The 144,179-nt window shown below is 40.3% G+C and overlaps 2 protein-coding genes across 7 annotated transcripts; one reads left to right on the top strand and one right to left on the bottom strand.

The window, feature by feature from the left end:
• Window positions 1-35,444: 35,444 nt before the first annotated feature.
• Window positions 35,445-83,370, bottom strand: LOC133549564 (piRNA biogenesis protein EXD1-like). 3 transcript variants are annotated; one of them, XM_061895095.1, is made up of 11 exons: window positions 83,329-83,370; window positions 56,341-56,409; window positions 56,176-56,209; window positions 55,334-55,407; window positions 55,186-55,250; window positions 54,994-55,080; window positions 50,813-50,917; window positions 50,663-50,743; window positions 50,434-50,577; window positions 50,174-50,365; window positions 35,445-36,204 (listed from the first exon to the last, which is right to left on the bottom strand). In XM_061895095.1, exons 1-11 carry the CDS (start codon window positions 83,336-83,338, stop codon window positions 35,683-35,685), a joined length of 1,383 nt encoding a protein of 460 aa, XP_061751079.1. In that variant the 5' UTR covers window positions 83,339-83,370; the 3' UTR covers window positions 35,445-35,682. The 3 variants fall into 3 exon arrangements, with proteins under 3 accessions (XP_061751079.1, XP_061751077.1, XP_061751078.1); XM_061895093.1 differs by lacking the exon at window positions 83,329-83,370 and adding an exon at window positions 56,566-58,236; XM_061895094.1 differs by lacking the exon at window positions 83,329-83,370 and adding an exon at window positions 56,566-56,711 and having other exon boundaries at window positions 56,341-56,501.
• LOC133549563 (RAS guanyl-releasing protein 1-like) lies at window positions 58,968-137,484 on the top strand. 4 transcript variants are annotated; one of them, XM_061895089.1, is made up of 17 exons: window positions 58,968-59,301; window positions 80,668-80,843; window positions 90,289-90,396; window positions 111,356-111,416; window positions 111,500-111,631; window positions 112,673-112,826; window positions 112,990-113,163; window positions 122,006-122,122; window positions 124,420-124,695; window positions 125,012-125,092; window positions 127,354-127,458; window positions 127,551-127,660; window positions 127,912-128,056; window positions 128,152-128,188; window positions 130,598-130,732; window positions 135,956-136,275; window positions 136,351-137,484. In XM_061895089.1, the coding sequence occupies exons 1-17, from the start codon at window positions 59,165-59,167 to the stop codon at window positions 136,483-136,485; spliced, it is 2,403 nt and encodes an 800-aa protein (XP_061751073.1). In that variant the 5' UTR covers window positions 58,968-59,164; the 3' UTR covers window positions 136,486-137,484. The 4 variants fall into 4 exon arrangements, with proteins under 4 accessions (XP_061751073.1, XP_061751075.1, XP_061751076.1 ...); XM_061895090.1 differs by lacking the exons at window positions 58,968-59,301; window positions 80,668-80,843 and adding an exon at window positions 88,434-89,299; XM_061895091.1 differs by lacking the exons at window positions 58,968-59,301; window positions 90,289-90,396 and having other exon boundaries at window positions 80,708-80,843; window positions 111,326-111,416.
• Window positions 137,485-144,179: the final 6,695 nt, after the last annotated feature.

The raw sequence follows: 144,179 nt of genomic DNA, 5'->3' as shown, positions 1-144,179 counted from the left end.
TTACATTATTATTTGTTTATGAGCGAGGGTGAACCGGAAGCACCATATCCATTGATGGAAGGATGAAATGTGCTTCAATAGCTGTATTGTAGTGTTTGTTGCAAGCAAGTCAATTCAATCATTGATTTGTTGTTCAGTATTCCCTCAAAGTAGTAGAGTGTCAATGTGCGTGTGTACTTAAAAATGTGTTGTTTGCTGTGTGATGTTGCCTCATTCTGATTGATATGAAGTTCATTTTACTGTGATGCTGGTTGTTGTTTAGGTATATTTAGGTGTCATTGACGAGACTCTATTAATTATAAAAAAAACACTGAGTAAGTTCTGCTGCTTTTTCATGTTTATTGTGGTGGTATTGCACTGAGATGAGATAACAAAACATTTTAGCCAGTGTTGACGTTATTTGGGAACACTATCAAAGTTAACAAACAAGGATTACGATGATTTCACTCATAAGACATGGTTTCTAAACATGAGTATAAATTAATGGTATGTTATTACAGACAAGCTATATTTATGACAACGTTCCATATACACTGATAAATATCGCCTGCTGTCTCTCCTCTTTTGAATGGTGTAATCAGAGCTGATACGAAGAGGGGTGCAGAGAGACTTGACCTGAGTGGCACTTTCAAAATAAAAGATTTTCCTCCTGTGTAGTTTAATTTCTGTCTCCCATATTAAGAGTTACACAACCTGTGGTATTTCTATGTAACGATAATATCATTTTTGTTTTAAGTGGTACCATTGCCTAAAGTTTGGCTATGGTACGGCCAAACATTGTGTGTAACATATTATTCGGTCTACGCACGTATCATTCCATGTAATCACGTGCAACGAAGTATCCCACGTGTTGGTGACTTAGTCTCTGTGATTTTTTTATTATTGCGTATGACCACAAAATAAACCACCACAAGGCCAAAGAAAGTTGCAGATTCAGTACTTTGATAAAGAAGGTGGTACATTCTCTCCTCCCCTCCTCCATCTTTGCTCATCACCGTATTTGCCAAAAAAGTCTTCAATAAAAGGTAAAAGTGATGCTAAATGTTAATTAATCTATTGAATTTGTCATTTAGATGTATTTTGCATGTAAAACTATTACTATTTTTTATAAAATGTGGTTTGTGTTATTTGTGGGTGTCTGGAACCGATTCGTTTGATGTATATTATTTGTTATGGGAAACAAATACTTTTTCAGATTAACAGAAAAAGCCAAACGAAAACCTGAGTACACTGTAAAAATGGCGCCAGTGTCGCCATGCACTATTAATAGTATACTTTAAGATTTTTGAAATGTTTGGTGATTAATTGCTTGAAATGTGTTGATCATGATTATAATCACAATCAGACACAGTACAAAGATGTTAGGCAAACAAAAAGATAAGTCTATCAACTCAAATGTTTTTCAACAATTTATCAATATTTAATACAACAATATCAACAAAATTAAATTAATGTGTTTTCATACTATTGTTAAACAAAATAAAGTTAAGTGTTCAGAACAGGTAAACAAAATGAAAACTTAATGGTTCTTGTTCAAATCCCTCAACTTTTTATCCCAAAAGCCCTGCTATGTCCAATGGTTTATCCCCCCACTTTGTAGGTACATATATATATATATATATATATATATATATATATATATATATATATATATATATATATATATATATATATATAAGAAAATATCCATCTCATCATGCAAGCATCAATCTGATGCTGGGTCGATCCGCCCACCTGGACCTGGTATCACACTTTCATCTCCAAAAAAGAAGACAGCGGGCAAAACAAACACTTTAATCTGCAACTACATATGAATATTCACATACAGCTGTCTGCGGCAAGGAGATAACAGTTGGTGTGCTTTAGACCCACAAATAGACCAAAGTCATGGCTGGACAGAGGCCGTTGCGCCTGGGCTCAGGAGTTATCATGCTCCCCCCCAACCCAACCCCCCACTAGCTCAGCAAGCACCACTTTTACTACAGTAATAGTAAACCAGCACACATCAATCTGACAAAATCACTCAAAACTACAATCCAAAAGACCAAGTTTTTTTCACCTGATTCATGTTCATAAGTTTTTATTTGGTCTGAATGGCTGGAATTCGGGTTTGTGGGTTTTGCAACCTGGAAAAAAGTTGCAGGCAGGCGGTGACTGTAGAACGTGATGCGTGATCTTGATTAAAATGTATTTTTAATTGAACTACAATACAAAAAGAAAATGAGAAAAGTACAATTTGGTCACATTTATTCATTGTGGTTAAATATAATTATTTCAAAATATAATATATCTTTTCCAGTGAATGTAATTTGCCTTTTTTTTTCCAAAGAGCACTTTGATCTCATGCTAATCCAATGGATTTGCCATAGCAAGTATATGGTGAGCGGGTTGGAATACAAAACCTGCTGTTGTGAGAGTTTGGTGTGCTTGGCATCGATGCCACCCCATTATGGGGTTCTGGCTGGCCCTGACAACACGCCTCCACAGTGCCAGGCTGTCACGGGGCCAAGCCCGAGCAGCAGCTGCCGGCCCAAACCAGCGGGCACTAATTGAGGCAGCCGCAGGGAGCCCCATCCTGCCTTAGTCCTCCCACAGCCTCAAGGAAACTGTGGGAGGACCAAACACACACAATGCCTGTTTGATTATGAAAAATTAGCCAAAAGCTAATCTCCAATCTTTCCAATCAAATATGTGCCACGGCTGCCAGCATAATAACTAATTACAATTTTCTGCTAAAATAAACACAGTTCCCCTTGAGGAACACTCCCTTTTCAGTTTGAAGGTTCAGATGATGATGTTTGCACTTGTTTCAGTATTCAAGATGATCATAATTGCAATTTCATGTAAAACACATTGAATTCTGTGTTATCATAACAGTGTCTTTGCATCGTAGACATCATAATATGTGTGTGCATTCGGACACATACAGTACATAATGTCACAACTCTTCTGTCCATTCACGCATCTGTATCATCTAGCAATATGATTTAGTGAATCTCAAATTATTTTGCATCTATATTGCACACTATTCACGTTAATAAAGTATGTGCAAACTGGCAGAGTTAGGCACAAATGTCTGCGCCATGATCGTTGTGGCAAGAATGTTGACTTTAATTACGTGATGCCTGCACATTCCAGTGCTGATTGACATGGACCTCTAAGCAGCCATATTGTGCTCTAAATAAATAAATAAAAAATCACAACTGAAGTAATCAAGAGTCAAAATGATGTCATGTTTTGTTAGAAGACAATAATTAACAGCAGTAGATCACATGACTTGAAGACAGCATAGATATTATTCTATCAAAACATCCACAACAACATTGATATTCATACTTTATTTCAAAATGTAAGATTTAAACGTCCATACACAACAATTTAGACGTCAGTGACTGGTAAACAATCAATTAAAAATAACTCACTTTGTAGTTAGAATTAAGAGTTAATAGTCAAAGCAGTTCACCGAAATGGCAATATTTTAGTATGTCTAAGATGATCATAATAACCACATGTGTCATTTAAACACATTAAAACATTAAATAACTACATGTGTCATTTAAAGGCCTACTGAAACCCATTACTACCGACCACACAGTCTGATAGTTCAGTGGTTCTCAAATGGGGGTACGCGTACCCCTGGGCGTACTTGAAGGTATGCCAAGGGGTACGTGCGATTTAAAAAAATATATTCTAAAAATAGCAACAATTCAAAAATCCTTTATAAATATATTTATTGAATAATACCTAACAAAATAGGAATGTAAGTTCATAAACTGTGAAAAGAAATGCAACAATGCAATAATCAGTGTTGACAGCTAGATTTTTTGTAGACATGTTCTATAAATATTTATGTTAAAGATTTCTTTTTTTGTGAAGAAATGTTTACAATTAAGTTCATGAATCCAGATGGATCTCTATTACAATCCCCAAAGAGGGCAGTTTAAGTTGATGATTACTTCTATGTGTAAAAATCTTTATTTATGATTGAATCACTTATTTATTTTTCAACAAGTTTTTTAGTTATTTTTGTATCTTTTTTTCCAAATAGTTCAAGAAAGACCACTACAAATTAGCAATATTTTGCACTGTTATACAGTTTAATAAATCAGAAACTGATGACATAGTGATGTATTTTACTTCTTTATCTCTTTTTTCAAACAAAAATGCTTTGCTCTGATTAGGGGGTACTTGAATTAAAACATGTTCACAGGCGGTACATCTCTGAAAAAAGGTTGAGAACCACTGTGATAGTTTATATATCAATGATGAAATCTTAAAGGGGAACATTATCACAATTTCAAAAGGGTTAAAAACAATAAAAATCAGTTCCCAGTGGCTTGTTGTATTTTTTGAAGTTTTTTTTCAAAATTTTACCGGTCTCGGAATATCCCTAAATAAAGCTTTAAAGTGCCTTATTTTCGCTCTCTGCGAAGACACTGGCCATTTCCCTGTGACGTCATACAGTGCTGCCAATGTAAACAAACAATGGGAATACCACAGCAAGATATAGCGACATTAGCTCGGATTCAAACTCGGATTTCAGCGACTTAAGCGATTCAACAGATTACGCATGTATTGAAACAGATGGTTGGAGTATGAAAGTATTTAAGAAGAAACTGAAGCTATTGAGCGAATTCATAGTCATAGCATGGCCGAATAGCTGCGTTAGCATCGCCGGTAAAATGTGCGGACCAAACGACCAGGACTTTCGCATCTTTTGACACGGGAGCAACTTAAATCCGTCGATTGGTAAGTTTTTTTTTCGCATTAAATGTGGGTGGAAGGAAACGTAATATAGTTGCAAATGCATCTACAGGTTATCCATACATCTCTGTGCCATGTCTGCTTTAGCACCGCCGGTAAATAGCATGTTAGCATCGATTAGCTGGCAGTCAACATCAACAAAACTCATCTTTGTGATTTCGTTGACTATCGTTGCAAATGCATCTGCAGGTTATCCATACATCTCTGTGCCATGTCTGCCTTAGCATCGCCGGTAAAATGTGGAGACACTCCGGCACATTCAATGGGGGTCTGGCGGCAGATTTCTTGCCACTTTTGCATCTTCTGGCCTGTGTGCAACTTGAATCGAGGCATGATGTCTCCAAGGTTCCAAAAAGGTTCCAAAAAATTGTCAAAAAAACGGAAAATAACAGAGGTGTGACCCGGTGTTTGTAATGTGTTGAAACTGAAAATGGCGGCTGTGTTACCTATAAACAGAAAGGCGTTTAATTCGCCAAAATTCACCCATTTAGAGTTCGGAAATCGGTTAAAAAAATAAATGGTCTTTTTTCTGCACCATCAAGGTATATATTGACGCTTACATAGGTCTGGTGATAATGTTCCCCTTTAACATTGCGACACATGCCAATACGGCCGGTTTAGTTTACTAAATTGCAATTTTAAATTTCCCGCGAAGTATCTTGTTGAAAACGTTGCGGAATGACGCGTGCGCGTGACGTCACCGGTTGTAGCGGACATGTTCTTCCAGCACCGATCACGGCTAAAAGTTTTCTGCTTTAATCGCATAATTACACAGTATTTTGGACATCTGTGTTGCTGAATCTTTTGCAATTTGTTCAATTAATAATAGAGACTACAAAGAAGAAGCGAACGCGTTGGATTGGACCACACACACAAAGTATAGTGTATTATGGTGGAGGCATTCCATAGCTTTATCACACAGGTAAGAATTAGGCTGATCACCTGTCGGTGGCGTCGGTGATTACCACCTGCTAGTAGGACTTTGGGGGCCATGGAACAAAATACTAGAGCAGAGGTTCTCAACCTTTTTCAGTGATGTACCCCCTGTGAAAATGTTTTCAATTCAAGTACCCCCTAATCAAAGCAAACCATTTTTGGTTGAAAAAAAGAGATAAAGAAGTAAAATACAGCACAATGTCATCAGTTTCTGATTTATTAAACTGTATAACATACAACATACAAAATATTGCTCATTTGTAGTGGTCTTTCTTGAACTATTTGGAAAAAAAGGTATAAACATAACTAGTGATTAAATTCTAAATAAAGTGCCCTCTTTGGGGATTGTAATAAAGTTCCATCTGGATTCATGAACTTAATTCTAAAAATTTCTTCACAAAAACATAAATCTTTAACATCAATTTTTACGGAAGATGTCCACAAAAAATCTAGCTGTCAACACTGAATATTGCATTGTTGCATTTCTTTTCACAGTTTATGAACTTACATTCATATTTTGTTGAAGTATTATTCAATAAATATATTTATAAAGGATTTTTGAATTGTTGTTACAAAACAGATTCATTATTGCAGGAGATCAATCTTTAAAAGCTGACTATGTGGATAGACGTGGATGTGGATGTGGATAGATCGGGTCGTTTTGGACTGAAAGATGCGTGTTTGTTGTACCAACTCGCTAGCATGGGAATACTTTGCCGGCTACATCCATCGGCATGTGAAGCAGCGGAGTATAGTACCAGCGGGGGCCGTCGACGAAAGACACGTAAGCGATGGGGTCGAAAGCAGAAACGCGGATACTGAGCGGGGCTAACAACAAAGCAAAAGGCTAATCCTCACAGAACACTGTTTCCTTCCATCCTGAAGCTGGATTGAAATGGAAGACGTGAGCCTGCTAGCCTGGGTGGGGAGTCAGCTAAGTTAGAACACATTTTTTCTGCTATGACTGTTTTGGAGTTGGACATGCGTTCTACTGAGGTGGCAAATTATGATGCGTTCACTTTATCGCAGCACCAAGCAAACAATCATAAAATACCCGTCATATCAATTCCTAGATATGGTCGTAATTAATTTAAGTGCACTACACATAATAAACGCAACATTATTAATATTGCTACTGCAGATAATTTGATCAAAAACTCCCTAAAACATGTTCGGCAAGCTAATAATAATAACTGCTATAGTAGCCGCAACATTAATGCTGCCACAACGACAACTCTTGGTAGCATACTGCCCTCGGTAATGGCACCATTCCCAAATTATGTGGACTCTATTGATAACCTCACCAACAATTTTAACGACGACCTGCGCGAAACCATTGATAGTATAGCACCGCTGAAGTTAAAAAAGGCTCCGAAAAGGCGTACCCCATGGTTTACAGAAGAAACTAGAGCTCATAATTTATCATATAGAAAGCTGGAACGCAAATGGCGCACGACTAAACTTGAGGTTTTCCATCAAGCATTGAGTGATAGTTTAATAACTTATAAACGCATGCGTACCTTAGCCAAAGCTAAATATGACTCAAATCTCATCCGCCTTAATAAAAACGATCCTAAATATTTTTTTAGTACAGTAGCATCGCTAACCCAGCAAGGGACTCCTTCCAGTAGCTCCACCCACTCAGCAGATGCCTTTATGAAATTTTTTATTAAGAAAATTGAATTCATTAGAAAGGAGATTAAAGACAATGCGTCCCAGCTACAAATGGGTTCTATTAACACAGATACGACTGTATATACGGCGGATACTGCCCTCCAAAATAGTTTCTCTTTTTTTGATGAAATAACATTAGAGGAATTGTTACAACGTGAAAAAGGAATAAAACAAACAACATGTTTACTTGACCCACTTCCTCGGAAACTTATCAAGGAGCTCTTTGTTTTATTAGGTCCATCAGTGCTAAATATTATAAACATATTACTTTCCTCTGGCACTGTTCCCCTAGCATTCAAAAAGGAAGTTATTCATCCTCTCCTTAAAAGACCTAACCTCGATCCTGACCTCATGGTAAATTACCGACCGGTGTCTTTATTTCAAAAATCCTCGAAAAAATTGTTACAAAGCAACTAAATGAACACTTAGCGTCTAACAATCTCTGTGAAACCTTTCAATCCGGTTTCAGGGCAAATCACTCAGCCCTCGCAAAAGTGATTGATGATCTATTGCTTTCGATGGATTCTGATACATCATCTATATTGCTGCTCCTCGATCTTAACGCTGCTTTTGATACTGTCGATCATAATAGTTTATTAAAGCGTATAAAAACACGATTTGGTATGTCGGACTTAGCCCTGTCTTGGTCCTCTCCAACGTTTCTCATAGTCATCATTGTCACCGACGTCCCACTGGGTGTGAGTTTTCCTTGCCCTTATGTGGGCTCTACCGAGGATGTTGTTGTGGTTTGTGTTGTGGTTTGTGCAGCCCTTTGAGACACTAGTGATTTAGGGCTACATAAATAATCATTAATTGATTGATTGATTGACTATGAACAGTTTAATACACAAACATTTGTATTCAAATTTACAAACAATTTATAAATTTACACACACATTGTATGGACGCATGACTGAATAAAGTGTCTTTTATCTCATACAGTTCGCACCAAAAATGTATGTCTTCTCATACATCGGAATGCTGTGCAGGTATGTTTCCACACTAATCTAAGTGTCACTAGTGTGTGCCATATTTTAGTACTTTTGCATATAATAGATTGATTGGCAACACTAAATTGGCCCTAGAGTGTGAATTTGACTTTGAATGTTGTTTGTCTATCTGTGATGGCCCTGCGATGAGGTGGCGACTTGTCCAGGGTGTACACCGCCTTCCGCCAAATTGCAGCTGAGAAAGGCACCAGCAACCCCCGCAACCCCAAAGGGAATGAGCGGTAGGAAATGGATGGATGGATGGATGGATGGATGGACATAGGACATCATTAAACACACATGTTCAAATGTATCTGTTCTCCCTGCTGAGTAAAGGACACAATATCTAAAAATTACATTATTCTTTTACCACACCTAGGAACCTGCTTGCCGGGGTGCACTGGAATGAAAACTCGAGCCATCCTATAGCCACTACACAAGCGGGTGCTGAGCGCCATGCAGTACGCTACCCGAAGTATAAAGCAGGGGGCCATGTGGTCAAGAAAATCGCGACAGAGCCAACATACCGTAAGTGTAGAGGACACAAAACATGTAAACACCCGACACTTTGTATCATGATAATAATACTGTCAGGTTTAACTCTCCATGAGTTTATTATGTTGTGAGCAGGAAAATGTAGAATTGTATTTTGCAGGCTACGTAGATGACTTGATCAGGGAGGTTTTTTCTGGCTGCAGACAGACCCCTGACGAGAGAACACCAGTCAGCATCACCGCGGATGTGCCTCCCTTCCTCTGCGATGAACTGGAGAAGCCAGACAAGGAGGAAGCCATCGCCAAGCACAGGAGTCGCTTCGCTAAGCGTTAACTAAAGTGGCCATATGGATTCTGTTGCAGTCACTGCACGTCTTGGAACCCCGTGTAGTCCATCGATGGAAATGTTGTTCTAATCTTATGTACTACACAAGCTGGTAGTGCCACCCATATCTCCTTTCCCAGATATCCCCAGCAGAAGTGGACAAACTGTCGAAATGCTCTGTATTGTTTCCACCTGCAAGTACAAAATAGTTGATAGCAAATTATGGCACCTGTTATTATCTAGACATGGATACACAGTGACTCACTCGAAAACCTCCCGGAAGAAATTTTCTACCGAAAATCTCCCGAAATTCAGCAAGGGCTGGAGGTCATCTTCCCTATGTGAATCCCTCCCACTGGTCTCTAGTCCTTCACTGTCACTTTCCTCATCCACAAATCTTTCATCCTCGCTCCAATTAATGGGGAAATTGTTGCTTTCTCGGTCCGAATTGCTCTCGCTGCTGGTGTCCATGATTGTAAACAATGTGAGGATGTGAGGAGCCCTACAACCCGTGACGTCACCCGCACATCGTCTGCTACTTCCAGTACAGTAAATATCCATAACCCAACTTTGGGAAGTTGACATTGTTTTCTTATTATATTTGTACTATCATTCTATGTTTGTATTCGTGTAGGCCTATTAACAAGACCTCACATCATATAAATAGCCGAGTGCGGACCTGAACACACGTCACTGAACTTATAACCAATAGGAACCAATCCGCTGTGAAGGGGCATTGGCTAGCCGGTTGCAGTCGCAGACCGCGCTGTCTCGCACTACAAGGAACCATAGACAAGGAACGCCTCCTGAAAACTTGCTCCTTTTGTTCCTGTTGAAAGTGTCCAGAAATGTAGAAAAACAGAACCTGTTCTCTTGGCTCATGGACCTATGATACCTTTGCACACGATGTCAAACCAGGCAGATTGTGGCTCACTGACATAATCTTACCACTGGGAAAAGGCGGTTCAGGACAGGCCTGGTTGTCAGGGATGATTCAATAGAATATTTGCATTATCATGGACAATCAATAAACCTAATGGCACTATTCATATTAAGTAAGAAACCTCACCACTCTTTGTCGAGCTGGGCCATTTGATTGTTCCTTCAAAAATGCCTCAAATACCTCCAACTGTTCCAGTGACACTGGATATTGGCCGGCATTTCAACTTCTGGCCCCGGGGTACATAGTCAACCTACTGGTTAAGAAGTTGATCTTCGCCATCAGCTGGTCTTGGGTGTTTTTAATTGTTTCCAGCAGGCTAAAGATCTAGACCTCAGCCCCTGTTGACAAACAGCAGTATAAAATATATCATGTTTCAGTGTTAATCCTCATTACTCACAATCCTGACATTAGCTTTTGACCTTGGTTAATGACAAAAGTTATTGACAAAGTTTGAATAAAATATGTGATTGGTTGTGAATTTGAATTTTTTCCTAAATCTGTGGCACAGAATGACCATCCGGTATTTGTCAGTTATTGCTCACCAGAGCAGGAAATGTTGGCGGCCATTTTTCCCCCTCGCCATGTTGGCCTTTAGGCCAGTCTGGATCCAGGCTCCTCTGTCTGCCGCATGTTGAGGGCTGGTGCGGGGGGTGGAGGGAATCGAGGAGGGACTGCCGATCCAGGTGAGGTGGGCATTGTGAGAGTCATCAGTTAACCATGACTGATAATACCCAAGGGGCCGATCTATTCACTAATATTTCAGTCCCTACCTTGTGTAACTCTCTGCATGTTTAATGCAGGTGCTGGTGAAGTCATATGAATAAGTCCTTCCCCATGGTGAGGTGCTAAGGGGGATACATTGGTATGAAATGGTTGTTGATTTTTTATGCAGTATGCAGAAATCCGAGATCAGATGCAATCTGATTTGAAACCAAGTGACCATGGATGTGTTAATATAGATGGGACCCACTGTATTCAATATTATTTCGGAGATCAGTCTTTACCTAGAAAGTTATCTCCAGTTGAGGAGTTGAGTTGACGAGTACTAATGACTCTTGCTGGCACTCGGCGAGACCGTGGAGCTGGGAAAAGGGATACAAGGAGAGGGGAATATCTTTAGCACTAAGAATGTTAACCATATCTTTAATATTAATGCGGTGGTTTCGTTTTTTCGATGTCAAGAGATTATTCCTTACTCTGCCAGTGCAATTGGCTTGCCAACCCCAGAGATACGAGGTCACCATTTCCCAGGCCTTCCTCGATATCATCCGAGTCCCCGAGACGATGGCTGTTTGGTAACCATATCATTAGGATTATTGCAATACCAAAATTGCCAAATATACATGTAGTACAAAAACAAGACAGAACACACTTACACTGGCTTCCTGTTCCTTTTTCTGGCAGCTCAACCTCATTCTCTGCCTCAGATTGCAGGACTGAGGTGTTGCAGCCGTTTCGATATTTTTGCATTATTTTTATTGCGTCTAAAATTGAATATGTTAAAATGAACATGAGTTTCAAATTAGCTGTAGAGCTGAACAGAATATTATTTTTATTGATGATGATGTATCAGGTCTCTCTCTTACACGAGACCTGGTCAGAACATAGACAGAATAGGTTATTCCAAGCAGAAAGAGAAGCAACTATGACGTTATTTTTAAACAAGAAATTTATGAATTTGCATACCACAAGTTCGGACAACAGAAACGTCATATCTTGGCCAGCCTTTTTTGAACGTCTACACGTGTCCTTCATGTTAAGGTTGATAAAGAGACAGGCACAGTCTTTCTAATAATGTTTGCGCTAATAAAAAAGAAAGTACAGGAGTTGATGTGGAGGATTTATTAACCTTTTCTTTTTTTTGAATGGAAACAAAAACAGGGCGTCTCACACACAGTCCACAGTAAACAAGATCTCTTTCCACAGCTCTGAGCGTCAGTGCACTCAACTCAGTTATTTATGTTTACATGTGGAAATAGTAATAATAATAAATAAAATAATAATGATAATAATAAAAGGTAAAGCATAAAATAGTCTCTAATTATTTAAATAAAAAACTGTATATAAAATATATACATCAGCAAATAACAAAAATATATAATAAGAAAAAGGATCCTTAATATGTGCAGCAGTATACCTCGTTTGTCCCGCTCACATCAACTCATTTTATATTTATTTCTACAATTACCAAGCCAAAAAACTCATAACAGACATACCTCTTTTTTTTAATGGCAAAAAACAAAAGGGCATCATACACAGTCCACAGTCAACAGGATCTCTCTCCACTAAAGAATAAAGAAAGAAATAATACACACTCATATTAATACCACAGCGGCACACAAGATGTCCACACAGACACGCAGCGGAGTTTTTGGCCCGTGCGCAAACTCACAAGACCAGGAAACACTGTAATAACTGCCGTTAGCATTAAACTAACTAAACTAATATTTAAATAAGAGAAATACTTGAATTTCAGTGTTCATTTATTTACACATACACACACACATAACACTCATCTACTGATTGTTGAGGTAAGGGTTGAATTTTCCATCCTTGTTCTATTCTCTGTCACTATTTATTTTTCTAACCATGCTGAACACCCTCTCTGATGATGCATTGCTGTGTCGCACGCACAAAAGTGCTTTCATCAAATGCACTAGAGTCTGGAATCTTCCATCTCTCCCTAGCATGGCCCAAAACCGGTCAATGTTTGCTTCCTGAGGAAGATCTTCACTGCCAAGCACTTGGTAGTCCACTACTTCTTCCCGGAAGGGGCTTTGAGTAGCTGTGCAGCTGAGGAGGCATAGCTACTCCTCACACAAGTGGGTCTGCAACAGACACCATCACAATCCCCGGTGGGCCGGCAGATGCCACCATCATCTCGTGTGTGTCTGCAACCTATGGCGCCATCATGTCCAGTGGGTCTGCAACCTATGCCGCCATCATCTCTGGTGGGTCTGCAACCTCCGGCGCCATCATCTCCCGTAGGTCTGCGGCAGACAGCACCATCATCTCCAGTGGGTCTGCAACCTATGGCGCCATCATCTCCGGTGGGTCTGCAACCTACGGCACCAGTAGACGCCACCACGCACTCCGGTGAGCCAGCAGGTGCCACCACGCATTCCGGTGGGCCAGCAGACATCACCATTATCTCCGGTGGGTCTGCAACTTACGGCGCCATCATCTCCGGTGGGTCTGCAACCTACGGTATCATGCACTCCGGTGGGCCAGCAGACGCCACCAGGCACTCCGGTGGGCCAGCAGACGGCGCCACCACCACCATCGTCTCCTATGGGCCAGCAGAGGGCGCCACCACCACCATCTTCTCCAATGGGCCAGCAGCGGGCGCCAAAAACCATCTTCTCCGGTGGGCCAGCAGAGGACGCCACCAGCACCTTCACTGGTGGGTCAGCAGTGGGTGCCACCACCATCTTCTCCGGTGGGCCAGCAGAGGGCGCCACCATCCTCTCATTGGCCACGAATGTGGTCATTCCATGGGCGACCGCCTCGCCAATTGTGGTGGCGTTCAACTCGCCGTCGCCTCCTGACTCATCCCCGCTGGTTGCAGGGACACTTGGCCTGGCGGCGCACCTCCTTGTCCTCTTTCCACCCTCCCGTGACTTTTGACTGTTTTTTGGGGGGTTGGGGGGTTCTAGAATGTCTGGTATCCGTTGTGGGAAGAGGGGCAACTGTCAGGCTTGTCCCTGACAGTTTGTTTAAGTTTAAGTTTTTCCTCTGTTTGTTTTATTTCCTGTCAGCACTCTTATTTTGGTTCAGTTTCCTGTTTGTCTTTCTGAGTGCTGTGTCCCCTCAGTTGTGGCTGATTGGCACCTGGCCACACCTGGTGTCAATCAGACAGAAACTATTTGAACCTGCCTTGCCGTCCAGTCTGTGCTGGAGTATTGTCGCTAAGACTTGTCGATGTTAGTATAGCTGTCCAGCTGGCCAGGAACATATCCTGTTGATTTTGGGTAAGCACTCCATTTATGTCGAAATAGCTTAGCTCCTAGTTCCATATTTATGGCGTCAAAATCTATTTAAACGTGTCACTTTTCCTTTCTGCTGGCTTCTATAGGCAGCAGTGTATTTAGCTTCTAAAGTATACGATTGAGAATCCTCATTTGTCCAGAAATAGTTGTCTTTGTTGTCTGTTACCAAGTCTGCCATTATTAAAAAACATATTTGTGTTTGATTCCAGAAGTAGGAAGACACAGTTTGCCAGAAGTCAGACGTGAGCTGCTATGGAAACAGAAATCAATGTGTGGAATAAATAAGTCCCAGAAATGATTGAAATTATCAAAATAAGGTAAAAATGTAACATATTACATATTGTTATGAACGTGTCTGTTACTACATTATATACAGACTTACACTATGTATACAAAACATTGCTGCAAGGTTTTTGAAGTTGTTTTAGAGGGCTTTGAAAGCTACAACGGTGACTGCCATTCCCCACACGTTTTAAGCGTTATCTTTAAAATCTAAAAAAAAAAAAAAAAGACGTGTACTTGTCTCTCATAATGATTGTGAACGAAAAAATGCAGTTCCCCTTAGCATCAACACGTCAAAGAAAAAAAGTATTTTTTTTGTCCTGTCCAGATACTCAGGCAAATTATATAGTTGATGTAGTTGTCCGTATTGGCTGTACAGATTTACTTTATAAAAGAGAAGTGTGGGATACTTCTCTTGTTGCCTTATTTGTATTTGACTTCATTAAATGGATTTAGGTTAATGTTTGGCACAGCCAGACCGGAGCAGGAGAGGATAGAAAGAGGGAAAAAATAAGAGGGGGGGGGGGGTGTTGCAAGGACAAGAGGGGGATAAGACGGAGAGACAACAACAGAACAGCCTCAGTAAAAATGATATGAACAAATATGATAAGAAAAGTGATAACAAAGAAGCGGTTAGTGAAAAAAAGCCTAAAAAGTATTGTAATGCAGTAATAATTTTCACTGGTAATTAACATTTATCGAGGAGTAATTGTGTTACAAATTAAATTAAATGTTGTGGGGAATGTAACTTGTAAATAGAACTAATTGCTTTTCAAAATATAATTTCCCTGACACTGTAAATAATATAATCAATCTAGACACCGACACCCAAATTAAAGTTTACTGCCCCGGATTATACCTTGGCAAGTTTTGGCCAACCAAACCACCTGGTTCCACAAAACCATGTTGTTTTGATCAGATGTGTGAGTAAGTCACTCGTGTGCAAATCACAAGCAAGTCCTGAGTAATAACTTTAAAGTCTCACCCTAAAGCAAGTCCCAAATTACTGAGGGGTGAATTAAGCAATTCAAGTCCGCCTGCCACAAGTTAAAAATATTTAAAATATAAATACAATCATAACTATATATACATCTATTGATATATACATATACGGACATGTTTAAATGTATTAGTTAATACAATAAATATATTGTTTTTGAATATTAGTTTATAAAATATCTCTTTGCCTTCAATGTTTTATATGTGAACCGTGTTGTACAAATTGACTCTGTTAAATTAAAATTAGGGTTGACTTTCATAGCAAGGCATCAGTGCAGAGAGCAGCAGACGGGCATTGTAGTACAAAGTGAACGGCCAATATTTGTTTCAACAGAGTTTGGTGGCTATTTTCCTTTAAGTGGGGATGCATTAGCTGTTTTATTTGCATTTTATTCTCTTAAAATCCTATTTGTTAAACGTTTGGACACGTTTAAATCGGTTGCAATGCATATTTTTCTTAGCCTGTCAATGGGTTCGTCCATTGTATGTTAACATTAAATGGTAAATCGTGTGTTTTTCATACAGCACTTTTACTACTATCAGCACAATGGAATAGGGGTTAGTGCATCTGCCTCACAATATGAAGGTCCTGAGTAGTCTTGGGTTCAATCCTGGGCACAGGATCTTTCTGTGTGGAGTTTGCATGTTCTCTCCGTGACTGCTAGGGTTTTTCCGGGTACTCCGGCTTCCTCCCACCTTCAAAAACATGCACTTGGGAATAAGTTGATTGGCAACACTAAATTGACCCTAATGTGTGAATGTGAGTGTGAATGTTGTCTGTCTATCTGTGTTGGCCCTGCAATGAGGTGGGGACTTGTCCAGGGTGTACAACGCCTTCCGCCCGAATGCAGCTGAGATAGGCTCCAGCGACCCCCCGCGACCCCAAAAGGACAAGAGGTAGAAATGGATGGATGGATGGACTTTTACTATACCTGATACCCAAAGCGCTTTCCATTATACGTCACATTCACCCATTCACGCAAACATTCACACACTGATGGCGGACGCTGTCATACAAAACGCTAACCACGACCCATCAAGAGCAAGGTGGGTGAAATGTGTTCTTGCTCAAGGACACAACTGCCGTGGCTCTGGCGGAAGCTGGATTCTAACCAAGAACCCTCGAATTGCTTGCACGGCCGCTCTACAATTCGAGCCACGCTGCCCCATTTTCCTGAATGGTTGCATTACTTTTGTCAGTTTATGATAAACTGCATTGTTGATTTAACATGAATCAGTGTTATTAAAATATAAACTGCTGCCAGAGCATTTTTCAAGTTTCACTGTATTCTGCACTGATATGGAGATATTTACAATTTTATAAGTGACATTTTTTTTGTAAATTCTAACATCTTTATACATTTTATTAATGTTATTAGAGATTGTATTTGTGAACAATGTTCCTTAAAAGACCAGCAACCGCCGCTGTCTTATAGTTATGTTGTTCAATTTAGGCTATATAAATTCCGGATTGTTGGCCCTGCGATGAGGTGGCGACTTGTCCAGGGTGTACTCCGCCATCAGCCCGATTGTAGCTGAAATAAGCACCAGCGCCCTCCGCGACCCTAAAGGGAATAAGCGGTATAAAATGGATGAATGGATGGAAGTTCCGGATTGCGAAAGAAAACCTCAGTGGTTGAGATTATTTGAACCACTTTTATCTTTTCATAACCCCTCTCAAACTCTTCCTGTCTTGTTTTTTCCCCAAATAGAAGCAATGTTTTGGTACATTTGTTCATCTTTGTGAACAAAATAATCACCCAACAACTCAGTCAGTGCGTAGTATGCTGTTCACAGCTGTCAGCTATCTACGGGTGTCAAATGATTCTGTGAGTTGTACTTGAAGAATTACCGTATTTTCCAGACCATAGGGCGAACATAATTATAAGGCGCATTTTTTTCTAAATTGAAAACACTTCCTTGTGGTCTACATAACATGTAATAGTGGTTCCTTGGTCAAAACGTTGCATACATTATATTTTACAGACCATCTTTAAGTCACATTCTGACAGTTGCTTCGGGATGTGCCATTTTGAGAGCGGTCTTATTCATGTGGCTGACCTTCGACAGCGTCTTCTCCCCATCATCTTTGATGTACTGGTGTCGAATGCAAGGACTGTAGTGGAAAAAGTGTCAAAAGATGGCGCTAACTCTTTTAATTACATTCAGACTTAACTTAAATCATCAACGGAGCAGTATCTCCTCTGCAACAACATCGCCGGAAATGTGTCCTGTGAAAAACCGTCCGACCGGAACTCTATGATAACTAAAGTTCCGTGGGTGAATTATGTAAAGCTACTACACTGGTAGTTTTTAGTGCCTCCATGGCGGGATATAAGTTAGAACTTTACACTACTTTATTTTCGAAATGGCAACAGCAGCGGGTGAATGTACCATAATAAGAAGATAGAGAAAAAGAAAAAGCTGATCGACACTGACTTATGCAGATCTCAAATACACATCAGCAGGTACCAGAAGGTAGGAAAAGTTGTTTTTACATATTATTGTGAAACAAAACAGCAGATAATATGACTGCTAATGGGTGCCATTTCGCAGTCCTTATACAGACACTATATTAATACTTGTATCTCTGATTTAGGTAGCTGTAATGGCCCGAAAATCCATCAAACAGTGCAGCTTCAAAGTCTTACTAAAACATTTTGACGTATTTTTGAGCACTTTTTTAGTCATAAATAACAATTTTTTTATTTTACTTTTTCCAATAATAATAATATAATATGTTCATTACAATGTTTTTAACCTTCTGCCTCAGCTTGGTCTATTGGCGAAACTTGCTCCACTGTCACTTCCATTGTGTCTATTGCGCGTCCTCTGCGGCTTTATAGTATTGTGTTGTGACATTTGTATTTGTATTGTGGTTTTACCAATCGTGCTATTGCTGAAAGTTATTGCTTTATGATTGTCTTTTGGTGTTTGCATTCCTTATAACCTCTCTTGGCCACCCTAGGTGTCCGTCGTTCTTATTTTAATGAATGCTGGTGTCGGGGAGACAGATGTTGGTAACGTTTAAAGTCCTTAAAAGACTTAAACTTAATATAAAGTCTCTCCGATTTTAAATCCAATGTGTTCTTTTTCCTTCTATTGACAAAATTAATTTGTTGCCTTTTAAACCGATGTTGGATCAAAACCTATCTTCCAGAAGGACAACTTGCTAAACGCAGGTGGAAAAAGTTGAGTCTTAGGAAAATACATTTATTTTGATTAAACACTAGACCTCTAATTATTTGGGATAAAAATGATCAAAAAACATTATCAGAACAGGTTCCAAAAGATCCTCTTGGCTGTTGACGTAGGGCGTATGCATGCAGGAAATAGGTGCAAATATCGCCTAAAAGTTAAGTTAAAGTACCAATGATTGTCACACACACACTTGGTGTGGTGAAATTTTTCCTCTGCATTTGACCCATCCCCTTGTTCACTCCCTGGGAGGTGAAGAGAGCAGTGGGCAGCAGCAGTGGGCAGCAGATGATTTAACCCCCAATTCCAACCCTTTGATGCTGAGTGCTAAACAGGGAGGTAATGGGTCCCATTTTTATAGTCTTTGGTACGACTCGGTAGGAACTCACAACCTACCGATCTCAGGGCGGCACTCTAACCACTAGGCCACTGAGTCTTTTAAAAAATACATTCTTAAAAACAAAGAAAATGTATTCTTAAAAAAATGATTAATCAAATTAGAATTGGAATAAATAACAATAATGATTTGAATGTAAATCAAAATTTTTTAAGCTCCTTTACAAGTCACCTGCATGCCTGCTGCTTCTGCATTTACCTGCTGATCTCTGCTAGTCCCTGCTATGCATTGGGCTTTGATTGATTGATTGAAACTTTTATTAGTTGATTGCACAGTTCATTCAGTACATATTCCGTACAATTGACCACTAAATGGTAACACACAAATAAGTTTTTCAACTTGTTTAAGTCGGGGTCCACGTAAATCAATTCATGGCTCTAAAACAAATGTATAAATAAAACACATTTTCTTATCTATTGTAATCAAACTTTAAATAATTGCGAAAATAATGTTGAAAAATATTTAAGTTTAAAAAGTCAAGTGAGTTTGAGTCATCTGTCTCAAGTCTAGTCAAGTCTAAAATTGTGAAAACAATCCAAGTCAAACTCAAGGTGAGTCTTTTAATAATGTTGTTAAGCAAGTCTCCAATCCTCAAATTAACTACTCAAGTATTACTCGAGTCAAGTCATGTGACTCGAGTCCCCCATTTATGTTGTCTGTTGTCAAACGAACTGACTCAGAATGCAGGTGTCAACATTTCCAGAGGTCTCCCTAAGTGCAGGTAAATATACGGTGGTCTAAAATATTAATGCTGTGTTTTGTCTTCATTTTTTTCTGTACTTTAGAGGCCATCTGGACAGGTCGGCCTTTCTCACGTTAAATATTCATTGGCCCGATGAATGTGACCAGGGGAGAGCAAAAGAGGGTCATTTTGTAACGTGAGAGAAGAGTGTAGAGAGCGTCAGAGTTGGGGGGCTGGGCAGCATTCAACAATAGCATTTTCTAACAGATGGATGATAGTGTGTGGGGGTATAGTTCAGTGTCATAGCAGAACTTGATATCTGATTATGTGCAGCCCAGTCTATAAATACAAAGGGATTACATGTGGTACCATGAATAATGAATTGGAGATTATTTTGTTGACATGCATCTAATTTGTTATGGCTTGCAGGATGCCACAGCAGCAGCAGAAGCAGTAGATCATGTTACTCCAGTGGGCCAATTAAATAAGTTCCTTCTGACCAACTTTCACATGAAGTGAAGCTTTTAATTAGCAGAGAAATGTCAACGTAGCAGGTGCAATCAGGAGAACACATTTAACAAGCTCAAAAACAAAGTGGTTATTAATGGTCCAGCGCTCCAAATGGTTAGGAAACATTTCCCTTTGTTCAGCAGTGGTGAAAAAAATGCCACATGTTAGTGCAGTTAGCATCCTCTAAAATCACCATACGCAAACAAAGACACAACGGTTCAAAGACACTGTTTTGTCTTTTTCAAGTAAATCGCCTCTCAATATTTAATGATGGCCTATCAATTATGAAGAAATCTTCAGCTGAACACTCGTTAGAGGAGGGATTGTTGCTTAGGAGTGCTGGCATGTTCTGTCACTTCTGTGGTGTTTGTAACTGGACACCATGCTGTGTGACAGTAAAATGGCGGAAAGTAAATAAGACAGTGGGTGCAGGTACCTTTGTTATGGGGGCTGCCACAAGCGTGCTACAAATCCAAGTGTTCAATAATGTAGCCTGACACGTGTCTGCGTTGCTTTGTTAACCAGCAGCCCTCACAGGACGGTGTACTGGCTTGTGTGCTTGACAATATAATGAACAACATCCAGTGGAACCTTAGCGATCCCACACAATTTGTGTTTGCAAGCCCATATTTGAGCTCCACATTCAGATTTCAAAGCCATTTTTCTGAGATGAAGAAGCAATGAATTATACATTGGTCTGTTTCAGAGTCAAACTGTCACAAAGATGGAACCTTGGTTTATTTGATTAACTTTTACAAAACGTTGTATTAGGGCTGTCAAATGATTAAAATATATAATCCCAATAAATTGTATTTTGTTCAAAGTTAACTCCAAATTAATTGCGATGAATTGCAGATAAATATAATTTTTCATCATTGATAAGTGTACCCTTGACAAATATTTGTTCTATTACCATGACTGAAAAAAAAGTTTGCTTTAATAAAATATTGTTTTTTTAAACATGAGATAGGCTCCAGCAACGCCCCGTGATCCCAAAAGGATGGATGGATAAACAGCTAAACACATTAAGGACAAACTTTATTCTTTTTAAACATCTGTTTATTTATTTTTTGACACATACATTTGCTAGAAATACAATCCAATACATATCAAATATCCTAGCAAAAGCGGAAGTATATTTATTTTAATGGAGTTGACACAAGCCACTCTAGATACATTAAGTAGGGACCAGTGATCACAATCTCTCTGGATTCTGAGCAACACTGGAACAAAGTTGGCTTTATAAAGTTCTGCACAATTATTTGTGTCCTGGACGGCCGAGTATGTGAAACTTCGAGAGGCAATTTTATTGGAGAAATTGTGCAAAGGGTATTTCTTAGTGGCAGAATTTATAGGAAATATTTAACTTTTACCCAAATGTAGTTTGTAACAAGACACATGTCCAAATGCATGAAAGGTACTTGAGGCAGCCGGGACCAAGACAGGGAGGTCTGAGACACACAGAAGGAGGTCATCCGCGTAGAGATAGACTTTCATCTGCACATTGTCTTTTTTTAAATATTTTTTTTATAGTTAATGTAGATGCCAATATTTGCTGTACAGATTTACTTTACAAAAGAGAAGTGTGTGATACTTCTCTTGTTGCCTTATTTGTATTTGACTTTATTGAATGGATTTATATTGTTTGCCACAGCCAGACCGGATCAGGAGGGAATAGAAAGAGAAAAAAAAGAAGACAGCGGGGTAAATTGCGGGGACAAGGGGAGATAAGACAGAGAGACAACGACAACAACAGAAGAGCATCAGCAACATGATTGATACATACAAATATGATACGAAAAGTGATAGCAAAGAAGCATTTATTGAAGTAAATATTAATTAACACAGAAATGACAATGAACGTTATATCACTACATCCATCCATCCATCTTCCGCTTTTTCGAGGTTGGGTCACGGGGGCAGCAGCCTAAGCAGGGAAGCCCAGACTTCCCTCTCCCCAGCCACTTCGTCCAGCTCCTCCCGGGGGATCTCGAGGCGTTCCAAGGCCAGCCGGGAGAGATAGTCCTCCCAACGTGTCCTGGGTCTTTCCCCGTGCCCGAAACACCTCACTCGGGAGATGTTCTGGTGGTATCCTGACCAGATGCCCGAACCACCTGATCTGGCACCTCTATATGCTACTATGTGTGTGGATGCAAGGCAAGGTGTGGAAGTTAACCAAATATAAGTTACCAGCGGTTTTTGTAAGTGTGTGTTGATTGTGGTAGCAAACAAGTCCAAAGGGGTGAAGCAAAAGAGGTCCGAAATCCAAGTGAGGTCCGTGGGGGGCAGGAGAGAGATGTCCAGAAATCCAGGTCCGAGCGCGGGGGTCGAGGGTCGAGGAAGGCTGTCAGAGTCCGGGGGGAAATATCAGCAGGTGAGACGCACAGCTCACTGCAGAGATACGTAGGTACTGTGGGAACAGGAGACGACAAGGACAGATAAGGACTAGGCACAAAGGAGACAAAGCAAGCAAGAGAGAGAGACACAGGTGAGGAGCCAGAGACGTGAAGCTTACTTAATCAGAGCTTTGTTCCGGCATGGAGTAGTAAGTTGAGTGAGTCTTTATGCTGCTGCCTCTCATCAATACCAGGTGCGTTGATTGATGATTGCCACCAGCTGTGGAGGCTCGTGGCTGCGGCACGTGCGGGGGCGTGTCCTGCCACGCTTGCAGCGGAGCCTCTAGGTGCTCCTGCTGAGGAGGGAAAAGCAGACTGCGTGTGCGCCGCAACGTCCAAGTCCACGAAGCACATGTAGACTGGTTGGTCAAACTCCCATGCACCCTCAAGGACCCTGCTGAGAGTATAGAGCTGGTCCACAGTTCCACCACCAGGACGAAAACCATGCTGTTCCTCCTGAATCCGAGGTTCGCCTATCCGGCGTAGCCTCCTCTCCAGTACACCTGAATAGACCTTACCGGGAAGACTGTGGAGTGTTATCCCACGATAGTTGGAACACACCCTCCGGAACCACCACCTGCCAATCCAGAGGTACCGCCCCCGATGTCCACGCGATGTTGCAGAGTCTTGTCAACCAAGACAGCCCCACAGCATCCAGAGCCTTAAAGAACTCTGGGCGGGTCTCATCCACTCCGTGGGGCTTTTTAACTATCTTGGCAACCTCATCCCCAGAAATAGGAGAGCCCACCACAGATTCCCCACGCACTTCTTCCTCACAGGAAGACGTGTTGGTGCGATTAAGGAGGTTTTCAAAGTATTCCCTCCACAGACCCACAACATCCGCGGTCGAGTTCAGCAGAACACCATCCGCACCATACACGGAGTTGACATTGCACTGCTTCCCTTTCCTGAGGCGGCGGATGGTGGTCCAGAATCGCTTCGAAGCTGTCCGAAGTCGTTTTCCATGGCTTCATGAACTCATCACATGTCCGAGTTTTTGCCTCCGCGACCGCTGAAGCCGCACACCGCTTGGCCTGTTGGTACCTATTTGCTGCCTGCGGAGTCCTATGAGCCAAAAGAGCCCGATAGGACCCACGTTGCCTCTTCGTGCTGTGCGCGGCCGGACACACCAGGCGCTCGCCATTTTGCCCCACCTCCGGGCCTGGCTCCAGAGGGGGGCCCCAGTGACCCGCGTCGGGGTGAGGGAAATCTGGGTCTTTTGTTTGTGTTCTTCATAGAGGTCTTCGAGCTGCTCTTTGTCTGATCTCTCTCCTAGGACCATTCTGCCCTAGGAGACCCTACAAGGGGGGCTTTAGCCCCCGGACAACATAGCTCCTAGGGTCATTGGGACACTTAAACTCCTCTACCACGTTAAGGTGGCAGCTCAGAGAGGAGTATTGCACTACATATGGCGCAATAAAAAAAAAAAAAGAATGAATTATTATTCACTATCCACGAATAATCATTATCAATGTTATTATTCATTATCAATAGTGCTATTTATATTGGTATTTTTTATTGCACTACATATGGAGCAATGAAAATACAAATATAAATAGCACAATTGATAATGAATAATAACAATAATTACCTCTACTATCAACAATACAGTTGTTTCAAATGCAACGGTACATATGTAAAGATAACTTGAATTACAACATTTCTTTCGGTCCCCTGGATGAGGGGGGGGGGTTGCCCACATTTAAGGTCCTCTCCAAGGTTTCTCATAGTCATCATTGTCACTGGCGTCCCACTGGGTGTGAGTTTTCCTTGCCCTTATGTGGGTTCTTCCGAGGATGTCGTAGTCGTAGTGGTTTGTAAAGTCCTTTGAAACATTTGTGATTTAGGGCTATAGAAATATAACATTGATTGATTGATTGAAAAGAAAGCGGATAGATGGAGAGGACGAAAGAAAAGCCAACTGTATTAAACTTGTAGATTGTTATATATAGAAACGTTATGTTAAGCTTTGTCATTGTGCCGTGTTTTACCCAGTTTCCCCTAGGGCAGTGGTCCGCAACCTTTTTGTATCCGCGGACCGGTCAACGCTTAATAATTTGTCCCGCGGCCCGGGGGTGGTGTCCTTTTTTTTTTTTTTCTTCTTTGTCATGAAAAAGGGACGTTTTTGTCATGAAAAAGGGAGGTTTTTGTGGTTGGTGCACTAATTGTGAGTGTATATTGTGTTTTTTATGTTGATTTAATAATTAAAAAAAAAAACAATAAAAATAAACATTTTTTTATTTAAAAAAAATTATTCTGCGGCCCGGTGGTTGGGGACCACTGCCCTAGGGGAACATTGTTAATATTTGTTTGATGAAACTTGATTATATGCATCAGTGTATGTATGCATATGTGCCTGTATATGTACAGTATGTGTATATGTATGTTTGTACAGTGAATGTGCGCGTGGATCAATCAATTAATCAATCAATGTTTATGTATATAGCCTTAAATCACAAGTGTCTCAAAGGGCTGCACAAACCACAACGACATCCTCGGTAGAGCCCACATAAGGGCAAAAAAAAACTCACCCCAGTGGGACGTCAGTGACAGTGACAATGATGACTATGAGAAACCTTGGAGAGGACCGTATATGTGAACAACCCCCCCCCCACTAATAAGCCGGAGTCCTTTGAACTCAGATTTCTTGCCGGGACATGTGGTACAATACAATCGGCAAGATAGGCTGGAGCTACACCATGTAGAATTTTATACGTAAGTAGTAAAACCTTAAAGTCACATCTTAAGTGCACAGGAAGCCAGTGAAGGTGAGCCGGTAGAGACGTAATGTGATTAAACTTTCTTGTTCTTGTCAGAAATCTAGCAGCCGCATTTTGTACCATCTGTAATCGTTTAATGCTAGACATGGGGAGACCCGAAAATAATATGTTACAGTAATCGAGACGAGACGTAACAAACGCATGGATAATGATCTCAGCATCATTAGTGGACAAAATGGAGCGAATTTTAGCGATATTGAGGAGTCGAAAGACGGCCGTTTTAGTAACGCTTTTAATGTGTGACTCAAACGAAAGAGTTGGGTCGAAGATAATACCCAGATTTTTTACCGAGTCGCCTTGTTTAATTGTTTGGTTGTGAAATGTTAAAGTTATATTATTAAATAGAGGTCGGTGTACAGCAGGACCGATATTTAGCATTTCCGTTTTTTTGGCGTTGAGTTGCAAAAAGTTAGCAGACATCCATTGTTTGATTTCATTAATCCGGCGTGTTGGTCAGCTTTAGGGGCATGTAGAGATGGGTGTCATCAGCATAACAGTAAAAGCTAACACAGTATTTGCGTATGATGTCACCTAGCGGCAGCATGTAGATGCTGAAGAGTGCAGGGCCAAGGACCGAACCCTGGGGAACTCCACACGTTACCTTAACGTAGTCCGAGGTCACATTAGTATGGGAGACGCACTGCATCCTATCAGTAAGATAAGAGTTAAACCAAGACAGGGCTAAGTCTGACATACCAATTCGTGTTTTGATACGTTCTAATAAAATATTATGATCGACAGTATCGAAAGCAGAGCTAAGATCGAGGAGCAGCAACATAGATGACGCATCAGAATCCATCGTAGCAATAGATCATTAGTCATTTTTGCGAGGTCTGTCTCCGTAGAGTGATTTGCCCTGAAACCGGATTGAAAGGTTTCACATGGATTGTTAGACGCTAAGTGTTCATTTAACTACTCTGCAACAATTTTTTCGAGGATTTTCAAAATAAAGGGAAGGTGAGACACCGGTCGGTAGTTTACCATGAGGTCAGGATCAAGGTTAGGTCTTTTAAGGAGAGGATGAATAACTGCTTTTTTGAATGCTAGGGCAATAGTGCCAGAGGAAAGTGATAAGTTTATAATATTTAGCACTGATGGACCTAATAATACAAAGAGCTCCTTGATAAGTTTCCTAGGAAGTGGGTCAAGTAAACATGTTTTTTTTTTTATTCCATTTACATGTTGTAACAATTATTCTAATGTTGTTTCATCAAAACGAGAGAAACTATTTTGGAGGGCAGTATCCGCCGTATATACAGTCGTATCTGTGTTAATAGAATCCAGTTGTAGCTGAGACGCATTGTCTTTAATCTCCCTTCTAATAAATTAAATTTTCTTATTAAAGAAATTCATAAAGTCATTTGCTGAGTGGGTGAAGCTACTGGAAGGAGTCCCTTGTTGGGTTAGCGATGCTACTGTACTAAACAAAAATTTTGGATCGTTTTTGTTAAGGCGGATGAGATTTTAGTAATATTTAGCTTTAGCTAAGGTGAGCATGCGTTTATAAGTTATTAAACTATCACTCCATGCTTGATTGAAAACCTCAAGTTTAGTCGCGCGCCATTTGCGTTCCAGCTTTCTACATGATAATTTCGGAGCTCTAATTTCTTACATGGGATACGCCTTTTTGGAGCCTTTTTTAACTTCAGCGGTGCTATGTTATCAATGGTTTCGCGCAGGGCGTAGTTAAAGTAGTTAGTGAGGTTATCAATAGAGCCCACATACTTTGGGAATGGTGCCATTACCGAGGGCAGTAGGCCAGCAAGAGTCGTCGTTGTGTCAGCATTAATGTTGCGGCTGCTATAGCAGTTATTATTATTAGCTTTCCGAACATGAGTCTGAACTTTGAATTTTATAAGGTAATGATCGGACATTACTTTAGTATACGGGAGTATCATAACTTTGGAAACGGTGACACCCTTGAAAAGCACTAGGTTTATCATATTACCGTTGCGATGCGTGGGTTCATGTATTATTTGTGTAAGACCACAGCTATCAATTATAGTCCGGAGCGCCACGAACGGTGGGTCCGATGGGGTATTCATATGGATATTAAAGTCCCCCATTATGATTATATTATCGGCGTGCGTCACTAGATCAGCGACGCACTCTGAGAATTCACTGATAAAGTCCGAATAGGGCCCTGGGGGGCAGTAGATAACAGCCAGGTATAGAGGCAGCGGTGTGACGGACCTCATAGTAAGCACCTCAAAACGATTTATTTTTATTATTTAGGTTAGGACTAAGGTTAAAATTTTCATTGTATATTAGTGCGACCCCACTACCCCTTTTAAGGGGACGGACAGAATGCGCATTCGTATAGTTAAGTGGAGAAGCCTCATTTAGTGCAAAAAAGTTGTCTGGTTTAAGCCAGGTTTCGCCGAGACCGATGATGATGTATGTACCGTGTGTTTATTTACAGTATGTACTGTATTTGTGTAGGTATTTGGGAGAGTATGTACATATGTATGTGGGTAAGTATTGTAGTGAAATTGCTGACTTTCATACCATATTTATTGTCTGTTTAAGTCCGAAAAAGAAAGACTATCTAAAAGCCTATTTCTGAATCACTGGGAAGCAAAATGTAAGGGAAAGTTGAATTTGGGGTCGCGCCAACGTCAATGTTGCGATCGTTTGTTGTTTAGATTTTCTGTATTTTCTCATTATGTTTGGACTCTTCCGTTCCCTGAATTGAGTGCATTTCCTGGTTTTGTATTCGTCACCATGGCAACCTCATTTGTTTCACCTGCACTGGCGCCTGATGCACACCTGTTTTGAATTATTATGTTAGTATTTAAGACCGCCTGCTACCTTAGTTCTGTCTGGACAATTTGTTTGCTTCATGCAACATTTGCGTTTGCTATTCTCGCCTTTTTGTATGTCCTCTGCTAAGTCATAATTTAGCTTCTGTGCGCTCGGCTCGCGCTTCTGAGTCCTTTGAATTCGACTCTTGCTAACTATTAGCATTCCGCTTTCCGTCCATTGGCACACCTTTATTTTACCCTTTGTACAAGTGTTCTTTTGTTGTAATTTTATATTAAATAAGCTCTTACCTTCAATCCTGCTTGCTCCGGTCCTGTAGCATTTAGGGGTGACAACACACGCGCATCCAAAATGCGTCGAGCACGCAACACAGTGGATGTTTCCATGTGTTTCTGCATAAGAGTGAAATAGTTCCTCATAACTCCCACGATTGGAGGCGCATCGTTACCACCAAATACAGGCTCCTGGGTCCCCAAAAAGCAAGTGGCATTTATCGGGTCTTTTAATACCTCACCATGTTCCTTCACATTGACAATGTGGATGCTGATATTTAGTCTTCTTTGTTCATTTAGAGCCACACCAATATGTGATATTCCAAACGTTTTTAAAAGAATCTGACCTTGAATGTGGGCAGATGAGCTTTCATGTTTTTCGAAGCGTTTTGGCAGGTTTTTCAGATCCGTGTAGACCATTTGGGTCCAAACACAGTCACTTGTTGAGAATAAAAGGCAGGGAAAAAAAATAAAGACGTTTTTTGTAGCACATCTACAAAGTCATTATTTTCGAGTATACCAATCCTTTTTAAATGAACGCGTTATTTTCTGTCCTCAGACCACACACGTTTGATTATTAAATCTGGCAGCTCCGGCATTGGTTTCCCAGTATTAATGACTTCTTGCTTTGATTGAAAGTCCAGTCTAGTAAATTTCCTATTTTAGAAATCAAATCCTCCATTTTTAGGGGGAAAAAGCATTTCAGTTTGCGGGAAGCATTGCAGTCGTTGTCTTCTTCTTGTATTTCTTAAGGGTTAACAGGTGTTGGTAGTTAAATAAAAATAAATGGTTAAATGGGTTATCTTGTATAGCGCTTTTCTACCTTCAAGGTACTCAAAGCGCTTTGACACTATTTCCACATTCACCCATACACACACACATTCACACACTGATGGCGGGAGCTGCCATGCAAGGCCCTAACCACGAACCATCAGGAGCAAGGGTGAAGTGTCTTGCTCAAGGACACAACAGGCGTGACGAGGTTGGTAGAAGGTGGGGAATGAACCAGGAACCCTCAGGTTGCTGGCACGGCCACTCTCCCAACCGCGCCACGCCGTCCCCATGAACTTTTGATATATCGCCCCCTACTTTGAGTCAGAGGTACTTGCTGCCTCATGGTATGCCTTTCCCCTGCCTTTTCCCCATGGCAACAAGCACGCGCTCCCTCGCACGCACACGCTCAATGCACTTTGTGTATAGCCGTGGAGGCACTACCTGTGTCTGCCTCACTTCTTGTCAGCCTGGTGGTAAAATCCCTAAATTCCTTGCAATAGCTGATTGAGAAATGTTGTTCTTAAACTGTTTGACAATTTGCTTATGCATTGGTTCACAAAGTGGTGACCCTCGCCCCATTCTTGTTTGTGAATGACTGAGCATTTCATGGAAGCGGCTTTTATACCCAGTCATGGCACCCACCTGTTCCCAAGTAGCCTGTCGACTTGTGGGAAGTTCCAAAAAAGTGTTTGATGAGGAGCTTTTTTGAAACATGTTGCGTGCATCAAATTCCAAATGAGCTAGTATTTGCAAAAAATAACAAAGTTTACTAGTTCGAACGTTAAATAGATTGTCTTTGCAGGCTGGATATAGGTTGAAAAGGATTTGCAAATCATTTTATTCTGGTTTTATTTACGATTTACAGTACATGCCAATTTCACCGGTTTTGTCCTTGTTTTCTAGGGAGCTAAATAGTTACCTTATAGGATTGTCCAAATATCAATATTTTGGTACCGCTCTATTTCAATACTTTTTAAAATTAAGGGGACCACAAGAACATTTAATTATTAGCTTAATTTTTACGTAATATCCCATGATACAGAATATATAAGCTTTTAAATGGAACCAAAGAACAATTTTGGCATTAAATAACAGTGAACATACTAGACAACTTCTTTTTTCAGTATTAAGTTAGCAAACAAACGCTTCTAATTTGACTGCTGACGTATGCAGTAACATATTGTGTAATTTTACATGTTATATCTAAACTTCTATATTTATTCTTCTATTGGTTGGATACTTTACATAAGTTTTGGGTGATACTATACATTTTAGTATCAATCCAATACCAAGTAGTTACAGCATCCTACATTGTCCATAATTAAAGTTCTCCTGTGTCCAGGGACATAATTCCTGGGTTTATAAATAATAAAAAACAACAAAAGATGTTGTTATAGTAAAACAATAAACAATTATGTAATATTTGTACTATCACCTGTATAAAGCTTATATACTTGGTATCATTAAAGTCGGTGTCTGTGTGGACCAACCCATGATATTTGTTTACATTCAGGAGCGCTAGCTTGCTTTTAGCGATTAGCTATTCTATCCTCATACGGTGTGTAGTGAAGCACGTTTCGGTACGTCTCATCTTTCAGAAATGATACTTGTAAGAATCATAGTTATTTGTTCGCATGGAAGCGAGGTTTGGTGATTCAAAAGTAGCTAAAACACTAACGTTATCCAGTAGCTAGCTATGTTTTGAAGCACCGCTTGCAGAGCGGCGCTTTAAAAAAAGGTACCAATGATTATCACACACACACTAGGTGTGGTGAAATTTGTCCTCTGCATTCGACCCATCCTCTTGTTCACCCCCTGGGAGGTGAGGGGAGCAGTGGGCAGCATTGGTGCCACGCCCAAGAATATTTTTTGGTGATTTAACCCCCAATTCCAACCCTCAATTTCAACCCTTGATGCTGAGTGCCAAGCAGGGAGGTAATGAGTCCCATTTTTAATAGTTTTGGTATGTCTCGGCTGGGGTTTGAACTCACAATCTACCGATCCCAGGGAGGACACTCTAACCACTAGGCCACTGAGTAGTGTTTATAGTTTTATCTTTGTAGTTGTTTTTTAAGCCAAAAAGCATGAATTATCCTTCTTCTCTCTGCACATGTGTCTGCTTCTAAGTACTTGGTGTGTGTGCTATACCAAACGTGCGCATCTGCTTGTTTTACTAGCAATGTCACAACATGATGACCGCGTGCCGTCATTTCCGGAAAAAAAAATGTAATAATATTTTTCAGAAGCAGTATAGTACCGTTTTTTTATTTATTAGTACCAGTATACAACCCTTCTACCTTATGGTCACTGCCTGTCTGCCCTCACCACTTTCGTGAACAAAGCACTGTTCCGTGCCAGATTTTCCAATATTCATCCAATTACACTAACCGGAAAAAAACTGGCACGCCAAAAATTTACTTTTTGCATCTCTAAAGTGAACAGAATAAGGAGTGCAATCCCTTTAGCATGTGTGTCGTCATGAAAATGGGGCGGCGTGGCGCAGTGGAAGAGTGGCCGTGCGCAACCCGAGGGTCCCTGGTTCAAATCCCACCTAGTACCAACCTCGTCACGTCCGTTGTGTCCTGAGCAAGACACTTCACCCTTGCTCCTGATGGGTGCTGGTTGGTGCCTTGCATGGCAGCTCCCTCCATCAGTGTGTGAATGTGTGTGTGAATGGGTAAATGTGGAAGTAGTGTCAAAGCGCTTTGAGTACCTTGAAGGTAGAAAAGCGCTATACAAGTACAACCCATTTATCATTTAATATGCAGAATCTATGCTGATCATCAGAACACCCACGAGGAGGAGAAGATGCACATATAATTATTTAGCACACAGTGTGATCTATCAAGACTAAAACTCAACTGCGAGCGCTGTTCCGCGTCTTTATTCCGTAGGTATAGCTTGGTTGGTAGAGTGGCCGTGCCAGCAACTTGAGGGTTGCAGGTTCGATCCCCGCTTCCGCCATCCTAGTCACTGCCGTTGTGTCCTTGGGCAATATACTTTACCCACCTGCTCCCAGTGCCACCGACACTGGTTTAAATGTAACTTAAATATTGGGTTTCACTATGTAAAGCGCTTTGAGTCCCTAGAGAAAAAGCGCTAAATAAATATAATTCACTTCACTTCACTTATATTAACACATCTGAAAAGGATGTGCAATCTGACAGTTACACACAGCTGTGAGAAATTAGGCAATTGCTCTGTCAGTATGTAATGTGTAAATGGTAAATGGTAAATGGGTTGTACTTGTATTGCGCTTTTCTACCTTCAAGGTACTCAAAGCGCTTTGACACTACTTCCACATTCACCCATTTACACACTGATGGAGGGAGCTGCCATGCAAGGCGCTAACCAGCACCCATCAGGAGCAAGGGTGAAGCGTGTTGCTCAAGACACAACGGACATGACGAGGTTGGTACTAGGTGGGGATTGAACCAGGGACCCTCGGGTTGCGCACGGCCACTCTTCCACTGCGCCTTGCCGTCCCTATGCTCAACAATTATGGACTGTCAAAAATAAAAAATATTACACATATTGTCTATTCAGCAATATTATTTTATAATTTCAAACCTGTTGGATGAGTTAAGAGGCTGATTAAAACAAATTCAATTGATGCATTTTGGTGTATGTATTTTTATTTTTTTTCATTGATTTTAGATTATAGACATGTGATTATAATTGATTTTTTGAGACTTTAGCAACATGTTTTGCCTTAGTTACATCAGCAAATAGTTTCATATATGGCAGAGGTGTACCAGTAAAGCTGTGTGTAAGTCCGCCATTTCTATTAAATTATATTACAAAGTTGTTGTCAACAAGTTCCTTTTTTTTCGTTGTGGTGCAGACAGGCTTGTAAATCCTCTGCTGTTGCCATTTCTTATAAAATGTAGCATGGCTGACGGGATGGAGAACGGTGAAGAGAAAGTTAGAAAGTGGCTTGAAGATGGTCTGTAAAACAAAATCTATGCAACATTTAGGCCAACGCACCACCATTACATGTTATGTAGAAAGTGTTTTAAATGTAGAAAAGAAATCATAATGACATCTTTAAGAATCACTTCTCCTTTATAAAATAATCCCTTCACCCGAGGTGTGGCATGTCACGATGCTCCATTCAATTCAGGTAATTGCTAATTTAACATTGCTTCAAATCACCGTGACAGATTTTGGATGCATTTATAAAACAACCATCCTATTTAAGCTTACATTGTAGCTGAATATTTCCCCATTAGTCCACTTTTTATCAATGACTGTGTGAAGCTGCTGGATATTGGCAGGAACTGCGACCAACTAATGTATACGCCAAGCTAGAGCGTCCCAGACCTGCTCAATGGGTGATATGTCTTGTGAGTATGCTGGTCATGCAATAACTGAGATGTTCAGTTTCCAGGAAATGTTTTGAGATCCTTGCAGTATGTATCATTTTGCAACTTGAGGTTAACATTAGGTGATGAATAGCACAGCGATGGGCTTCAGAATTTAGCCACTGTTTTTCTGCTATTAAAATGCAATCAACAAAATACACAGGTTAAAAACATATCATTTGCCCGCCCATACCATACGGGACCCACTTGAAAACAATATGCTGAATCTTAAGGGCTATCCTAAATTAACTGAATTGAATAACCACCACCATGGACTACTCAATTCACAATGTTGACATCAGAAAACCCCTTACCCACACGATGCCATGCATGCTGTCTGCCATCTGCTCAAAACGGTAAAAACCACGATTCACCCGCAAAAAGAACAACTCTCTAAAGTGCTATGTGTGCCACTGTTTTACATTATTACATGAAGTAAAACACACCATATTGTGCCTTAATAGCAATCTACAACACATACAACCACTGCGAGTGGAGGGTGTTGTTCTTTTTGTTGAGTGGTCGTTCTTTAAGAATTACACAAAATATTACCATTACTATGAGAAGTTCTGCGGGATTCAAATTTTGAGTTAAATTTAGCAACAAATGTAGCAAACCAGAAAGTTTTACATATTTAAATGGTCAATAAGTTTATAACATGATCCTCCACCTGGCTCAAAATGATCATTGACCTTGCACAACCAATCCTCCATTTTTAGAGAGCAACATCAACACAGCTGGACACCCTTAAACTTTGTGTGTTTACATCTGTTAGCTACCTTTCCAACTTAAGGCTAAAAATAGCATCGGTGCATCCGGCTGCGATGCGAACATTGCAGTCATCATTCCCTGTGAAGGACACAACACTGTCTGAAGTTTTAGGAACAGGGAGAATGGGGGGCGGGGGGAGGAAGCAGTGACTACCGTGTGACAAGCGCCCTGTTCCTTCCTCCCAGGCCTGGGAAACAGGAAGTGCTACACACAGGCATTATTGTGACGGAGGGGAAATGCAAGGTCCTCTAAAATAAGAGCCCAAATCTGGTTGTCAATGACAGGAGTGTCCTCCACAGAGACCCCCCACCGCTGCCACAGACACCTCCACCAATGATGAATGTGGCACTCATATTTTGTGACCGTGTGCAACGATGAAAGTGGAAAAATCTTGTTACACTACAATGGCCCCAGCATTTCACTGCCTGAGTAACGACATTTCAAAGAGTTAAAGGGGCCATATTAGGGAAGTTTGTGTTAGCCGACGTTGAGGAGGAGCTGGTTGCTAAGAGAGATGCAAGGCTTTGTAGTGGGCTGCCTCCCAGTTATTCAAAATCCTTCGTTATCGGTTTTATGCTTTCAAGTAGACAGCTCAGGAAAGGGCCCACATCAGGGCCCATGGCAGCCTATTAATTGGCAGAGCAGGCTGCAGCCACGTCCTGCTGCTTGCTGTCCTTGCCTTGTTTCCATTCCAGATACCCTTACCCCTCCTCATCAGGGAAACATTTCAGCATTGTACCCCTTCTGCCAAAAGCAGCATGGGACCCTCGTGTAGCAAATTAGATGGCCAAGATCCCAATGTCCTTGCTCGTGTGGAACGTAGCAGGTGTTGGCCACCTGTGTGTAATGATGGTTAAAGCTAAAGGGATTGATTTATTGAGGTTATTTGTTTTAGTTTTTAGGTCAGCTGACCTCCTAACGGGTGTCTGTGTTGTTTTTGCTAAATTAATAGAAGATCTATAAGTCTGTCTGCTTTTCAACACTAATTAAAAGCAAGACAGATATTAAGCTTTGTTGATAATCACACTTTGCAAATATTCATATTAAAGCTCAAGTGATCACTTACTTGGTAAAGTAAGTAAAAACACATTCACAATAACTAATGCTTATCTCACATTTGAGAATGTTTTAATCATAATCATATGAAACATTACATTTTTAATCATTATACAACTCAAAACAGGCCAACAAACATGAACAAACACAGGAGCACACAGGCATGCCGGGAAATAAAAACAACTCTTGAAATAGCCTTGCAAATGTTGAACAAAAGCTAATATTTACTGCCACCTAATGGTTAAACTGTGGAACAACAAACCAGGAGGAATTGGTACTATTAGTTGAAGTCTGAGCAGGAAGTTGCTGCCTCAATTCCACAGATTATTCAAATTCCACATCTTTCTCTACGGATCTGTGCTGTTGGTGACCAAAATAGCGGGCCTGGCCTGATGATAGGGGCGGTATTAGCTTGATTGGTGATTGTTCTTTACCAAAGTGCCTTCCTTGACCCATCGCTGTCATCAGTAAAGATGAGCTTGGACTACCTACACCCTGAGGTAGGGGACTGCTGGTATAGATTTCCTTCCTGTGGTCAAACAAGGTACTGGAGACTGACTTTTGAGCTGCTTTATTCAGAGAAGCGACAGCCAAGGGGCTAGTGAATGGCTGGTTTGGATCTACTTCTTTTTGATCCACTTCTGGTGATGGTGACTCCTCAGTTTGTTCAGTGCATTCGTGCTCCTCTTCCACAGGTAATGCCTGGGTTGGGGACCAAGTTTGAGGACTAAAGCGAGCTAACAGACCCTTGTCTGTGACTGGGTAGTGCTTGACAGCAGATTCTTGACGCTCATGGCGCATCTGCTCCAATTGCCTGAGCCCAGAGGGTATCTCAAACACACTCTCCTGTGAATGCAACATTTTGATATAAATATGCAAGTACATGATAGATGACCATAACCCTTTGTATTCCAGGTTTGGATTATCTTATTTTTTGCAACCTCACATGTTTGAGTATTGTTTTTTTCCATTTTGACAACACATTAGGTATATCACCAAAAACCTTATGTCTGCCTAGGGTAAAATGTTATATTTTTTTATTTTAAACATTTGTAACATGTATTGAACCGTCTTCTTCCTTGCTAGATGCGAATGTTAATTCATAGATGAAACTTTAGTTCAGTTATTTAGTGCAGCTGCTCTGATGGTACTGTATGTGTGATGTTAATGCGGCGGTACTTGAATCTTGTGTCACTAGGCAGAATTCAAACTGAATATCCGCCCACTCCGCGCACCTCACCAATAGTCCCTTCTCGTCTCCTCCTCTCTGGAAGTGCACAAAATCGCTCACAAGCTGTACGTGCACACGCATAGCCTGTTGACAGTCTTAAGTTGCATCGAAGGATCCCCGAGTTTGTGTTTTGTTGAAGAAAATAGATGATTATCAGTAATACACGTCGCCACGCAAAAGGATACACACAAAATATAGGAACATGGAACATTGGGTAAGCTCCAGACCCCCGCTACCCCGAGAACCACAAGCCGTAGAAAATGGACGGATGGAACATTACACTACCTGTCTAGAAGGAAAACAGCCACTTGCGCATCCAAAGTTAGGCCAAGACTGGCCTGCAATGGCCTCTATCTTAAATACCCCAGACCAATATTTATTTCAGTTTTGGCTCTTCTTTGTTTTTTTTAGACATACAGGGTCTTTCTTTTCTTCCTCTGATTTCCTCTTTTGTTTTTTTTTCCCAGCAGTATCTGCTGTAACAGCAAGCGCAGGTATTTTCGATCTTTCCAGGTGGGTGTTCAGCAGCCGTGCTTTACTGAAAACAAGTTAGTACCGTCAGCCAATGAAGAGGCTCCTTTTCATTGATATTATGTGTCTATCGTGACATATTGATATCTTTTATCGGCCCAGCCCTATTTCTAAGCATCCATCCATCCATCCATTTTCCTACCGCTTATTCTCTTTGGGGTTGCGGGGGGCGCTGGTGCCTATCTGAGCTACAATCGGGCGAAAGGCGGCGTACACCCTGGACAAGTCGCCACCTCATCGCACGGCCAATATTTCTAAGCATCTATTATTTATGTATGTTAGTTACATACACAGACACTTCGAAAATGTGGCATTAATGCCATTGTTTTCTAAATGTGATTTCTAGGTTTGGTTCTTACGAACTGTTGGAGCACTATTAAATTATTTTAACGTTATTTGTTAGCTGGGTTAGCGCGGACACGCAGAGAAGGGAGGATAAGAAGACAAGCTATGCTGGCAGCGGCGCTAAGCTAGCTTGGATATGAAGTAGTCAAACAAGAAAATAATAAATGCATTGTACACTTCAGCATAAGGCTAACATGGACCGTGTTACAGCAGAAAGGAACCAGCCAAGAAGAGGCAATCAGCAAGTAGAATACCAGGTCAAAAGAGATAATATTGACAATACAGTTTGGCCACCGGTAAGTCGAGAGACGATACACGTCTAGGTCGCATGATTATGGGGAAAAAAATATTGTGAGGCGCCCAAAGATTCCCACTTCTGCTGCTTGCTGACGTATGTGGATACATATCAGTTGTATTATTTCTTCAAAACTATTAGTAATATACTTGATAATTTATTGTTAATATCTGGTCATTATATACGTAACACGGTTCTAGCTCCCCTTTTGTTAAAATGTACTTGTTAATTATACTTATATAGTGATTTCCTCTAAAAACATTTTATATAGTAAACCAGTGTGGGTGGCACTAGGAGCAAGTGGGTAAAGTGTCTTGCCCAAGGACACAACAGTTGTGACTAGGATGTTGGAAGCGGGAATCAAACCTGGAACCCTCAAGTTGCTGGCACGGCCGCTCTACCAACCGAGCCATTCCGCCCACTAAACTCTTATGCTTCTGTTGTTTGGCTACTTGACAATATTTGTGGACAATACTACACATGTGGATAACAATACAATACCACATAGTTACAAGGGCAGTATTGACAATACCAATACTCAACAGAATTTGCTGTTGCAGTGAAATAACCCTGAAACTAAACTACCGTATTTTTCGGATTATAAGTCGCACCGGCCGAAAATGCATGATAAAGAAGGAAAAAAACATATGTACGTCGCATTTTGGGGGGGACATATTTTTGATAAAATCCAACACCAAGAATAGACATTTGAAAGGCAATTTAAAATAAATAAAAAATAGTGAACAGCCGGCTGAGAATGTGCCTCGTATGTTAATGTAACATATTATGGTAAGAGTCATTCAAATAACTATAAAATATAGAACATGCTATACGTCAGGGGTCGACAACCGTTGCCACTCAAAGAGCCATTTTGACCCATTTCACAAAATAAAGAAAATAACGGGAGCCACAAGACTCTTGAAATTTATAACGAAATAACACTGTATACAGTTTTTTTTTTTGCTTTGTGCTATGTATAAACCAGGGGTCTCAGACACGCGGCCCGCAATTAAATATGAAGATTTGATGATAGTGCGGTCAGTGAGTTTTATATGAATGCCCCTTATTAGCATTACACATACAATTCCTCCCGATTTGTCCGGGAGACTCGCTGGTTACAGAGTGACTAAACCCTCGGACGTCTGCTGAGTAAAACCCAATCAACAAACATAAATACTTTCTTACTATGACACTGTCTTTAGTGCCCTCCATAACTTGTACAGTTTACCAGTCAGGTCACATTTTTGTATTTGGCTTCTGCAGACGCACACATGCGACTGCAAGGCATTCCTGTTCAACAGCCATACAGGTCACAGTGAGGGTGCCAGTTTAAACAACTTTATCACTGTTAACAAGTATGTGCCACACTGTGAACCCACACCAAAAAAGAATGACAAATATATTTCGGGAAATCATCCGCACTGTAACACAACATAAACACAACATAACAGAATTCCATGCAACCCTGACTCTTCCAGGCTACATTATACACCCTGCTACCACCAACCTCCCCCCGCGTCATATGAGGAGGGCGGGGTCTGGGGGGACGGGGTGTATAATGTAGCCCGAAAGAGTCAGGGTTGCATGGGATTCTGGGTATTTGTTATGTTGTCTTTATGTTGTGTTACAGTGCGGATGTTTTCCCGAAATGTGTTTGTCATTCTTGTTTGGTGTGGGTTCACAGTGTGGCGCATATTAGTAAGAGTGTTAAAGTTGTTTATATCACAACCCTCAGTGTAACCTGCATGGCTGTTGAACAAGTATGCCTTGCAATCGCTTGAGGATTGTAGTAGAGGTCTCACACAATTCGTGACCGGCTGGCACGTACATAGTGTTGTGTAACAGTGGGCTCAACTACATGTATAAAAGGATGTTATGGATGTTGCCATCACGGCTCGCCCTCAATGTTGCTGTCCGAGTGAAATTCGCAGTATACTAACCTCAGACAATTTCAGGGAAAGGCACTGAAGTCAGAAGTGTCCAGGTAAATTTGGGAAGGTCTGAAAGTTTAAAGCTGAGCCACACCAGAGTGATCAAAGAGTAGCATGCGGCTCCGGAGCCGCAGGTTGCCGACCCCTCCTATACGTTCACCAAACAATCTGTCACTCCTAATCGATAAATCCGATGAAATCTTCTTCCTCGATGTTGTTTATAAACAACTCTGCCAACTCCAAAGGTATGCGCCGCTTCCTTTTATTGTTTTCTGCTGAATACTTCACTACGTCCAGCTTGTAATCTGCAGTACGTGATTTCCTTTTCTGTCCAATTTTTGTTCAACCCTTATCAGTTTATATAAGTTACCGCCAACGATGAAATGATCCATTTTAATAGCTAAGGCAGTAGCATATAGCAGTTAGCATTCCATGACCCACAATGCACTACTGCCATGACCCTCCCCCGCCGAATTCTTATTGGTTGACGTGTATGTGACGATTGCTGATATTTTTTTGGTCTCTTCTGCGAAAAAGAGATAAATAATATTATTTGATATTGAGTATTCTGCAGTACATGATTTCCTTTTCGGTCCTATTTTTGTTCAGCCCTTCTAAGTTTTTATAAGTTACCGCCAACGATGAAATTAACCACTTTGATAGCTACGGCAGTAGCATATAGTATATAGCAGTTAGCATTCCATGACCCACAATGCACTTCTGCCATGACCCTCCCCCGCCGAATTCTTTTTCGTTCACGTGTATGTGACGATTGCTGACATTTTCTCAGTTTCTTCCGCGAATGAGATAAATAATATTATTTGATATTTTACGGTAACGTGTTAATAATTTCACACATAAGTCGCTCCGGAGTATATGTCGCCAAACTATGAAAAAAACTGCAACTTATAGTCCAAAAAATACGGTACTTAGTATTGTATCTGTTGATACTTGTATCAATCAGTCCACCCTTGTTTACATTCAGGAGCTCTCAGTTAGCATGGCTTATTCTATCCTCACACGGCTTGCAGCAGAGGTGGGACCAAGTCATTGTTTTGCAAGTCATAAGTAAGTCTCAAGTCTTTGCCCTCAGGTCCCGAGTCAAGTCTTGAGTCAAGACAGGCAAGTCATGTGTCAAGTGCACAGTCAAGACTGGAAAGTCTCAAGGTAAGTCCCAAGTCCTGCATTTTGAGTTTTGAGTCCTTTTAACCACAAACTAATATATTTACACAGATTGTGTATGCTTTTAAAATGCTGTATTTATTTATTAAAACAAGTGCATTTGAAATTGCAGGAAAAAAAATAGTGCTGACATCATTCCTTTACAGAATAAACACATTTGAAAAAACAAGTGCAACTGTACTTATTTGCACTAAAGTGTTAACATTGTATTTCCATGGCATATTACATTGTAACTTATTTTTGTTTTAGTCCTGTCCAGCTTCTTAGGCAAATCATATAGTTGATGTAGATGCCCTAATCGGCTGTTCAGATTTACTTTACAAAAGTGTAGGATACTTCTCTTGTTGACTTATTTGAATTTGACTTTATTAAATGTATTTATATTATTATTTGGTGCAGCCGGGCCAGAGCAGGAGGGGATAGAAAGACAAAAAAAGGAAGAGAGAGGGGGAAATTGAGGGGATTAGACAGAGGGACAAAAACAACAGCAAACACAACAATAACAACAACAGTAGAACACCAGCACATACGATATGTACAAATATGATCGTACAAGTGCTAGCAAAGAAGCAGTTAGCAAAATAAATAATAATATAGAAATGACAATGAGCATTTTTACAATACAACTGGAGCAATACAAATACCAATAGAAAAAGCACTGTTGATCATGAACAATTCCAATAGTTTACCTCTATTATCAACAATACAGTTGTTCAAATGCAACAATACGTATACATAATGATAACTAGAGAGAAGAAAAAAAAAGGAATACCGAAAGATGAAGGGGAAGAGAGAGAGGCAACCTATATTAATCTTTTAGATTGTTATAGTAACAATGGGTTAAGCTTTGTCAGTGTGCCATGTGTTACCCAGTTTCCCCTAGGGCAGGGGTCGGCAACCTTCAGCATACAAAGAGCCCATTTCCCCCCAAAGAAAACCCAACTAGAGCCGCAAACTCTGTTTGATTCTTAAAATGACGATAACACCACCTATGGGGTGGCATAGCTCGGTTGGTAGAGTGGCCGTGCCAGCAACTTGAGGGTTGCAGGTTCGATTCCCGCTTCCGCCATCCTAGTCACTGTCGTTGTGTCCTTGGGCAAGACACTTTACCCACCTGCTTCCAGTGCCACCCACACTGGTTTAAATGTAACTTAGATATTGGGTTTCACTATGTAAAGCGCTTTGAGTCACTTGAGAAAAGCGCTATATAAATATAATTCACTTCACTATAGTTTCCTTACATGTATGCTATATAATTTATGAAATCAAACACTTGACAGCGATTCACATATTATTTCTGGGTATAAGCAAATCACCAAATTATTTTGAACATTCGAAAAAAAATACACTGGTCCTTCCCTTATTAATGAATTTAGAAAAAAAAAAATCAAGTCGCGCCAATATTCAGAAGGCATACAACTGCAGTATATTTCATTTGACTAAAAAGGGAAAGAAACAACCTCGTCATTAATGAAAGCAAATTAATACGTCCATGAAGCATTAAATGTTTTATTTTTTAGTCAGAAATGTTTCTCTTTTTTGATCCTGCCATTACTACCTTACCGGGGGGTTGAACGCTAAAAACAATACAATTGCTTGGCAGCAAGAGATGATGCACAGGGGCGGTGGTATACGCGAAACCCTTAGGGGTGATGGACGGCTGGGCAGCGCCAGAGGAGTTGCAGCCAGCCATTGTAGCGCCCACTCCCTTCCCTCTGTTGCAAGTCTCGAGATGTATGTTGTAATATGTATATGTGATTTACTATGGAATACCCAGTGTTGAACTTTTTCCCGCCTTTTACGGGGTGCCTTGTGGCGACCCATAAGCGTTCCTGTTCTGTCACCCTGTACACTGTCTGTTTAATCTTGAATGGGTTTGTGCTGGAAACAAATATTCTTTGTATTTGTGCAATGACAATAAATACCTACCTACCTACCTACCTACTTACCTACCTGCCTTTGATTGACAATATATTAAAATGTTTTATTATCAAATGATAAGATACCAGAACTTTCCAAAATAACTGTTATATTAAAAGTAACAAAATTAATAAAATTAATTAAGTAACCAATATTTGTTGACATTTTATTTCAAAGCCAAAGTGAGCCACAGCAGTGGCATTAAAGAGCCGCATGTGGCTCCAGAGCCACGGGTTGCAGACCCCTGCCCTAGGGCAAGAATGTTAATATGTTTAATGAAATGTGATTATGTACATGAGTGTATGTATGTACATGTTCTTGAATATGTACAGAATGTGTATATGAATGTTTGTACAGTAAATGTATATGTACAGTATGTGTATATGTATGTTTGTGTTCCGTGAATGTGCGTGTAGATGGTCGAACTTGGAGTATGTAGGTATGCACTGTATTTGTGTATGTATGTGGGAGCTTAAGTACCTATATATTTTGTATGTATGAATAACGGTGTGTGTGTGAGTATATGTGTGTTTGTATGTACAATATATTTGACTCCCAGTCTGCGTGGGAGCCAGAGTACGGCCCCAGCCGCCCAGAGAGCCCAACCCAAACAGCCGGTGTGGGGCCCAGGGAACACCGGCCCCACGCAGCCAGGCGGGCCAGCGACGGGAACCCCAGAGCCCGGCCCACCATGCCGCCCGGAAAAGCCAGCAGCAGGCCGCAGACAGACGCGCCCAGCAGAGGACAGGGCACGAGAGAAGCAGCGGACTGCCAGACCCCAAGCCAGCGAGAGACCACCCCCCACACAGGCAGAAAGGCAGGACGCCCCGCCCTGGGGGACCCAAAGACTCCCCGCAATCGGACGGGAAGACCGCCCCCGCCCCACCCGCACCCGGACCCCCACGATCCCACCCCCGGAGAGCACGGCACGGTCCACACCAGGCCACCCCACCCAAGTCGGCCGCCACAGGACCACCCAGCGCAGGGCAGCGGGAACCACCCGCAGGGACCAGAACGATGGAGATGGAAGAACCAGTAACCGCCCTGTCGAGTCCCCCTTGAGGGAGGGGGAAAAAAACAAACATAATAATTGATATATTAAAAAAAAAAAAATATATATATATATATATATGTATACATACATATACATATATATATATACATATACATATATACATATATATACACATCTATATATATACACACATAAATATATATATACACACATATATATATATATATATATATATATATATATATATATATATATATATATATATATACATACATATATATATACACATACATATATACATATATATATATACACATACATATATACATATATATATATACACATACATATATATATATACACATACATATATACATATATATATATATACACAAACATATATATATACACATATATATACATATATATACACATTATATATATATATATACATATATATATATATATATATATATATACATATACATATATACATATATATACATATACATATACATATATATACATATATATATACATATACATATATATATATATACATATACATATATATATATATATACATATACATATATATGTATATATATATACATATACATATACATATATATATATATATTATATATATATATATATATTATATATATATATAATTACACTGTAACTAGTTCCACAGCAGTTTCTATCCTGCTCTTACCTTATCTCATTGATCTCATCTCATACTGCATGTGTTTATGAGTGCGTACACATGAAAAACATAACAAATACATGAAGATAACAATGAACAGAGTTGTACTTTTTAGATGTCAGGGCCCTATGCAATATGTACACATAGTCTTAATATAGTATACATTTTTACTGACCTTTATTTGATAATGTTTATCTTTTTGTAGGTGGCTAAATTACGCGGAGCTGCTGACCATCGTCTAACTTTGCGTTACTGTGTGTGATACATTGACTTGCGTAAGGTTATGTATAAGAACCTCATGCAACCCTGCTTAAAAAAAAACAATGGACAAAAAGTATGAATAAGGTAGCGGACTGCAGTGGACGCAACAGATTGCCGTGTTTGCAATGACGTTATAACCATAGACATCTTACAAAGAGACGCAGCATTGGCTGATTTGACGCGAGAAATTTGGCCGCCATCTTGAAGTGGGGATGAGGAACCGGCAAGCAGCCTACACTGACAGTTAACAGGTAGAAAACAAAAATGCTAAACTGACAGTTTGTGTTTAGCGTTTTCCTGCTCAAATGAGCGGACTGTTGAAAATAGGAATCGGGGGATTACTTTTCACTAATAAGATTTAACATTAACAAACTATTGGTTGTATTTTGTGAAAACAATATTACCACAGAGTTGAGAAGGAGCAACGAGCTTCAATATTTGTATATGAAAATCACAAAGAAATCTTCTGGGGGAGGATGAACCCTACAGGGGTTTGGTTTACAAACTTTCAGCCTCACCTAAAACACAATTCACCAGCCGCCACTGGTTATGATGCATTCTCATTTTAGGTAAAGTATGAGACAATACTTTCTTAACAGTATAATTGTAACCAGGAATAAGTCTTCAAGTAACAATATTCAAATAATAACAGTGTTGGGTAAGACAGAATTTGGTTTTATTCTGAATCCAGTGAAAAATATTTGTGGTTTTAGCTGATTTAAAGACTTTCAGATGTTTGTATATGTTTATGTTTAAGTATTTGGCAGACGGTTTTATCCAAAGCGACATACATAAAAAATACATGTAAGACAATCACTGTAAACATTATCATTTACGGGAAGAATGTAATACAAAATATCAATACAAAGTGTCAAGACAGAATAAAATATCTGCTGCTAGAGCAACAGCGATAAAGTCTATAGGGCCCTAAGAATGTAGATCTCTAATGTAGTCATACATTGTTTATGTAGGATATTCGCATGTATATATAACCTGTTTCTTCAATTTAAAAATAGCTGACCGTTTTTTTCCCCCTTCTCTGGGATTATATTCCCAGTTTTGATCTCAGATGTCTGATCACTTATAGCATATGAGAATATTCTATTACTGTTAAGCAAACTATGAATAATAAAACACGGCAAAACATGTGTCCTTTATCATAGCTACACGTATGACAACAAAACGTGTGAAAATCAGTGGCATTCAGTGAGGTAAGATGAATTAAATGCGCTGACAGTTCATTGCTCCTGCTAAATGAATAGCACTGAGTGGAGCTGGTCACCCCTCCAAGATGGCGGCCCCGCGTCTTGTCAGCGCCAGTAGGCATTAGCACTTGATGCTGAGTCTACTTATAAGATGTCTATGGTTATAACGTTAGCAGTGAGTTTACAGCCTCACTGATTTAACTACTCAGAAAATCATTGTTACGTTACTTAGCCAATAAACGTTAGCTTACATTCAAAATTTACCGTTCTTTGTGCAACTTCAAATGTCGAACGAAGTTGGAAGTTGTTGTGTCCCCAACTGTAATCTTCAAACCGCATGTTTTGCATACTGCAATTCGTTTTTTGTTGACCAAGTCGTAGTTTTTATACCCGAACGAAACTATACTTGGCATAATTTTTTCTGACTGCCGCGTTGTTTGGCAGCTCTTCTTTGTTGGTTGTCCTGCAATTGGATTAGATGAATGTTGTGGGATGAAAACAACGTGGATGTAATTTGATTGGCTGTTGTACTGACAGGCAGCACACACGCTGACAGACACACACATTCACAATGAAAGATACGGAGCGCTCCAGAATAACTTTTTAATCTTTGGGTTTTGGGGAAAGTAGCAATTCATGTCAAGTCAAAGGGCTGAAGTCCAAGGGAAGTCACAAGTCATTGATTTTAAAGTCCCAGTCGAGATGCAAGTCTCTTTACATTTTGTCAAGTTTAAAGTCATGAAATTCATGACTCGAGTCCACACCTCTGGCGTACAGTAGCATGTTTAGTTGTTCCTTGTCCTGCATTGATAATGTCACTTGTAAGAAACACTTTATTTGCGCTAAGAGTATAGTAGAGCCAGGAGTAGTGACTCGCAGTGTGGAGGGAAATTAGCCACGAGCTAGGACATTTGCTTGTCACTAGTAACGTGTACAAGGACAGCATTTATTTAATCGGATCATCATTCGGATGACAAAGTTACTATGTAGATGGACCCTGAAAAAAATTATCAGATTATGACGTGCATTTTCATCCATCACACTTAAAATAGAATACTTTACTTTGACATGCGCAGAGCCTAACATAAATGGAAAGGTGTGTTTTCTTTGTACTATGGCACCATCTTTTGGATGAGCTTGCTCACTGCAGGTGATGACTAAGCAGTGACTTCTATTGTAAACAAACATGGCGTTGTGCGTTTCTGCGTGTTCTACGTTATCACGATATTTCTTTATATTATTTTTCCCTTCTGTTCACTATTTTTGTTTTACCTCTGTTTTTGAAATGGAGCTGTTCTGTGCTTTTTATGTTGTGATTATGTACGGGCAACTCTCGTTAACAAGCTGTCCCATCACTCTGGTCGCTTTGGTAAAGAAAACATTAAAGACTTCTACAGAAAGCTAGGCGTAATCAACAACAATTTCAAATTAGAAATGGTCTCAGCTAACAAGGTGCTTAATAAATTGAGCGCTCTCCACCCAAACAAGGCCACCGGCCCAGACAATATCCCCTCCAGATTCCTCATGGACTCTGCCACCACCATTGCCCCAATAATCACACCTATAATAAACCTCTCAATCAAACAAGCCCAAGTACCCAAGGATTTCAAGATAGCAAGAGTAATCCCCCTTTATAAAAAAGGAAGCAAATTAGAACCTGGTAACTACCGACCTGTTTCTATTCTCAGTTCCATTTCGAAAGTAATGGAAAAAATAGTTTATGAACAGGTGGATAGATACCTTGCTACTAATAAACTAATGTACAAATTCCAATCCGGCTTCAGAACTAACCACTCCACTGACACATGCCTTCTCTATCTGACCGACTACATCAAACATGAGGTGGACGCGGGCAAATACTGCGGCATGGTCATGCTGGACATTCAGAAGGCCTTTGACACCGTTAACCACGCGTTACTGTTGGATAAGCTCCGAACAATCGGATTCGATAAAACCTCATCAAGCCGGATGCAATCTTAGTTGGAGGGCACCGTGTCCCCTCCCCTCTCAGTAAGCTGTGGAGTCCCCCAAGACAGTACACAAGGACCTTTACTGTTACTAATATACGTAAATGACATGCCATCAGCACGCGACTGTGAATTGTTCCTGTTTGCGGATGACTCGGCCCTGCTGGTATCCGGCAAGGACAAGTCCCAGGTGGAACAAATCCTCAATGCTGCACTCCTTAATATTTGCAACTGGCTCGCTGACAACAAGCTATCCATACACTTAGGTAAAACGGAATCCATCCTTTTTGGGCCCATATCAACCTTAAGAATGTCAGTGACTTCACTAGAAAAGTGAGTGACATTGTAATCACCAGGAAAGATGAGCTCACCTACCTAGGTTCCATTCTAGAGGCTAATCTTTTCTGTGATAAAATAGCAACCAAGGTAATAAAAAAGGTCAACCAAAGAACGAGATTTCTCTGCAGAATCTCCTCTCTGGTCAACAAAAGCACCTTGAAGATTCTAGCGGGAACTCTCATTCAACCATTTTTCGATTACGCTTGCACCTCCTGGTACCCCAGCACCTCCAAAACCCTCAAATCTAGACTCCAAACATCCCAGAACAAGCTAGTCCGGTTACCCCAGATCACACCTCTCTCCCACCCACTTCTCCAAAGGTGGCTGGCTCAGGGTGGAGGACAGAGTAAAACAACTTGTACTGAGCCTAGTCTATAAAATCCGCTACACCTCCCTGATACCGAAGTACATGTCAAACTACTTCCTTAACGTAAATGACCGCCATAACCACAACACCAGGGGAAGCTCCACAAACCAAGTTAAACCCAGATTCCGATCTAACAAAGTTTTTAACTCATTCTCTTTCTATGCCACATCAATGTGGAATGCACTCCCAACAGGTGTAAAAGTAAGTGCATCTCTATATTCCTTCAAAACCGCTCTAAAACAACACCTCCAGGAAACATCAACCCTTTACTAATACCCTCCTCCATTCGCATCCCATCTCCCCGGATTGTAAATAACCTAATGTAAAAAATCAAATGTACTTCTAATGTATTTACTTGTTCTTATGCTATCTGAACTCACTATGTTCTCCGCTCTCTCTGTACATATCCTACCAAGTAAGACGTACACTGTTTCAATGTCCATTTCTCTGTTGATGCAATTGTTGATGACTGAAGTAGTGATATCAACCAAAGCTTCTCATCCCACCCCCCGGATTGTAAATAATGTAAATAATTCAATTTATATACTATGATGAATAACCTGTGTGATGACTGTATTATGCTGATAGTATATATTTGTACCACAAATTGATTAAAACAGACCCCAACTTAAACGAGTTGAAGAACTTATTCGGCTGTTACCATATAGTGGTCAATTGTACGGAATATGTACTGAACTGTGCAATATACTAATAAAAGTATCAATCAAACAATCAAAGCTGCAGTGTGTCTTTATGTTACGACATTCTATGTAAGTGTTTAAAGCTAACAGCTAGCATTTGAATGAGCTGTTAAGTTGTGAATAAAACAGCTTGTTAAGACGACAACTGGATCCCTTCTTTTATTGTTACGTCAACACATCCAGACCATACTTTTGTTTGTGCTAGCCTTGTTTTAAAGCAAAAAACTCAACCGCATATAACGCTACTTCTGTACATGTTGAATCAGGGAGACCGCAGGACATTCCGAGTCTAATAAATTTACTTCCCATCCACCACCAAAGTATAGCTGACATCAAAGACATGCGCAATAAGGTTAATTCTAAACCAAATTTCGGAAGATTTGTCTTCATGTGCTACAATCCAAATGAATTTTGGTATAAACCACTCATCTTGATCGAAATTAAATTTTGATATAAACGTGTGTGATCGGGTCAGAATATTCAAATTGTCGTATTTACATGAAGCATTTTTAGTCCTTTTAGGCTTTTAATCCGATTAAATGTGTCATTGTGCACAAAGCTAGTGTCAGATTTGTGGGACAGAGCTACAATGTGTCATCAAAATGCTAAAAAGCATTATCACAATATGACGATAGTATTATCAGCGCTTCCGCAAACATTTCTTACATTTATATCGTCTATATTACACAACCCGACTGGGAACCACACATTTGCTGTCCCTAAGCATAGGCAAATACATTTATAAAGTATAAAGAGATCAGTTTGCAAACCGCAGTGTGATACAAACAGATAGTTTTTGGGAAAAATAGCTCTTACCATATTTATGCTCTCTAAATCATCAAGTGGGTACTGGCTGTTCGTGATGTAAGTGTCCACCAAGGCCATGTAATCTGTCAGGAGAGAATCCAGCAGCACCAGTCTGAGAGGCTGTAAGTGGATCACGGATAGCGTCATCACCTTTAGCAAGGCTATGGGACACGGACGCTTGTACCACATCTCTGTTTCGTCCTGCAAAAAACACAACTGTCAGTTGAAATACTCGGATTAAACAGCTTTTCTCTTTTACTAGAATGTACCATGGTCAGCTTGGACTTGGTCTTCAGTGACAACAGCTGGGAGGAGGGGACCTTCAGGTGGAGGCTCACCACTTCCTGAAGAGTGCTCACTCTGTCTGGAAGGAAACCTCCTGTCTCAGAGTGGAAGCACATGACATCTGCCACCTTGGCGAAACAAAGTCAAAGAGTAAAGAAGCTGACTCAAGGACAGATATTTGGAAAACGTAGATTTATTCCTATTACCATATACCTGTGTGTCAAATACATTAGTCAGCTTCACTCCAAACTGTGTAATAAGACATCCAGCAATAGCTCTGCAGTCATGGATTACCTGTGTCATGTGACAAAATCAACAAAGGCTTAATAAAAATCGGCAAAACTTAAAACAAATATTGCTCACCTTCAGTATGTGCCTGTTCTGCAGAATCATGGAAAGACCATTCTTAAAGGCCCGCGCTCCAAGTAAAAGGATGTCAAATATATAGACCTTGTTTTTCGTGGCAATCTAAAGGACAAAGAGACGACATGAATGAGCAATTAGTGGGTTGTACATTAGCTTATTTTGTTTGGAGGGCAAACAAGCATATTGTAGCAGGAAGTCAAGTAAAAGCATCATCATTTTGTCATACATGTGCTGTTCTCGCTTGTGAAAAACGTACCAAAAGGAATTGGGAAAAAGTATTTATAGAGTTCAGCAAAAAAAGCAGAGAAAGGTTGCTGAAGATGATGAGCCGAGTCAACAACTAATTTGCAGTGACCAATCTGTAAATGTCTACAGGAACGTAAAATAGACTCTAAAAGCCTCATTTATTTATTACTTTTCATATTTTCCATATACATATATATGAGCAGGTTGCTTTAGGAAACTTCTACATGGAAGGGATATGTGTGCTGTTACGCATATATGGTGCAGGTTTAACATAGGTCTTGACAATTATTCAAATTTTTATTTCAATTTCGATTTTGGCTTCTCACTATTATGTAAATATAATAATGAAAAAAAAAACACATGCAAATTCCGGAGCTTTTGACAGTGAAACAGACGAGGAGCAAATCAATGAAAAAATGTTGACCAGAAGTTTGGGATGTCACCATAGTTGATACTTATTATTTGACAAAGTGATAAGTGATCATCAATAATCATGAAACTCTATAAAAAAAGTAAGGCATATGATTTCCGGGTTCATGTAACCACAGACAGAGTCATATCATTGGCCAATAAAACGGAATCTGCTGATAAACACAAAATAATATCAGGGAAATTGACATAAATGTAAGTGAAATGTTGTCATTGTAAGGAGAAGAGACAATCTATTTGGGAAAATAATGAGTCCGGTAGCAGTCATTAATCCCCGACACACTCAAAGGCCAGCCCGTCCTGAACTCAACAATGTCGAGACGGCCACTTAAAACGGCGACTAAACTACCAAGCTAAAACTTACAGGAACAATCAATACACAACACATCTCATTTACTTGTGTTGTCGTAACGCCATCATCATCCGTCCATTTTCTACCTATTGTCCCTCTCGGGGTCGTGGGGTACTAGAGCCTATCCCAGCTGCACAAGGGCAGAAGGCGGGTGACACATTGGACAAGTCGCTGCCTCATCGCAGGGCCAACACAGAGAACATTCACACAGTGTTGCCAATCATGTCTTTGGAGGTGGGAGGAAGCCAGAGCCTCAGTGTATATCTGACATCCAATGGACAAAGATAAGACCTTCTAGAGCAAGAGTCTCAAACACGCGGCCCGCGGGCCAATTGCGGCTCGTAAGACGTTATTTTGCAGCCCGCACCTTAATATGAAAAGTTAATGTTGGTGCGGCCCGCGAGGTTAATACGATTGGCGCTTTACAACGTTATATTTGTATACCTTCGATTTTCCCAGGACTCCCAATTTTCAGTGGCCCTTGAAAGCCCTCTACAACCTGTACAAACTGCGTGCCAGCCCAGCCACATGTTGTAAATGGCTGCAGTAGACACAATAAGCGACTGCAAGACATACCTTATCAACAGCCACACAAGTCAAACTGAGGGTGGCCGTATAAACAACTTCGACACGTTTACAAATATGCGCCACACCGTGAACCCACACCAAACAAGAATGACAAACACATTTTAGGAGAACATCTGCACCATAACACAAAATAAACACAACAGTACAAATACCCAGAATCCAATGCAGCCCTAACTCTTCCGGGCAACAATATACACCGCCCCCCCAATGTCGAAGATGTCAAAAATGTGACTGGGCCGGCACGCTGGAGAGGCGAACGAGATGGCAGGTTATAGAGGACGCTAAAGGCACTGCCATCTCAGCATGCCCTAATTGTTATTGTCCGGGTGAAAACTGGGAGAATGATTGCCCGGGGAAATTATCGGTAGGGGCACTGATATTCGGGTGTTTCCCGGAAAGACCGCAAGAGTTGGCAAGTATGTTGCTAGGGCGGGAAAGCCATTCAAAGAAGGTGAAGTAATTAAAAAGTGCATGTTGGATTTTTTTAAGAAATCTTTCCTGCGGCCCAGCCTCACCCAGTTTCTGCATCCAGTGGCCCCCAGGTAAATTGAGTTTGAGACCCCTGTTCTACAGGAAAGTTCTGTGGTCAGATGAAACAAAAATGTAGCTGTTAGGCCACAATACCCAGCAATATGTTTGGAGGAGAAAAGGTGAGGTTTTTAATCCTGGGAACACCATCCTACTGTCAAGCTTGGTGGTGGTAGTATTATGCTCTGGGACTGTTTTGTTGCCAATGGAACTGGTGCTTTACAGAGAGTAAATGGGACAATGAAAAAGGAAGTTGGGTCTTGGGCGCAGTTGTGTGTTCCAACAGGAATTCAATGACCCAAAACACATGTCAAAAATGGAAAAGGAATGGCTAAATCAGGCTAGAATTAAGGTTTTAGAATGGCCTTCCAAAAGTCCTGACTGAACGTGTGGAAAAAGCTGAAGAAACAAGTCCATGTCAGAAAACCAACACATTTAGCTGAACTGCACCAATTTTGTCAAGAAGAGTGGTCTAAAACTCAACCAGAAGCTTGCCAGAAGCTTGTGGATGGCTACCAAAGCACCTTATTGCAGTGAAACTTGTCAAGAAACATGAAACCAAATATTAACATTGCTGTATGTATACGTTTGACCCAGCAGATTTGGTCACATTTTCAGTAGACCCATAATAAATTCATGAAAGAACAAAACTTCATTATTGTTTTTTGCGACCAACTAGTATGTGCTCCAATCACTCTATCATTAAAAAAAAAAAATGAGTTGGAGAAATAATTGGAAACTCAAAACAGCCATGATATTATGTTCCTTACAAGTGTATTTAAACTTTTGACCATGCATATTTTATATATATACATATATATATATACATATATATACACATATATATATATATATATATATATATATATATATATATATATATATATATATATATATATATATATATATATATATATATATACATACATACATATGTTTTTTTCTCTCAAAATCGTTCTGCCCCAATTACATTTGGCTCCCATATAAAAAAAATGGAACTGGAAGTTACGGAAAAATGTACTGGACATTAAGACAATGTGTATATTAGGGGTGCCATTTTTTGCGGCCACAGCTATTTTCTTATTTCCATCCATCCATCCATTTTCTACCGCGTATTCCCTTTATGTGGTCGCGGGGGGCGCTGGCGCCTATCTCAGCTACAATCGGGCGGAAGGCGGCGTACACCCTGGACAAGTCGCTACCTCATCGCAGGGCCAACACAGATAGACAGACAACATTCACACTCATTCACACACCAGGGCCAAATCCGTGTTGCCAATCAACCTATCCCCAGGTGCATGTCTTTGGAAGTGGGAGGAAGCCGGAGTACCCGGAGGGAACCCACGCATTCAGGGGGAGAACATGCAAACTCCACACAGAAAGATCCCGAGCCTGGGATTGAACCCAGGACTGCAGGACCTTCGTATTGTGAGGCAAATGCACTAACTCCTCTGCCACCGTGAAGCCCTATTTTCTTATTTGTCCTTATTAATTATATTGAAAATAGCAAACATTACATTAATTAGTTATTAATGAGATATTATGTTAAGTATTACATTCATTTGCTGTGTCAAATATAACACAAAGCTAAGATGTTGTAGTTTTGATTGGATAGTTTAGCTTGAACACATTCAGATTGGTTTTAGCATATTTTATGGACTTAAAATATTGCTAAGTGGCCAACAGCATCTTTCAATTTTTTTTTTTTAATCAGCCTTTGGTGGTAGTGAATATTTATATAGCCCTTTTTGTCTCGTGACACATAGCACTTTAAGTTGAGAAACTCATTATCTAAATTTAAGCTCCATTTATACTAGTGTGGGTGTCACTGGGAGCCAGGTGGGTAAAGTGTCTTGCCCATGGAAACATCGGCAGTGACTAACATGACGAAAATTCGAACTAGGAACACTTCGGTTTCTGGTCAGCCGCTCAACTACCTGAGGGACGCTGCCTCAAAAAAGCTTAGCCACGCCTAAGAATTTTCTGGCAAAAAATAATCAGCTGATTATTCTTTCTGTTATATCGACTTTCTTACCTGAAGCCAACACAGTCTTCCATGTTTGTATAGCGCAACCCCATCAGCCCCCACGCCAACCACATGCTGCTTCTTGATGTTCATCACCTAGACGTACAAAGGTAAACAGCATTTTTAGAGCATAAATTGAAGACTTAAAGGCTTTGATTGAGTTCATTAATGCAAATGTAGTTAACAAGTATATCAACTTACAGCAAGTCCAAACTTCTCATGAAACTCATCAATAACTTCAAAGTTGATGTATTCTTCACCATCATCTAGTTAAACAACATAACTTTAAAGACAACTGATTATTCACATGTTGGATGAGAATGAATGTGATAATTCACACAGAGCTCACCGTGGTAAAAGTAATTTCTATATGGCTGGAAACTTTTCACCTCCAAATGCTTTTCCAGGTCTTCAGGAATATTTCTGTTTTGTTGGGAACCATTGATGACCACTGTTAACCAGTATTGGGTAACACCGCAATGTTAATTAAAAAATATCCACGTTGCAAATATTGCAAGTTGCCCTGGTCATCCTTTTACGCGATTAACTTTAATAGACGACATTTCTCAATGCAAGGTTTTCAAGGTATAATAAGCTGGGTCACAGAATCAAAAAAACTTGGATCTTGGAGAACCACTGCATTAACTATTTAACAATATAAACAGGACAACAACAATAACAGGTGGTTATCCAAATATAAAAAAAATATACAACTAAACAGGGCAGAACGGTGGCAGAGGGTTTGTGTGTCTGCCTCACAATACAAAGGTCCTGAGTAGTCCTGGGCTCCATCCCGGGCTCGGGATCTTTCTGTGTGGAGTTTGCATGTCCTCCCCGTGACTGTGTGGGTTCCCCCCGGGTACTCCGGCTTCCTCCCACCTCCAAAGACATGCACCTGGGGATAGGTTGATTGGCAACACTAAATTGGCCCTATGTGAGTGTGAATGTTGTCTATCTGTGTGGGCCCTGCGATGAGGTGGCGTCTTGTCCAGGGTGTACACCGCCTTCAGCCCGATTGTAGCTGAGATAGGCACCAGGGACCCCAAAGGGAATAAGCGGTAAGCAATGGATGGATACAACTAAACATAGACCAGAATTCAACACGCTGGTATTGAGCAAATACAGATACCACATTTGGTTGCTAAATGTTCGATATTTGGTTCGATCAACCAAACCTGACTGTTAACTTACCCATTCTCTATGTCCTCTTCATTGGTAAATTCAACTGTTGATTGACAGACACACACACACACGCACAATTAGTAATTTTATGGAATTTACCCGTCTTGCCACGTCTGTGTATTCCAAGCATAGCTTTAATTTTACCTCACTGTTATATAAAGTGAATGTACTTACCATTAAGAATGTCAGGACCAAAGAACAATCTCGAACCGGGAATTTCACATCCATTGCTGCCATTTATGACTAAAACACATTTAATAAATAGTTGATATCCAGAGGTGTGCTTTAGGCCTCTTCTGGCATTCATTGTAATGCAGTCGGTAATCATATGTTATCTTCAAGCAAATGTACGAAAATAGTTTAGTAAATAAAAAGACAATTGATAATGATATGACTGACCATTCGTAAGGACCAACGCCTTGTTAGCGTCAATGCGCTGCACGACACCCAGATAAGACGAAGACTTGAGTGTCAATTTAATACGTCTCCCTTTGAAGATACTTATAAATTGGCTGTCGTCAATCATCCTTTTGAAATATTATTTTTATGTAACACTAACTTATCAGATACACTTGACAATGCCTAAACACGAATCCGTGGCTTGGTCATAAACCAAGTTTGGATGTTGCCTTCAAGAACAAGACGAGTATTTGGAAAATAGTTGTAAGTTGTAAATGACTCCATTGTTCCTCTCTTGTTTAAAATAAAGACAATTATTACAAAATCAGGCACTTGAAATGCAAATATAAAATAAAACTAAAGCTGGATTTCAGCGGATTTTACATTGATGATATGACCCAACTTTGCACATTAATTTAGTTGTGTAAATTCCCAGTGACTCCAAAGAGGCCTGAGCCCGGATGACGAATGCCACCATCTGTATTGTGTTTGTCTTTCAGTAGAAATATAGCATAAAATAAAATGTATAATATGATGCACTTTTAGAATAAAATAAGAGGTTTTATTCTATGTGTGTGAGTTGTAATGGGGTAAACAATGATTATATTTAGGCCTGCAAGTAGCCACACGGGGGCAGGCTTAATTCACGCAAACCTGTTAGCAGCTGCACATTGTATGCAGAGTCATCATGATAATTGATGAACAGTTTCTAATATAATGTAATATAATATTAATTAATAATTACTTGAATATGTAAACTTAGGACAGTGGATGAGAATAGAGAGGTACAGTATCATCATATCTGTATGTGACTTGGTTTTGACCACACAATTCGGCTTAACGACCTTTGACCCTCAATACACATTTCAGTTTAATTCAAATTGGATTTGATATGACAGAGATAACTGTTTAAATTAAACATTTCTAAATTAATTGTTTTTTTTTTTAATTTTAGCCAAATGCCCAATTGGTATCAGACGCATTATCAATTTCACTCAAACTGGTTATGACAAAACACTGGAGTTTCCATCTAAACTTAAATGGCTGCCAAAAAACTGGATCAGATGAAAATTCATCTTGGTTTGAGATAGATTGACAGCAATTCTGTACATATTAGTTACGATTTGAAAGAGACAAAAACGATTGATCATGCAAAACAAGATATTCCATTTAAAATTTGTAATACTTAAAGTCCAAAAGCTGGACCTGATCTGGTTTGAATTTAGTTAGACATTAAAACCTTAAACCCAGTTACATCACATTGTGTTTTCATTTAAAGTGGTTAAGAATTTTAGAGTTTAGAATTAGATTTTCCATTGCAAACAGGATTTTTTTGTTATTTTAAAATGAAATGACTGACAAAGGCACAGACTCGAACAGATCTGGATTAAGACTGGTTTGAAATTTTCCTTTTCTGACCCTCTACTGTACGTGGTTGATTACACTTGATGTAATAAAAACAATATAGTGTAACAATGTTTGAACATATTAAGTTGCATTTTCCGTGTTTGATTTAAACTGCTGCCAAACACAAAAACTTGACCAGATCCGTCTGTAATTTTTAGATGGCCATACACATAAAACATGCATACATTGCAATTTAATTCCCATTGGATACTATTTAATACAAACATAAGGGATTCATCATGTTAAACAGGATTTTACATGAAGAAAATAATACTGTATAATGTAAATGGGATACAATCTGGATTAAACTTGATTTGACAATTCATAGACATTGTCAGATAATGGATTGTCCATTTTAATTTATTGACAAATAGACACACTGGATCAGATTCAGATTATTCTTTGTTTGTCATTACAGCGTGTGCCCTATTGCTAATTTATTTTGACATGATCCAAACATGTTAAATTGCTGTCAAAGGCGCAACATGGATCTGATCTGGATTTAAATTGGTTTGACAATACAACTTTTACACTCTGCATTCCCAGTGCAAATACAACCTAACTGGAAAAAAATGGACTGATATTAAATTTTCCATTTTAATTTACTGGTAAATTACTGACAAATCCACAAAATGGATTAGATCCAGATTAATCTTGACATTACTGCTTCTGATCCTACACATTGTTAATTAAATGTGACACTGTCTCACTCTGCATTCACACAAACAGGATTATATTCCACAGAGGTTTTTCACCCCTTGACACAAAATATTTGAAAATGTGCATGGTTTCTGAGACCTCATCACTGTTGAGGGGCGGAAACATTGAGAGTTTGTGGAACACATTCATTTGGTGTAAGGTATTGTACAAATATGGCAAATATTTCAGCAACTTTAATCAAGCAAAAGTGACGCTGATGAGAGGAGTTCCTCTGCCCACCTTGGAGAGGAGGTAATGCCATGCTGGCCACAGTGCAGCCTGCCTCCCGCCCACAGACAAGCTGCGGCTGAATGTTGCTATGTTGCTTGTTGCTTGTGTCACGTCCATTGACGAGTGTGCGTGTGCGTGTGTGTCTGAGTGTTTCCGCGCACGCGCTTGCGTGCGTGTGTGTACGTGTGTGTGTGTGTGTGTGTGTGTGTGTGTGTGTGTGCTGCTGAGCGCTGAGCACCAGTGAGGCAGACAAAGTGATCAGATGCTCCCATCAAAGAGAACGCAGATGGATAGCTTAGTACAGCCTCTCGTCGCCCAGTATCTTGCTATGGGCTGTCAATCAAAAGACAACGACAAAAGTGCAAGTATACCTGCGGACAACAAGACCAAAGACGATGAGTAAGTTTTTCAATATTCTTACTGTGTTATATATGGCACTTTTGAACTTCTTTTAGTTCCTGGGGCTGTGCCTTTGCTTACCTTGTTCATTGAGTTTGGCCAAAAACGTGAGGAAAAGTGTTTGGCAAAATAATTACAAATGTGTGTTACTACTGCATTTGCTGGTCAAACATCAGTGTAAACCGAATGTCTGTAATTAACTGGTATTTCCCACACCTAAAGGAAGGAAATGAGAACAATGCACCATCTCATGCAAGTTCCTTTACCCTCAAACACTTCCATGCTTAACATTTTGTGTGACAAATGTTAGATGCTACATTTAGGTCCAGAAAATTTGGGAAAATGTATTTGATATATTTTTTCCAGATTTAGCCGCTTAAAACAACCAGAAATGAGTGTTAAACAGAATCTCTCAAAAGTGAGTACATGGTGCACCCCTCACATTTCATTGACCAAAGTTACATTATATGTTCTCAATTGCCGAAAATATAGAAAATATTTTGTCGGATTGCAGCTGCAGCATCGAACAGTGACATATTAGGAAGATCCAGACGGACCTTAGCCCAGATAAGTGATGGATTTGTTCATAGCATGCTCCAAAAATTGGTGGTTTTAAAAAATATATATATATATATGTCAGGCATCTCAACTTTCAAAATCTCTTATAACAAAATGCATTGGATTATACTAGTAACCGATTGTTAAACTATCCAAGCGTGTTTGGATTCTTAAATATAACTTTGTAAATATCATTATCTTGCTCTCCTTCGCTTTATTTGCACTATCCTTATTCATAGTAAGCAGACACTTTTCAAATGAAATTCACGAACCTGTATCATCATCCGTTTCATCACAACTTGTGTTGTTGTCAATTTGTTTCTGTATTGTTTGTTGGAAAAACTTCCCAATATCAATGTTTTCTGTGTTCACGTGAGTGCTGCTCACGTAAGCGACGTGAGTGCTGCTCACATTAGCGCAGTCATTACCCAGCCTGAGTTAGTAGGGGCATTACATTGTTGTAAACGTTACAGAAACAAAGACAACAAAAATGTCTGCGCAACGTGCTGTGCACAGCTGAAGATACACCATAAGGTTGAAACAAGGACACTGTCAATAACCTTTTTACAAGTACATTGTTTTAAACAAATGTTGTGTAATAATAGCACAGTATTTGATGTTGATAATAAAGTAAAATACATGTTGGCTCCTCTGGTTGCTAGCCCGGTAGCAAACACGCTAATTTCCAATGCCAGGTTGGAATCCCGGGCGGAACAATAAGCAGAGACTGAAACAGGCGGGATACACAAGTTATCATTTCACAAGTTCAATCCCCACCTAGTACCAACCTCGTCACGTCCGTTGTGTCCTTGAGCAAGACACTTCATTCTTGCTCCTGATGGGTGCTCGTTAGCGCCATGCATGGCAGCTCCCTCTCTCAGTGTGTGAATGTGTGTGTGAATGGGTGAATGTGGAAGTAGTGTCAAAGGTAGAAAAGCGCCATACAAGTACAACCCATTTACCATTTATTATTTATGTAAGTTAATATAAGTGAGGGTCCTGAAAATAAAGCTGATCGCTGATGTTGGGAAAGCATAATATGAAGAAAGGAAAACAGCCATGTTCTCCAGAGTCACTTTATAAGCATTCGACTTACTGTAGGACCTGATTTACTAAGGTCCAAATGCCACGCGCTTAACAGCACGTGCAAACAATAAAATTGGGTGTACCATTAGTGGGCGTGTTGCGTGTAATCTACTAAGACTACGTGTGCAATTGAAAATTTGGTTGAGACCGCCTTGATAAATGAGGATTTTGCGTGTGTATCACCCTGGAAACACTCAACAATTTACTGGACATTCACCTTATCATGCTCCTAACTGTTACATTTTGCTGTTTTTAAACATGCAGGGGACACCTACCACTTTTTATGGGCATTCTTAGAACCAGTCGGACTTGTTTAGTGTCTCTACATACAAACCACGTTATTTCCTTTTTTTTTTTAGCAATGTTAAGGTGCGCTCGTGGCAGAGAGGCTGGACTTACTGTGCTCAAGAGGCAAACAATTTATATTTTAGGAAGAGTTTTTCATATAGCAGATATTTTAATATTTTTTTAATTTTATGTTAAAATACAAACACACATTAAAGTACACCCAAACACATCAATCAAATGTGTTTTAATCAGCCCCTTTAGTCACCCAGCATGGAATATAAATTTATAAAAGGATGTTGCTGAATAGGCGGTGTCAAATATTTTGTATTTATGTCATTTCAAATATATTACACACACACGTAGGACGGATGATTGTCGTCTGTCCATCGTCAGTCTTTGCAGCTGCGGCACTGATCCTGCAGCCATGTGTAAGCCAGGTAAGAGTTTAAAGACAAACAACACACTTCTGGCCTCTACAATAAAAGTGCTGTGCTAACAAGACTGCAAGTAAAAGAATCTAGGAAGTTTATGATTGCATTATATAAAGTAAGACTAATGTATGTTTCATACATATTGCTTATTATAATAAAGATCGATTTATTGCTTGTGTTTGTTAATGATATAATAATACATGGGAAGAGTACCTTAAAAAAATCCATACTCACAATATTGAAGAACATCACAATTATATTGTTATCCAAAATTGTTCAGTCCTAGTCTTGCCTACAGTTGCGCTCATAGGACTAGATAATACAATCCCTCAGATTAATCAGCACTTAGTGTTGAGTGGGGGATTTGGGGGTTATGGGCAAAAGCTTCACTGGGGTCTTCAGGTGGGCATCCTCCTTCATTGGTGTTTCGTTGATAGGCCCAAGACACCTCCGGAGGGCTCAAAGGCGACATCTGGCGTCCCAGGTGTGCCCCCCTCAGCCTTTACCCCTCGATGTTATTTAGCAGCCCAGTTTGGGTCGTTTCTCTAGAGCCATATCCACATGCTACTTCGTTCAGCAGCATCCGACAGCGATTTGACAGCCCGCCGGAAGGCCTGACCTCTCAATCCCATTCCTTTTAGGAGCTTGGTTGTGGACGTAGCAACAAAACCTCTGCACCCGACTTCAACTGGTAGCACTCGGGCACGCCAGCCGCGCTGCTCTACCTTGGCTGCTATGTCCGCATACCTCAGCTGTTTGCACTCATATGCTTCACCAACTGCAGCTTCCCATGGTACAGTTAGTTCAACAATGAACACAATCTTCTGGGAGGTTGACCACAAGACCAGGTCCGGCCTGAAGCTAGTTGTAATGATTTCAGGCGGGAAAATTAGTTTCTGGTCCAAGTCAACATACATTTTCCAGTCCCGGGCAGAGTCCAGAAGGGTTGCCTCCACTCTTGCAGATGGTTTTGGTGGTAGTTGTCCTGCTCTGAGAGAGGGCTTTGTTGTTATTTATCCTTTACTCCAGGATGATCACCAGTTTTCTTAAGACCTGGTTGTGCCTCCAGGTGTAGTGGCCTTGAGACAAACTGATTTTGCAGCCAGCGAGGATATGACTGAGTGTTGCAGGGCTTCGACAGAGTGCACAAGATGGTTCTTCTCCAAACCACTGGTTTAAGTTCTTGGGTGTGGGAACAACATCGTAAGTGGCTCTGATGATGAAGCTGATTTGGCTCCCTTCCATTTCCCAAAGATCCTTCCATGTGAGCTTACAATGCTCCAGGTTTTCCCAGCTAGTCCACTGTCCCTGTTTGGACTGTGCCACTGCTGTTGCACATCTGTCTGCCTCCTCTTGTTGTCAAACCTGATCAACTACCAGCTTTCTCCTCTTGGCTGATGTTGCCTTGTGCCATGTGGGTCAACTAGCCCCAAGTCCAAACCCACCTCTTACGTGCTGCCCTTGTCCTACTATGTCTCCATGCCTGAGAGCAGATTTGGTTTGTTTCACAGCCTCAGATGGGATTCATTTCCTCCCGGTTGCCAGTCCGGGAGCAACCGCTCGGAGCACCTCATCTTGAGACTCAGTCAGTGTCATGCTCAGCCTCACCTTGGTGCATTCAAACTCCTCCGTGAGGCTAGAGATGGGCAGTTCCAGGGCACCATGACCATATAGGCTGATGATACTGAGGCACCTTGGAAGGCCAAACCACTTCTTGATGTATGCACTGACTGTTCTCTCCAGCTTTTCGACTTTGGACATGGGGATCTCGTAGACTGTTAGTGGCCACATCAAACGGGGGAGCAATCCAAATTTTAGGTACCACAGTTTCAACTTGCCAGGAAGTAAGGTCTTGTCAATGCGGACAAGGCCTTTGACGGTTTCTTCCCTCAGCTGATTGCTCTGGTTCGAGTCTTTGAGACTTGCGTTGTACAATCTCCTAGACTCTTGACTGGCAGCTCTGACACTAACGGAATGGGAGTACTTTCGATGTAGAACCTCTGGTTTGTGAGTTCCCCCTTGACGATAGATATGCTCCTGGACTTGCTGGATTGAAACTTCGTCCGTGCCCTACAATCAATCACTCTGCTATGAGCCTAAACTGATGAAGCCTACTTGAATGAGAGGCGAAACGTTTTCTAAGACAAGGGTTCCTGACATTTTTTATCCAAGGACCCAACTTTTCCACGACAGAGGGGGCAAGGGCCTAATCAGATATAACCACTGAATTAGTAATCTCACTCTCGATTGTAATCATATTCAATAATTACACCTAGTCTACTTACTAGAGCTGTTAACAATAAACTGATGTTACAGAATATACAGTACTAGAAGTGGCCAGTTTTGCTTCGTCGGTTACAGGCCCCTCCATAGATAAGATTCACCTGTGAATCCTTAGATTAATTCAGTGTTGAAACATAAACCAATAATCGCGCCAAGCTAGAAATCAGTCGACGGATTTTGTCTTTAAAACGACACAAGAGCAAGGGTTGTCCGTGAAAAGAGTCACGCTGGATAAGATACTTATGTTTTTACAAACGAGAATGAACAGACACATGGACCGGGTGTTACATGAGTCTATGCCATTAGATGACAGTTTATCTTCAAAACAATGCAAGAGTCACAGCCTTCCGCCAAATTATTACCCCGGATTCCCCCATGATACATTACGTCAACACCATAGACCTTCTCCGTGCTGTGCCAACTGTCAATATTGTAACATCCGAAGGAATGGAGTCCCAAACAGATTCCCAGTTTGTTATTCTTTATTTCACATCATGCAACGTTCTCATACAACAGGCTCAATCTCTGTGTCTCGCTCTCTTTTCCGGGAACATTCAAACAACCTTTTAACCCCACAACACACGTCAGTTCCCATCCTCGTCCTGAAAGTTTCTCTCCCCAGTTAAGCCATTAGCTAGAACCTGTAGACAGACGTCTGTGACGACATTGACTTGACTCGCGGAAAATAAATATATTTGACATGATATGTTTGCCCATGCCCTGCGATGAGGTGGCGACTTGTCCAGGGTGTACCCTGCCTTCCGCCCGATTGTAGCTGAGATAGGCGCCAGCGCCCCCCGCGACCCCGAAAGGGAATAAGCGGTAGAAAATGGAAGGGATGTTTGCCCATTTACTTCATAAAACATATTCAGGGATAAATGTTGTGTTTAAAAAAAATAAAAATACTGGAAGCATGTCACATTTATAGAATGGGCATTTTTTTATATTTGAAGATGAATATGCCTGTGAGTGTTCTCATTCATCAGGTTATTGTTATTCTCAAAGCATACAACTGATCAGTTGTCTTAGAAGACGTTTGTCCTCTCATCTGAGCAATTGTCATCAGTTCATGTTCGTCTTAGCGCTTGGTGCCAAGGTCTTAAAAGAGAACTGCACTTTTTTTGGAATTTTAGTTATTGTTCACAATCATTATGAGAGACAGGCAGTGTTGGGTTAATTACTGAAAAACAGTAACAAGGTACAGTTACTAGTTACTTTATTTCAAAAGTAACTCAGTTACTAACTCAGTTACTTACACCAAAAAGTAATGCGTTACTGTGAAAAGTAACTATTTAGTTACTTTTTTTTTTCTTTTCTTTTTTAAGGCTCCAATTAATTCCCTTTTAGCCTTCATGTCAGTACTGTTATTGCACTGGAGAATAATACAATCTGTTGATCAACTGGACATGCATTTGCATCACTGAACAATGCTAAGCAATGTGGTCTACATACAACACACAAAGAAAAAGATGTGTTTCAAAGGGCCAATTTATTTTGGGCCAGAACAAATTGACAAAACTATTTTAAATAGCTGCAACATAACATACATAAGTACCAAACCCCATAATAACAACATGTCACAACATGTCACAACATAGCTGTAAACCTGGCTTCACCCAAGGAAGGCACACATGACATGATTACCATATATGTCATGTCACTATATACCGCACACATACTGCTATACACACGCCTAACCAGGCGTTTTTTTCTCTCTAAGAATTGTGAAATAAAATCACGTCTTTAGGAGATCAACACAGTATTGAAACCCAGAACACTACGCATTTCCCAAGTTTTAGTTTAGAGAAAAGGAAAGTTTGGCCTGGCCCACTATGATCCCTCTTTATGTTTGTGAACTTCATAGTCTATACATTTCGAGTAATGTGATAATTAAACACTCCAGAAGTCTAGAATAAAAGAGCATATAAGATAATTGTTACTAAACCCTCTTCTGACAGCGCTGTGAGGCCAGAGCAAACCTCCGGCTCCCCTGTCAATCACGGTGACGTCACTCCGGTAACGCCCCCTATGACGTCACATAAGATTTTTTTGGGGATTCCTTTTCTCAGCAATTTTTTGAGAATAGCAGTGATGAGGAATTATTTTCTACTTCATTTCCTCACTTATCCACTAAGGACTTGCACGCTTTGATGAAGCTTTACAAGGACAATATTATCAATTATAAGCCTAGTCAGTACCAGTCACTTCCCTGTGTTGACGTCTCCCCGCCCATTCGGGATGACGTCACACCCCAAGGATTTTTGTTAGATGCGGTCAACTCCCAATGCAAGCCGCCCACACAAACAGCTAATTCAGTAGTCAATCCTCATGATAATTTTTCTTCTAAATTTAAAGTTCTTCAGCGTTATGTCAGTCTCTGACCACGGGGAGCGCGTCTGGGATCCGCGTCTTGAGGGGGTGTGCTTGTGATAGTAGCTGTGCTACGGAAGTAGTACAGCTGCGACCCACTAAGCTGCAACTCCCTGCGCGGCCTCCTCCACCGGTGTTCCGTCCTGTTAAACCGCAACCTCCAGTTAGACCACCTCCACCTACACTATGGCTAGCTGCACCACGGGTTGCACCTGATAGTCATTGTCATAGTCCTTGCCCAAGTCCAAGTCTTAGTTCAAATCCTAGTCCTTGTCTTAGTCCTAGTTCTAGTTCTAGCCCTAGTCCTCGCCCGATTCATTTTTTTTGGGGGGGGGGGGGGCATCTGGGATCTGTCCCTTGGGGGGGGTCATGTTGTGATCCGCATCCCGGATCACATCCTTAGTCTGTTTTTTTAATTTAGTTTTGGTTTTTTGATTATTTGGACTCTTACGGTGCTGAGTTTGTGTGTGTACTTCCTTGTTTATCTTGTCTCCATGGTTTCTAATTTGTACCACCTGCTCTTGATTCTACGCACACCTGTTGGTAATTGTTTTTGCAAGTATTTAAACCTGCCTGCTACATTAGTTCATTTTGGATGGTTTGTTTGTGGTAAGCTACTGTCACGTTAGTATTTCCTAAATTTCTTGTACCTTTGCTATAATTTGCCTTAGCTTCGCGTGCGCTCGGCACGCGCTTCTTTGACTTTTTAGACTGCATGCTAATTTTAGCATTAGCTTCCCGTGCGTTGGCACGCGCTTCATTTTGTCAGTTTTTGTACCAGTGTTTTTACTTTTTGTATTAAACCAAGTTACTACCTGCAATTCCTGCCTGTCCTGGTCCTGCTGCATCTTGGGGTGACACCTCGCGCATCCACCATGAGTTCCGAACGTAACAGCATGTCTTCTAGCACATACGCTGCAATGGCTCTATCAATGTTGTCCTGGTTAGCAGTCCCTCTGTTAAAATCCTCAAGTGGAGGTGGAGGTGAAGTGGCATCGGAGTCTGTGTCTCTCTTTACTAGCTTTGTCGAAGCATGTTGCTTTTGTAGTTGTTTCAGCAGATTTGAATTGCTGTTTTGGGCAGTAGATTTTTGATCCAACACACAACTTACATTTAACTAAAATGTTATTTTCTTTGTGCTCGACAAAGGAAAAGTAGTGAGTATATCTCCATGTTAAGAAACTCGCCTTCGGCTCCCGAATGATGTCTTGTTAGTAAACACAGACACCCCCCGCCCCACACACACGCACCTCTTCTATTCCTTGTGACACAGGAAGAATCAGAAAGACGACAATGCAGCGCTCCAGTAAAACAAACTTAGATCTTCTTAGTTTTGAACCGATACGGCGGTTACGTGGGAAGGAGTATATTTATAGCTAGTATTCACTGAAATGCAAGTATTTCTTATATATATATATATATATATATATATATATATATATATATATATATATATATATATATATATATATATATATATATATATATATATATATATATATATATGTATATATATATATATATATATATATATATATATATATATATATATGAGCCTTTTGTGGCATAACGATGCTGGATTTGTTCCTCCGAGGATGTGTCGGGCAAAAACACAGCTTGAGGTAAGATAATAAGTATTTGTTTAACGAATAAAATGCTAAGAAACAAAAACACTGGTGCTAACAGAAAGGTAAACAAATGGCACTAGCATGGAGGCTAGGAATATGAACAGAAACTGTATACATAGCACGAAGGCACAAAAAAGGAAAAAACAAAACAACTACCATGAAAGGTAGAAATAAAATGAAGCTTAGCGTGGAAGCTAGCGAGAAAGGCCATGAAAAAACAAGTCATCAGCAGTTGCGTGAAAGCAAACTAGAGTCCGCCAATGAATGACAAAAAGGGGCGAACTTAAATAAGGGAGGTGATGACGAGGAACATGTGTGCGTAGAACGCAAGGGGTAGGTGAACTAATAAGCTACCATGGTAACAGAATAAACAGGAAATAAGGAAGTCCAAACAACAGAATGTGATACAAAAATGGAACAAAACATAAATATGGAATGATCCGGATATCGGATCACAACAGGACCCCCCCCCCCCCAAAAAAAAGGACAGATCCTAGATGTCCACCTCCACAACAAAAAAGTCCACAAGCGAAGGGAGTTGCAGAGGGTGGCCATTGCGGAGGGTCGCCAGGTCGTGTGTCCTCGAATCCACAGAGGATAAGTCAGGTGGCTGTGGCGGATGGAACGCCACTGCCGCGAAAGTCTTGGTGGGCGACCTCGAAAATGCCACATCGGTGGCCGCCGAGAAGTTGAGCAGCCGTAGAGTTTTCTGAGAGGATTGCCTCCAGGCCCCAGATTGCTGCTTGCGCAGCAGGCCAGCTCGAGGATGCTGAGACGTCATCGTGGAAGAAGCAGGAGGCGGCGTCGTCGTTGCAGTGGAAGCAGGATGTGGATTCGTCGTCGTTGAAGAAGCAGGAGGCGGCATCGTCATTGCCGTGGAAGCAGGAGGCGGAGCAGTCATCGTCGAGGAAGCAGGCAGCGGCGTCGTCGCCGTGGATGTAGAAGGCGGAAGCGTCGTCGTCGCCGTGGAAGCAGGTGCGCTTGCTGCAGCCGAAGAAGGCAGCATCGTCGTGGAGACAGGCGTAGTTGTCGTCGACATGGAGACAGGGGTAATTGTCGAAGCAGGCGCTGGTGTGGGCCCCAGCCGCGGAGCAGGCGCTGGTGTGGGCTCCAGCCCCGGAGCAGGTGCTGGTGTGGGCTCCAGCCCCGGAGCAGGTGCTGGTGTGGGCTCGAGCCCCAGAGCTGGTGCTGGAGTAAGATCCAGCCTTAAAGCAGGTGCTGGAGTTGGCTCCAGCCTAGGAGCAGGTGCTGGAGTGGGCTCCAGCCTAGGAGCAGGTGCTGGAGTGGGCTCCTGCCTAGGAGCAGGTGCTGGTTTATGAACCAGGCGAGAGTCCGATGCTGGTGTGAGAACCAGGCTTGAGTCAGGTGCTGGTGTGAATACCAGGCTTGAGCTAGGGCTAGTTACAGGTGCTAGCCGTGGTGCAGGTGGAAGTGGCCTAGCAGGCTGCTGTTTGACTGTTTGAATGATCCGGATATCAGACCACAACAATATATATATATATATATATATATATATATATATATATATGTATATATATATACATATATATATATATATATATATTCTGCTCCCCTCAACGAACCTCCCAACCTCCCCCCCAGCCATGGCAGCACCCCTTTCCACCACCTCTACGCAGACATTAGTCATCTCTGCGGACCAGGTCAGAGGTCTACTGAGGAAGCTACAGCCAAGGAAAGCAGCGGGCCCAGACAAGCTGTGCCCCCGACTCCTGAAGACCTGTGCTGCAGAACTGGGTGAACTACTTCAAAGGATCTTCAACCTCAGCCTGCAGCTGGGAAGAGTGCCCACCCTCTGGAAGACGTCATGCATCGTTCCAGTTCCCAAAAAGAACTGCCCCAGTGAGCTGAACGACTACAGACCAGTGGCGCTCACCTCTCATCTAATGAAGACATTGGAGCGGCTCTTTCTCAGCCTCCTCAGACCACAGGTGCAACATGCCCAGGACAGCCTGCAGTTTGCGTACCAGGCAGGCGATGGTGTGGAGGATGCTATCCTTTACCTGCTGAATCGAGCCCACTCACATCTGGATAAGGGAAATGGCACTGTGAGGTTCCTGTTCCTGGACTTCTTGAGTGCCTTTAATACCATCCAGCCCCGCCTCCTTCAGGACAAGCTCTACAAAATGCGAGTGGACCCCTGCCTGGTTGCCTGGATTTTGAACTACCTCACCGACAGGCCACAGTACGTCAGACTGAAGGACATCACGTCTGACACTGTGATCAGCAGCACCGGAGCACCGCATGGAACGGTGCTAGCCCCTCTTCTCTTCACCCTGTACTCCGCTGACTTCTGCTACAACTCAGAGCTGTGTCACATCCAGAAGTACGCGGATGACACAGCCATCGTCGGGTGCATCAGGGACGGCAGAGAGGAGGAGTTTCGGAATCTGGTGAGGGACTTTGTTGTCTGGTGCCACACGAACCTCTTGCAGCTCAATCCATCAAAGACCAAGGAGCTGGTCATTGACTTTGGGAGGTCGAGTCCACGGTCACAACCTATTGTGATCGAGGGAGTTGAGGTACAGACCGTGGACTCATTCAAGTACCTCGGGGTTTGGGTGGACAATAAGCTGGACTGGACTGTTAACACGGACCATCAGTACAAGAAAGGACAGAGCAGGCTGTACTTCCTCAGGAGACTGCACTCCTTCAACATCTGCAAAAAACTCCTGTGGATGTACTACCAGTCTGTGGTTGCCAGTGTTCTGTTCTACATGGTAGTGTGCTGGGGGGGCAGTACATCTAAGAAGGACAGCTCCAGACTTGAGAAACTGATCAGGCGGGCCGGTTCTACAATCGGAATGAAACTGGACACACTGGTGACGGTGGCAGAGAAGAGGACTGTTGACAAACTAGTGAGCATCCTGGATGATGCCAGTCACCCTCTGCATAGCGTTATCAGTAGCCAGAGGAGCCTGTTCAGTGCTAGACTGCTTCATCCCAAGTGCAGGACTAATAGGCTCAAAAACTCCTTTGTCCCACACGCCATTAGACTGTAAAACTCCTCTCTGGGAACGGGGGGCGGGGGTTACAAGGATGACAGGGGATGCAAAACAACAACATTGCAATACGTTTTCATAACATGGTCACTACTGCCTACTTTGTCTTGTTATATTCTTATTTTACTGTTATATTTTTATTCCCATTGTTGCTTTTTAGTTTTTATTCTTATTGTAATATTTCTGTATTTTGTTTCCATTTAAACCCCCATTATTTACTTTTTACTTTTATTTGAATTGATCTCAACTCTGTACACTGCTGCTGGAATTTTAATTTTCCTGAAGGAACTCTCCTGAAGGAATCAATAAAGTACGATCTATCTATCTATCTATCTATCTATCCATCTATCTATCTATCTATCTATCTATCTATCTATCTATCTATCTATCTATCTATCTATCTATCTATCTATCTATCTATCTATCTATCTATATATATATATATATATATATATATATATATATATATATATATATATATATATGTATAAATACATATTTCAGTGTTTATTTATTTACACATAGACACACACATAACACTCCTCTCTACTCATTGTTGTATTTCAAAGTGCAATACTTTGCAGCCAGTAGCAAAGCCTTTGAAGGAGCATAGGTATGGGCAGCATCTGTGACATTTAATTTGCAGGAAAGGAGTGAGTTTAGGGTTGAATTGTCCATCCTTGTTCTATTCTCTGTCACTATCTTTTTTTGGACATTACTACTTGCCATAGTTTTGAAGCAATGCATGATGGGATTCCGGATGTTGTATGTCAGTGTATTAACGTGCCGGCTGTAATAAACAGACGCTGAGAAATAGCTGCGTGCCTGCCTTCTTTACGGGTTACAGATACACCAATGGATAACGGAGACATGTATAATAGTCTCCTTCCTGTTGTGTGTGCAGTTTTGCACTCTCCAAAAGCCGCAGATGTTATAACATGACTGGGCCGGCACGTTGTTTAAATGGGGAAAAAGTGGACGTGACGACAGGCTGTCCTCACTAGGTCCGGCCGGAAATCGGGAGAAATTCGGGAGAAATTCGGGAGAATAGTTGTCCCGGGAGATTTTCGGGAGAAACACTGAAATTCGGGAGTCTCCCGTAATATTCGGGAGGGTTGGCAAGTATGCCTATAAAACTCCACCTTTTGACGAGTCTTCAAAGTCCCCAAAGCACTACTCTAAAAGACCCTAAACACTAAGGGTATTACACTACATCAGTTAGGTTTAAAAAGTAGCAAACTTATACTGCAAAGCTGTAGTAGTGTGCTTTGCTTATCATACAGTATTAAATTTATTTTATCGGTCAGCAATATTACTGATATTTTTATTCTAAAATTTATATTAAAAATCAAACAGATAGTTTTATGATACGACTACAGTGTGAACTCTCCTGCACTCCAGTCGCATAATGGCCAATAATGATGACGCTTATCATGAGCGTCATCATTAGTCACCAAAATATACAAATGCAAAATAAATTACTTACAAATTAGCAGAAAAAGTTTAAGACAATGTTTTAGGAACTACCGTCAATCGAAGTTCCACCACTGGTCACCAACACACTCTTCAGAGCAGACACCGAGGCAAATGTCTCCAAAACTGCAAGAGACGTCTTCTTTCATAATCGTCTCTGTGGTTCAGAAAATGTTGACTTTGATCGCATAGAATCCTTGAAATTGCCACAATTGCGCCAGTACTGAGAGGGCTAGAATTGAAGCATGTTTAGTTCGAGTTTACTTCCATAAACAATGCAGGAGTCTGGACATATTTTTTAATAATGTGAACTACTACTGTATTTTCCGGACCATAGGGCACCCCGGAATATAAGACCATCTACTGGTACAGTTTTTTACACTTTTTGCCGCGCACTTCTTTATTATTGTTTTATTACGTTTTTTGGAGAGTGCATGTTTTCCTGTATTTTTCACTCTTATCTTTACACGATGTGCCAAATAAAATTGCTTCAAGGTCAGTAAGCACATCCAGAATTATTCCGTACATTAGGCGCACCGTGTTATAAGACGCACTGTCGATTTTTGAGGAGATGAAAGGGTTGTAGGTGCGCTTTATAGTCCGAAAAATGCGGTACATAAAACGATCAGATTTGACCAAACAAAAATTAGGATTGGACATCTTACTCTGCAGTGTTGTGGAAACAGTAAACAGAGCTTTAACACTGCTGCGGTCTGGCTCAACCTTGCTAATGTAATCCATGTAATGAAAATGTGAACTCGACTTTCAGTATAGTAATGCGGGTGTTACTGATGAAACGGATTGGATTGGATAATAAGCGCTGACACGGGGTCTTCAAATTATTTATAATCGTAATGAATAATGACAGGTTATATTATTAGTAATTTATACTCATACGACTGCATATTTATATTGAATTGTTCTGCATTTTTTTGTAAAAGAAAAAAAAAAATCACACCAGATTATTTAGGGGGCGACTTACCAATATTTTAGGCCACTTAAAATAGGCCTAAGGCCAATGGTTTATACACAGATTAGCTAGTCAGAGAGCGTATACATTGTAGTTGTAATAATACGGTATAGCTCGGTTGGTAGAGTGGCCGTGCCAGCAACTTGAGGGTTGCAGGTTTGATTCCCGCTTCCGCCATCCTAGTCACTGCCCTTGTGTCCTTAAGCAAGACACGTTACCCACCTGCTCCCAGTGCCCCCACACTGGTTCAATTGTAACATAGATATTGGGTTTCACTACGTAAAGCGCTTTAAATCACTAGAGAAAAGCGCTATATAAATATAATTAACTTCACACTTCACTTAACTACGCATGATGTGTTGCGTGTGTCATAGTCGATTGTCAGTTGTTCATCTGGTCTAGCTGGCCAGGGACGTTTCCTGTTATTTTGGGAAAGCAATGAATTGATTTTGAAATATCTTGTTTCAAGTCCCACATTTTAGCTAACTCTAACGGCATCCATCTGCTCCAACGTCTCACTCTTCTTTCGTGCTTGCAAAATCTGTAGTTCATCCTCAGTATTTTAAGGTTAAAAAATATATGGTTCTGAATTCAAGTCTTTCCAAAAATAGTCATCTTAATTGTCTGTTACCAATTAGTATTTGATTCCGGAAGTAGGAAAAACAGTTGTTGCCAGAAGTCAGAAATCAAAGCGCGGAAAAAAATCAGTCTTGGAAATGGTCAAAATGATCAAAATACACTAAGTATTGAACAAATTACATATTGTTATCAACATGTTTGTTACTACATTGCAGTGTTAATATAAAATGTTGATGGAAGGTTTTGAAGTTGTTTTACAGGGCTTTGAAGGCTACAACTGTAGCCGCAACTTTCAAGCGATTGTTATCATCTTTAAAATCCTAAAAAAAAAAAAAAAGATCTTGTCTCCCATAATGATTGTGAATGATAGGCAACATTCCAAAAACGTGAAGTTCCCCTTTAAACATGTACCCTTTAACACAAGAATTCTTAACCTTTTTGACCTCGGAGTCCAACTTTTTCACTGCAGAGGGTCCCACTCGAATATTAATACTGAATTAGTAATATTTCTCTTGATTTTAGTTGTATTATATTATTATTACATGTAACTTTCTTAGTTTAAAACCTTGTCAAATTATATAAAAACGTGCGAATTACACATTACTATTTATTCAACAAATAAACCATAGTCTTGGCCAAGGCAGAATACAAAGAAAACTACTAACCAAATTGCTAAAGAAGGGGACTCATTAATAAATGTACATACAATTATGTTATGGTAAAATAGATTAACTATATTAATAATGAATATGTTTCCTAGATAAACTGTCAATGAAATCAATGTGCAAATTAATTTGCAGCTTCACCACTGTAGTTATATTTTTTGCGCTTTGAAACTTCTGTATGACTTTACCTCCAGACGTCTTCTGTTTGTCTGATATTGTCATTAGGCCATAAGTGGTGGAAAAGTGTATTACAAACGTTGTCACCCATACAGACCACAACTGAAGAACAGATATTTTGAGCGGTGCTCCTGGGTACACTCTTGGCCCAACAACGGATCCCTGTGGTTAAGAAACAGTTGGAATAGTGCATGCACAAGAAGGAATGTTTTTGTTCTTTTGTTATGTAAGAAAGAATGTGGCCATCAACAAATGTTAATCATAGAATGGAATCATCCATACACCGTATCACATCTTCATGAATCATTCATTCACTAAATTGAATGGTATTGAATCACTCATACAATAAATCGAATTGTATTGAATAGTTCTGTTACATAAATTAATCGTTTTTGAAATGATTTCGTAACCCATGTATCACGATGCGAATTGATCCATCCATCACAGAGAGATTTGCAAAACTTCTACTTACAGGTTACAGCCTTGCCAAATGATATGAAACCATGTATTAATCACAAAGACCATTATTTACATAAACCTTGCGCTTATGTCCGGCTTATTAGAAAAATGAGTATAAACCAAATATACTGAATAAGAGGAGGCTCATATATAACTGACAAAAAATACCTATACGTACAACTATCTTGTGCTAAAATAAATGAATTAAACAATGAATATTGTTCCTAACTAAAGTGTCAATAAAATTATGTGCAAAAGAAAATATAGTTTCCCTACTTTAGTCCAAATTTTTGCGCTTAAGAAACTTCTCAATGACTTTAACTCAAGACTTATTCGGTTGGTTTGGTTATGGTTATGCTGTTAGTTAATTTGGAAAATCCATATCATTACAATACTGTAGATCAGTGGTCCCGCGGCCCCGAATCGATTGGTACTGGGCTGCAGAAGATTTTTTATTATTTTTTATTTTTTTATTAAATCAACATAAACACAAGATACACTTACAATTAGTGCACCAACCCAAAAAAACTCCCTTATTCATGACAAAAAAAAAAAAAACGCCCCCCGCCGGGCTGCGGGACAAACTATCAAGGTTGGGGACCACTGCTGTAGATAACATATTACCAGTTTTTCATTACAGCATGTTTGAGATTGTCATTAAATCCATACTTGCCAACCTTGAGACCTCCGATTTCGGGAGATGGGGGGTGGGGTGGGGCGTGGGCGTGGTTGGGGCGGGTAGTGGTTAAGAGGGGAGGAGTATATAGCTACAATTCACCAAGTCAAGTATTTCATGTATATATATATATATATATATATATATATACCTTCGGAAGCACTCCGCCGAAGCACCGAGTGACAGTACAAAACCGTGGTGCACTGGACCCCAGCGCTGATACTCTGACAGAGAGTCGCTGTGCGAAAAGGACGTTGGTTTGGTTATGGTTAGTCATGATGTTAGCTCCTTCGGGGCTAATTGTGCTACCATAACTGTAAATTCCAGGCCGAGCCCTGCCCTCACGTTGGCTCCACAGTGCAAAAAGTAAGTGTTCAAAAATTAGAAAAAAAAATTCAAAAATTAGAGGTATTTTATTTGAACTAACATGTATTATTCGTAAAGGAAAGGCAACAAGGCAACCGCTTGTTATTCTCGGGGTCTGCTCGCCGGTCAGTCAATCATATGGTCTACAAATGCATTTTTCCATGGATAACATGACATCATCGCACCAAGTGCTTGCTCTTTCGATCAATTAGTGCACATATATACAGCCCGGCCCCCGGCCAAATTTTTTTAAATTGTAATTTTGAAGAATTTATCTGAATGTGCATGAACTATCTCTGTTCAAAATAGTTTCAAATCCATCCATCCATCCATCTTCTTCCGCTTATCCGAGGTCGGGTCGCGGGGGCAACAGCCTAAACAGGGAAACCCAGACTTCCCTCCCCCCAGCCATTTCGTCTAGCTCTTCCCGGGGGATCCCGAGGCATTCCCAGGCCAGCCGGGAGACATAGTCTTCCCAACGTGTCCTGGGTCTTCCCCGTGGCCACCTACCTGTTGGACATGGCCTAAACACCTCCCTAGGGAGGCGTTCGGGTGGCATCCTGACCAGTTGCCCGAACCACCTCATCTGGCTCCTCTCGATGTGAAGGAGCAGCGGCTTTACTTTGAGTTCCTCCCGGATGGCAGAGCTTCTCGCCCTATCTCTCAAGGAGAGCCCCGCAACATGGCGGAGGAAACTCATTTCGGCCGCTTGTACCCGTGATCTTATCCTTTCGGTCATGACCCAAAGCTCATGACCATAGGTGAGGATGGGAACGTAGATCAACCAGTAAATTGAGAGCTTTGCCTTCCGGCTCAGCTCCTTTTTCACCACAACGGATCGGTACAACGGAAATGAAATTCCACCCTGTTCCGGGCGAGAACCAAAGACTCGGACTTGGAGGTGCTGGTTATCATTCCGGCCGCTTCACACTCGGCTGCGAACCGATCCAGTGAGAGCTGAAGATCACGATCAGATGAAGCCATCAGGACCACATAATCTGCAAAAAGAAGACACCTAATCCTGCGGTCATCAAACCGGAACCCCTCAACGCCTTGACTGCGCCTAGAAATTCTGTCCATAAAAGTTATGAACAGAATCGGTGACAAAGGACAGCTTTGGCAGAGTCCAACCTTCCCTGGAAATGTGTTCGACTTACTGCCGGCAATGCAGACCAAGCTCTGACACTTATCGTACAGGGAGTGGGCCGCCACAATAAGACAGTCCGATACCCCATACTCTCTGAGCACTCCCCACAGGACTTACCGAAGGACACGGTCGAATACCTTCTCCAAGTCCACAAAGCACATGTAGACTGGTTGGGCAAACTCCCATGCACCCTCAAGAATCCTGCCAAGAGTATAGAGCTGGTCCACAGTTCCACGACCAGGACGAAAACCACACTGTTCCTCCTGAATCCGAGGTTCAACTATCCGGCGTAACCTCCTCTCCAGTACACCTGAATAAACCTTACCCGGAAGGCTCAGGAGTGTGATCCCACGATAGTTAGAACACACCCTCCGGTCCCCCTTCTTAAAGAGAGGAACCACCACCCCGGTCTGCCAATCCAGATGTACCGCCCCCGATGTCCACGCGATGCTGCAGAGTCGTGTCAACCAAGACAGCCCCACAGCATCCAGAGCCTTAAGGAACTCCGGGCACATCTCATCCACCCCTGGGGCCTTGCCACCGAGGAGATTTTTAACTACCTCAGCCCCAGAAATAAGAGAGTCCACCACAGATTCCCCAGGCACTGCTTCCTTATAGGAAGACGTGTTGGTGGGATTGAGGAGGTCTTCAAAGTATTCCTTCCACCTATCCACAACATCCGCAGTTGAGGTCAGCAGAACACCATCCGCAACATACACGGTGTTGATAGTGCACTACTTCCCCTTCCTGAGGCGGCGAACGGTGGTCCAGAATCGCTACGAAGCCGTCCGGAAGTCTTTTCCATGGCTTCCCCGAACTCCTCCTATGTCCCAGTTTTTGCCTCCGCGACCGCTGAAGCTGCACACCGCTTGGCCTGTCGGTACTTTTCCACTGCCTCCTGGGTCCTATGAGCCAAAAGGACCCGATAGGACTCCTTCTTCAGCTTGACGGCATCCCTCACCGCTGGTGTCCACCAAGGGGTTTTAGGATTGCCGCCCCGACAGGCACCAACTGCCTTGCGGCCACAGCTCCGATCAGCCGCCTCGACAATAGACGTGCGGAACATGGTCCACTTGGACTCAATGTCCAACACCTCCCTCGTGACATGTTCAAACTTCTTCCGGAGGTGGGAATTTAAACTTTCTCTGACAGGAGACTCTGCCAGACTTTCCCAACAGACCCTCACAATGCGTTTGGGCCTGCCAATATGATTGAATTTTGTCTCCGAAAACTTTTTGTCTCGTTTTTAATTACTGAGGGCTGAGGAGAGGAGTGTGTGTGTATCTGTGTGTGAGTAGGGACTTGCGTAGCCAGACACAGGTGTTGGACAGAAAACAGGGAATTTAATATCATGCAAGTAGGGTTGTTCGGTATACCTGTACTAATAAAGTACCGCAATACTAATTCATTGAAATCGGTACTATACTACCTTTGAAAAGTACCGGTACCGTTTATTTATCTGATTGCCGCTCAGATGATGGGTGTGTCAAAACTTACACACAAAGTGCATTCAAGTAATAACATCTTGGAGAGGAAGAATTTCGCATTTTTACTGCTCAATAGAGTGGGTGTGTGAAGCGCAATTTGGAGGTATTTGGGCTTCAAAACTAACAATAAAGGTGACTCTTTAAACAGGGAGGTGCCGCACTGCAATTTCTGCTTTAAAACATGCCTCGCCAAACGTGGCGATTAGTATTACCACCATTGCTTCAAACTTAGGTAGACTTTTAAAATAATAAGCACTCAGATCTGACCAACGAGTTATAAAGAGTGTCAGGTAATAATGTGGTTAGACCTTTCCAGCTGTACGGCCCCCGTGCAGATCGTAGTCGAGGAGCACAGGGCAGACGTTCTTTCCAGGGTCGATATTTTCCTCTGGGGTAACACCCTTCACTTCACTAAGCAAGGGGTCTGCTAAACTCCGCTTTCAGGTCAGAATGACAAGGCCGCCGATTCGTGACATGCTTGTTGCTTTATTATTAGTGTTGCAGGATACAACCGGACCCGTTCATCACTCTACTGCACACTGCACCAGCTCCTTCTCTCTCTCTTTACTTGCCTATTCACTCACTGACATCACTCAGCCAACACATTGCCATTCTCGCAAACAAACATGCTGTATTCCCATCTCATAAGTTAACCAGCACCCTTGCTGTGCACATGTAAATATGCAGATGCGCACACAGCTGCTTAGCTTGATGCCAAATATTAGCAGAGTCAAAACTGCCCAATTAGCGTCAACTAATTAAAGGTTAAAGTACCAATGATTGTCACACACACACTAGGTGTGGCAAAATTATTCTCTGCATTTGACCCATCACACTTGATCACCCCCTGGGAGGTGAGGGGAGCAGTGAGCAGCATCAGTGGCCGTGGCCGGGTTATAATTTTTGGTGATTTAACCCCCAATTCCAAACCTGGCAGGATGCGGGTGAAGTAACTGAATTTTGTAATAAACTCCAACAATTTGTGTTTTCACTTCAACATAAGTGTGTTTTACCTGCTACTTGGCTTATCTGTGTACATTTATCCATAGTTTTGTTTTCAGTATTTACTGATGATTGTATTTTTCTTTAAAGCACACACAGTGGCAAAAATAAATCATGAAGCATTTAATATAATGTCAATCAACTTTGTATTATATTCTAACCCTAATCCTTAAATATGGCAGCATATATGGATTATGGAACATTTTAAATTGTTCTTTGAGTGCAACGAGAACAGCCCACTGTGTTTAATGCCTTTTAATTTATATTTTAAACTTCTAAAATTGTTATTTGAGTGCAATAGGAAACATATGTTTACCGTATTGTAAGATTTTAATGTTAAAATAAAGCAATATTGACATTTTTCATAGTTCCCTTTATTTGGAAAAGTATCGATATACAATTTGGTACTGGTACCAAATTATTGGTATCAGAACAACCCTCCATGCAAGTGTTGTAGCGTGTCCCTTTTTTAGCGGATTTCTGCGCTACTGCGACACATGTTGTCAACTTGTAATGTATACGTTTTGGGGGTGTATTAAAATGTACTTTCTCAATGTTAAAACATCTGATTTGTGGGGGTAAGACATTTATTGGAGGAGGCTCTGCCCTCTCTTGCCCCTATGTAGAGCCATTACGTTATGACTTCATTTAAAAAAACATGGTTGATTGGACTTCCTTTCGTTTTTGTGCTTTCTAAAAAGGAAAATAACTCCAGGATGTGGCTCCAGGTCTCGAGTTTCCCCTCCTGGATGTCCTCAAAGGTTCCAAAAGCCCAATCCGGTTCTGACCCCCCCAAGTAAACCCATGGCATCCCTAGGTCACCTCACCAAAGGAGCCAGCTGGGAGGAGCTCATCCAAGCTTGTTTGCAGGCCTTTGGTAAGTCTAAGCTCAATTGTTTTGCTTTTTTACGTGGATGTGTTTCTTTCAAAAAATGGATGTGAAGGACAGGGAAACATAACCTCAAATTCCACAACGTAATACCAGTTTGTTGTCAATGGTCTTATCATTTTGAGGTATCCACTTCAGTCGCAGGAGGTACAGTATTGATGACATGTACTGCCTGCTCACAGTGGACGTGTGTGTTTACAAGTGCAAAACAGGTTGGTTGAGTAGGTTGGCGTTGGAAAAATCAAGCCAACATAATTGCCTTCATCAAGTTGTCAAGAGAGCTTTCTGAATTTTGGTGATTGTGTCTCTGCCAAAAGAAGCTTTCACATTGCTGTTGCCTGGCTACGCAAGTGGAGCAGTAAGGTAGGTGTTATAATGGACTGGACGTAAAATGACACCCTGGAAGCATTTGGCTAGCAAGAAACACATATGTTTATGATGAAATTAGTGACTGGTTCAAAACCATTGCTGTTATACACCATGTACCAACATCACAGACGGACCCCCAAGGTCCACATGTTCCAGTGGCTTTTCAAATGCAAGCCTGCACGTAAGAGCTTTCTGAAAAACAACCTGATGGCTGCTCCAGGCCCAGCTGAGCCCAAAAGGTCAACTCTGCTAACTGTGTCGTTTTCATGGTGACCAGCTTTTGAAAAGCAGGGAGCTAAGGCGTTGGTCAATAACTACTGACATCACCAACACCCCCAACCCACCATCTCCCCTCTTCATGTTGCTGTGTGTCAACCAGATTAGTTTTAATGACAGCTTCCAATTTGTTGTAAACCTCTCACTATAAAACTGGACTAATATATGTAAATATTGTAATAATGTAGACTTTTCGTTAATGTCATGATCCCCCTGGGGATGTATTTCTCATGTGTGAGGTAGTTTTTATATAATCACCTTATTATTACAGTACATAAATAAAATGAGCGGATATAATCAACAACCTAAACCAATTTCAATATCAAGTTTATTGGTTAAATTTCTAACATTTAAGCAAGACTACTTAGTCGATGCGTTTTAATAAACTTACCGCAGTGTATATACTGTGTGTGTGTGTGTGTGTGTGTACGTGTATATATATATATATATATATATATATATATATACACATATATATATATATATATATATATATATATATATGTGTGTATAAATACATACATATGTATATATATATATATGTGTGTATATATACATACATATGTATATATATATATATATATATATATATATATATATATATATATATATGTATGTATATATACATACATATATATATATATATGTATGTATATATACATACATATATATATATATATATATATATATATATATATATATATATATATGTATATATATGTATGTATGTATTTATACATACATATATATATATATATATATATATATATATATATATATATATATATATATATATATATATATATATATATATATATATATTTTGGACTATAAGTCACAGTCTTCTCCACAGTCCAGCGGGGGGTGAGACCCGGCCAAACCAAACAATTAGAAATTAAAAAAATATATATATATATATATATATATTTTATTATAGTTTGGCCAAGTCTCACCCCCGGCCAAACTACAAAAAAAAACGCGAATTATAGTCTAAAAATACGGTATATACATATATATATATATATATATATATATATATATATATATATATATATATATATATATTTATCTATATATATATATATATATATATATATATATATATATATATATATATATATATATATATATATATATTTTGGACTATAAGTCACAGTCTTCTCCACAGTCCAGCGGGGGGTGAGACCCGGCCAAACCAAACAATTAGAAATTAAAAAAAAATATATATATATATATATATATTTTATTATAGTTTGGCCAAGTCTCACCCCCGGCCAAACTACAAAAAAAAACGCGAATTATAGTCTAAAAATACGGTATATACATATATATATATATATATATATATATATATATATATATATATATATATATATATATATATATATATATATATATATATATATATATATATAAATATATATATATATATATATATATATATATATATATATATATAAATATATATATATATATATTTATATATATATATATGTATATGGCCCTGCTATGAAGTGGCGACTTGTCCAGGGTGTACTCCGCCTTCTTCCCGATTGTTGCTGAGATAGGCACCAGCGCCCCCCGCGACCCCAAAAGGGAAAAGCGGTAGAAAAATGGATGGATGGTTATATATATATATGTATATATATATATATATATATATATTTATTCATTATTATTTTTCTTTTTTTTCTGTGTGTGTGTGTGTATTGTCCCCCTTCTGTCTTCTTTTTTGATGAAACACAAATTTAGCTGTTTGGCCACATTACCCAGCAATATGTTTGGAGGAGAAAAGGTGAGGCCTTTAATCCCAGGAACACCAGCCTACCGTCAAGCATGGTGGTGGTAGTATTATGCACTGGGCCTGTTTTGCTGTCAATGGAACTGGTGCCTTACAGAGAGTAAATGGAACAATGGGGAGGATTACCTCCAAATTCTTCAGGACAACCTAAAATCATCAGCCCGGGGGTTGGGTCTTGGGCGCAGTTGGGTCTTCCAACAGGACAATGACCCTAAAAACACATCAAAAGTGTTAAAGGACTGGCTAAATCAGGCTTGAACTAAAGTTTTAGAATGGCCTTCCTAAAGTCCTGATTTAAATGTGTGGACAATGCTGAAGAAACAAGTCCATGTCAGAAAACCAACACATTTAGCTGAACTGCACTAATGTTGTCAAAAGGAGTGGTCAAAAATTCAACCATAAGCTTGCCAGAAGCTTGTTGATGGCTACCAAAAGTGCTTTATTGCAGTGAAACTTTCCAAGGGACATGTAACCAAATATTAACATTGCTGTATGTATACCTTTAACCCAGACGATTTGATCACATTTTCAGTAAACCCATTATAAATTTATAAAAGAACCAAACTTCATGAATGTTTTTTGTGACAAACAATTATGTGCTACAATCACTCTTTCACAAAAAATAAGAGTTGTAAAAATTTTTGGAAACTCATCACAGCCATGACATTGTTCTTTACAAGTGTATGTAAACGTTTGACCACAAATGTATATCCCTGTTGCTGGGTAGAACAGGGAGCCTCCTGATTAGATTAAGCATTACTGCCACCAAGCTGCAGACTTTTGTATCATTGTAACATGAATACTAGAGTATAGACAACAATAATGAAAATCTCCCCTGTTGTATGGAGGCTAGCAAGGTTGGCATATCAATTTATTTACAGTGTATTTTATATTTGTGTTGTTTGCATTATATAACATATACTGTAAACATGGTAGAAGACCTAAGGGCCTTTTTTGAATGCACACATGTTGAAAGTGCAAATTTTCAATGTTGATAATGTGCAATTATTAGGGGACAAAAAATTACTGAAGGGTATGGCAAGCAGAAAAATCCTTGTATTATTTCAGCTGTTTTCCATAGAATACATATTGAAGATTTATAATGTGTTTTAATCGATTACTCGATTAATCAAACACTATAATCCATAGATTACCCTATTAATAAAATAACAATAATACAATAATAGCCCTGCGATGATGTGGCCACTTGTCCAGGGTGTACACCGCCTTCCGCCCGATTGTAGCTGAGATAGGCACCAGCGCCCCCCGCGGTCCCAAAGGGAATAAGCGGTAGAAAATGGATGGATGGATAATACAAAAATAATCCTGCGATGAGGTGGTGACTTATCCAGGGTGTACACCGCCTTGAGATAGGCTCCAACACCCCCGCGACCCCGAACGGGACAAGCGGTAGGAAATGGATGGATGGATGGACAATAATAATCTCAGCCCAACATCATACCACAAGAAAAAAAATGCTGAAGATTAGAAATGCTGCAATTTCGTGAACAAATGAAAAAAAACACTCAAACGCCACTACACTGCATGAGAAAAGTTCTGCAAGCTCACGGAAAGAATCGGGAATTTACCAGTCTCCCAGGGGAAGCACACCCCTGGGCCGTTTGTCTTTTAAAGGGGTCATATTATTATATTTTTCCTTCATTTAAAACACTTCCTTGTGGTCTACATAACATGTAATGGTGGTTCTTTGGTCCAATTTTTTACACAGATTATGTTTTACATACAACCTTAAAGCTCCTTTCTGACCGTCTCTTCAGGATTTTGCGGGTGGTCTGAATAGTGTGCCAAAGTCCTCCTCCAGCCTAAGCCCCCTTTGACTGCGTCTTCACCCCGTCAGCCATGTTGTAGTTTTTAAATCTTCTATATCGAGTCTACAATCAGATATCAAATTGAACTACTTTGAATTAGAAATGGCAACAGCGGAGTATTTTAGCATGAATGTGCATGCATGAGTGATTCTGCCACACAACAATATGATAGCAAAAAGTAAGGAACTTATTGACTACAACTTTGGACTACAACTGAATAAAAATTAGGAACTTTTTCAAAGCTCTTCAGGTAACCCTCTACTAGTTATGGAGCTATTTGCTGACATAACTACAGCATTAACACATCACTAAAGTCTTAAATCCCAAATGGCATTTTTGGAGCAAGTTTAAAATAAGGCAAGATTGTTTTATAAATATCCTTACCAAGCATCCATTGTTTGATTTCAAATTTTCGGAATTTATTATTCTAAATATTCAAAAACGGGTACTAACAGGTAAGAAAATTAGTCTTTTTTGCATAATAGGACCCCTTTAAGAGGACAAGGTGCCCATTCATTTCCATTATGTAATCTTGCTTTGAGTTTACTTCTTGCAGTGAGCATCAGTTTAGATATCTCTAAAGTCTGCACACAGAGAAAATGTGGTCATTGGATGGCGTTTAAGTGAACCTTACAAATTGCATCAACTGTTGCATCACAAATGCTGAAAATAATATAAAACATGTTATTTGTTAACATTCCAATTGAATACATTGTTAATTTCTATGTGTCAAAACTTTAGCGATACCTGCTTGCCTTTACGTCTCGATGCAAACAATGAGTCCTATTTGTAAGTGTTTAAAGCAGGGGTGCCCACACTTTTTCTGCAGGCGAGCTACTTTTCAATTGACCAACTCGAGGGGATCTACCTCATTTGTATATATCATTTATATTTATTTATTTATGAAAGAGACATTTTTGTAAACAAGTTAAATGTGTTTAATGATAATACAAGGATGTGTAACACATATAGATGTCTTTCTTTCACAAAGACAAGAATATAAGTTGGTGTATTACCTGATTCTGATGACTTGCATTGATTGGAATCAGACAGTAATGATGATAATGCCCACATTTTCAAATGGAGGAGAAAAAAAGTTGTCCTTTCTGTACAATACCACATGAAAGTGGTTGGTTTTTGGCATCTAATTCATCCAGCTTCCATACACTTTACAAGAAAAACATTGGCGGCAAATTCCGTAGCTTGCTTGATTGACATTCACGGCACCCGAGGGTCTTGTGAGATGACTCTGGCTGCTGCCAGTTCTTTATTATGAAAAAATGACAGGGAGGAAGGCGAGAAACACTTTTTATTTCAACAGACTTTCGCGCCATCACTTCCGTCAAAACTCTAAAGGCCGACTGCACATTTCCTATCTTCACAATAAAAGCCCTGCTTCATGGTGCCTGCGCAAACAAAATAAGAGTCTCGGAAAGCTGGCGTGCACAAGTGATGTGCACGCCAGCTTTCTGAGGGATCGCTTGTGCACGCCAGTTTTCCGAGACTCTGTATTTAGTTAGCGCAGGCAGCATGAAGCAGGGCTTTTATTGTGAAGATAGGAAATGTGCAGTCGGCCTTTAGAGTTTTGACGGAAGGTACGGCGCGAGAGTCTGTTGAAATAAAAAGTGTTTCTCGCCTTCCTCTCGGTCATATTTTCATAATAATGATCTTGCAGCAGCCAGTGTCATCTCACAAGACCTTCCGGTACCGTGAATGTCATTTAAGTGACGTCTTGGTGAAGATTGATGATCACTAATTTTTAGGTCTATTTTTTTTAAAAGCCTGGCTGGAGATCGACTGACACACCCCCCGCGGTCGACTGGTAGCTCGCGATCGACGTAATAGGCACCCCTGGTTTAAAGGAAGACCCCTCACCCATTGCTAAAACAAAAGGAGCTAATACTGTCAAAAAAAGGGAAAAAAACACACAGATTTAGAGCCTCTTAACAATGTCTAAGATAACGTAAACAGCAGGTGTTGAACAGCACACACACAGTATCGTATACAGTTCTACCTTTTGTGGGCGTAACTCATCATTTTCCAGGCTTCAAAAGATAATCCAAAGGGACTTTCTATCTAATATGTATCCTGCACTGGCAGTTTAGTGGCTGGAAACATTGTGAAAACAAGGAGGGAGGAATTGTTTATCTGACAGGGAGGCATAACTTCCTGTGTCTCACTCTGCTGCAGACGTAACAGTAAGTGAAACATTAAATAAATGTGCTTTAGTGGCACTGAATTATGGTTTGCTGTGTTGACCAGTCAACATATTGTGGTGTGACTGGTGAGGTCACTGGTATTGATAGGCTTTAGCAGGTAACGGTTGACTGGCACCAACGGAAACACTGCCCAAGCAGGATATGAGGGCAAGAGTACAGCTGGAGAGGCTGGCTGCTTACAGATAACAAGGATTGGAAAATGTGTTGCCTTGGTGACCGAAGTCTTACCGAGGTGATAACGCTTTCAAAGTGTGTCCATTCACCTGATGTCCCTGAACCTCTAAGGGGAACTAGACTTAACTCTGAATGAAGTGCTCAATGTTGAAATATCCATAACACTTTACATTTTGTTGTGTTGTCTGCAGTCTAGCTCGCTTCCTCTTCTTCATGCAAACACCTCATTTAAGGCATGCTGCAGTGTTTTTCTTTCAGGAGATACATGGTCAAGAAAAGGTGTTCATGCTCTGAAATTATAGGTCTGCACTGGTTTTGTTTTATTGTGTGTCATTATTTTTATTTTCAAGATGTTTTGATCTCTGTCTCAAGTGAGGTAGTTAGGTCACAAAGAGAGGAAGTGATTATGTATGTAGAAAAGAAAAAGAGGAACAGAAATTGTTGTGGAGACACGCAAACATCAGGAGTCTACTCAGTCGACAAAGTCTATGTACACTACGACGTCATATATTGATGTGTACACCAGTGGTTTTTCATCAAGTTAAAATGATGTCATTGGCACAGCTGAGTAAGTTTCTACAGGGCTCGAAAGGCCACTTGATTTTGCGTTGCAATGGTATGGCTTGGTAGACATACTTGTTGGACAAAAGTTTTGTTTACAATTTGAATGTGAGCAACAAACTGGAATAAAATGGATCGTACAAAACAAAAAACCAAGGGATCGTATAGATACAAACTGTACCCTATTGCAAAGGCTCGCGACTTAGAAAAAAATCAAACAATTTATATGAGCTATGAGCACATCCGACCCAGCTAACACATAACTTTAAAAAAGAACATTAGATATGGGTTCCTCCCTGGTTGGTTAAACATATAACTGACTTTGGGAGAATGTTCCCTTTTAGTTACGCAGAAACGTAACAAGGCATACCGTTCCTTAAATGTTGAGAGAACAAAACAACTCAAACGTTCTCCAGTGGTTGTACGATTACCTCCACACAACATTGTGTAGTTGTTTTTGATTAATGTAATTTTATCTGAGCCTACAAAAACATACTCCTACTCCACATTTGGAACTTGTTAAAGAACAAAACTACAACTTTAGGGCAGAATCCTGCATTCAACCCATTGTAAAGATGCTATTTTTGATGCAGTAAGACCCATGATGCATTGCGTTTCCACGTCACACTTTCAATCCCTATAGGGTAGGGATCCCCATGTGCTGTATGTTGGCCTATTTGTTAATTTTCTACCATTTATCCTGATGAATTGGAGCCAATCCCACCTGCCACCCTGAACAGCAACCCCTGTGATTAATCTGATTAAAAATTTAGTGTATTTGGTTGGTATGTGAGCATATGTACCGTATTTGCCTTGTGAAATGGAACAAGGTCTTAACTCATTCTTCTTCTATGCCACATCAATGTGGAATGCACTCCCAACAGGTGTAAAAGTAAGTGCATCTCTATCCTCCTTCAAAACCGCACTAAAACAACACCTCCAGGCAACTTCAACCCTTTACTAACACCCTCCCCCATCCACATCCCATCTCCTTGGATTGTAAATAACCAAATGTAAATAATCAAATGTATTTCTAATGTGTATACTTGTTCTTATGCTATCTGAACTCACTATGTTCTCTGCTCCCTGTACGTATCCTACTAAGTCAGACCTACACTGTTTCAATGTCCATTTCTCTGATGATGCAATTGTTGATGACTGAAGTGCTGATATCAACCAAACCCTCCTCATCCCACCCCCCGGATTGTATTTAATGTAAATATAATTCATTGTATATACTCTGATGATTAACTTGTGTAATGACTGTATTATGATGATAGTATATATTTGTACCATGAACAAGTTGAAAAACCTATTCGGGTGTTACCATTTAGTGGTCAATTGTACATAATATGTACTGAAGTGTGCAATCAACTAATAAAAGTTTCAACCAATCAATAAATCAATCAATCAATCAATCAATCAATCAATCAATCAATCAAAAACAAGTGAGAACAAAAACAAATTACAAAATGTACCACAACTTTGAGGATAATGCTTTCGACTCTGTTAGTTGTATCGGCATTACCCTTTTCCTCTTTGACTTATCAGGGACACCGTTGGAAAAAGATAACCACATGCAAAAAAGCCAAAGAAAACACAAAGAGCACTGTGTTTGTATTTGTGATTGTGAGGGGAGGCATCGAGGGAGATCAGCTGATTATAGTCTTGCCTCATCCTGTTCTTGTTCATGTTGTGAAAGCGGTTGTTCGACATTTAGATTATTTGTTTGAATTTTAAGTAACTCACAAATAGGTTGTACATTTTGTCCACTATTTGCTAAGTGCTACTCTACCAATGAAATAGTATGACTTTTGAGTTACTCTCATATTAAATATTTTGTCTTTTTACAATACATTTTATGTAGTTGTTATTAAAGCTAACTATTTAGCGGAGGATGCTTTACACAAAAGCATGATGTACAGTATAGTTGGAAACCAATTGTCCGCCTGCGCTTTGTAATGCATGTTGATGGTATGATTTAACATAGATTATGGATTGCTATTGTGTGCCTCTGCTGCATGTAAATTACTATGCGCTTGTGCAGCAGAACTACTCATAATACCTCTTAAACCCAGATGTGATGAATCATACAGTTTCTACCACAGTAAAACATGAGTCACTTCACAGTTGTCGGTTGTATTCTGATGGCATACAGTAACTCTGGTTTTAAGCACAGCATCACTTTATTTTCTTTCCTCCAGATTCGGACGGTTGTGTACGCGAGCGCAGCCACTTATTGAACATCACCCTGACCATGCATCGTCTCCTAATGTCCTCCAGTGATCTTCTGGATAAACTCACCGCTCTATATCCTTCAGCATCTCGACGGAAAGCCTTTATCGATTGTCGATTTAGACAAATGGCATTTTCAGCCATGTGCTGCTCCTATTTGGTTGTCAAGAGCAATGGGTAATTCATCCCATTATACTTTGCTCAAAATCTGCGCTGACACTAGCTGGCCTGCGTAAAATGAGATCAGCATGTTTGTTGGATATGGTCCTGCTTACTGTTTAAACTAAACTAAACTATTGGGACACCATTAGTATTGCTGCTTTAATGACATTTTCTGCACCAGTCATTTTGACATGGTAAGTAGTCGCACAGATTATATATATATATATATATATATATTTATAATGTGGCACCTGATTCTCACCAAGACACAGGATTGGGTTTGCAGAAAGCCAAAAAGGGCATTTATTGTACAAGTCTTTGTAGGAAGGGCAAGGTGTGGAAGTATCAAAATTAAAGTGTCCTTTAACAATCTTAAATATCTCCCATCCGGGGCTCTCAATCCTTCACACAGCACACCTCTATATATGCCGTAGGTATTTGCCTATAGAACAATAGAAACACAACATAAGTCAAACATTTCACTAGTAATCTCCTTAGTGGTGAATAAGTGGATGTCTCAATTTATCGCCTGATGCACCTGCCTTGACACAGAGGAGAGCCAGACCTGAATGAGGCAGAGTTAAGAAGGGTTTGTAGCTGGGCCCCACCTGGCCGCACAGCTGGTGGCACTTCAGGCTGATTGAACAGGTACAGGGGAATGTACCGCCCCTCGATGATGCGGCCAAGGCTGGGGCGTTGTCTTCCGTGTTCCACTCTGCCTCCATTCCCTGGCTCCTCCCATGTGAGGTGCTTACCTGTCAGGCGGTGCTTGAGTGAGACACCATATATCCCCCCCCTAAGCTTGCCGATCGGTCTGGGAGCTTATTTGTCCTCTTCATAGAGCGAGACATGGTGTCTGCATGTGGGATCGCCTTCCCAGGCCGATATTCCACGCTGAAATTGTAATTTTGTCGCTCTAGGAACCAGCGTTTGACGCGGTCGTTTTGGTTCTTATTTGTGGACATCCACTTCAAGGGGGCGTGGTCTGTCACCAAGGTGAAGGTCCTACCCCATAGGAAGTAGCGGAGGTGGTGTATGGCCCACTTTACTGCCAAGCACTCCTTTTCCACTGTGGCATAATTTCGCTCATGGTTCTGGAGCTTCTTACTAAAATAAAAAAGTGGGTGCTCTTCTCCGTCCACGAGTTGGGCGAGCACGGCTCTAATGCCCGTGCCTGAGGCGTCAGGGTGGAGGATGAACGGCTGGCTGAAGTCTGGGGCTTTCAACACAGGTTCTTCACACAGAGCTTTCTTCAACATCTGGAAGGCCGTCTCGGCCTCAGCTGTCCAGGTGATATGATGGGGCAGTTTGTTCCTTGTCAGTTCATAAAGTGGTGTTGCAATTGTAGATAAATGTTTAATAAACTTTTGATAATATGACACCAGGCTAATGCATGATTTTACTTGATTTTTTGTCAAGTGGCGGGGCCATTCCCTGATGCGCTCCACTTTGCGGGCCTGGGGTTTCACGAAGCCTCTTCCTATCGCTTAGCCTAGATAATTCGTCTCCGTCAGACCCACTAGGCATTTCTTTGCGATGACAGTCAGTCCTGCACGTCTAAGGGCTCCTAGGACCGCGTCGAGATGCTGGAGATGGACAGACCAGCTGGTGCTATGGATCACAATATCGTCCAAGTAGGCTGCTGCGTAGTCTTGGTGAGGCCATAGAATTCTGTCCATCATCCTTTGGAATGTTGCCGGAGCCCCATGGATCCCTAACGGCAAGACGGTATATTGGAATAGCCCCTCTGGTGTGGAGAAGGCCGTTTTAGGTTTCGCCCTTTCCGTCAATGGCACCTGCCAGTAGCCTTTGGTCAGCTCCAGGGTGCTGACGAACCGGGCGGGGCCGAGCCGCTCTATCAGCTCATCTACTCTGGGCATGGGATAAGCGTCACACAGCGATATCGCCTTTAATTTACGAAAATCATTACACAATATTATGGACCCGTCTGGTTTAGGAACAATGACAATTGGGTTTGACCATGGACTATGGGATTCCTCTATTACTCCAAGGTCCAACATTTTTTTTACCTCCTCTTTTATAGCTGCTCGCCTGGCTTCTGGGATTCAATAGGGCCTTTGTCGTATCACCTTTCCTGGTTTGGTCTCAATGTCATGTTTGATCATCGAGGTCCTTCCTGGCAGGTCCGAGAGGCGGTCCTGGTTCCGCTCCAGGAGTTCCTTCACCTCCTGCTTTTGGGATGGGGAGAGGTCCTCTCCTATAGGTACCGGGGGAGTGGTCTGGGAAGAGTGTGATGTTATAAAACCAGCAGATGGCAGCGGCTCGGCCACGTGCCATTTTTCAAAATGTTAACGTGGTAAACTTGGTGACCTTTCCGCCGGCCTGGCTGGTTTACCTTGTCGTTGACGGGCCCCATTCTCTCCATTACCTAATAGGGTCCCTGCCATCTGGCCAGGAACTTGCATTCGCTGGAGGGGACTAATACCAGCACTTTTTCCCCAACCTGGAACTCTCAGAGTGTGGTACCTCTGTTATACATCCTTGCCTGTTCTCTTTGGGCTTTTTCCATGTGTTCTCTTACCATGGGCCAGATTTTGCGAGCCCGGGATTGTAGTTCGGCGACATGGTCGATCACACTGCGGTGTGGCGAGGGTTGGTTCTCCCAAGTTTCTTTTGCAATGTCAAGCAGGCCTCGGGGACGTCGGCCATAAACGAGCTCAAAGGGGGAGAAGCCAGTGGACGCCTGGGGCACCTCTCTGATGGCAAAGAGGACATATGGAATGAGGTGATCCCAGTCTTTCCCGTCTTCGTCGGCTGTTTTGTTTTAGCATCCTTTTAAATGTAAAGTTGAAACGCTCCACCAGGCCATCTGTCTGAGGATGATATACAAAGGTTTGTATGCGTTTTACATTTAACCATTTGTACAGCATGGTTAGCACTTGTGACATGAAAAATGTGCCCTGGTCCGTTAAAATGTTATCTGCTATTCCCACTCTGCTAAACATCATAAACAGTTTGTGTGCGATAGCTTTGGCTGAGGCTGTGCTCAATGGTACAGCCTCAGGATATCGGGTGGCATAGTCTAGTATTACCAGTATGTAGCGATGTCGTCTGGCTGACTTTGTGAGTGGTCCAACAATGTTCATTGCCGGACGTGAAAGTGGGGTGCCGATGATGGGGAGCGGGACCAGGGGGTTTCGATACGTGGGTCTAGGTGCATTCTTTTGGAATTGGAGACAGCTCTTGGAAAAGTCTTCTATGGCTCCTTTCACATCGGGCCAATAGAAGCGGGTTATTATGCGGTCATAAGTCTTTTGTACACCTAGGTGAGCTCCCAGCTGGTGAGTATGGGCAAGATAAAGCACTCGGGAGATATGAGACTTAGGCACCAGCAGTTGCTCAATTATGTCCCCGCCCTTAGTTAGCACCCCTCTATACAGAACGCCATTTTTAATCAGAAAATATGGTGAATCAAGTGCACTTACCCCTTCACATTTCTGTCCGTCAATTTCCACGACTTGCTGTCGGGCCCAGCAGAGGTTCTGGTCATTCCATTGGGCAGTGGCAAATTCGCCTGTTTTTAGGTTGATGCTCTCTTCTGGTACGGGGAACTCCACAAAGGGGTCCCCTTCCTCTTCTGCCTTCTCCTCGTTCCTGCTCTCCCGTCGCTCCTTTCTGCCGAGCTGTCGCTCCGTGGGGCCTCTGACGAGGGCTTAAACGAGGAGCAGGCTGCAAGCGGTCTCATACCTTTGAGTACATTGTTGCGGCGGTGACGCGGCTGTGGAATGGCACCTGGGATGTAGCCAAATAGTACAAAGTTGGACCCGATGAGTAGTGGAACAGGCAGGTATGGTACTACTCCAGCTGCTACCAGTGCATCACCTCGGGGTGTCTGAACGTGTATATGACTCACCGGATACTGGCGGACATCTCCATGTACACACGTCACTGGAACGGTGTCCTCGCTGAGGGGTCCGGCCAGGTTAGCGTGTATCAGGGTCACAGCACTCCCACTGTCCAGCAATGCATGTGCATCTGTCCCCCCAATCTTTACTGGAAGGCTCGCATCTTGTCGTCCACTCCCCGTGTGGAGGCAGGGTTTGCCTGCATCTGAGCTGGGGGATGTGGCCATGGAGGCATCGCGGTCGCGTTCCGGACGCGCCCAAGACATGTGGTTCTGGTGTCCACACACATAACATTTCCGTTGTGGCGGCCAAGTGGGTCTCTCAGGGGAAGCGCCCTGAGATCGAGGTGGGGACGGAGCTGGTGGTGGCGCTCTTCGGCGGTCGCGGCCTAGTCTCTCTTCCCTGGCAGCTCTGGCCGTTTCCATACGGGTGGCTCTCAGCAATTCCATGCTAACTTGGTGGTTCTCTAATAAGGCCACCAACTGCTCCACAGTTGGTGGACTTACTTGTGCAGCATACTTTCGTGCATCAGGCGGAAAAGCTCGGATACAGCGGTGTACAACCAGTCGGTCTACGGAGAGAGGGTTTCCTTCGCTCATTAGCCAACGGTGTGTTAGGCGGAGCAGTGCTGCTACCTGTGGTCGCGGTGGATGTGTGAGCTGGAAGGTCCAGTTGTGTTATCGTTGGGCACTGGCAGGCAGACTGCACCCTTGGCTGTCGAGAATGGCTTTCTTTAGTTTCTTGAATCTCAAGCATCCATCAATGCCAGGTCGCTATACACTCGCTGGGCTTCTCCACTGAGGAAAGGTGCTAGAATGGATCCCCAATCAGCTACAGGCCATTTTTCCCGGGCCGCAGTGTGCTCGAATAAATCAAAATAGGCTTCCACATCATCTTCACCAGATAGTTTAGTTAGGACCGCAGCGGGTGCCTGTGTACTAGCCACATCTTTAGCAATCTTTTTTACTAGCTCTTGCATCGCACTTTGAAGTTCCTCTTGGCTTTTTAACAAAGCACTAAGTTTTTCTGCGTGTGACATTGTGGGAGGTTGGCATGAATCAGAATACCTGCATTCTCCACCATATGTGGCCCCTGATTCTCACCAAGACACAGGATTGGGTTTGCAGAAAGCCGAAAAGGGCATTTGTTGTACAAGTCTTTGTAGGAAGGGCAAGATGTGGAAGTATCAAAGTAAAGTGTCCATTAACAAACTTAAATATCTCCCATCCTGGGCTCTCAATCCTTCACACAGCACACCTCTATCTATATATGTCGTAGGTATTTGCCTATAAAACAATAGAAACACAACATAAGTCAAACATTTCACTAGTAATGTCTTTAGTGGTGAAATAGTGGATGTCTCAACTTACCGCCTGAAGCACCTGCCTTGACACAGAGGAGAGCCATACCTGAATGAGCAAGAGTTAAGAAGGGTTTGTAGCTGGGACCCACCTGGTGGCACTTCAGGCTGATTGAACAGGTACAGGGGAATGTACCGCCCCTCGATGATGCGGCCAAGGTATGCTGTGTGTGTACAGCATATCCATCCATCCATTTATCTTCTTCCGCCTATCCGTGTTAAGTCTGTAGATGGGTGGAAGAAGATGGCACAACATCTGAAGAAAAACTCTATACATATTTATTGACAGATTGATGAATACATAGGGTGTGTATGCTATTATGTGTTTGGGAATGTGAGCTATGTGCTGGGATTAATATATGTAGATACCTTAAGGGGTGTTGTCAAGTGTGTTGAATGAGAGCGTCCAAATCCAGAGGAAAAAGGCAGGGAAGTCCGAGGTCCAAAAGGGAGTCGTGATGCAGGAGAGAGCGTCCAAGGTCCAAGCAGAGTGTCAATATCAGGAGGGCAATCCGGGTCCAGGGGGAAAAGGAAGTTAACACAGAGACACAAGATGCGAACAGGGCGACGTTTCGACGTCGATTAGTCAGCAGCGAGGCTCTTTATCCTGTTGTCCGTAATCCTTGTTAGCTGTGCTGATTGAAGATTGCCGCCAGCTGTGGCGGCGTGTGGTCGCGATCTGCGCAGCGTGTCCAGAAGCGCTCTCACTGGAGCCGCTGAGTGCTCCTGCAGAAGAGGGAAATGCAGACTGCGCATCTTCTTGCAACAGTGCCCCCCTCCCCGGCCGAGGACAAGGGGCGCTAGCGGAGCATCCAGAACCCAGGAGCTGATGGTCCATGTGTGGTTACCAGAAAGTTTGAGAAATAAAGGCTTAGTGCAATGTCTAATTGGCCCTAAAGGATGACCATCTAAGGCCTGGGCAGGAAGAAAAGTTTCTAATGAAATTAACGGAATACCAATTTAATTGGCATACCTTAAGTCGAGGAAGCTCTCGTCGGCCCCGGAGTCCACAGAGGCCTCCACCGATAGTGTCCTATCCTCCCAAGTCAAGGTAGCATGGAAAATAATACCTGGAAAAAGGTGTGGGGGTTGTGGTATGGCTCACCAGGATCCCCTTGACTGTTGAGCCCAATCGTTTGGCCGAATGGGACAGTTACCAATATGATGGTCTGCCATACCACAGTATAGACATAGATGTCGTTGAAACCGCCGTTTACGTTCTTCAAATGTAAATTGAGATCTACCGATCTGCATGGGTTCTAGGGAAGGACTAGGACTCGGATTAACTGTGCCTGTTTGTCTCGGGAAGATCCGGTTGGTAGAACGAGGAGGTCATGCCATAGCTGTGCTGCCGAATTAGGTCTCCCTTTTTGCTTTTCGTTCCGATCGAACAAGTGGGCTAGTTCAATAAGTTAATGACAAAACGACGGCCGATCTCGCATCAATCCATCCTTGATAGTCTCATTTAGCCCTCTCCTGTAGGCACTCAGAAGAGCTTTGTCATCCGAACAAATCTCGGCTGCCAAAGTGCGGAACTCCAGGGTGTAGTTAGCCACAGATCGGGGGCCCTGTCTGAGGGAATGAAGCCTCGAGGCAACATCTCTTCCATCCACAGGATGGTAAAAAACAGCCAAAAATTCTTTACAAAATGCTGCATAATTAGAGTTGAGGAGCAAAGTTTTGTTAAGGGCAGATGTGGCCCACTTTACAGCAGTTCCCAAAAATAGGGAGAACAAAAAGGCTATTTTGGCCCCATCGTTAGCGTAGCGAGAGGACTGGTGTAGGAAAATAAACTCACATTGAGTCAGGAAGCCACGACAAAGTTCAAAATCCCCCTCAAAAATTTTAGGATTGGCTATTTTGGGTTCGCGCTGGGAGGACGGTCCTTCGGTGGCAAGTGTCTCGGAAGTTCTTAAACTGGATGTGGGGGGTGTTCCCTGAGCGGGACTCAGCTTGTCTATTCTAGAAAGCAGATTAGCAAATGCGACATCAAGTTTGTCCTCCAAGGTGGTAAATCGTGCCTGGTGTTGTCGAAGGACAGACTCAATTGTAGATAGGTCTTTAAGAGGGGAAGATCAAACCAAAGTGCCGGGTGGAGCCCTTTTGCGCCGTCTGGTTGCATACTTGGTCGGAATGTACTGTTAAGTCTATAGATGGGTGGAAGGAAATGGCACAACAGCTGAAGTACAACTCAATATATATTTATTGATACATTGATGAATACAAAGGGTGTGTATATTACTATGTGTTTGAATGTGAGCTATGTGGTGGGATTAACATATGTAGATACCTTAAGGAGTGTTGCCAAGTGTGTTGAATGAGAGCGTCCAAATCCAGAGAAAAGAGGCAGGGAAGTCCGATGTCCAAAAGGGGGTCGTGATGCAGGAGAGAGCGTCCAAGGTCCAAGCAGAGTGTCAATATCAGGAGGGCAATCCGGGTCCAGGGAGAAAAGGAAGTTAACAGAGACACGAGATGCGAACAGGGCGACTTTATTAGTCAGCGGCGAGGCTCTTTATCCTGTTGTCCATAATCCCTACCAGCTGTGCTGATTGAAGATTGCCGCCGGCTGCGGCGCCGTGTGGGCGCAGTCTGCACAACGTGTGTGGGGTCGTGTCCAGAAGCGCTCACAGTGGAGCCACTGAGTGCTCCTGTAGAAGTGGGAAATGCGGACTGCGCATGAGCTGCAAAAATCCGGGGTCGGGTCGCGGGGGCAGCAGTCTAAGCAGGGAAGCCAAGACTTCCCTCTCCCCAGCCACTTCATCCAGCTTTTCCCGGGGGATCCCGAGGCGTTCCCAAGCCAGCCGGGAGACATTGTCTTCCCAACGTGTTCTGGGTCTTCCCCGTGGCCTCCTACCGGTCGGACGTGCCCAAAACACCTCCCTAGGGAGGCGTTCGGGTGGCATCCTGACCAAGTGTCCGAACCATATATATATATATATATTAGGGCTGGGCAACGATTAAAATTTTTAATCGAAGTTAATCGCACTATTTCTCTGATTAACCGCGATTAACTGCATTGTATACGCAAAGCCCAATAATGAATTCAAAAGTAGTGTGTAGTGCACCTTTATTGGAATATTCTCCCACATGAACAAAAGCGCCAAAACATTTGTTGTGCAAACACAATTTAAATCAGTCCTTGTTAAACAGTAGCAGTTAAATAGCATATTTTATGAAAATCAACTCAAAAAATGTAAATACAAACATTTAAGATTATTACTACCACTACCAGGGTATTTAAATTATCCTGTTTGTTATGGAAAATAAATATAATCTACATACAAATCTCTGAGCCACAATCATAAAATCTGAACAGGCAATTTCTGAGGTAACAGCAGAAACATTTTTTTTTATCAGGGATCTTATGTTTAAAAAACCTATATTATAGGTAGTGGGCTGTTTTAGGGAATTTTTGATCAAATTATCCATAGTAGCAGTATTAATAATGTTGTCTTTATTCTGCGTAGTGCACTTAAGATAATTATGACCATATCTAGGAATTGATATGATGGGAATTTTCCGATTGTTTGTTTGGTGCTTTGATAAACTGAACACATCATATACATGGTACTATATTGTGACGTTATGAGCCAGGGAATAAAAGAACTACCCTACCCAGAATGCAACAGGAGTGACGAGCATGCGCGGTAGCCCGGTATAGGTTGTGTCGCCATGACGGCATCTTGTATGTTGTGATATGCACGCTCTGAAAGCAAACGTTTAGAACTCAGCCAATACGCCTCGTCTGCATTATTTATAAATAGACAGACAACACATATACTCCGTTGCTTCACAGGCCGCTGGATGTAGCCGGCGAAGTATTCCCATGCTAGCTAGCCGATCTAGCAAGCACGCGTCATTCAGTCCAAAACGGCCCGATCTATTCACATCCAGAATTGTCTGGCGGTCGTAAGTGACCCCGGAGTGACCACGCTGTAAGCCAGCCATGAAATTTGCAGAATTGTCCGGTATTTTTGCCAAATGTTCCATCTTTACCAAGAGCCCCTCGACGCCGGGCGACGCCATCTTGTTAAGAAAAGGCGTTAACAAAATAAAAGCATGTAAACAACATACGCAAATGTGCGATAAAATAATTGTCGGCGTTAATAAATGGGTTGTACTTGTATAGCGCTTTTGTACCTTCAAGGTACTCAAAGCGCTTTGACACTACTTCCACATTTTACCCATTCACACACACATTCACACACTGATGGAGGGAGCTGCCATGCAAGGCGCCAACCAGCACCCATCAGGAGCAAGGGTGAAGTGTCTTGCTCAGGACACAACGGACGTGACGAGGTTGGTACTAGGTGGGAATTGAACCAGGGACCCTCGGGTTGCGCACGGCCACTCTCCCACTTTGCCACGCCGTCCCTAGATTGATGAGTTAACTCATAATTAATGAGTTAACTCATTAATGGACAGATGCAAAGTGGAATTTGCCCACCCCTAATATATATATATATATATATATATATATATATATATATATATATATAAATATATACCTACACAAACCCCGTTTCCATATGAGTTGGGAAATTGTGTTAGATGTAAGTATAAACAAAATACAATGATTTGCAAATAATTTTCAACCCCTATTCAGTTGAATAGGGGTTGACAACATATTTGATGTTCAAACTGATAAACTTTTTTTTTTTGCAAATAATCCTTAACTTTAGAATTTGATGCCAGCAACACGTGACAAAGAAGTTGGGGAAGGTGGCAATAAATACTGATAAAGTTGAGGAATGCTCATCAAAAACTTATACGGAACATCCTACAGGTGTGCAGGCTAATTGGGAACAGGTGGGTGCCATGATTGGGTATAAAAAGCAGCATCCATGAAATGCTAAGTAATTCACAAACAAGGATGGGGTGAAGGTCACGACTTTGTAAGCAAATTGTTGAACAGTTTTCTCAACGAGCTATTGCAAGGAATTTAGGGATTTTACCATCCACAGTCCGTAAAATCATCAAAAAGTTCAGGGAATCTGGAGAAATCACTGCACCTAAGCGATGATATTACGGAATTTTGATCCCTCAGGCAGTACTGCATCAAAAACCGACATCAGTGTGTAAAGGATATCACCACATGGGCTCAGGAACACTTCATAAAACTACTGTCAGTAACTACAGTTGGTCGCTACATCTCTAAGTGCAAGTTAAAACTACTATGCAAAGCCAAACCCATTTATCAACAGTAGCCTGAAATGCCGCCGGCTTGGCTGGGCCCGAGCTCACCTAAGATGGACAGATGCAAAGTGGAATTGTGTTCTGTGGTCTGACGAGTCCACATTTCAAATTATATTTGGAAACAGAGGACGTGGTGTCCTCCAGAACAAAGAGGAAAATAACCATTCGGATTGTTATAGGCGCAATGTTCAAAAGCCAGCATATGTGCTGGTATGGGGATGTGTTAGTAACTTACGCATCTGTGAAGGCACCATTAATGCTGAAAGGTCCATACAGGTTTTTGAGCAACATATGTTGTCATCCAAGCCACATTAGTATGAACGCCCCTGCTTATTTCAGCAAGACAAGTGTTACAACAGCGTGGCTTTGGAAAAAAAGAGTGCGGGTACTTTCCTGGCTGCCTGCAGTCCAGACCTGTCTCCCATCGAAAATGTGTGGCACATTATGAAGCATAAAATACGACAGCGGAGACCCCAGACTGTTGAACGACTGAAGCTCTACATAAAACAAGAATGGGAAAGAATTCCACTTTCAAACCTTCAACAATTAGTTTCCTCAGTTCCCAAACGTTTATTGAGTGTTGTTAAAAGAAAAGGTGATGTAACACAGTGGTGAACATGCCCTTTCCCAACTACTTTGGCACGTGTTGCAGCCATGAAATTCTAAGTTAATTAATATTTGAAAAAAAACAAAAAACTTTATGAGTTTGAACATCAAATATCTTGTCTTTGTAGTGCAGTCAGCTGAATATGGGTTGAAAAGGATTTGCAAATCATTGTATTCCGTTTATATTTACATCTAACACAATTTCCCGACTCATATGGAAACAGGGTTTGTACTGTATATTATATATATATATATATATATATATATATATATATATATATATATATATACATATATATATATATATATATATATATATATATGTATATATATATATATATGTATATATATATATATATATATATATATATATATATATATATATATATATATATATATATATATATGTATATATACATATATATATATATAATCTCTGTGACTACTTACTATGTTAAAATGACTGTTGTACAAAATGTCACTAAAGCAGCAGTGCTAATGGTGTCCCAATATTTTTGCACAGTACTGTTAGCAGGAGCATATCTAAACATGCTGATCCCATTTATATATATATATATATATATATATATATATATATATATGTATATATATATATATATATATATATATATATATATATATATATATATATATATATATATATTTGTGTGTGTGTGTGTGTGCATATACTGTAATTACTTTATGTATATGTATATATACCTACTAGATCAGTGGTTCTCAAATGGGGGTACGTGTACCCCTGTGGGTACTTGAAGGTATGCCGAGGGGTACGTGAGATATTTTTAAAAAATATTATAAAAATAGCAACAATTAAAAAATCCTTTATAAATATATCTATTGAATAATACTTCAACAAAATATAAATTTAAGTTCATAAACAGTAAAAAGAAATGCAACCATGCAATATTCAGTGTTGACAGCTATATTTTTATGTGGACATCTTCCATGAATATTGATGTTAAAGATTTTTTTTTGGTGAAGAAATGTTTATAATTAATTTTAAAAATACAGATGGATCTCTATTACAACCCCCGAAGAGGGCACTTTAAGTTGATGATTACTTCTATGTGTAGAAATCTTTATTTGTAATTGAATCACTTGTTTATTTTTCAACAAGTTTTTTGTTATTTTTATATCTTTTTTTCCAAATAGTTCAAGAAAGAACCACTACAAATGAGCAATATTTTGCACTGTTATAGAACTTGAATACACCTCACGGTGATGCTTGTACACGTCATCAGTGATAAACCCGGGGTCATAGGGTGTTTCGGGTCTTTAATCATCAGACACCCTCGCCCAGGCGACCCAGCAGGGGGTGATCAGACCCCGGCCTGTGTCCAAGTAGCGCACCACGGATCCCCCCTACGGATCCACAGCCACCGGGAGGCTTTTTCTGCGGCCTCAAGGATGTTCTTGGTGGCTTTTCTGGATTGCAGTCCTCTAATGCCAAGGATTCTGAACACACGCTGTAGTGAGTGACCAGCAAAACCCCTGCACCCAATTTCGACTGGTTCGCAGCAGGCTCTCCAGCCGTTACTCCGACACTCTGCAGTGAGCTCAGCGTATTTGGACCTCTTTCGCTCATTTGCTTCGTCAATCCGCTCCTCCCAGGGGACAGTCAGCTCCAGTAGCACCACTTGCTTGGTTGACTCCGATGTTAACACCATGTCTGGGCGGAGTGACGTGGTAGCGATGTTGGCCGGGAACTTGAGTTGCCTTCCCAAGTCAACACGGAGCTGCCAGCCACGGGCGGTGGCGAGGAGCCCTCCTGAGAAGTTGGGCTTGCGGTTTGCCTTCTGTCCTGCTCTGATGAAGGTGATTGACTGCTTCGGGGCGGCCTGGTACTTGCTGTTATGTATCGCTGCGCAGATAGAATCTGCCAGGGCTTTTAAAACTGGGTCGTGGCGCCAGCGATAGCGCCCCTCCCCTAGTGCCTTTGGGCAACAACTCAGGATGTGCTCCAAAGTGCCCCTCCTCTGGCACAGTTTGCAGTCCGGAGTGTCTGCTAGACCCCAGGTGTGTAGGTTGGCGGGGCATGGGAGGACATCGTACACAGACTGGATGAGAAATTTTGTGCGTAGAGGTTCAGCTCTCCAGAGCTCTGCCCAGGTGAGTTTTCGAGGTTCTGCATGCTCCCACCTCGTCCGCGCCCCTTGTTTGGACATGCCGACCATCCGACAGCAACGTTCTTCCTCCACCTCTGCATGGATCTCCTCTTGGACCAGTTGACGCTTTTCCTTGCCACAGGCCCGGTCAAAGCGTGGTTTTGGAAAGCTGCCGAGGCCTGCCCTCCGCCTTGCCACAGTACCCAGCAAGGTTTTGTGCCTCAGCCGTGCCTCTGCTCTGCTTACGGCTTCTTGTGCCTGCCACTTCCTCCCGGTCTTAACAATGATTCCTGCCGAAGCGACCTTGACATCTGCGGAGTCCCTGTACATCATTACCTCTCTGGAGCGGGTGACTTTGAATTCCTCCAACAATCCCCTGAGAGGGAGCTGCAACTTGGTGGAATGGCCATAAAGAGCAATGCTGCTTAAGGACCGAGGGAGCCCCAGCCATCTCCTTAGGAACTGACTGATGGTCTTCTCTAGCACCTCAACCGTCGTCATTGGTACCTCGTAGATTAACAGAGGCCAGATTATTCTAGGCAACACTCCGTTTTGGAACATCCGGGCTTTAAACTTTCCTGGGAGACCCGATTTGTCGATGGCTGTGAGCCATGAGGTCAGGTGGCTATTTGTCAGAAACTGATGACATAGTGCAGTAATTTACTTCTTTATCCCTTTTTTTCCAACCAAAAATGCTTTGCTCTGATTAGGGGGTACTTGAAGATGTTCACAGAGGCTACATCACTGAAAAAAGGTTGAGAACCACAGTACTAGATGATATGATATTAATCTGGACAAAGATGCAGCTGGAGGCGTTTATGTTTATTCTACCCTCCCAAAATTATACATGTAAGTCAACCATTCTTTATGACAGGAGTTGTTAACCTTGTTGACCTCAGACCTGTTCGCCTAACTTTTCTACTATAAAGGGGCCGGGGGCCCACTTCAATACTAACACTGAATCAGTAAAGTTATTTTTGATTTAAATCATATTCAATAAATATATCTTAACTACTTACAGTTTACAGCCTTGTCAAATGAAGCCTTGTTTTAATCACAAAGATTATTATTCATTCAACACATAAACCTTAGGCTTAGGTCAGGCTGATTAGAAACATAAATATTATCCAATTATTCTGTATAAGAAGGCACTCCAATTATTGACGGTAATAACTGTAAATACAATTATGCTGTGAAAAATAAAAATTAAAATTAAATTAGAAATTAATATATATATATATATATATATATATATATATATATATATATATATATATATATATATACATATATATATATATAATATATTTAATAAAGTATGTCTCATTCCGTCTAATATTTACAAAATGAACTTCTAATTCAATTAAAGTGCAAATTGAAATACAACGTTGCCACTTTAGTCATCATTTTTTCTCTTAAGAAGCTTCTCTATAATCTTAGCGCCAGAATTCTTCTATTTGTTTGAGATAGTCATTACTGCCACAAGTGTTGGAAAAGTATATAAAAACTGAGTACAGCCTGCGGCCCATACTAACGGAAACATATATTAGTTTTCCTCTGCAGGGCGCTCGCAGCCCAACATTCGGCCCCAGCCCTATGGTTAAGAAATCTGCTTTATGACACCTACTGATAGTATGGCAAAATTGACACAAAACAACAATTGTGTACAGACTACTGTACAATATTAGGGAAATGCATCTAACAACTTTATGATCTCAGTCAATCAGCAGTCAGCACATAGAAGTTGGTTCAAAGCACCCTACTTATAAACACAGGTAACAGACTTTTGGTCAAATATTAAATAAATAAATGGGTTGTACTTGTATAGCGCTTTTCTACCTTCAAGGTACTCAAAGCGCTTTGACACTACTTCCACATTTACCCATTCACACACACATTCACACACTGATTGAGGGAGCTGCCATACAAGGCGCTAACCAGCACCCATCAGGAGCAAAGGTGAAGTGTCTTGCTCAGGACACAACGAACGTGACAATGTTGGTACTCGGTGGGGATTGAACCAGGGACCCTCGGGTTGCACACGGCCACTCTTCCACTGCGCCACGCCGTTAATGGAACTCTTTCAAGATGTAAGATAATATGATATCTGATGCACAGTATTTTTGGGGCCTTGGAGCTCAGGCTTAGTATTTCCATTTTCTTTACCACATGTCCTGTTTTGGGTCTCAGGTAACTGGAGTCTATCCTAGTTGACTTTGCAGTGAGTATGGTCACACTCACATTTAGACATGTAAAAGGGGTAGAATTAAACTAGCTCTGCTTCTGGCTAATACTTTTCGGACATGTTGTGCAAGTGTAAATGTTCGTACTGTACTTCTATGTAAGTATGCGTTGTGACGGAGCACGTCATATCACTGATTACAAACAGTGCATTTACACACACATACTTAAACACACACACACACACACACACACACACATACACACACACACACACACACACACACACACACACAGACACATTCACACAAGTGCTGATCATGTGACCGGTGTGTTACATAAGGATTCAAAAAGCACCAAAATACCTAATCATTGTTTGTTTATTGTTTATTTTTTGACTGTCATTAGGCCATTGGGCATATACAGTATGTAGGATAAATTGTTTACTTATTTATTCATAGAGTAGTAAAATAAATATCGACGATCATTGGGAGTGACTTGAGGAGCAAATGGGGAGCCCTTTCAGGTCTGTTGTAAGTTATCCACAGGTTAAAATGAAGGTAATGTGAGCTGTGGCTTTTTGATTGCCGTCTGGAATCTAGCCCAGTTGCCATGCATTAAAGCAGTGCTTCTAAATTATTTTCTGTTACGCCCCGCCAGGACGAAAAAAATATTTTGCTCCTACTCTCCACCGTGACTATAAATAGTATTATTTGTCTATAAACTTGTTGTAATCATACCTTCGCGTAACATTGTAAGTTTATTAACATTAAAAGAAACAACACACCGGCCTTTTTTTTTGCCTCCCACCGTGGTCACAATGAAGCCAAGTTCTACATACGCTTCGTCATATTCTGGTATGGGAAAAAAAAGCATGTTACTCCCAGGGGTGGCCCGCCCCACTTTTTGAGAAAGACTACATTAAGTTAACAATGGTCTGTAACTCTTTTGATGATAAAATGGACTCTAACGCAACAGTTAGTCAATGCGGAACTCAGTTCCGTACTCCTTTAATAGTTTACCGTATTTAAAAACTATTTTTGACATGGTATTTTCATTTAAAGCTTAACCCATCTTTGCTGTTTTTGTACTGGTACAACAACCATCCCCTAGCACAGTCATGCCACATGCATTTAGCAGTGGTGGTGTGTCTGAGGAGAGCTATCAGGAATACTGAGAAGTTACCTGAGGCTATCTTGACTGGTGTGCTGGTAATCAGCTGCACATTAACACCAGTAAAACAAAAGAGCTTGCGATTGACTTCCAGTGGTCAGCTCCACCACCCACACCTGTTAATATCCAGGGATCAAATATAGAAATCGTGGACTCATTTAGATATCTTGGTGTTCACCCTAGCAAGACTCTGGAATGGACTCACAAATTTAAACGATGTGTTCACAAAGGGTCAAAGTTGCCTATACCTCTTGAGGAGACTGAGGTCCTTTAGGGTGGGCAGTTCACTGCTGCGCACTTCTTTCGACATTGTAGTGGCTTCTGCTGTGTTCTTTGCCGTCGTTTCCTCGGGTGGGGGCAGCACATTTAGAGACACGAACAGACTTAATAAACTGATTATGATAGCTGACTCCATCCTAGGCTGCCCACTAGACATCATTGAGGAGATAGTCAACAGAAGAATGCTGACTAAGTTGACATCCATAATGTCCAATCCCTTTCACCCCATGCACGGCACTGTAGAGGCCCTGAGTAGCACTTTCAGCATTAGACTGTTACATCCACAGTGCAAGAAGGAGCACTACCATTAAAACCCATTAAAATTTACAACGCACTTATGTGATTACTGTAATCTTTTTTTTGGTGTGCAATGTGGATGTTAGGGTTTTTTGTTTCATTTATCTATACCATTGGTCACCAATGCGGTGCCCGCGGGCACCAGGTAGCCCATAAGGACCAGATGAGTAGCCTGCTGGCCTGTTCTAAAAATAGCTCAAATAGCACCAGTGAGCTGCCTCTATTTTTTAAAATTGTATTTATTTACTAGCAAACTGGTCTCGCTTTGCTCGACATTTTTAATTCTAAGAGAGACAAAATTCAAATAGAATTTGAAAGTCCAAGAAAATATTTTAAAGACTTGGTCTTCACTTGTTTGAATAAATTCTTTTTTTTTCTTGGCTTCTTGGAACTTTCAGAAAGACAATTTTAGAGAAAAAAATACAACCTTAAAAATGATTTTAGGATTTTTAAACACATATAATTTTGTACCTTTTAAATTCCTTCCTCTTCTTTCCTGACAATTTAAATCAATGTTCAAGTAAATGCATTTTTTATTTATTTTAAAGAACAATAAATACATTTTAATTAAATTCTTCATTTTAGGTTCTTTTTTTTCGACGAAGAATATTTGTGAAATATTTCTTCAAACTTATTATGATTAAAATTCAAAAAAAATATTCTGGCAAATCTAGAAAATCTGTGGGATCAAACGTAAATCTTATTTCAAAGTCTTTTAAATTTATTTTAAAATTTTTGTTCTGGAAAATCTAGAAGAAATAATGATTTGTCTTTGTTAGAAATATAGCTTGGTCCAATTTGTTATATATTATAACAAAGTGCAGATTGGATTTTAACCTAAAAAATGTAATAAAAATTCACAAACTAAACTTATTCAGGAAAAATTACTAATGATGTTCCATAAATTCTATTTTTTTTTTTTTTTTTTTCAAAAAGATTCGAATTAGCTATTTTTTCTCTTCATTTTTTTCGGTTGAATTTTGAATTTTAAAGAGTCGAAATTGACGATAAACTATGTTTCAAAATTGTATTTTTATTTTTTTCGTGTTTTCTCCTCTTTTAAACTGTTCAATTAAGTGTTTTTTTCATCATTTATTCTCTACAAAAAAAACTTACGTGAATCTATATACATAGATTTATTTATTGATGGTAAATTGACTAAATTGGCTATTTCTGGCAATTTTTTTAAGTGTGTATCAAACTGGCAGCCCTTCGCATTAATCAATACCCAAGAAGTAGCTCTTGGTTTCAAAAAGGTTGGTGACCCCTGTTCTCTAAAACTGCACAAAATGTAGTATTTATTTGTTATTTTTTAAATTATGTTTTACTTCTGTTATTGTATGTGGAAACCTTCAGTGCAACAAAATGATATCCTCACTGTGGGATAAATAAAAGTCTATCCTATCCCATCAAATACCATGGCTACGTGTTGATCCACTCACTCTGCACATTTGTTTGTTTGACACTTTCCATTAATACAGGAAGTAGCCTGCAAATACAAATATGGTGCTCACTTTTTTTTTTAACGTATCCAGTACTGTTCAGTATTGTCTATTTTTTTTAGCTTCTCTGTGTCAACATCTCTTACTTCTGTGGTCCTTGGATCTCATGCGTTGAAAAAGCCAGATTCTGTTATCATTTTGTTGTTTGATCTGTTGAGACTCTTTCATTTCCCCTTGTACAAACAATGCACACCTTTTGTGACATTGCGTCTTGCGACCGGAGTGGTGGGCTTTCAATCTTGGCTTCCATTCAGGAAACAGCGGTGGCGTCACAAAGTTTCTCAGAGGAGTGCACTGGCTTTGCGAGCAACTTAGGGGTTTCAGATGTTAACTACCTCTGTTCTTTTCACACACACACACACACACACACACACACACACACACACACACACACACACACACACACACACACACATACACACAGTCCTCTTCAACTATACTGTATATAAACACATTTGCTGCTTAAAGAGGCTCCTGCTCATACAAACCCACGCCAGAGCCCACATTACCTTACCCACTCTGCTATTTTAAACCCATTCAGAACTCCTTCAGAGCTGATGGACCCAAAAGGATATGTTAAATTTATTCCCAGTGGCCAGAGAGGAGACACAGGGGCCATTTGCAATGTTTATTAACAGTCTGGTCCTGGGATTGCGTGGGTGCGTCTTCTGCTCCCATGACGCAATTAGCCATTTCATGTGCATCAATTTAAGCTGATTTCTGCCAAAAACAGGGCCATAGTGTAAATCAATTTATTTATGAGGGCAAGCTGTCAGATTACACCTTGGCTTGGTTCGGTCAAAATGTGCAAAATGGCTTCAAGATTGATAAGCTTATACTTGGCCAAAAATGCTAAAGACAGAAATGATCCAAGGCTGGTGGGTACATCATAACACATTATAACAATTTCAACATACTTACAAATAAAATCAGCTTATAAAAGCACACAGAACAAATACAGCAATAATGCATAACATCGAAAAAAAAAGCTAACATATTGAATCAAATAAAAACACAAATATTGGTCTCTGAACTTATGTTTGAGCCTTCCTTTCATCCTAATGTATAACTAAATGCATAATGCTGTCAGGCTACTACAATATTGAACCAATATTAAGAACAAAGATGTTTGTTTTATGAACTTGAAGGCTCCACCGCTGCTCTTCTTTTTTAAATGTGAATGCAGTAGTTGACTATTATTCATGAACATATTTATAAGCACAGTATTGTTTATTTGTTTTCTGGGAGGCTATAGACCACTGCTGTTATTTTTGGAAAGTACCGTTATCTATAGGTACTCCAATTTAAATTCTGTGCAAAAAAATGTTGAAGCACAGTGATCTTGAATACTTGACAGTTTGATACATTTTTCAATGAAGTAGTGAATTTAACAGTACATGAGTTGCAGTACATTAAAATGCAGTTTGAACTTGAGGTTATGCAACATGACAGTGTGTTACTACCAGCACAAAACGAGTGTAACTGTAAGTCCTCACTCGACTAGACACAAGGCACACACCTCATGGTGGCGTAGCACGTGAAAAGCAGAAACAAGATTGTAAGGTGCATTCACAGTTCGTTACACTATTATTATCAATAATATTGTTTGCCCACTGAAAATGGTTCCGTGACTCACCTTTGGGTCAGATCACTGGTCTTTAAGTAGCAACTACAGTAGAAGACATTTGTGATGTCAGCTATCAAAGAGTTGACTTTCCGCTTTACTTTTTAAGTAAAATATACCAACTACCATCCATCCATTTTCCATTATTAAGGATTGACATCGTCAAAGTAACTTGATTGCAAATACAACTAAAACTCTTACTTCTTAAAGGCAAAGAGGAATGCCCGCCCCTAACAAGACATGTCCGAAAAGTATTAGACAGAAGCAGGCCTAACTCCACACTTCCAAATGCTTTTTTAAACAAGATGGTTATTGTAATCTATAACTATTTGGCAATGCTACTCAATAAAAACAGATGAGTAAGTATGCTTGATTATCTTACTTACACAATTGTGTGCATTTAGTTGATAATAACCAGCAACAGTTTTGTACATTTTGTTTCTGTCTGTATTCTGCAGAACAATGATTCATTGCTCACCAGTTTGGTTTCATGCAGTTCAGCCTCCTACATCACCAAATGCCACTTTGGTCTGCCATGTAGTTTTTGCTTGTCAGTTGCTTACTATTCATGTGTGGTGTGGATTAAAGCAATCAACCATATTTAACACGCTTTCTCAATGTTGTCATCATTCAGTAGCCTTTCTCCCTTAACGAGAGTTTACATTTAAAACGGCCATGGACAACGAGCAGCCAGAAGAATGCCAAAGGATATGCTACCTCATCAGGCATGTTTATTTTTTTAAGTCTACTGATTGCATTTTTTTTGTATCTATGACACTACTGTACATCATCTCTGACCTCCATACAGGCATTGGATTCAGGAATTCTGGATGATGTTCAGGTTGCACCACAGCTTGTCAGACAGCTTGGACCAACTCCGAGATCTGATCATGGAGCATGGACAGGAGCATCTTTACTCTCTTCTAGAGACCAAATGGATGTAAGTGTTACTGTGGGACCAGCTGTCAACTGAGAGGTCTGAACACGACACGACCCACAGATCTGTCAGGACAAAACAATAATCTGTCACGGTGGCAAAAAACATCGATGGAAAGTGAAAACGGCAGGTTGCAAGTGTAAAAACAATGTAAATAATATGTTGAGCTTTTATGTAGGATTGTTTCCCTAAGGCCTTACAACACAAATATAGTTCGGAATCAAATTTAGGTCTGAGCTTTGGCAAAGCCAATCAATATTTTTTAATGTACGCTTATGATCTTTTCCTTCCTTTGTTTTATTGATTCTGGTGATTGCTTGGACTCAATGTTGCTAGAAGGTGAATTTCCACATCAAACGAGCAGAGGATTGTGGGACCAAACGGAACTGTTCTGAAGTCTTTCCACCTTGACTAAATCCATGTTAAGTTGAAAAACAAGCCCAAATAATTTACCAAGGTTGATTCAAGGCAAATGGACTCATTTATGTTTGTTAATTTTTTTTTACTTTTAATTCAAAAGGATTCTTTAGTTTAGCCAGTCATCAGTCACACCTGAACAAAAGGGGTTACATTCAGCACATGCACAACATTCAGAAGCCACTTGGATTCAAAGTGAAACATATTCAACTAACAAGAAGTCAAGTTTCTTTGGTTTTATCTCAGTGGACTACCATGACTTGGATACACAGATAAACCCAAACCATGCTCTACCAGAGTTTGGCTTTCTTTTGATGAGTGTTTTGCCACAAACATACGTCTTGGAATTGTTAAAGGTTGATTTCCTCGGACCATATAAGACATTTTCACACAGGATTTGGAAACTGTGACTATTTTCTGCAGGCTTGGATCCTTTATTCCCTTTCAATAGTATCCCAATTGTATACAGTTACTCTTGATTTAATTCTATAATGCTCAATTTGCAAGATAGAGCTCAACAGGCTCCCATGCTCATACTATTTTGTATGTCTACTATTTTGTCTCCTGGCTACACCACTTTACTTACATATGTTTGCATGACACATTTCATTCTGTCATATGTTCTAGAAATGAACGGGACTGGTCATGGAAGGCCAGCCAGAAGATCAAAGCTAACAGCAGCAAAAAGAGAAAAGTCTCTCTTCTTTTTGACCACCTGGAGCCCATTGAACTGGCTGAGCATCTCACCTTCCTGGAGTTTAAATCATTCTGCAGAATATCAGTAAGTGCACATGCACACGCATATCAACATAAAGACACTTCTTCTATCTATATTTCACATGCTTCTTCGTGAAGCATAAGGTGCATACAGTATTTCCTCCCAAAGGAAACGCCTTGCAGGTTTTGTGCACTTCATTACTGACGCTCTCTGTTCTCACCACCAGTTTGTTGACTATCAGAAATACATACGCAACTGCTGCATGAAGGACATCCCCTTGATGGAACGTTCCATCGCCTTGTGTAACGGCGTCTCCCAGTGGGTTCAGCTGATGGTGCTGAGCAGGCCCACTGCTCAGTTGAGAGCTGAGGTTTTCACCAAGTTTATCCACGTGGCACAGGTGCAGCTTTATATTCCCTTTAGCTGGTCTTAAACCATGGTTTAAGTATAGCAAAAAGATCAAAAACAGTGTTTTGTTAATTGTAGGCAAACTGCAATAGATACCAATTGTACGTTATTGATGAATTTATAACAAAGAATTAAAAATAGATGTTTTTCAAAAGGATTTGTCCCTCCAGATTTTGAAAACCGCACCGTGCACAATTGCTGATGCATTTTGAGTGTCACACCCAAACAACTACGACCCCAGTATTTATATTTATAATACTTTTTTGGCAAAGTGCACATTTACTGCACTGCTACTTCACCCTATTTGTGTATGGTGCAACTACATGTGGTGCTTCTTCACCATAGAGACATTTCCAACTACTGGCCTGGCATGCTTAGAGGGTCGCTCCATATGGCTGAACACACGCTGGAGATATGTGATCCGCGGCTCTACATACACATTAGTACCTTTTCAGTCATAACATCGTCATCTTCGACTTAGACTTCCTTTCTTCATTCAAATTTAAACTTTACAGTACAGATAAGAATAACATTGTGTTGCATTAGCTCGTTGTAGTGCAGGACAAAAGAGCAATAAGGTGCGGAGTGTTTGCATTTACAAAATATTTCTGTGTCGAAAGAAAATGTTCTAATGTAGTGTTTTAAGATTTTAGTTCTCCATGCACCTTAATATGATAAGTGGAACACAATTTATGGATGGATGGAGGAACTGAAAAGTGGAAAACTGACATAGCAGGAGACTTACATTAGGTGTGGAAAAACACAATATTGTTTAAAACAACCCTGTCTATCAAATCAGAGGGAAAACACGGCACACTGATAAAGCTTAACCTATTTTTACTGTAACAATCTACATGGTTAATATAGTTAGCTTTTCTGTATTCCCTTCCATTTATCTGCTTTCATTTGTAATTCAAGTTTTCATTACATATACCGGTATGTATTAGTGCATTTGAATTTGTTATTGCTGATAATAGAGGTCATTATTATTAATATTCATTATCAATAGTGGTATTTCTATTGGTATTTGTATTGCTCCATTTGTAGCGCAAAAATGTTCATTGTCATTCCTATGTTATTAATATTTACTTCACAAACAGCTTCTTTGCTTTCATTGTTCCTATCATATGTGTACATATCGTATTTGCGGTTGTTGTTCTGTTGTTGTTGTTTTTTAAAATAGGAAAACAATAGAAGTACACCACACTTCTCTTTTCTAAAGTAAATCTGTACAGCAAATACAGGCATCTAAAAAACCCAAAACTAGTGAAATTGGCATGTTGTGTAATCCGTAAATAAAAACAGAACGCATATTCTATTGAATACACTGCAAAGACAAGATATTTCATGTTCGAACTGAAGTTAGAATTTAATGGCAGCAACACATTGCAAAATAGTTGGCACAGGAGCATGTTTACCACTGTGTTACATGGCATTTCCTTTTAACAACACTCAGTTGGGAACTGAAGAAACCAATTTTTTAATCTTTTCAGGTGGAATTGTTTCCCATTCTTGCTTGATGTACAGCTTAAATTGTTCAACGGTCCAGGGTGTCCGTTTAGGTATTTTAGGCTTCATATTGCGCCACATATTTTCAATGGGAGACAGGTCTCGACTACAGGCAGGCCAGTCTAATACCCACACTCCTTTACTATGAAGCCATGCTGTTGTAACACATGGCTTGGCATTGTCTTGCTGAAATAAGCAGGGGCGTCTATGACAACGTTGCTTGGATGGCAACATGTGTTGCTCCAAAGACTGTATGTGCTTTTCAGCATACTATAGTAATAGTTACAATTGCAGGCCAGAGCGTTGCTTGGTAACAGTGAGACCCAAAATCTTTGGTTTTACTTCACTGTAGTTTGAGCCAAACAAAATATTTAAGTGGTACCTGGGTCAATATTGTCAAGTGTCAACTTCACCGGTTGTAAGGGTTAGCAGGAAGTGGGGTGAGGGTAAGGGAAGGCCACACTTCTCAAGATTGCGTCCCAAAATTAAACGTATTTATGTGTTTTAACTATTTTAAAACGATACCTAATATTATGAACTATGAGTCTACTTAAACTTGTGTATTTATAGTATACCCTGATTACACCCTCACCCTTTTAAACGTCTGATGTCCTCATTGGACGTAGACTATGAGATTTAGTAAACGGTGTAATTATATGAATGAATGGTAACACCTCTGTGTACTATAGTGAGAGGTTGATCCTTTCATCGGCCTGGCTGATCATTGGTCACTTTTACTACAGGTTTAACCCCACGTCTTGGTCTATGTGTTGGTGTTCCAACTATATTTCTTCCTCACTTCAGACATATTCTGGCTCTGAGTCCGATTCAGGGACAATATCTGGTTCATGTTCGTCTTGTACAGAGTTGTCTTCACCTGGTACAAGCATATCATGCCTGGTATAATTTCCTTGTGTCACCATCGAGGTAAGTTTTGTAGGATCTTTGAGGTTGGATATTCTCAAAGTCAGACTCAGATGACAGTTCACTTTCCAATTGGTCTGAGATTTGGACAGGATTAGGCCTCTAGCGCACATTACTTCAAGTATGTGGCTTTCTTTGCACTTCTTTTTCATCTTTTTGCTTCGGGATTCTCACAAGATCTCCAATCGGCAAGAGATTGTCTCTGTGGGGTCTTCTGAATCTGCCATTGCCATTCTGAGGTTTCACCTTGTAAACGCGAAGTTTTGGCAGTTGTTGTACAATCACATACAGGATATCACACCAACGATTTTCCGGCCTGTGCTTTCCTTGCAACCAAGACTCTGTCTCCTTGTTTAGGATTTTAGTAGCCCAATCTTTTGTCATATGATTTCTTTTTTTTTTTTTGAAATGCGTCTTTGTTGAGGCATTGTCTGCCATTTTCTAAGCACTTTAAAGGTCTTTTTTCAGGTTTGTGACATAGGCTAAGTGTTGAGCTTTGCCGTGGTCGTCAGGACTGGTACTTAAGCAGAGGTCGATGGGAAATTTGGCTTCTCTCCCAAACATCAGGAAATAAGGGGAGTACCCAGTAAAATCAATTACATCATCCAATGTATTGCCTTCTTCCTGCAGGAGTGTTCTCAGTTTCATGTAAAAGTCATCTTCAGGACTGGTATTATTGGCCATGCTTCTGCACCTTGAGATGGTTCATTTGGGACATACTCCGGCACAACTTTTTCTGTACTCTAAAACAGCACAAAGACTTTATTAACAGAATCACTCATCTGTCCTCTGACTCTGACTCTGATTCGTCCAAGAAACTTAATAGTTTATAAAGTTTCTTCAATCACGGCTATAGTTGTGTCTTCCAGTCCAAACCCCGTTTCCATATGAGTTTGGAAATTGTGTTAGATGTAAATATAAACGGAATACAATGATTTGCAAATCATTTTCAACCCATATTCAGTTGAATATGCTACAAAGACAACATATTTGATGTTCAAACTGATAAACATTTTTTTTTTGCAAATAATCATTAACTTTAGAATTTGATGCCAGCAACACGTGACAAAGAAGTTGGGACAGGTGGCAATAAATACTGATAAAGTTGAGGGTCACCACTTTGTAAGCAAATTGCCGAACAGTTTTAGAACAACATTTCTCAACAAGCTATTGCAAGGAATTTAGGGATTTTACCACCTACGGTCCGTAAAATCATCAAAAGGTTCAGAGAATCTGGAGAAATCACCGCACGTGACGTAAGCGACGTTCTTTGATCCCTCAGGCTGTACTGCATCAAAAACCGACATCAGTGTGTAGAGGATATCACCACATGGGTTCAGTAACACTTCAGAAAACCACTGTCAGTAACTATAATTGGTCGCTACATCTGTAAGTGCAAGTTAAAACTCTACTATGCAAAGCAAAGCCCATTTATCAACAACAACCAGAAACGCCGCCCGATTCATTGGGCCCGAGCTCATCTGAGATGGACTGATTCAACGTGGAAAAGTGTTCTGTGGTCTGATGAGTCTACATTTCAAATTGTATTTGGAAACTGTGGACGTGGTGTCCTTCGGAACAAAAAGGAAAATAACCATCCGGATTGTTATAGGCACATAGTTCAAAAGCCAGCATCCGTGATGGTATGGGGGTGCGTTAGTACCCAAGGCATGGGTAACTTACACAAAAGTGAAGGCATCATTAATGCTGAATGGTCCATATAGGTTTTGGAGAAACATATGTTGTCATAGACGCCCCTGCTTATTTCAGCAAGACAATGCCAAGCCACGTGTTACAACTGCGTGGCTTTGAAGTAAAAGAGTGCGGGTACCTTCCTGGCCCGCCTGCAGTCCAGACCTGTCTCCCATCGAAAATGTGTGGTTCATTATGAAGCGTAAAATATGACAGCGGAGACCCCGGACTGTTGAACTGCCGAAGCTCTACATACAACAAGAATGCGAAAGAATTCTACTTTCAAAGCTTCAACAATTAGTTTCCTAAGTTCCCAAATGTTTATTGAGTGTTGTTAAAAGAAAAGGTGATGTAACACAGTGGTGAACATGCCCTTTCCCAACTACTCTGGCACATGTTGCAGCCATGAAATTCTAAGTTAATTATTATTTGCAAAAAAAAAAAAGTTTATGATTTTGAACATCAAATATCTTGTCTTTGTAGTGCATTCAAATGAATATGGGTTGAAACGGATTTGCAAATCATTGTATTCCGTTTATATTTACTACTGTTAACAGTTTTTGATTGATTGAAACTTTTATTAGTAGATTGCACTGTAGAGTACATATTCCGTACAATTGACCACTAAATGGTAACGCCCGAACAAGTTTTTCAATTTGTTAAAGTCTGGGTCCACGTTAATCAATTCATGGTGCGTAGTGCATAGTTTTGTTCAAGTGCTTCTGCACCATCTTGTGTGTTGGCCATGTTTTGGGCTAATGAGCTGTAATGAAATTCATGTGAATGTGACTATTTGGACTTAACATGCAGTAAGTAAATTAAATTCATCCCCATTTGTGTAGCCCACCTGTACTCAAAGTGTATTTTGATAAGGGCTCCTTCACTTAACTCAGAAGTAGTGAAACTATAAATAAATATTTTAATCTGCTATTCTCAAGTCACTAGTTACCTTTAAATTATAGTAAATTGTGCAAACACATAAATGACAACCATGAACATTTTATGTTTAAATTTACTGGGTTAGTAAATTCTCAGAAGAATGTTACAAAGTTACATTTGGTGATTTTGATGGTATAACTCTTTCAATTGACCATGAATACCTCATGTAAGTGGGTCCACTCACCAGTCACACACACACATACCCCAAAGCCGGCTTTTTACTACAGGAATAGTTACTGTTGCAGGCCTGAGCTTTGCTTGTGAACAGTTAGACCCAAAGCTTTTTGCCACTTCTTCATTGTTTGAGCCAAACAAAATATTTAATTGGTACCTGGATCATTTTTAGTTCAGTGTCAACTTCACCGGTTGTAAAGGTTAGCAGGAAGTGGGGTGAGGGAAACGAAGGCCACTCGTGTCAAGATTGCATCCCAAAAAGGCGACTGGGTCACGTCCAAGCTGGTCCAACTTCAGAGACTCCTTGCGCACTGTGTCCGACAGAATACCAATTAAAATGTTAGTCCTAATGGTCTCTAATGTCTACACAATTTTAGAACCATATTTCTAGCCGAAAAAGCCATTGATAGTAGGCTGATTTAACTCTACATTATACACAAGAACACTCACTTAGCTAGTAAATGTTAAAGGTGCCATATGTATTAATGTAGCCAGAAATGGTACTGCAAACACGGTCAAAATTCTGTAGTCCCCTCCCACTCTTCATGACTAGGGTTGCCAGATATGCTGCTGAATCCAAATCCTACTCCAAGGAACTTCAAATGGCAATCGACGAGTCCTACGCTGTAGGTTTCTCTTGTTTATGCTTATTGTAAGATGGTTTACTAAGTAATCATGCCACATTTTACAGAAGTCGATTAGCCACATGTATTTGTAAAGTTACACAGCAATATTTTCGTCAGGAGTCGGAACCGATCGTTGGCATTACCCTGCTAAAATATCTACTTTGACCGCACGGACCACCATCGAAATAATAATATGTAATAATATATAATATATTATATATCGCATAGGCCTATGTTGATTGCAAGCCAAGGCCAACAGTAAAATTACCGCCACATTTCCTTCAGCATAACCCTATGTTGCATCCAACCTGACGCACTGCATTTTCTTCCATGTACACACATCAGCATCTTTCAGTGCAAAGTGCAATTTTATCAACCAACGTGTTTGGTTAACGTGTTTGCAAAAAACACGTTATGCATAAATCGTATAGTCTACTTCCATGTCAATACACAAAGTAGAAAATCATTACATGTAATACATCATATTGTGTCAAGCAAATACGACCCCATATGTGCCTGATGTACAAATGTACCAGAGACTGCAATTAGCCGTGCAACTGTTGGAACGCATTTCCTCAGCGTATCAGCATACTGAGAACAAAAAAGGCACTGACACTACCCATATCCACATAAGTTGTTTTTTTTGTGGAAAATATATTTTGCCCTGTCAGTTGGATGACACATCGACATACAGGCCAACGGGCATATATTTCCCCCGTTGGCCTATACTGTATGTAATGCTAAGCATTCGTTGCCCGAATATACTAGCTTTGTTAGACAAGATCATTGACTGTATTGGACTATATGGTTTACATACGACATGTCAATTTCCATGTATTACAAGTAATAAGAAAACGTAAATGCCTTACATATCTATCAAGGAGGGAACTGGCAAGTTTGGCGTCTTCTCCGCCTTCAATCGTCTCCATTGTTCAAAGGCATCTCTGATACAAGTCCTCCTTTGTTCATGGCTTTGTCATGAATACGTTGAGAATCGTAATGACGCCTTTTTAAATTTACTAAGGTCTGACATGTTTAGTAACTTTACCAGTGGCAGTAGCTGGACAAAAAGGGCAGTGCATAGCTTGCAACCTGGACTACTGCAATGCACTTCATGCTGGCCTTAGCCAAAAAGCTCTCTCCCGGTTGCAGTTAGTGCAGAACGCTGCAGCATGACTTTTAACATGGGGGAAGACTTATTAAAAGTGAGCATATAACCCCAATTCTTGAGACTTTGCAGTGGCTCCCTCTTCATTTCAGAATTGATTTTAAAATATTGCTGTTTGGTTTTAAAGCCTTGCATGGACTGGGACTTCATTATATCTCGGACCTCATCCAAATTTACTATCCTGCTCAAGACGAGACTTGAAAGCAGGGGAGACAGGCCGTTTTCTGTGGTTGGCCCTTAACTATGGAACACTCTGCCCCTCCATGTTTGAACTGCTCCCACAGTGGAGTGTTTTAAGTCTCGTCTTAAGACCCACATTTATTCTCTAGTTGTTAACACTGCATGAGTTGTGTGGTCCTCTGCGTTTTTAAATTTGTATTTCTATTTATTATTTTAATTGGTTTTACCCTTTAAAATTGTTTTTAATCATATTTATTTCTATATTGTTTTCATATATTTTTTTATTGAGTCATTGGTGGAGTTAAGGATAGTATTTAATTCTTGTTTTTAATATTTTTGTGCAGAACTTTGGAAACATTTTGTTATTTTAAATGTGCTATAGAATGGATTGGATTGGATTGGATTGGAAGACACTTACTGACTTTTTAACTGGTTGAACGGTGGAGGGCGGGGCATCGAAATTAAAACAACAAGATTTCGAGTCTATAAATCTAATTTTGAAATGAGCATATCCTGCCTGAAATACCGTTATCAGTTACAGAGGTATTCGAAAATAAAATGATTTAATAATGCCTTTTGATATATCAGGGCCATTTAATGACTTTACATGAAATTAACATATGGCACTTTTAAGACATATGAGCTGAAAATGTTTTACCTCACGGTAAAAACTTGTTGCTGGACAATATTTCGTTGTGGAAAAGGGTCCATCTGCACTCTAAACGTGAATAGATCAATAGTTCATAACTGACTAAAGATTTGCTGCTCAAAACCTTGTCTAGACAGTACAAACCATAACACACGTTGTTCTTTTTTCCCTTGTACTTGTTCCTTTTGCAGTCAAGCAACATTCTACCTCCAATACTGCTTTCGGTTACACAGAGCATACAATAATACAAAGCTAAGTGATGTACACACATTGCACTTCCTGTTTACCCTTCAAATTAAACATAGAAAAATATATCGGCTGTATTTTACAAATACTTATATCCAGGTACTTTTAAACGTTTTTAACACATCAATACATGATTTAAATAAGATTTTAGCTATTAATAAGATATGAAACTTATTCATGCTTTTTAGCTATTTTTAAACTATACTTAGTATTTGTATTAGTATTAATGTATTCAAAGTTCACCCTGGTTATAGACAGTAATCCAAAAGCTTTCCAACAATGTTTTCTGAACATATCCACTTCTTAGCAACCTTTGTTGTCATGTAAACCCCAAGTCAAAAAGTAGGACACTACTGGCAAGTCCAATCAGTTGCAGCCTAAGTTGTACTGCAAAGTCATGCACTGGATCACACCATCAAGGCACCAGTCTGCTGGCTGTTGATGCTGCTGCAAGCAAGAAGGAGAGTTTGGGGATGTGGAGACAAATTTCACAACGCAATTCTCCAGTGACAGCAGGAATTAGTGAGCTGAGAAGAGATGGAAAAGCAAAAAAAAAAAAGCGTGAAAAGCAACAGAAATTGTGGTTTATGTAACTGCATAGTTTTGTGGATTATATAAAATGGTTAAATTAATGTATAACCACGATAATAAACTTTCGTTCATCCAATACACCTCTGACAGAGCATTATTATGTTTGCAAAGGATCTCATTTTATTGTGCCCACCAGGTTTTACACCTCATGCACAACTACAACACGCTAATGGCAGTGGTTGGAGGGCTTTGTCACAGCTCCATATCAAGACTGAAGGACACCACCTCCCATGTACCCAATGAAGTCATCAAGGTAAATAATGTGCATTTTCAGAATCAGAATCAGAATCAGACATACTTTATTAATCCCCGAGGGGAAATTAAAATTTTGTAGCAATCGATGTTAGTTGTGGTATGTATTGTTGGTTTAATGTATACATTAAGAAACATTACATTTTTAAGTTTGAACATTTCAACAATTCTGAAAAGAAGTTAAAAGTATGGAATTATTCCTCTTTTTCTATACTTTTACAGATATACCGTATTTTCCGGACAATAAGGCACACTTCAAATCCTTGACAGTGCCCCTTATAACTCGGTGCGCCTAATGTACGGAATATTTCTGGTTTAGCTTACCGACCTCGAAGCTATTTTATTTGGTGCATGGTGTAATGATAAGTATCACCAGTAGATGGCAGTCAAACATAAGAGATACACATAGACTGCAATATGATGGCAGTCGCACATAAGAGTATGTGTAGACTGCAATATTACTCAAGTAAAGAACACCAACATTGCATATGCTCCATTGAAATTACAGAACATTACACACGCCGCTCAAAAATCTATCAAAATGTTTTAGTGCGACTTTGATAAGCTATGAAGCTGCACCGCTTGATGGATTGTATTCTGCTCCCACATACAAATGTTATTATGGTGTGTATATAAGGTAAGACATATTATCTGGCTTTTTGTTTCGCAATACTATGCAAAATAAACTTTTCTTACCTTCTTGTACCTGCTGATCTGTATTTGGGATCTGTATAAGTCCTGAAAAACTGCATCTTTGTAGCCCTTTTTGACACCGTAGTCAATAAGCTTTTTCTTTTTCTCTAACTTCTTGTTATGTGACATTCAACCCCCGCTGCTGCCATTTTTTAATATAAAGTAGTGTAAAGTTCTTATTTTTACTGTGTCTGCCATTAAAGCGCTAAAATATACCGTAGTGTAGTGTAGTGTAGTGAGTTTACATTATTCACCAGAGGAATTTTAGTTAATAGAGAGTTCTGGCCGTAGGGTTTTTCACAGGACACATTTCTGGCGTTGTTGTTGCACCAGTGAGGATGAGGAGACGCTGCTCCGTTACTGATTTAAGTAAAATCTGAATGTCATTAAAACAGTTAGCTCCATCTTTTGACACTTCTTCCACTCCCGTCCTTGCACGCTACACCGCTACAAGAAAGATGACGGGGAGAAGACACTGTCAAAGGTCAGCCACGTAAATAAGACCGCCCACAAAATGGCGCATCCTGAAGCTACTGTCAGAAAGCGGCTTGAAGATGATCTGAAAAACATAATCTATGCAACATGTTGGCCAAAGAACCACTATTACCAGTTATGTAGACTACAAGGAAGTGTTTTCAATTTAGAAAAAAAATATAATAATATGACTCCTTTAATGCACCCTATGATACGTCTTATACATGAAAAAAGATAGTAAATAGACCATTCATCAGCAGTGCGCCTTATTGTCCGGTGCGCCCTATGGTCCGGAAAATACGGTAGTTAATTAAGATTCAAGATTCAAGATTGTTTATTGTCATATGCTCAGTTAAACAGACAGTTTGCCGTACATTGAACATCTTACTTTGCTAGTCCACCCTTCAACAAGTCACACGGTACCTCGCTAAAAACAAAAAATAACAATAAAAGTGTGTATACAAGGCACAGTAAGTACATAGCAATATTGCACATTCTGAATGACTGTCAACAGTATACATATGGGGGTGACCTTGGGTCATAGTGGCAGTTAAAGTGTCTTTAGTGATCAAAGGTGAAAAGTGTCTACAGTGATGGTTCACAGTTCGGAGGTGGTCAAAGTAGCTGTCTTTTGTTCAATTAGCACCAAATATTAAACATGTTGACACTTACAATATTTCATTTTCATTTAAAATGTGTTTAAAAAATTTCTGTTCTTAGGTGTTACCATTTATTTGGATGGGGAAGAATATACAATGTGTAGGAATGGATGAAGACTGCATCTATAGAGTAATGAAATAGGGAAAGGTGTTGGAAAGAATAAGATACTAATAAATAAATAAATATTGGTAAAAATCAAACAACAAAGAAATTAAAGTTACAATAGAGGACATACATTAAGCAATAACTTATTGGTAATGATCAAAGGATTAAATATATTGCTTGATATTGAATGTTATTGTCATGTTGTTAAAATCAATTGTTATAATCCAAACTTCAAGCTCCGTCAAGTCTTTGTGTGCTGTGTCCTTGATTTTCATTGCAGTGGAGATGATGTCATCTTCAATATTTGTCCAATGTCAAACTAATACGTGTTTAAGGGAAGTAAATCATCTCCCACTTTCTCCTCAGGTGTTAAATGAAATTACAGACCTGCTGTCCTCCTGTCGAAACTTTGATAACTACAGACAGGCATTCAACAAGTGTGCAGGTTTTAAAATCCCCATCCTTGGGGTTCACCTCAAAGACCTCATTTCAGTCAACGAGGCAATGCCGGACTATGTGGAGGACAATAAAGTCAACGTCCAGAAGCTCCAGGCGCTCTACAGCCACATTAACGAGCTGATCCAGCTCCAGCAGATCCCCCCTAAGCTGGATGCCAACAAAGACCTCGTCCACCTGCTGACGGTAGTGCCCACCCACCACTTGAACACTCTCGCTTGTGATTTAGCTTCTTGTACTTCAAGCAGACATGCAGATGAGTGTGTTAGAACATGTGGATTGTCTGCATGTGTGTGGGTGTGATAAGAGTCTTGGACCTATGAGTGTGTGTGGGTGACAAAATTGGTGTGAATGGGAGGGAATTCAAAATGCTGTGCGCCGTACTTGTGTGTCATCAATGAACGACTGAATAAGCGCTTGAAAATATGCTCTTCCTGCCATGTGACCTGATTTCTGCCTCATCTAAAAAATGTGTCTCTGACATCCGTCTCTGTCCATGCAGCTGTCCTTGGACCTTTACTACACCGAGGATGAAATCTATGAACTCTCCTATGCTCGGGAGCCCAGACACTGTAAAACCACTGTGAGTGATGGATGCACTTATTAAGGGTGCTTTTCGCAACTTCCTCATAGTAACAAAATTCAAAATCAAACTATAACAAAAACACCACCTACTAGCTTATAATAAATGATTACTGTTTACAGCGGTCACTCACCCAGTCTCGTCAACACGTATGCGCAGGGAGTCTCGTCAACACGTATGCGCACAGAGCGTGTGCACACGTACAAAAACAGTCTAAAAGAAGCAACAAACAATTTGCTCTCATGTTGTTCTTATGATAGAATATACTTTCAATGATAGCTAACGCTAACTATCCAAATTGCTCTTATTAGCTAAAAACACCTCAAGCTATTGCGCGTACATGTGTTACATACGTACGTTAAACGTCTTTACGTATGAGAAGCCGTGAGAGGGTGGGATTTACTGTGTAAAATGCATTGGAAAGTTGCCGCCCTCGAGGCATCTGTGTAAATGTTGGAAACAGCCCCTTTAATTAATGCTCATTAGCACACATTTATGGTCACAGCATATACAGTTACATACATCATCCACACGATTCAACTGTATCAAGGATTCTACCGCAAACAAATATTATGAATTGACATCACAAGAGCAATATATAGATTGGAATGTTTGTATTAGATATATCTCTACATTTGCATTTTAATCAGAAAACAAGAGAGAATCAAGTTTGTTCAGTAGAACACGTGGTTGTCTATTTTTGTAGGCAGGTTTATTTTTTGACTCTCCCTACAATGAGATTTTATACAGTATATGAGTACATTATGATATATGAAACAAATTTACAAATGTATTTACATGATCTGAGAGAAAAGACTAGGGTGAAGCTACAACTTCTAGCAAGTTGGCTTAGCTCGGCATTAAAAAAAACAATAAACACAATCCGCTAATATATAAACACTTTAAAATCTTTACACATGCCCTTTGTGTGAAACAAATGAAATATAAAAGACATTTAAAGTACATCTGGAAATGTATCATTATAGTAGATGTATATTTTGAGGCAGCTGTTGAACGGCCAGCTAAAAAAATATACAGTATATGCTATTATTTGATAGTGATTTTGATGATAATCATTTATTATTGATAGTCTTATATTTCAATTTAAAAGTAATATTTATTAGATATACATAAATATAGGGACAAGAGGTAGAAAATGGATGAATGGATGGAACTATAACTATGTCTTGGTTGGTAAAGCGGCCTCGTCAGCTTCCGCCATCCGTGTCACTCCTGTCCTTAGGTAAGACAATTTACACAAAATGTAGCTCAACCCTTGTGTGGTGTCACAATGTGACAGACATACTTATAGTGGCAATCCTGTGAATGGTGCCGGCCAGCCTCCTTACCCTGCTGTGCCAAAACTATTAGCCAGTCTCCCGTGTCATTCCTTCTCGTCTCATGCAGCCCACGCCTGCTCTGATGTATATAAAATGAATACTTCCTATGTGTACTTGTCCTCAGTTTACACGGGACTGATTGATCAACATGGGCCAGGGCAAAATTGGATTAATTGCTAAATTCTGACGAAAAAGACGGCACCATTGCAACATTACTACTTGGTCTTCCGGGGCCAAGAGAGGAATCGTAGGATAAAGTAAAATTTTCATCTAATCATAGCATTTGCACAATAACACTGATATGCAGTGAAATAAACGCTGGTAAAAGCAGCTTTATCGAATGCGGCATTGTGCACCATAGATGGTGTATCTAATGTTTTGACAAATGACTATTGTTTATGAAGTTTATTTTTGACTGTGTCTGAAATAAAAAAGCGTTGATATTCGTCTTCAAGATATATATTAAACAGTGTACTTTTTGATATTATAATATTCTGATACTGAAGAGGGTAGGGTTTTGAAGGGTTTCATTTGCAATCTTAAAAGGTACGCCTCCACACACAAACCGTTGGCAGACATACTCAGAATGTGAATTAAAAATTTGACTGTGGAGCAAAATCTGTGCAAAACTTACACCAAAGCATATCCAATTCATATATCATTTGGACTCCAAGGCAAGTGTGTTTAATGTAGATTAGAATAGTCCTACGTAGGTCACCTTTAAGGGTATACATATATATGTATATATATATATATATATATATATATATATATATATATATATTTAAAGATAGATGGATAAATAATATATATATATTACATAAGCCATAAGCACCTCTACATAGGGAAATACAGTGTTCATAACATATATTTATGGGTTACTCAGGCCTGTTTTTCAACTATTAATGGATTTCCCATCAGCCAGCCACCCCCTCTAGACCTCCAGTGGTTGTGGACTGGGTATCAGGAGTTGCTCCCAAACCTGACCCCCGAACCATCAGCAAGCACGTGCAGAGGATGGTGGATGTGAGTACAGTAGTTTGAATTTACAGTACAAGCGTACTCACAGCAGCTTTGTGCTGTTTATTAATTGTCCAGCAATGTTTACCTCTTCACAGTCCGTGTTTAAGAACTACGATCACCACGAGAACGGCTTTATTTCTCAAGAGGACTTTGAGAAAATTGCTGCCAGTTTCCCCTTCTCCTTCTGTGTCATGGACAAAGATAAGTGAGTGCTGGGGAGTTATTTGTAGTGACGAGTGCGGCAACAGGAAACGTGAAGTAGCTGCAAACCTAACCATAACCTCACCACTTTATATTCTCTGTCTATTTATTCGCATGCGTACACACTTACACAGAGCTCACAGACCACAGAAAAAAAAAAACATCCCTTTAATCTGCCCAGTAAATTGCCGGATTGCATATAATCCTTTGCATTGTATGAATTGTATGATTGGCTTTTTTGTGTGTTTTTGGCAGAAAGGGTCTTGTCAGTAGAGATGAGATCACAGCTTATTTCATGCGTGCCAGTGTCATCTGCTCTAAACTGGGCCTGGGCTTTGTCCACAACTTTCAGGAGACGACTTATATGAAGCCCACCTTCTGCGACAATTGCTCAGGATTTGTAAGTAATACCTCACGTACTTGCAAGATTATACAAAAAATAAAACAAGAACACATCTGCTTTACTGTCTGCTTTCTACAACGTGTCCTTCACAGCTGTGGGGCGTCATCAAGCAAGGCTATAGATGCAAAGGTCAGTGTTCAACCATTACTCATGCGTTGGCTATTGACTGGAGGGGTTGTTGACACCGCATCATCACAGCTACCTTCGCAATGAGATTAAATCCATGAACTGTATAGAAGATTCTGTCTCTACAAAGATCATTAACCCTTTGGAGTCCAGGGTAGGTAGTAGCGTATTTAAGTTACTTTGTGTTTAACTTTATAGAGTGACAGCCATGTGGTGACACCGTTTTGCATCAAGAAGGAGATGTAAAATGTCAATTAATATATGACAGGGCGCTTTATATGACATTTTACCTCAAACTTATTCCTAACGGCTTCCAGCTCCAACAACGCTAAGAATACAATGGAAGATGTGCCCTAACTTTCCACACAGTGGCCTAGTGGTTAACATGTAGGCCACACAGTCAAGAGATCAGGGAGATCTGGATTTAAATCTCCATTTGGACATCTCCGTGTGGAGTTTGCATGTTCTTACGTCAGCGTTTGCATGCATGCGTGGGTTTTCTCCATGTACTCCAGCTTCCTCCCACATCCCGAATATCTGCATGTTAGGTAGATTGAAGGCTTTAAATTGTCAGTAGGTATGAATGTGAGCGCTTTCAGTACCTTGAAGGTACAAACCCCATTTCCATATGAGTTGGGAAATTGTGTTAGATTTAATAAATAGTCATTGATTGATTGATTGATTTTGTTTTAAATGTACTCTAAATTGCAAAGAAAGTGCACAATAATAAACATTTCTGGTCATTTGCCAGTTAGTCCAACTGGTTAACTTTCAGTGGCAGGTCCTGGACAGGCATCATCTAAATACAATTCAATGGTAATACTGGACCGGTAATATGACACATTTTATAGTAAGAGTAAAGCAAGGACCACAACACCTACATTAATCATACAATATGGCTCAGATGGTAGCAAGGATGGCCAGGAACTTGAGGGTTCCATGATCGCATCCAGCTTTCGCCATCCTAGTTATTTCACTTTACCTTGTCCGCTCCCAGTGCCACCCACAATGGTATAAATAAGCTTAAATGAAGATTATGAGTTTTTCACTCGAGAAAAAGTGCTACATAAGTCTACTTCACAATATTTTCAATTATTTTTATAATAAAAATTTCAACGTAATTATTTTATTAGTGTTTTTTAAATTATTATGTGTATAAAATAAACAAGAGTTTCACGGTGGCAGAGGGGTTAGTGCGGCTGCCTCACAATACAAAGGTCCTGAGTAGTCCTGGGTTCAATCCCAGGCTCGGGATCTTTCTATGTGGAGTTTGCATGTTCTCCCCGTGAATGCGTGGGTTCCCTCCGGGTACTCTGGCTTCCTCCCACTTCCAAAGACATGCGCCTGGGGATAGGTTGATTGGCGACACTAAAAAATTGGCCCTAGTCTGTGAATGTGAGTGTGAATGTTGTCTGTCTATCTGTGTTGGCCCTGCGATGAGGTGGCGACTTGTCCAGGGTGTACACCGCCTTCCGCCCGATTGTAGCTGAGATAGGTACCAGCGCATCCCACAACCTTAAAGGGAATAAGCGGTAGAAAATGGATGGATGGATAAAATAAACAATAACAAACATAAAACACAACTCTGATCCTCCAGACATATTTCAGAACCACAGTTTTACATTGGTTTTAAATGAATGGAATGTATGTGTCACAGTCTCATTAACAGATGTTGGCAGCATTTGCAGCGCTAAAGTAATTATTATTATTAGCATTATTCTAGTTCTGATTAATAGTAGTGTTGATTGATTGTACAGGAATAGGTTTTAATGACAACTACTGAGAAATCAAACAAAAAAAAACATTGAACTACTTACCTTGATTACTTAGTGTTCTTTTGTATTGGCATTGCTTTATTTGATATATATTCTCCAGTATGTAAACACATCTTGTACTGTTATCAGTGGATTTTAAAATGTACACAGTATTTAAAAAATATCTCTAATGTCTAATCCGTAATAATATACATTATTAATATTAAACTAATTCTACATTCATAATATGCCATGGGCCAATAAAATGGGCAGGGACTTTGGATACCTTGTTTTAGAGGCTCAGTACTACACATTTCCAATGGAATACATTGTTTTCATTATGCTGTGAGTTAGTTAGCTAATATTTTCCCACAACTACAATAATAAACTGGAAGTGTCAATCAAAAGTAAGCATCATTATCTTTGTAAAAGCAGTTTTGTATTGGGTCTTAATAGATGTTCATATAGTTAATGTATAACGGGCTTTATTCTGCATGTTGTAAACGAAACTACACAGTAGACATTTATTCTCCCCGCCTATAAACAGGAACTTTAAACCAAAATGTGCTTCTAAGTGTGCTTGCAAAGTTCTGAAGGTTGCATTTGCACAACAAATTCAAAAATAAATTCCTGTTCTGACTTTGCTGTGTGTTCTCAGACTGCGGGATGAATTGTCACAAGCTGTGCAAGGACCAGGTGGCCTTTGAGTGCAAGAAGAACACTAAAGTGAACAATAACACCACTGACAGTCCTACGCCTTGCCCCACAACTGTGACCACGGGAACTTCTGAGGGTGGGTCCGTGCATCCACACTCATCCGTATGTCTCTAATCATAAATATTGTACAGTGACCACCATATAGATATCTTTAAAATGTGAAGCATATACAATCAAATAAGCAATTCACAAAAAATATGTCTAAAAAAATTAAATTGAACTTGATTTCTTTCTTCAATATCCATAACTCGAAAAACTTGCTTCTTTTGCTTGAAACAGATTTGGTTCCTTAAACTTGATTCTAATTGGACCATGCAATCCTCAGACAACGCAGTAAAACCAAACAATTTTTTCACAGCCTTTAGGCAAGGTCATGTACAAACCCTGTTTCCATATGAGTTGGGAAATTGTGTTAGAGGTAAATAAAAACAGAATACAATGATTTGCAAATCCTTTTCAACCCATATTCAATTGAATGCACTACAAAGACAAGATATTTGATGTTCAAACTCATAAACTTTAGTTGTTTTTTTTTTTGCAAATAATAATTAACTTAGAATTTTATGGCTGCAACACGTTCCAAAGTAGTTGGGAAAGGGCATGTTACATCACCTTTTCTTTTAACAACACTCAATAAACGTTTGGGAACTGGGGAAACTAATTGTTGAACCTTTGAAGGTGGAATTCTTTCGCTTTCTTATTTTATGTAGAGCTTCAGTCGTTTAACAGTCCGGGGTCTCCGCTGTCCTATTTTACGCTTCATAATGCGCCACACATTTTCAATGGGAGACAGGTCTGGACTGCAGGCGGGCCAGGAAAGTACCCACACTCTTTTTTTACAAAGTCACGCTGTTGTAACACGTGGTGAATGTGGCGTGGCAGGGGCGTCCATGAAAAAGACGCCGCTTAGATGCCAGCATATGTTTTCCAAAACCTGTATGTACCTTTCAGCATTAATGGTGCCTTCACAGATGTGTAAGTTACCCATGCCTTGGGCACTAATGCACCCCCATACCATCACAGATGCTGGCTTTTGAACTTTGCGTCGATAACAGTCTGGATGGTTCGCTTCCCCTTTGGTCCGAATGACACGATGTCGAATAATTCCAAAAACAGTTTGAAATGTGGACTCGTCAGACCACAGAAGACTTTTCCACTTTGCAACAGTCTATCTTAGATGATCTCGGGCACAAAGAAGCCGGCAGCGTTTCTGGATGTTGTCGATAAATGGCTTTCGCTTTGCATAGTAGAGCTTTAACTTGCACTTACTGTTGTAGCAACGAACTGTATTTAGTGACAGTGGTTTTTTGAAGTGTTCCTGATTCCATGTGGTGATATCCTTTAGAGATTTATGTCAGTTTTTGATACAGTGCCGTCTGAGGAACCGAAGGTCACGGTCATTTAATGTTGGTTTCCGGCCATGCCGCTTACGTGGAGTAATTTCTCCAAATTCTCTGAACGTTTTGATGATATTATGGACTGTAGATGTTGAAACCCCTAAATGTCTTGCAATTGCACTTTGAGAAACGTTGTTCTTAAAATGTTTGACTATTTGCACACGCAGTTGTGGACAAAGGGGTGTACCTTGCCCCATCCTTCCTTGTCAAAGACTGAGCATTTTTTGGGAAACTGTTTTTATACCCAATCTTGGCATCCACCTGTTCCCAATTAGCCTGCACTCCTGTGGGATGTTCCAAATAAGTGTTTGATGAGCATTCCTCAACTTTATTACTATTTATTGCCACCTTTCCCAACTTCTTTTTCACGTGTTGCTTGCATCATATTCTAAAGTTAATGATTATTTGCAAAAAAATAAAATGTTCATCAGTTTGAACATCAAATATGCTGTCTTTGTAGCATATTCAACTGAATATGGTTTGAAAATGATTTACAAATCATTGTATTCCGTTTATATTTACATCTAACGCAATTTCCCAACTCATGTGGAAACGGGGTTTGTATAATAATAGGGTTAAAATGAAATGCTATCAAATAAACATGTATTACACTGATTTATAATGTGATAATTAGGACAAACAGAAAAGTACTCAATACAGTAAAACAGTATTGTAATTTACAATAATATTAAGCCTTTTACAATTGATACACTTAAGGAAGTTGGGTATCAAGTTGCTGTCGTCCGTTCCTAAAGTCTGAGAGAGCAGTGGTCCCCAACCTTTTTTGCACCACGGACCGGATTAGTGCATGAAAAATACAACTGACTATAACGCCGAATTAGTGTTTCTTTGCAATGAGATGCAGATGAAATCAGCCATTGGCTACAATCTGTAGCCAATGCCTATAGATTTATATGTTGATTAATGTGCATTGTCACAAAGTTATAACAAACATAACAACTTCCTATGAGGAGTTTTATTGTACATCTATAAACACGCTTTTTGGTGTGTCCAGTGGGGCAGGCCAAAGTTAAGTAGGAGACAATACAGTCTTTTATAAATTATTTTATGTTTCTCTGCGGCCCGGTAGCAAATGCTTCACGGACCGGTACATGTCCCTGGACCGGTGGTTGGGGGCCACTGTGATATAAGATACTTTTAAAAGCACAACAGAATGTATGGATCGTTTTAATATTTTAATAATTCCCTCTCTTTTTCTTCAAGGGAAAGTCTGCGCACAATGACAATCAATTGTCCATTTTCCAAACAACTAGAAAACCTGTGCAACCACCAGTCAATCACAAGGTCGTCGGTTGAAAACAAACAGTCAAATTGTCACCTTACGCTAGGGGTGCGCAAACTGCGAAGTCTTTAGTGCGCCCCACAAGTTTAGCGAGAGAATTGGCCTGCGGTGTGTTTTTTCCTAAATTTAGTCTCATGTGAATGATATTGGAATGATTTTGCTACCATTTTATGTACAAAGTCACTGATATTACAAGTGACTTGAGCACAGCATCAATTGATATGATCCAATCCAAACAACTTTTCCACACTCAAATTTCTAGGTATAATGATTGATGATAAATTAGACTGGAAATCTCATGTAAAAAATATACAACATAAAGTTGCAAGAAATACATCAATAATGAATAAAGCCAAATATTTTCTAGACCAAAAATCACTTTATATTCTCTACTGCTCACTAGTGTTACCATATCTGAGTTACTGTGTAGAAATATGGGGAAATAATTACAAAAGTACACTTCATTCACTAACAGTATTACAAAAAAGATCAGTTAGAATAATACATAATGTTGGATATAGAGAACATACAAACCCTTTATTTATTGAATCAAAGATACTGAAATTCCACGACATAGTGTAATTGCAAACAGCTAAGATTATACACAAAGCAAACTATAACCTGCTTCCCAAGAATATACAACAATTCTTCTCAACAAAAGAAGAGAAATATAATCTGAGAGAAAAATGTAATTTAAAACATTTGTATGCACGTACAACACTTAAAACCTTCAGTATATCAGTATGTGGAATTAAATTATGGAAGGGATTAAGCAAAGCAATCAAACAATGTACTAATATGATCCATTTCAAGAAACTCTTCAAACTGGAAGTGTTAACAAAGTACAAAAATGAAGAACCATGATAAACATTCTGATTTTACTCACTCATTCATTCTCAAAATAATCTGATTTATCTCATCGTATGGATTAAAATTTAAGCAATTATTTATTTATTTATTTATTTGTATTGTGATTACTTATTACTTATGGAGTATACATTGTGAATCATTGAGAACAGGAAGTGAACACACATTTTAGCAACTGTTATGTAAAGAAAAGGGGTAGGATTAAATAAGCTCTGCTTCTTCCTCCTCCTTTTCGAACATGTTGGGAAGAGAAACTGGAAATTGTGATGTATCATGTTGTATGCTTGCATGTTCGAAATAAACTCAAACTCAAATTCAAACTCAAACTCAAACACTCATGGTATAAATGAACTATAACCAACAATAAAGTTAACATACAGTCCCACTTCCTGCTCTGGACATTATAAAACATGTATATATAATTTAAAATGACACATATATAGATCCATTACAGTGCATGATGGTAATATATAAAACACTATCCATACTTTCCCATGTTTGCCGCATTTTAGCTGCTTAATCTTCCTGATTGATTAAAAAATTTTAAAGGGGTTGTCAGAGAAAGAAATAATGTAGGACTCGAGCTTTCACATATGCTGAAGTATAAACGATAAACTATTAAAAAATAAAATATTGCATTGTCATCAGAGTGGGGAGGTGCTGAGAGTTGTTAAAGTTGAAGTAGTTGAAGTTTTGTGTTGTCAAAAATGTGGAACATTGGGGTTGAAAAGGATAACACTAAAATAAGAAAAGGCCATATCCTTCCAGTTCTTATGTTGTCACGGTGTAGTGTGTGTATGCACGCACAACAGCTTCTTCTCCTGACTGAATGTAACTTCGTAGAAGAGTAAACTTTGTTTCATTTGTTATTAGTTTGTGAACCTTTTAGACAGCGGTTTGTATGTGTGATATTTGTGTGTGTGTTGTTGTGTGTTTGTACTTGCGAGGAGGAGCGTGACAGTTTTATATTAATTGCCAATTAATCTATCTAATCAATTGTAGTATTTTCTAATAAATAGTCACAGAGTTTAATAAATAAGCTGCTTTGAACATTTGTCCGTGTACCAGGGTGTCCAAACATGGCCAACATTAGTGTAGTCCCTTCCAATGTGGTCGCACTCACGAAACAACAATGTCCATTTTGATTTTTAAAAGTTAAGTCAGAGTAGCATTATGGTGCATTTATCTTCACCTCAATGAATTTTTCTGGAAGTTACTTTGATCATTTTTTTATGTGTTGTGTAAACCGCATCCAAACTTCAAGTGCAATAAAATGTTCTCCTTGGGTCGCTGGACTTATTCCAGCCTCAGAAGCACGTAAGATTAAAAGTACTTAAATTGATGCGAAAATACGTGCAAGGCAGATTTGACAGGGAATGCCTACATTTAAGGTTGATACCTCAAAGTGCACATTTTGGATAACGGCAAGAATCTGTACAATTAAGCAGCTTTTTTCCACTTAGAAACATAGGAGAATAAGGCTCTTGGTGAATGGGTCTGTTGGAAATGGCAAAGTATTGTATCAATTCATACGTTTTTCCACACTATTTTTTTTAACATTTTCAAATGTATTTTGGATTGTTGCTACATTTTGTACCATTTCCTGTCAGTAGATCGCCAATCATTCAAAAGGAATTCATATGAAAAATAGATCATGCAAGCAGAATGTTAATGTATGCTAGACCAGATACCATAATTTGTCTTATTAGATTCACTTGTGTATTATGTCCAGTTTCAGACAAATGTCCTTTCCAGTACTTGTCTGATGACAGCAAAGAGTGGCGCTCTGACTCTCCAGTCACCTCACATTTGGAGATAAACAGGGTCCACAGCGCCACCCAGACAGAGGGACCACCGCTGTCCCCTGAAGCCGCTTGGCCTCATCCGTCCCTTTTTGTCCTGGTGCCCCCAACTTCGCCGACATGTCCCAGCCCACTGCTCCAGAGGAAACAGCGACACTGTGCTAAATGGGAGAACCGAGCTTCGGTTGTGCAGAAGCCCAGGGAGCCCGAAGAAGAATACAATCAACGAGTCAGCGAAACCCTTCAATCAGTGAGTGTCACGTCACTCCTGGTACTTGAACACACCACAAACATGATCACAATCGTTTCCATGTGTCTTTGTCAGGAGAACCAAAGGCTCCAGAAAGCCAACGAGACACTACACAGGAAGTTAAATAAGGCAGAGCAAGAGGTGGAGGTGTTAAAGACGCTGCTGAAGAGACACACACTTCATCCTGTGGAAGAGGACGACAACTCCTAAATTGATCAAGTAGTGTGTGTACATATCATGAGATCGACATGTGTGGTCTGTATTCACCTGGCGGTCCAGATTGAATAAACAGTACAGTGCAACCTCAAAATTTAAATACTCCAAATTTGGACCTACATTTTTCTCAAATGTAAAACAAGACTATCCTTGAGCATGACGTCATGTGACATGCCAACAAATCTCATGAGCGTTTGAACTTTTTCATTGGCTTTTTTGTGATGCCAATACAGAAGATGACAGAGAGCTTATAGTAAGGTAGTAAAGTATCTGGGTGCTAAACAATTATATATTTAGCATTGTTTTTATTATATATCATTTGTTTTCTTTATATGTTACAGGAAACAGTGTTGTGTTGGCCAGAAACAATAGTTTTATTCATTTACTGTATGTTTTAAAGTTGATAACTTGTTTTTTTACACTTGAATGATATTGTAGTTATAGTGAGAATGTTACTTAAAACATCACCTGTACAGTTAACACAGTTTTTTTTAAATCATTGGTATTTATTTTTTCGACAAAATCTTTTTTTTAAATGTCGTAAAAGTCAACCAGCGACCTTTGTAGGTTCCACTGTACTGTAAGACTTTGATAAACATGAAACTGAATGCATACGCCAGTCAAGGTATTTAGGAACTTAGAAGGATGTTTACCAGTAAAAACACAGATTCATGATGATAAGCAAATAAGAATATTGTATGATGTCCATAGAACATATGTATTAGTGTAAATATAGTCATTAAGAATGGCGCCTAATGATAATTTTTGCATCCTTTCCATGTTCGTTGTCTGAAACACTACACAGTTCAAGACATATTTTTTGTACATTGGTCCGTACTGGTCAATGTTGTTGTTTTTTGCTTATGAGGAGTTTATTGAGCAGCCTTTTGTGTCAATGCTCTGCAGTCTGATACTAGGCGGTGGCATCCTCGGCATCTTTTTGGTCAGTATTGTGAGCTTGTTGAAAGTAAATTTTGGGAACTCAGTAAGAAAGCTTGTGTCACTGTGTTTTGTCACCAGGGGGCAGTAGAGTGTTATGAAGGTCCTCATAGAATAGAATTGAATTACTAGAACCAAAAAGTATACCTTTTATTGTCCATGTACACTTGAACAATGAGCTCGAAGCGGCTCCTCCTTTTAGAGTGTAAAGAGACCTATGGATTATTTACAGCTAGATAAACGTTAAAATGAAAAAAAAAAAAAATAATAATAATCTGTGTATATATATATACTATATATATATATATATATATATATATATATATATATATATATATATATATATATATATATATATATATATATATATATATATACATATACATACACATGTATTAATCTTTCAAATATTGTGTAAGCTGAATAAAATTATATTAAGCTACTGTTATTCAATGGTTAGTTGGAAAAAAAAGCTTCACAATCATTACATTTTAAATATACTGTAAATTTAAAATTGAAATTATGTTTAATGCTTTTAAAGAATTAGTTCCAAAGAAAGTTTATTGTTGGTTTGGGTTGCAAGTGAGGAGTGAAGCTTCCTTCAGGATTTTCACTGGTGGCCTTCAAACAAACATGTGCGAAACCCAAATCCAGTGAAGTTGGCATGTTGTGTAAATGGTAAATAAAAACAGAATTATTTGCAAACCCTTTTTAATGGATATTCAATTGAATAGGCTGCAAAGACAAGATATTTAATATTCGAACTGAGAAAATGTACTTTCTTTTGCAAATAATCATTAACTTAGAATTTAATGGCAGCAACACTAGCTGGTAGCATTTTTGGGTGTTGTTGATAAACGGCTTTCGCTTTGCCGAGGAGAGTTTTAACTTGTACTTACAGATGTAGCGACGAACTGTAGTTACTGACAGTGGTTTGCTGAAGTGTTCCTAAACCCATGTGGTGATATTCTTTACACAATTATATCGGTTTTTGATGCAGTAACTTCTGAGAGATCGAAGGTCACAAGCATTCAATGTTGGTTTTCGGCCCTTCTCCAGATTCTTTGAACCTTTTGCTGATATTACAGAATGTAGATGGTAAAATCCCTAAATTGCTTGCAATAACTCGTTGACAAAGTTTGTTTTTAAACTTAAATGTTTTAAATTTGCTCACACATTTGTTCACAAAGTAGTGACCCTCAGCCCATCCTTGTTTGTTAATGACTAAGCATATCATGGAAAATGCTTTTCATACCCAATCACAGCACCCACCTGTTCCAAATTAGCCTGTTCACCTGTGGCACGGTGTAAGAGGGGTTAGTGTGTCTGCCTCACAATACGAAGGTCCTGATCTTTCTGTGTGGAGTTTGCATGTCCTCCCCGTGACTGCGTGGGTTCCCTATGGGTACTCCGGCTTCCTCCCACCTACAAAGACATGCACCTGGGGATAGGTTGATTGGCAACACTAAATTGGCCCTAATGTGTGAATGTGAGTGTGAATGTTGTCTGTCTATCTGTGTTGGCCCAGGCCAAGGTGGCGACCTGTCCAGGGTGTACTCCGCCTTCCGCCCGATTGTAGCTGAGATAGGCACCAGCGCCCCTCGCGACCCCGAATGGAACAAGCAGTAGAAAGTGGATGGATGGATGGATAGACCTGTGGGATGTTCCAAATAAGTGTTTGATGAACAGTCCTCAACTTTCTTAGTCTTTTTTGCCACTTGTGCCAGAGTTTTTGAAACATGTTGCAGGCATCAAATTCCAGACCAACTAATATTTGCAAAAAATAACCTTTACCAGTTTGAACGTTAAGTATCTTGTCGTTGTAGTGTATTCAATTGAATATAGGTTGAAAAAGATTTGCAAATCATTGTATTCTGTTTTCATTTACCATTTACAAAACGTGCCAACTTCACTGGTTTTGGGTTTTGTACATTTTTACAGCAGGCATTCATCCTATAAACTAAAGGTTTGCATTGATAGTGGGTTTTTTTTGGAGCCGTGATGACTTTTTGGGCAAAGAGGATTGTCTGCGATTATATGCAGCACCCCCTCAAGTGTAGCACTAGTGAAAGCTCACTTAGTTCTGTTTGAATGAGAATCTGGGAAATAACTCAGAATGCAGCGGGTTCCACACACACTAATGGTGAATAATTTCCAATATGATGGCTGGCTGGCTAGAAGGGGGCATGGAGATCTTTAAAAACGTTTAAAAAAACTGTTTTACCAAGCCAGAGATGGGAATTTAGTGGTCTCATTGATGAATCAATCAGGTGAAAATCAATACATACAACATGATCCATTGTGGTAAGGTGTAGCCTGAAGGACACAGTGAAACATGGGGCTAAATGATACCGCATTATGCAACTTATCACGCTTAAAAGTGTGCATTTAGCAATGGACTGATAATTTATCATCCAGATGTCAGTGTACATTGGGGAATTGGGCTGTTTTAAGATAGCAATAAGTTAAGCCAGTCTTATCAATATGCTCTGAAAGTAATTGGGTAAAAATGAGTGGAAAATACTGTATATCCCCTTATGCACAAAGAGTGTAACAAAACTGTCTGCTACATGCTTTTTAACACAAAAAACAACATTGCCTGAGGATGCTGCAAAACTACATTATCTTATAATAATAATAATAATGGATTAGATTTATATCGCGCTTTTCTATTGTTAGATACTCAAAGCGCTCACAGAGAAGTGGGAACCCATCATTCATTCACACCTGGTGGTGGTAAGCTACATCTGTAGCCACAGCTGCCCTGGAGTAGACTGATGGAAGCGTGGCTGCCAGTTTGCGCCTACGGCCCCTCCGACCACCACCAATCATTCATTCATCATTCATTCACCAGTGTAAGCGGCACCGGGGGCATGAGTGAAGTGTCCTGCCCAAGGACACAACAGCAGCGATTTCGATGTCAATAGGTGGGAAGCGAACCTGCAACCCTCAGGTTTCTGGCACGGCCGCTCTACCCACTACGCCATACCGCCCCAAAATTGATTATGAAGCGTAAGTTTATTAGCTTCTTAATATCAGTTGGAGGAGCTGTTTGGGAGAACAGCGGAGGAAAACAAGAAGGGTTAAAAATGAAGATTCTGTGAAGCCATCCAAGTGTTCTAATTAACCTTGTTGTTGAGGTGAGGTGCACATGTCAGAGGACAGCTCATGGTGGAGGAAAGTTATGACTTCAATTATGGACTTTTAAAATCAAAATGATACATTTCCCATCCCAACCATCTCCCAAGTGTGATTACGTCACAGATCACATACACAAGCGTAACGGTATGGCATCTTCACAGTTAAATATGTACAGTACCTCGTTATTAAGGCTGTGTGTAAGGGAATAGAATGCAAAACATAAAACAGCCAACAGTAAATTTTATACCTGACTTTTATTATGTTTTTTTTTTCAAGATGGGGCCACTGTAGTGGCTGCCGGTCGCACGAGCTCTGTGCTCTTGTGTGTCCTCCTTTGTGTTATTGATGTTTCCCTCTTGTTCTGTGTTATTTGCCTTCTGGTTTGGGCCCTTTTGGTACTACTCAACAGGAGGTGGCCCTTTCGTGACTTATGCGCTTCTTTTTGTTGCCTTTTTATGGCCATGGACATGTTTGCACCAGAGACCAGCTGCTGGCTCTCAGCCACACCAGTCCACCTGGATAGACCGGAGGAGATGTGGCGGAAGCAAGCGTTGAGCATCGGATGGACAAGCTTCACAGATCTCTGGCTGAATGAGCACTAATCGGAAACTTTTTTCTCCCTGGACTGGTTTTGCCTCATCCCTGCGAACCCGACATTGGCCGAGAGCTTGTGGACAGCCGAGGGCGCAGTCGGCTCTTTTTTTGCTTGTTGGGTCTGTTCCCGTATCTGGATGTGTTGCCATCTTACTTCGCGCAGACAATTAATTTATTTATATATGTATATATATATATATATATATATATATATATATATATATATATATATATATATATATATATATATATATATATATATATATGTATATGTATATATATATATATATATATATATATATATATATATATATACATGTATGTGTATATATATATATATACATGTATGTGTATATATATATATATATATATATATATATATATATATATGTATGTATATATATATATATATATATATATATGTATGTATGTGTGTATATATATACTGTATGTATCTGTGTTGGCTCTGCAATGAGGTGGCGACTTGTCCAGGGTGTCCACCGCCTTCCGCCCGATTGTAGCTGAGATGGGCACCAGCGCCCCCCGCGACCCCAAAGGGAATAAGCGGTAGGAAATGGGGGTTACTGGTTCAATCCCCACCTTCTACCTACCTAGGCACGTCCTTTGTGTCCTTAAGGAAGACACTTCACCTTTGCTCCTGATAGGTCCTGGCTAGCGCCTTGCATGACAGCTCCCGCCATCAGTGTGTGAATGTGTGTGTGAATGGGTGAATGTGGAAATAGTGTCAAAGCGCTTTGAGTTCCTTAAAAAAGGTAGAAAAGCGCTATACAAGTACAACCATTTACCATTTATATGCTGACTATCAGAACGCATACAAATATAATCACTCACAATGTGCTTTATTATGCTTAAAACTGTTCTGCGGCCGCTGTGTGATTTATTTATAGAACAGAATGATTCAATGCGATTCTATTTAGTGTAGGAAAGATTTGATTTCATGGTAAACATTTGTTGATGGACAAATTAATTTTTACGCCACATAAGAACATTAACATTTCTTCATGTGCATATGCTCTTCCTCATATTAGAGGACAAATAGTTAGGAGCTTGTCACCAAACGCTCAGACTAGATCTGATCAAGCTAAGTTGATGAGCATGAACTGATAACAACTGCTCGTATGAGAGGCCAAACAACTAAGACAACTGATCAGTTGAATTCCATGAAACTAACATTAACCTGATATATAAGAAAATCCACAGGCACATTCATCTTCAAATAATAAAAAAGCACATTCTATATATAGGACGTTCCTCCAGTAATTTCTAATTTTTAAAACCATGAATCCCCAAATATGTTTAATAAAGGAAAAAGGCAAACACTTGTCAAATATATTTTTTTTCCGCAAGTTAAAGGCCTACTGAAATGAGATTTTCTTATTTAAACGGGGATACTTGATCATTTCGCGATATTGCCATATTTTTGCTGAAAGGTTTTAGTAGAGAACATCCACGATAAAGTTTGCAACTTTCAGTGTTAAGAGAAATGCTCTGCCTCTACCGGAAGTCGCAGACGATGACGTCACACGTGTGTGGGCTCCTCACATATTCACATTAATTTTAATGGGAGCCTCCAACAAAAAGTGCTATTCGGACCGAGAAAACGACAATTTGTCCATTAATTTGAGCGAGGATGAAAGATTTGTGTTTGAGGATATTGATAGTGACGGACTAGAAAAAAAAAAAGTTAAAAAAAACAAAACGCGATTGCATTGGGATGGATTCCAATGTTTTTAGAGACATTTACTAGGATAATTCTGGGAAATCCCTTATCTTTCTATTGTGTTGCTAGTGTTTTAGTGAGTTAAATAGTACCTGATAGTCGGAAGGGTGTCTTCACGGGTGTCTTGACGCGCAGTGTCTCAGGGGAGTCGACGGCAGCTATGGATGGCACAAGCTCAGCTTTTCTCTGGGAAGAACTGACTTTTTAACCACATTTTTCTCACCGAAACCTGCTGGTTTACATTTGGTAGGGATCCATGTTGGCTTGACCGCGCTCTGATCCATAGGAAAGTTTCACCTCCAGGAATTTTAAACAAGGAATCACCGTGTGTTTGTGTGGCTAAAGGCTAAAGCTTCCCAACTCCATCTTTCTATTGTGACTTCTCCAATATCAATTGAACAATTTGCAAAAGATTCAGCAACACAGATCTCCAAAATACTGTGTAATCATGCCGTTAAAGCAGACGACTTTTAGCTGTGTGTGTGTGCAGCGCTCATATTTCCTTAAAACCCGTGACGTCTTGCGTACACGTCATCATTACACGACGTTTTCAAGACGAAACTCCCGGGAAATTTAAAATTGTAATTTAGTAAACTAAAAAGGCCGTATTGGCATGTGTTGCAATGTTAATATTTCATCATTGTTATATAAACTATCAGACTGCGTGGTGGGTAGTAGTGGGTTTCAGTAGGCCTTTAAGGCGGTGTCGTTAGACGCCGACGGGTTTTAGCCAATGGCTTTACTGCTGGGCGGGAATTACGGGTCAAGGATGGGAAGTGATGCATGTTGTCGAGTTAAAAAAGGAAAAGGAAAGCTGCCGGAAAATTAAAAATTCAGGCCTTTGTACGGGAATGTTGCATTTTGTGAGATAAAGACAGACTGTGAATCTGTCTGAGCCTCAATTCCTTGGGATGTTACAATATTTGAGGGATGGTCCACAGTGTTGACGTTTCATATCTTGTGGGAAATTTTCTGGCAGAGAGTCGTCACCCTCGGGTTGTTTTAAAGATAGTAAACTGTCTGATTGCTAATCTCCTGCGGCACCCGGTCCGTCTATTCGTGTCTCCAGTTACATAAATTATGTAACAAGCGAATGACTCTTTTCACAGACAACCCTGGCTCTCGTGTCGTTTTATTGACAAAAACAGTCAACACATTTCTAGTTCGGCACGATAACTGCTTTATGTGTCTGCACTCGATTGACCTAAGTGTTCATAGCTGAATCTTTTTTTTTTTATTGCATTGCAAAATGATTAACCCCCGTGAATGTGGA

The sequence above is a fragment of the Nerophis ophidion genome, linkage group LG03 (genome assembly GCF_033978795.1).
Source record: "Nerophis ophidion isolate RoL-2023_Sa linkage group LG03, RoL_Noph_v1.0, whole genome shotgun sequence".
NCBI classification, from domain to species: domain Eukaryota; kingdom Metazoa; phylum Chordata; class Actinopteri; order Syngnathiformes; family Syngnathidae; genus Nerophis; species Nerophis ophidion.
This window is presented reverse-complemented; position numbering and strand designations above follow the sequence as displayed.

What these genes read in the sequence shown, in the direction of transcription:
- LOC133549564 (XM_061895093.1), bottom strand. Translation starts at nt 56,692, where the DNA reads ATGATTGACGACAGCCAATTTATAAGTATCTTCAAAGGGAGACGTATT. An exon ending in TGGTCCTGACATTCTTAATG is followed by an intron (nt 56,210 to 56,340) that starts GTAAGTACATTC and finishes GTCAATCAACAG; the next exon opens with TTGAATTTACCAATGAAGAG. An exon ending in ATGAGAAGTTTGGACTTGCT is followed by an intron (nt 55,081 to 55,185) that starts GTAAGTTGATAT and finishes TTGTACGTCTAG; the next exon opens with GTGATGAACATCAAGAAGCA.
- LOC133549563 (XM_061895089.1), top strand. Translation starts at nt 59,165, where the DNA reads ATGCTCCCATCAAAGAGAACGCAGATGGATAGCTTAGTACAGCCTCTC. An exon ending in CTTCTAGAGACCAAATGGAT is followed by an intron (nt 111,632 to 112,672) that starts GTAAGTGTTACT and finishes CATATGTTCTAG; the next exon opens with AAATGAACGGGACTGGTCAT. An exon ending in TCAGCGAAACCCTTCAATCA is followed by an intron (nt 136,276 to 136,350) that starts GTGAGTGTCACG and finishes TGTCTTTGTCAG; the next exon opens with GAGAACCAAAGGCTCCAGAA.